Source organism: Colias philodice, chromosome 14 (assembly GCF_061535455.1).
Source record: "Colias philodice isolate Cphi_HAF_F1 chromosome 14, ilColPhil1 Martin Lab GWU primary, whole genome shotgun sequence".
In the NCBI taxonomy this organism is placed as follows: Eukaryota; Metazoa; Arthropoda; class Insecta; order Lepidoptera; family Pieridae; genus Colias; species Colias philodice.
Genome location: NC_143099.1, coordinates 2,783,727 through 2,927,905, shown reverse-complemented (window position 1 = coordinate 2,927,905; position 144,179 = coordinate 2,783,727). Strand labels below are relative to the sequence as shown.

General features: G+C 32.8%; 5 protein-coding genes across 8 annotated transcripts in view; 2 read left to right on the top strand and 3 right to left on the bottom strand.

Annotated features, from left to right (window-relative positions):
* Positions 1–28,975: 28,975 nt before the first annotated feature.
* On the bottom strand, positions 28,976–32,902 carry Pka-C1 (Protein kinase, cAMP-dependent, catalytic subunit 1). The gene has a single exon (XM_089703483.1). It carries the CDS (start codon positions 32,571–32,573, stop codon positions 31,512–31,514), a length of 1,062 nt encoding a protein of 353 aa, XP_089559609.1. The 5' UTR covers positions 32,574–32,902; the 3' UTR covers positions 28,976–31,511.
* A 9,740-nt stretch (positions 32,903–42,642) lies between these two features.
* LOC149482701 (uncharacterized) lies at positions 42,643–45,283 on the top strand. The gene is made up of 3 exons (XM_089703326.1): positions 42,643–42,802; positions 43,675–43,871; positions 44,009–45,283. Exons 1-3 carry the CDS (start codon positions 42,777–42,779, stop codon positions 44,134–44,136), a joined length of 351 nt encoding a protein of 116 aa, XP_089559452.1. The 5' UTR covers positions 42,643–42,776; the 3' UTR covers positions 44,137–45,283.
* A 487-nt stretch (positions 45,284–45,770) lies between these two features.
* Positions 45,771–60,359, top strand: Ir25a (ionotropic receptor 25a). Its single transcript, XM_089703482.1, has 13 exons — positions 45,771–46,120; positions 46,204–46,353; positions 46,506–46,808; positions 46,886–47,300; positions 47,442–47,556; positions 47,785–48,024; positions 48,203–48,591; positions 52,332–52,535; positions 52,911–53,096; positions 55,419–55,637; positions 55,884–55,997; positions 58,899–59,139; positions 59,903–60,359. Exons 1-13 carry the CDS (start codon positions 46,036–46,038, stop codon positions 60,014–60,016), a joined length of 2,775 nt encoding a protein of 924 aa, XP_089559608.1. The 5' UTR covers positions 45,771–46,035; the 3' UTR covers positions 60,017–60,359.
* A 94-nt stretch (positions 60,360–60,453) lies between these two features.
* On the bottom strand, positions 60,454–137,057 carry LOC149482699 (uncharacterized). 3 transcript variants are annotated; one of them, XM_089703289.1, is made up of 7 exons: positions 136,833–137,057; positions 127,471–127,569; positions 75,493–75,619; positions 74,752–74,866; positions 64,643–64,750; positions 62,178–62,397; positions 60,454–61,335 (listed from the first exon to the last, which is right to left on the bottom strand). In XM_089703289.1, the coding sequence occupies exons 2-7, from the start codon at positions 127,555–127,557 to the stop codon at positions 60,652–60,654; spliced, it is 1,341 nt and encodes a 446-aa protein (XP_089559415.1). In that variant the 5' UTR covers positions 127,558–127,569; positions 136,833–137,057; the 3' UTR covers positions 60,454–60,651. The 3 variants fall into 3 exon arrangements, with proteins under 3 accessions (XP_089559415.1, XP_089559416.1, XP_089559417.1); XM_089703290.1 differs by having other exon boundaries at positions 75,496–75,619; XM_089703291.1 differs by lacking the exons at positions 127,471–127,569; positions 136,833–137,057 and adding an exon at positions 98,296–98,549.
* A 4,281-nt stretch (positions 137,058–141,338) lies between these two features.
* LOC149482698 (uncharacterized) overlaps positions 141,339–144,179 on the bottom strand; it is a 4,711-nt gene continuing 1,870 nt past the window's right edge. Inside the window, exons 3-4 of one of the 2 annotated variants that reach the window (XM_089703276.1) lie at positions 143,685–143,779; positions 141,339–143,294 (exon numbers count right to left, since the gene is read on the bottom strand). In XM_089703276.1, coding sequence (XP_089559402.1) covers positions 141,477–143,294; positions 143,685–143,774 — 1,908 coding nt within the window. In that variant the 5' untranslated portion in view covers positions 143,775–143,779 and the 3' untranslated portion in view covers positions 141,339–141,476. The remainder of the gene's footprint in view (positions 143,295–143,684; positions 143,780–144,179) is intronic. The other variant, XM_089703277.1, reaches the window with a different exon arrangement.

The following is a 144,179-nucleotide window of genomic DNA, read 5'->3' as shown; positions in this document are numbered from 1 at the left end:
TTGGAGTGTTTTTATCGGAACGTGGTTTATGGTAGCTGGGTGACCAATTAAAATATTTAGCGCATTGTGATTTGAAATGATAAATAAATATTTTATTGTTATTATGTTGGAATGTTTTTCCAATAATTTACTGAGTAGGTACACCTTATATTATCATAATAACGTCTCCGACTAGCAAGAGAAAAATATAAAAGAAAATAAAGCCAGAAAATGTCATAATTTTTGAGAATTGTATAAGATAAAACATTATATTATTGTAAAAATAAATAAACATTCGAAATAATGAAGAACAGCGTTGGATACGGCTGACTGATTTCCATCGAGCCCCGTCATGTGACAATCATATTATCTCCACTTTTTTGACACATTTTTCCTGTAGTGATACATAAATAGCTCTTATACAACTCAATTTATTCTTTTGTTTCGTATACACGAGTTATAATTGGTCATTAATGTCGTAACCCAAATATAACTACCTAACTGTTTTTGTTTCGCACGACATCGCCATAAAGACAATTTTTAATTACATATTTAAATTACACTTCATTGTCCTTTTAGGAAAAGTACAGCACTACTTCATTTTTATTACAAACATTTTCTTTTATTGTAATATTTTATGAGTACCTACCTAATGTCACAGTATGTATTTTAAATAGGGAAAGTATTCTTTTCGTACCGTACAACCGTATTTTCGACTTACTGATAGATTTTAAATTTGACTCTAGTGTCATGCTCGTAACTGCAAATTATCTGCAACTGCAATCCAATAAAAACTGTATCTACTTGTAAAATAAAAAAAAAATAAAAAGAAAGTTAATAAATGATACATACCATCTTTGATTTCACATTCTCTTGTATTCGTCAAACGTTCAGTACACAGGTCAGATTTCTGTATCCAGGAATTTGTACACTCCTCTTACATTTCATATTGCAAGATTTTCTAACTTCTTAATATAAAAACATACCTTTAAAATAATATAACATAAAATTCAATGAACAGAACTAGACATACCGGTAACCACAAAGCAATCTTGTTTCCACGCCCACAGCACTAACATCTGTTCAGTCTTCGAGCAACATTTTTCACTATACAGTATACACGTCAAAAGAACAATACATCACGGAGTATAATTAAGACGTCGGTTTCATTTCGCGTAAGTATAGTTCTTACACAATTCGATCATGTAGGTCCATTACAAACATGATATGTGGCCTTTTGTCCGGTAAATGTGACAAATTGCTCGGTGTCAAATCCATGTAGTACTTACGGACACTTTTTTTCAGACAATACTAACATAATGTTATAAATGTTGTTACTTATTAATATTTTGAAAGAAATGACGGCCGTATTCTGCTGGATTTTAACAATAAATTTAACTCGAAATCAAAGGGCTCAAGATTGGGCGAGCGTACAAATTTAAAATTGATTTTCCGATTTATCGCAGAAAGAAAATATCTACCGTGAAGCAAGTGACTGTTGTAATTCATTTTTATCCGTGTATAAATATATGTTGATCACAGCTTATATACATGTTACAATAATGAACTATCAGAATATAGGTTTTTAGGTATAACTATTATCAACCCTCAGCTCCAACATCCGCTTCTCGGTCACGTAAAATTTTGTTAACAGATAGACAAACCTTTTAGCACATTGCCGAAGAAACATCTAAAAACTAGTACCTACTTAAAGGCAAAATAAAAACAGTATTATAAATACCTAACAGCTTTTGCTCTTTATTAGAAACCTTAAAAATACAGACGCAAATAACTTATAAATTATTTAAAAAGTTGAAAACGGGTATCAGGTAAAAATAGCGTACCGGCGTCCATTATATAAAGCTCCCTCAAAGTAAGGTAACAAGCCACTGCACAAAGGATCGGGGTGAAAACGCTTACGTTAAGTTTTTTTTTGTTTTCACTAACGCTTCTGTTATTTATGAACATTGAAGTTTCAAAACACTTTGGTAAAACAATCGTATGGAAGAGTTATGTTATGTTTATTGTTTTTATGTTTGAATTATTAAATTAGAAAAGTTACAAAATATGTACGTTCAATTTAATTTACACCTTCTTTCACCAACAATTGCTCAACACCAAACGAAATTTTCTTCAAATATTCTGCTAATCTGTCAATTGCGCCTGTTATGATAATAGTTATAGTCTATGTTCTAAATGCGTAAACAAGCAATTAATTAATCTATTATTATTTCCCTACTCACATCCAATATTATATCACATTATTCAATGTTATTATTAAGATTTATTTGTTATGCTCCTCAGTCTAAAATATAGTCACTCAACGCTAATTAGTTTAAAATGTAGATTTAGCACGAACAGCCTTCAATAAATTAAGAAACAGTATTAATGAACTAATTCGCAAAGATATTTAGTTGATTCAGAGTCTCGGGTTTATTGAAATAAGGAAGGCAAAACATCTTGGCACGCTCCCAAACACGACGCTCGGAGAATTATGAAGAACAGTTGAATATAACATCAATACAACAATTTGTTACTTGATAAATAGTTTAGTCTAAATATTAATGCAAATATATACGTTAGAATCAGTCCAAGTGCCAACAGTTGATTGAATTATTCCGTCATTTACAACTGCGAAAGCTACGAAAGAAAAATCATTAACATATGTTTACAAACTTTTCAATCATCTCTTTTAAATTTTAATGTATTTTTATTTTCTATGGAATATTTCAAAACTTCGAACATTTCGCTCAAGGTGAGAGTAAAGACTTTAATTTGTTATTTCTCCCCATTTGTCCGATGTTTCGTAGTCGACGTATTTTTACTGCCCTTTCCTGAAATATTACCATTACGGACGAGTAACTGTACTTATACCTTGTTTATTTAATGTCTGCAATAAGTTACAATGATTCTAACAAAAAGAGTCTTGAAGAAAATCTTATTAGGTTAAGATTATGAAAATGAAAATCTGATTAGGTATCTTATCTTGTTATACTTACATAGGAACTTAGAAGGTAGGAAAATAGTGTGTATCACCGATTTTCACAGTAATCAGTATTTCTGCATCAGACTGACTAATTCAATAAATTAATATCGAGTTTATTGTTTTGTTTTTTCAAACGTGTTATGTCTATAAACATAACGAAAGCGTCCGATGACGCCAAGCGCGGTTAAAATTTGCTATTTTGCACACGGTATAGTTTTAAAATTATTTCATTCAACGCGTTTATAGTTTAAGAGTCTGTGCAAGAAAATAAATTTTTTACTTGAGTTGGAACATGAAAATTTAATATATATGATAATTTTGTGGCTTCATTAGAACCTGAATATTTGGATTTTATATTAGTCTTCATAAAAATTTCATTAAAGTAATATTTTTTTGTAATGTTATAATATTATCTAAGACTAGCTGACGCACTTAACTTCGTTTACTTTTATTTTTTGTTCAACCAGTAGTTCCGTTCCGTAGGCGCGTTCAATTAAAGAAGCAGACAAACACTTCAATTTTCATATTACATTAGTAAGCTGTAAGCACAGAATAATAAATACCTAGGTACTTACAGACGTAAAGTTTAAATGGATATGTAATACTCGTTTCAAATTAATATCTAATAACTCTAATAAGACTTATGTAATTGAATAAGAACATTCGAACCACCAAGCCACGTTCATCGTTAATTATTCAAGCAAAACATATCATATTTTTTATCAGTTATGATCTATTAGATATAATCTATATATAAACGTCAGCCTTCACTCGCCGTCCTTGTGTCCACCCAAGAGCAATGTCATATACAAATAGAAATTTTTAAATCTTGAAATGATGCCAATTGCAAATCGAGGCGCACGAAAATATAGACGATGTCATTGAGGGAAAAAAAATGCTAATAATTCTTATAGACTATATAGGCATAATTTATGTTACTTAGTTGTGCTTTAGTTTTGTACACTTTGTTTTCGTTTCGTGACTTCATATTAATTATACTGTAACGTTTGGTTACTATGTTTTTCGTAATGACTCTATAGTAATTGTTGAAATGTGTTCGCGAGAGAGCTAATTTATTTAGTTATTTTACGTATGATATGATAAAAATGATTACCTACACTCAAAAGAACTTAACTGGGTAATTCTACAGTATATTTCTGGCTATTAAAATAATACTAAGATTTGAATACTTTAACAGTATAATATTGCACAGTTACACTTAAAACTGTACACAATATTTTTATGCGCTTTATGCCAATAAATGTAGAGTTTTATTACATCTAATTATAATTATTTTATGATTTTAGATTTAGACAGTCTGGCCTTGAACTGTTTTGGACTGTTTTGAGAAACATTAAATATATAACATAATATTCAATGAATGCACGACTTAAAAGGTTGTCACTATTTTTCTTAATTGTATTTGTTGACATTTACAAGTGTTTTAAATATCTGAATTGAAATATTTTTAGAGGTCTTGTTCTTTATATGTGACCCAAAAGAAATAATATAATACAGGAACTCAACTTCTATCTGTAAAAGTAAAACAATGGGCGGACCCTTGACAAAATGGGTCATAGTTCTTATTCTAAACCAACCCTGCAGCGTTCACTTGAAACTCCCGCATTCAAACTGTACCAAGATCTGACTTTCAAAATATTAAACTAGATATAGCCCGCGACATCTTTGTCAATGTCAAATAATGTTTTTAATTTTAATCAAAACATCCTCCAAACGTACGTCATTGTGACGTTAAACATATTTGACACACACACATTGAAACGTGTTTACAATCACATGCGTTTATAATATTAGTTGGACTAGGAACAAACATGTCAATAAATTCGCTGAAATTATCCTTGGATTTACCAAGAAACAGTTCATTCGCCTGTAGATAAACGACAAGTTGCGTGACCCAATATCATGGAATTTGTTCATTTCGAAATACACATCAATAACTGGGCTTATTTGTCGGCATAAACGGTTATGTTCGCCGAAAGTATTTCCCGTCGATCTGATAAGATCTTTGTAGCATTAAAAGATATCGACAGGCCTATTTATAGATGTATTTACTTCAAATATTTAGTTGACTTCAAATATGTTGTATTGGAATTTTAATAGAATTTATGACATGAATAAAAATATTGGAAACATTATCTTATAAACGAAATCTATTAAGTATTTATACTTAATTTATAAATTAACTAAACATGACTTTTTGTGTGAAATTGTATAGAAATATGTGAAGCTAAATAAACAGGCTTATTTAAAAGTAAATGAAAAGGTACGTTTTGGAGTAGCTTTAAATTCCCTTCATGTCTTATTTTACTTTTAATACCTATTTCGGACTGTATTATAAAAATAACATTTCAGAAATCTTAGGTACCATTACATTAGATAGTAACCCTAAATATTACCAGTTACCACTTAGCTCCGGTTTCCTAGTGTTCCTATTCCACGTCAACCCACCTCAAATCATGTCATCTATATTTGTACCTCTATGACACAAAAATACGCTTTTCACACTTACAAAGATAAAAGTAAAAATAGGCCTCAAATTACGACACGACAACAATAAACTACGCCTACGATATCTTCACTAGATAAAACAAGAGTCATTCTTTTCAATGTTTGGGCGCGGACGAGTCCAGGCAATATATCAGAATCTGTTACTAAAAAAAACAACCAACGAACAACGAAATTATACAGTCTGGTTATGACGCAGTTCGAAGTAATCTGCCACGATACAAACATTTGGATTCTTGATTGCATCACGAATTTCTCGGTCTCAAATAAAGCGTTTATTTTACCATCCATTTTACCCAAGATATTTAAGTTTTCAAATAAACTAAATACATGGAATAAAAATTACCAAAAAATAACAGAAGAGTAGGCCTTTGAGTAGGCCTTTAGGCTTTATCCTATGGTCACGGAAGAATTCTACCATACCCGTGGCCCTGTCGTTGATGCGGCTTGACGGAACACAGTGGGGTTTTGGTCGGTAGGAATCCGACATAACCCACGGCCCCTTCCCCGGAGGCCGTGGGTATCTATGCAAGATTTCCCCACTTAAAAAAAAGGCCTTTATCCTATAATTCGTTCCATGCTGAAATGTAAAGAAAACATATTAATTAAATTTAAACATCGCCACAACAAAACGTTTTCACATCTTTTCTTGTAGGTACTAAGTATATGTAGTTACGCTGTTGTTAAAAGGGGGAAACAATAATATTGCCTTCAATAACTGTATCACGACGGTAGTAATTTGAATGCATTATGAAATTACAAACACATGGTGACTGATGGCCAATAATAATTAGAGTTTTCCTGTTTGTCAAAAGGTCGTATGCTGTTTGTTCGCGCCACGGCCGTGGTCGATGTTGATTTGAATTTGGAAACGTTATTTGACAGATGAAAAGCGCGGGAATGTAATGCATTTTTTATCTTTTGTCATAGACTACGTCAGAATAAAGTGGTCGTGAGATTTCTGGTCTATGGTTTCATTATGTACTATTGAACTTATAATCAATTTTCGATAACAATAAAGTTATATAACTTTTATTATTATAATAATGAAATTATTAATTTAAAAATCGAATTCTCTAAAAATCTATTAAAACTGTTAAACTAAATATAGCCATGTAGGTATGTACAATTGTACACATAAAAGAGCTTCAAATTGATTGGTTAACCATAACCTTGGTCAAGGTCAAGTACAACTGAATTTCAGTGGACTAAAATTTGCACGAGTACAATCTTTTTGCAATTCCATATTTGATCTGATATTGAAGACATAGGAATAATTTCTAAAATAGTATAAAGAAATTGCTGTGGTAAATAAAAATAGTGGTTTTCATTTTAATATTGTACCTATGATAAAATATAAAATATGTATGGCAGCACGTACATGGCTCAAAATTTTTGTATCACCATATCACATAGGTATTTATGTATATATTATGTGTCTGCAACAGACAACCGTTAAAAGTTGAACAGAATTAGGTACCTCGCAGAGCCATAAACATCCATGACCGTTTGACTTATAACAAGGTTAAATGGACTATTTTATAAGAGGATTCCCCTTGGAGAGTTACGACGTTTCTATAAATAATCTAGTATGTTATCCAGTACTGAAATTACGAAGAAAGATTCTTGAACAAAGATATTTTCAATCTAAATAATTGGATTATTCAATAATATACCTATTACTTGTAATTTTAAATTCGTCATACGAAATGTTACGTCCAGTAATTATAAAAAAAAATGTTTGATAGAAAAATCAAAAGTGTGATTATGATAATACGTAATTTGTAATCAGTAAAGGTTTTATGACTAATACTAGGCATAGGCCACATTGGTTTGATACAGATCAGACGATATTAAAATTCTAATGTCACGCTTATTGGTACGATACCTATATTTTGAAAATGTATGGCACCAATGGGTACCTACTAATAAAATTACGCACAGTAAAGTGCGTAATATTAAGGTCAAGCTGTGATGTTAAAACTGTAAAAAATTATAAGTTTCTAGAATAATTAGATTGTTTATTAGAAATGAAAAAAACTCGATGGATAGGTAATGTTTTAAGTGTTAGTAATCAACTAACGCTTAAATATATATTATCCATACTAATATTATAAATGCGAAAGTAACTCTGTCTGTCTGTCTGTTACTCAATCACGCCTAAACTACTGAACCAATTTTCATGAAATTTGGTATGGAGATATTTTGATACCCGAGAAAGGACATAGACTACTTTTTATCCCGGGAAAATGACGCAATCCCGGAAATCCCACGGGAACGGGAACTATGCGGGTTTTTCTTTGACTGCGCGGGCGAAGCCGCGGGCGGAAACCTAGTAGACTATAAATTTAGGACCCTCCTCTGAAATTACAATCCAAAACCGAGAACGTTCCCTCGCAAAAAATATATTATAATGTAATATTTGTGACCTCGAGTGTTTTGATGTAAATGAGCGTGTTATCGCATTCGATAACGAAATATCAATCTTTAGACAACAAGCAACGAGATAAACTGCCTCAGAACAGTGTAACTAGCTGATAACGTTTTAGTCAATTTTAGTTTACATTCATCTTAAAATGACAAACACATTCTGCCAATGTAAATACGTTGAAATATAATGAAATTCTCTGAAAATAAACATCCATTGCGAATTGAACTGAATCAATCTATAATTGGATTCTATTCAATGTATTTCATGCATTGAATACTAATTTAACGTTCTTATTAAAGATTTTTTTTTTAATATAACTGACTATGTTTATGACGGAATGATTTTTGTTTTATAATAAAAATTCATCTTTTTTAATATAGATACGTATTAAGTTATATAATCATACTAGCGACCCGCCCCGGCTTCGCACGGGTGCAATGCTGATACTAAATACACTACAGAAAAACTGTGAACGTTGTATATAAAAACATAGCGACCCGCTCCGGCTTCGCACGGGTATAAAATAGATAGCCGGGCGGCCGGCCGGTACCGCCGCAAACGCTACGTCCCGCAATTTTTAAATCTGTAATATCTTCGAAAATATTCACTTAAATCATACGGTGTAAAGGGCCATATAGATCTATATTAAATGAACAATGTATTCAAGGTATTTAATTTGTTAAGGATTAATGCTGTATTGGTTAAAATCGCATCGAAAATTTGCCATTATTTGTCGTAAAAAGTAAATGACAAAAAAAAGTTATTGTGGGTTATCCATAAGAGATAGACATATACCATCGCGGACTTTTCTGTAGATCTTTTCAATGTGTATAATACTTAGTACATTATTTTGATAAAACTCGTAGGGTTTAGCCTGCGTTTGCAATGTAAGCGGAGAAAATGTAATTTTTTACGACATCACATTAGAAATCTCAAAAATAACAGTACTTCTCCACTATCTAATGGATGTTATTATACATATAAACCTTCCTCTAGAATCACTCTATCTATTAAAAAAAACCGCATCAAAATCCGTTGCGTAGTTTCAAAGATTTAAGCGTACAAAGGGACATAGGGACATAGGGACAGGGAAAGCGACTTTGTTTTATACTATGTAGTGATTATATTCAACTTGAAAGTTACGTATTTGCGAAATGTAACAAAAAAAAATCAAATATACATTAGCAGGATTTCAGAACGTTCACGTGCGCACGTGTTAATTAATTCGGTATCGAATGTAGATCATTACTAAAAGCTTTACTTGTTTACAGCTGAATGCAGCTGATGTAACCACCCACCTCAAACATTCGTTTTGAACACCCACCTCAAACATTCGTTCTGAAATACGAATAAATGCAAGCTTTTTTTTATTTATAACTGGCTGGTTGAATACAACTGGATCCGGGATAATAAAACATAATTACTTACATACTCTTAGGTATAATGTATAGCCTACTTCTACTATTGGAATCAATTCAGTTGTTGCAGAATTTTACTTATATTTCAAAGGATATTAACTACTGATAAAATATATTTGACATATTAATTTACATTTGGCGCAAAAATAAAGCTTCAACAGAGTGATACATTGGATGAAATATTTCTCTGCAGACCATACATCGCACAGCTCACGGGCTTTACTTCAGTTCAGCATAAATCTGAAAATCACAGCAATAACGTAAATCGTCCAATAATTTAAAAAGATAACTAATTAAGATAAAATATGACCTGTGTTTAATAGATAAAGTTAGCGTTTCGGTAGCCATTTCGTGTACCTTATCACTGATAGCGGGTTCCTCAGTCACGCCCTAATCTCGAATACGTGCATTCAACTCGTAACATTGGTGAGACATAAAGGACGGATAAATAAAACTACGATCAGACGTTTTGCGCATTGTGATACAATCAGCTACACTTTTCATTAAACACAAACCTTCCGTTTCTTTATACGTGAGTAATTGCTATCTTGAGAGGATATATGCAAAATCACCGTGGAAAGTTACCTAAAATTTTAAGAGCATTTTTACCTGATTCTTACAAACTTTCAGCAGTTAACGAAAAGGTAATTATCGTTCAAGTGTTGTAGATTATTGTCAGATCTACACCTGCAGTGCTGTTTAAAACTGGCAATATTGTCCAGTAATATTGTGTTCCAGGCAATATTGTCATCAAGCCGGAAAACAGTAATTATGAATGATCACACATGTCCGATTACAATCTTGTTTTGATAATATTAAAAATATGTAATAAGTTATTTTAAATTCATCTTTCGAATGAATAGTTTTCCCTTTACTCCGTTAACCCTGACCGTAAAAATAACTAATAAGTTTGTACATAAATATCTATCAACTATTCTTCTGCTGACCTTAATATTTCTGCCTCTCATAATATCTTTTCACCGACAAAATCTTATAAATCTTTTGGAAAAAGAATTGTCTTTTTGTTCATACCAACTCTAATGTGTTTAAAATTTAAATATTATAGTATCGCAGCTGGTATCGCTCTTGGGAATAATTCGAACTTTTGACTCTAATGACTCCTTTATTAGGCTTCGCGTAGATAAGTTTATCGAAGGTTTATCGTTGACTTATGGGAAAAACATTTGAAAAATCGTAATTAATTTTAGTCTGTTAACAATGTTGTAGAAAAACTCTCGAATATTTATCTAGGTAAAAGATAACCGACTGTGTATGTTGTTAAAAAGTTCTTTATTCAAATTATAAAATAAAATGAGAGTCGTTTAAACTTGAGTCTAAAGTTGCAGATTAATTAATTAAATTTAAGCTAGGTGTGAGATTAACTTCCAGGTTATACATAGTGATATAATGTGCACTTCACCTTACCATATATTAGAGTGAAAATTATTCACTCTATTTTCTACCATATGCCTCAATAATAAGATTTAAATTATCTCGCCTTCATTCAGAAAGCGATAACAGATATTATCAGAGACAAAGTAATAGGTTTCATACAAACGCCGGAATCCGAATTGTTATCAGGTTGTTTAAAAAATCTATATGTTTTGTTTTAGACCCACTTTGTTAAACAGAAAGATAAACTTTATAATGTTTATCTGAAATTATTATCATTTAATCTCGCGAAATACGTTTTAATATTTCGTTTTTTATCAAACGAGCATAATATGTAATTATGTCATAAAATCAGACAATAATTATTTTTTGCGGCTATATCTTTAAACTCTATAAAATATATTCATTATCTTATAAATGTATTAAGAGTGTCGAGGTATTCATCATAAGAAAATAATTTTCTTCAATACAAAATTAGAAATTCTAACATAATTCTAAGGTTTTTAATTTAAGAAAACAAATTAAATCGTAGATACTATTAAGCTTCATAGATGTTATGACGATGCATCCTACTCAATTATGCATTTACATGCATTTAATAATACGAGAAGCATTCAAAAATATTTTTAACGAATAAAATAAAATGTATAATATTAATATGATGAAGATTTTAATAGATAAATACATGGGCTACATTAAATGATTCCACAGGATAAATTACAAAAAAGAACTAAATCCAGGTAGATAATATTAAAAATATGTAAGTAGTAAGTACATATATTTTATTTTCGGAATGTTCGAACTTCGAAGTAAAACAAACAGAAAGACGAGACACACCCTTAAATAAAAGAAACAAACGCCATCCAAAAGGTAACCTTAAAACTCTTTTCAATGTCACCATCAGGCGAGTAAAATCAAGAAGCTTATATCTAATACACTGGAGATTGCACTATGACCATTAACTTGTCACAAGAAAATATAACCTTGAATGACGTCAGTGTTGTTTTTTGTCTCTTTCTGTGGGTGACCACACTGGTTTGTATATTCAGGATTTTTCGAAATAGAAAAAACTAAAAATCATGGTCTATAAATAATAACGACATATATTTTTAACAGTATTTTTATTATAATTACTGGTCAACTTACAAGAATTATCACCTTTATACGACATACAATTTTAATTGGTAGAGAATGATAGTTTTAAATAACGCTTGATAACTTTTGGCTACAAAGCTTGGATATTAACCGATATACATCATTAACATCCTTTGTAAATAGAGGAAAGTTGTGTTTTGCATCAGATGCTGTTTACCAAATTGTAAGTTACTCAGATCTTCTTTTTAAACGCGTTGCTTCGACGGGTCAACTTCAAGCCAAAAACATCAAATTAAAACTGTTAAAGTGAAACTTTTATTACATCGTCTCAAACTTTTTGGTCTGTGTAGCGCATGTCGCGTGTATCGCGGCTGCCGAGTAGGTATACCTACTCGGCAGCCGACCGACACGCGACATGCGCTACACAAAGCAGTGTTCGGAACCGTTCGAACAGTTTCACTTTTACCGTGGTTTCATAAAACCACACAACATTTTTTTTATAGCAGTATTTTTTTTCTGGGTCGTAATCCTCAGTAATTTTACCCTTGATAGGCACATATATTTCTTTTTACTTCATTTTTTGGAAAGCTGAAATACATAAAACAAAAAAATATTAGGTTAAAAAGTATAAATTTCAATGTAAAAAAGAACAAACCACAATATGTGAGTGCAATACCGATGTCGTGTGTTGTTTCATTACTTACTAGTATAAAAAATTTTAAAATGGTGTTCTAAATGTTCATCATAATATTGTTTAGCAATATATTATCGTCGCTATCCGTAAAAACCCATCATCATGGTTACCTTACTTGTTAAATTTGTTTGTTGAAAACTTGTTGAAAAATGATGAAAGTATTAGGAAAAGAACTTATTTAACATGATTGCTTAGTAAAATGATGATAAACTTGACGATTTTTGCCATTAAAATGATTCTTAACAGGTAAATGCATGAGTATTGAGGAATATTGTAAATAACGTAAATATACACTTGCCTGTGAAATTATAGGCCAGAATTTGGTGTCCAAAAACTTCTGCAATTTTTCACAATGCAATACATTATTAATATTCGGAAAATATGTATTAAATACGCAACAATATTAACTTAAATATTCGAAGCGACGCAATTTTTTTGACACTTATGCCATATTGTCAAAGTGAGAGTTGCTACAATTTTATTATGGTAACTACCCATAATCAGGGAGTATCGCTTTTTAATAATTGGTTCAGATACTTATTTTATTTAGCATAAATAATAATTGTCTCATCCAACAATGCTTCTGAATGACGTTGTTGGCAATTTATCAACAAGCTCATGTACAAAAACTAACCTTTTGCACAGAATATTACAGCATACATAGTAGCCTTGGGAAAACTTCGTATTAACAGTGGCAATACCAAGTTAGGTGTGAAAGTGATAGAACACAACCACAACACAACAATTTTCTTGTTACACGTCAAATGTTCATACCGAAATCTCCAGTGTATAAGATGTAAGCTTCTTGAGTAAAATATTTCAAACAGCCAGCTGTTACATAACGCCAAATACATTAACGACACTTGGGCCGCGCTCTATACTCTATACATACTACATTATATACTCTATAGAAATGTACTCTGCCTATTCACACTTCATGTGACTTGGTAAACGGTTTTGATCAATACTATATTTTGGGTCTCTGAATATTTGAGTGCCGCGTTCGGTCTATTGTTTATGCGTGGAGAAATTGTGATTTAAATAAACAATCGTGGATGTTATTTATTTATATATTCACCCCTGATGTATCTATGTATAAATTGAAAATAAATTCATACTTTTATAGACTGAAGCTCAAGAATTATTAATTCTTACTTAGACGTAACAACTAACATATAAAACTGCATGTATAATATTGTTTTTTAACTTATTTATTATATTCGTATCCATCAAGGATTGCTTTAATTTGGCAAACGTCGGACAGAATAGCCTTATAAGTTATAACGTTATTGCCTCTATAAGAAAGGTCACACTAAAACTAAAAAATAGTGCTAAAATTCTCGTGTGAGCCGCAAAACTGCGGAAGTTCTCGTATTAACATAACCGAATTGCTTCCTTGTGACCTTGAATGCGAATGTTGCCCTGCGCATGCCAACTTACACAACCGATATTCCAAAAATACATGAAATAACTATTGCATTTTTTAGATCCATTGAACAACAAATTTTCGTTTATATTACTCCTACAAAATCGGAAGCGTAGCGTAGCGTAGCCAATAGATATTCTTTATCATATCCTTCATCGAAGTATTCAAATGGAAATGAAATTTCTATTGACCAACTTTCTCCTTACTTCCTTGCATTGTAATCCAGAGAAAGAAATGTAGAAATTCTATAACTATCTGGCTCATAAATACTTACCTATCTCATGTTTTTTTCTAAAACTATCTATTGGATTTTTAAACATAGTATTCCAAAATCCTACAAACCTACAAAATACAATTAAATATTTAGATAAATAACTTAAACGATAACGAAAATATGTTATCATCCTCGCTTCGTAAACTGTTAATTAAAGGCATTCTTAGTGACACTACACAATACTCGTTATGGTTCTCTAGCAAATAGGTAGATAAGTAATTATATAAGTATATATGTACCTACTTACTTTTTTTCTTATTTCATCTCACAAGGTCACAGAAATAAACCCATCCTTTTTCATTTATAAAAAACTAGCGGTTCGCCCCTGCTTCGCCCGTGGTACATATTTTTGCGTTTATATACTCCATAAGAACGATCATCGTACTTCAAGCCAAGGAATATTATAAAGAATTAACGAAATCGGTACAGCTTTTCTCTAGATTTGCGCTTGGCAAAAAATTTAGCGTTTCATTTTTATATTATAGACAAAGTCTGTAAGTAGGTATAAAATAAATTAAAGATTTATTTAAATGTCACAATTATTTTAAGTCGTTCATAGCCTCATAGTTCATACAGCACATCTTGCACAGATAACTTTGATTTATTTCACGTCACAAAAACACGCATGTCGGAAGTGCTGGCGGCTGTGACGTGGAAGAATATCAAGAATAGAATGAGCTAGTGGAATGCAAATATTGCACTACTTTCAGATAATTTTGGCACTTATTTTATGTTATTAAGATTCAAAATATCACGAACGAGAATAATTAAAAACATTAATTTTTAACAAATGAGAATTTTAAACATACCTAATTCAAACCAAGTAACTATTCACACCGAAATGCACCGAACATTCCTTGAAAATATGTTTAGTGGTGTAAAATCAATTATGGAATAATCTTATATAATTCTAATTCTAATTATTTATTATTTTACTACGGAAAAGCCTACAAAGTTAAAATATTTTCTTAATAATCTGTCAAATACATTGCATTTAAACACAAATAGGTACTTATCAATATAGCAATCATTTCTTATAATTACTACGTACTTACAATAAAGATGTAAGTACCTAACTACAATTAGTACCTAAGTTTCATAAACCAAAGTAAATCCTATCAGATCCACGGTCAAGGCTAACTCCATAACGTTAATCTATAACAAATTACAGAAAACAGGAAAATGTTAAGTGTTTATAATATTTCTTACACGTATAAACGTAGATATTAATAATGTTCATATAGTTCATACCTAATCTCAGTTTCTTGATAACACTCATTTTTTGCATACCTGGCTTGTTAGCTTTTAGATTTACGACCGCTGATTAAGAACAGTTTGAACTGGCGAATATTTCATATATTTTCTTAATAGAAAGAAAGAAAGAAAGAAGAGTTTCAGTGGCGTAAATATCTGTGTACTCTCAGGTACTGCTCCCGACAATTTATTTTATAAAACTCTGAATAAAACAGGAAACATCTGCTATTTTATTATTTTAAGATAATATGAATAAACTCACAGATTATCCAATCTAGAATATTTTAAGCGCAATACGCACTTAGCCCACCGGGCCGGATCTGGATAATATTCAAATTTAATTTTTAATTTGCAATAGTAAATTGCTATTTTTTGAATGAACGAAAAGCATTTTCGTAACTCATATCATGAATTATTATTTACTAGCTTTCCGCCCGTGGCTTCGCCCGCTTTGTCGAAAACATAATCCTACTATAATCGCCTTTATGGTCCGGGAGCCAGCAGCAGATTTTATGACCAAGTTCCTCTCAAGCGGTAATTAGTAAAATGCATCAAAGTATAGTATTATGAAGCCTCGTGAACGTCAGCTGGAGCTCGGTTGGGGGGAAGAGCGATTGTAGCCTCCCGTATCAGCTGACGGTTTTTCCACCAAGATACAGCCAGCTGACATATATATTTATCCACAGTTACATATATAGTCCATTGAATAAAAAGTTCTAGAGTGCGTGAGTTAGTAACGTAAGATGTTTCTTCGGAAACATGTCAAGAGTCCCTAGGTAATAAACATACTAAAACCCCGGGCCACTAGGAGGAGCCCCGGAGTGGGGGGAGGGGGGAAATGGGTCCATTTTTTCATTTTTCGCTTAAATCTCAAAAACGGTACATGTTAGAGAAAAACTTTCAAGGAAAAGTTGAAAGGCCATAAAATTATCTACAAGTTGTACCTGAATCATTTTTTCCTATATCCTACCGTTTCTGAGTTATACGCAGTAAAACATGATTTTGGCTCAAACAATTTCCACATCAATTGATCAAAAAATATTTCTTTCTTCCAAAAAAACTCAAATGTGCAACTTGTGACCGGTACTGATAGATTGCTCTTAATTAGGTCTATAATTGGTAAAATAAACACATTCCTCCATGGAAGCCTTTAGGAGGAATCGATTGTCAAAATATTATATAATGGTAGTTTGAGTTACTGAACTTGATCTTTTTATTTTTTTCTTCCAAAAAACTCAAAAGTGCAACTTGTGACCGGTACAGATAGATTGCTCATAATTGGGTCTATCATTGATAAAAATACCAGATTCCACCACGGAGGCGTTTACAGGGAATTGAATTTTATTAGGGTAGATACGATACTTGAACTTTTTATTTTTTTTCTCCAAAAAAACTCAAAAGTGCAACTTGTGACTGATACTGATAGATTGCTCTTAATTAGGTCTATAATTGGTAAAATAAACACATTCCTCCATGGAAGCCTTTAGGAGGAATCGATTGTCAAAATACTATATTAGGGTAGTTTGAGTTACTGAACTTGATCTTTTTATTTTTTTCTTAAAAAAAACTCAAAAGTGCAACTTGTGACCGGTACTATTAGATTGCTCTTAATTAGGTCTATAATTGGTAAAATAAACACATTCCTCCGTGGAAGCCTTTAGGAGGAATCGATTGTCAAAGTACTATATTAGGGTAGTTTGAGTTACTGAACTTGATCTTTTTATTTTTTTCTTCCAAAAAACTCAAAAGTGCAACTTGTGACTGGTACAGATAGATTGCTCATAATAAGGTCTATCATTGATAAAAATACTAGATTCCACCACGGAGGCGTTTACGGGGAATTGAATTTTATTAGGGTAGATACGATACTTGAACTTTTTATTTTTTTTCTTCCAAAAAAACTCAAAAGTGCAACTTGTGACCGGTACCGGTACGGTAAGAAAAAAATAAAAAGTTCATAATATATCGTAACTACCCTGATAAAATTCAATTCCCCGTTAACGCCTCCGTGGTGGAATCTGGTATTTTTAGCAATGATAGACCTAATTATGAGCAATCTATCTGTACCGGTCACAAGTTGCACTTTTGAGTTTTTTGGAAGAAAAAAATAAAAAGATCAAGTTCAGTAACTCAAACTGCCCTAATATAATATTTTAACAATCGATTCCTCCTAAAGGCTTCCATGGAGGAATGTGTTTATTTTACCAATTATAGACCTAATTAAGAGCAATCTATCAGTACCGGTCACAAGTTGCACATTTGAGTTTTTTGGAAGAAAGAAATATTTTTTTATCGATTGATGTGGAAATTGTTTGAGCCAAAATCATGTTTTACTGCGTATAACTCAGAAACGGTAGGATATAGGAAAAAATGATTCAGGTACAACTTGTAGATAATTTTATGGCCTTTCAACTTTTCCTTGAAAGTTTTTCTCTAACATGTACCGTTTTTGAGATTTAAGCGAAAAATGAAAAAATGGACCCATTTCCCCCCTCCCCCCACTCCGGGGCTCCTCCTAGTGGCCCGGGGTTTTAGTATGTTTATTACCTAGGGACTCTTGACATGTTTCCGAAGAAACATCTTACGTTACTAACTCACGCACTCTAGACCCCCCTTGGAAGGATTCATTCAATGGACTAATAAGCTATCATCAGGTAAATTTTTGTTTGAGAGGAAATAACGGAAAATAAATTTTTCTTTAAATTTAACTTTCATGTTCGAGACACCAGCTGACGTATAAATTATAATACACCATGTTGTAACCAGCTGACTATTTTTTTTCATTGAGATATTGGGTTAGCTACAATTTGACAAATTTTTAGCTGAGAGGAAATGAATGAATGAATGTATTTTTTTTCCTATGTGCGTGGGAGGCTACAACCGCTCACCCCCCCCCCCCCCAACCGAGCGCCAGCTGACGTTCACGAGGCTTTATAATACTATACTCTCATGCGTCTGACGAATTATCTCTTGAGAGGAAATAGTTAACCAAATTTGCACCTGGCTCCCTAACCATTATAATAGTATACTATATAATAGTATACTATTATAAAGGCGAAAGTTTGTAAGTATGGATGTATGGATGTTTGTAACTCTTTCACGTAAAAACTACTGAATGGATTTGAATGAAACTTTACCACAATATAGCTTATACATCAGAATAACACATAGGATAGGTTTTATCCCGGAAATCCAACGGGAACGGGAACTATGCGGATTTTCTTTTGAAAACGCGGGCGAAGCCGCGGGCGGAAATCTAGTACCTACATAAATTATATACTAAAACCTAAAACCTTCCTCTTGAATCACCCTATCTATTAAATAAACCGCATCAAAATCCGTTGCGTAGTTTTAAAAATTAGGGATATAGGGACAGAGGTGATTTTGGTTAAGCTAATGTTAGTAAGTTATTATACAGAGATAATGTTTCAACCTTTTAACCAATCCATAATAAATCTCCTGCTATTCTTATTTTTATCTTTCTCTGAAAACAATTTAGAATTTACCCATACATTGGGAATAACAATGCTGTGTACATAATAGTGACGTAAGTAGCCAATGACGTTATTGGCGAATACATACAAATATAGGTACTTAGATTAAAATGGTTATATATTCAATTGAAAACTATGAACGTCAACCAATTACGATGCAAATAATAAATTCGAGCGTTGGTTCACGCAAAAAAGGGATTCGCCTGAAGTTCAGAAATCAGAACTAAACGTCAACACAAAATCTGATTACCTGGTTTTTGTTGTTTACAACAAAAACCAGACAATAAATAATTAATTAATATCGTTTTCAAATAACGTATTATTTGTTCATTTATTTATGAAGCAAAAGATTTGTTAGGTAAAGTGAATTGTTACGTAATTTGACTATTATATTAAATGTTTATATACCTACTTACCTACGCTACCATTTCCCCAGTTTTACCTATTTCCTTTACTGAATCTCTTCATGAGGTGACTCTAAGTGGACCGGAATCTGATGAAAAACTCAAAGCTGCACTAACTCCTTCCTTCCTGCACGTCTGGACTCATTTTAAAATTCAAGACTTATAAAAATATGAGAGAATTTAGTATTAGACGTAGTATATTATTATTAGTCTGTGGTATTAGGGTTATTCAAGTGTTTTCAATTACAGGTTATGGTACCTTCTATTTCGCATACACTCAAATCGGCGATTTGAAAATGAAAAAACGCATGGAGAGCTCAACCAAGTATTCACTACGCTAATCGAACAGTAAATAGTTTTCACGTGTTGTATTTTTTCGTTTTGCTATAATCACAATTATTTATTTTATTTCCTTTCAAAGATTTCCACTGACTTTGTCACACGATGAGTATTATTAACATCCATATTATCAAGTTAAAGGTTATCTACTGTGTACATAGAAACTAGAAATATATTGTGGAACTTAATTGTGTAGGTATAGAATAAGACGCAAATTATATTCCTGCGTTCTTATCTCAGGCAAACTAGAACGGTCATTGTACCTACCTACACTACATAATTTCCTTATTTTTAAAAGGGTTCAGTTTATTTTTCTATAAATAAATACATACGTAGGTAAAGGATATTTCGATTAAGAGATAGGTACATCTATATTCTACAAATGTTCATTATTCCTGATGAGAAGAGTTTTTTTAAATAGTTATGTATTTTATATTTAAAATGATAGTAACGTGAAAATTGAAATTTTACATGTTTTTAGATATCTTACCTTGCAGCTCCTTCAGGACGTCAATCTCTTCGGTACTTAAGCAGTGCACAACGAAGTCCATTTTCTTGTTTTCCTAGATACCTACCTAATAACATTGCTTCGTAAAGGACCCGGACAACAATAATATATTGTTTCTTATAATATTGTTTTAATCATATAGATTGATTGATAATAAAGATAAGAAATTCAACAAACTATTTTGATACCTAACCATTTTTTTTATTTATGTCTTGTATGTACTTCCAAGTTTAAGTTGCTTTACCAATGAAGTGCCAGTGCGTGTTGCCGAATGCCGTGATAAATAAAAATATATCACATGTCGTCTAAAATGATTCAAATTTTAGCCGCCAACTTTACATGGAACGTAGAAATTTTAATTCTATAATCTATTGTTTTTGTTTTTCAGTTTCAGCTGCAACTTTATCGGACTAAGTATAAATATTATCCTTACTAATTTGAAAATATCTAATTTAAAACATTTAAAAGGTATGCATGCATTATTATTTATTATTTTCATCTGCTCTAGCCTGCCTGTCGATAATCATATCTTACTCACTGAATTTGACCTACTTTCCGGAGCTTCATTTTCCTGAAGTTTTGCATATATATTAAGATGGGAAAACTTACAATGCATTACAATTATATGGAGATGGTAAAGGGATAACTATACCGTCATTTTAGCTCTTATAAAACGCAATTTTTATCTATTTAAGATTCCTATAGTTTATCTTGATACAGGCAAAATAATCATGTCATAAGTCATAACTTATACATGAGGTAATTATTTATTTATTAAATCAAATTCTGATTTCACGAATATCCTACTAATATTATAAAGCTGAAGAGTTAGTTTGTTTCAACGCGCTAATGTCAGGAACTACTGGTCCAATTTGAAAAATTATTTCATTGTTAGATAGACCATTTATCCCAAAACCGTGGGGCACGGCTAGTTGTTAAGGTGATGAATTAATTTTTCTAACATTTACGGCCCTTTTTAAACCTTCGTAATTTTTATATTATTAAAGTTGTCGTGATGAAAATTCTTGACAAGAAAGTTCAATAGTAACACAATACGTCTACCGTTTTAGAAACATGATTCCATGATATTTTCTCGATAGAAAAAAAATACAAAGTTCTCATTGTTATTTTTTTTTAATCTCTGGCATCTTCAAAATAACAAACGTAAAGTTACGACTTTTTGGATATTAACTATAAAATATACAACCTATACGTCTACCGTGTTAGAATTTTGAAATATGCGATGGTTTTGAAATAAACAAGAAATACTTGAAATTAGCGCCTGACCAGCCAATAAAGCGAGAGCCGCCCTGTACCTTCCTACCCCGATCGCTGCACGAGTCATTCCCGCTACGGCCGTCACACGGGGAACTTGTGTCGCTTGCGCAATCGTAAAAAAGGGTGACAACACGATAAGACAAAATGAGACAAACGGGGACAATAAAGAAAATAAGAAGATGAAACATAAATGTTGGAGGAAAAAGAATGCTTACAATTGGAACAAATTAATGAAGTAAGTTGGTTTTATTTTAAATTTGATGATAATTGTATTATAGACGATGTTTGATATGTACCCCTGTTTTAAGTACATAACGAATGTGTAAGATTTTTTCATTTATAGCATAAATAATCTTTTCAGAAATCCGGAATCCAGAAGGAAAATAAACCCACTGATTGTTCACAATTTGAACCCACTCCTTCGTAAGTAGCTTTATTCAGTCAAAAATGTATGTTATCAACGCTCTACTGGTTTTATCGCATGATTCCATTTTTAGCAAAAAGCAACAAAGTGCAAAGAAATAAAAAATCATGGTGAACTTAGTGGAAGTATGGTGGACGTAATATGGAATTATGGAACAGGAACTCGTTGGAGTAGTATTATATTTTAAAAAAATACGAAAAAATTTCAAGAATTTCTTAGTAGGTGGTAGATAAGTATGTTGTATAAAGAATTTGATGTTGATATTTATTTCATTTATACTTACTACACCTGTGCGGGAAATTGCTTAGTACTAAAACCGGTTTATATTCATATTTACATAGTAATTTCATTTCGAAAAATTTTGTGTAAGTATATTAAATTGAGTTCCTGGGTGATCTGGAAACACAATTGGGCCCGGAGGATGGCGCTGCAGTCACTCCTCCTAATCACATGAACCGATTTGGATGAATATTTGTGTGCACATTTCATTGTTGTGGGATGATTGGTTGATTCGTTTTCACATTAGCTAATATTATGTATTTTTGTTGTTAGAAAGTAAACTTAATTTAATGTTGATAATACATTATTATTGGTATAAATAAGCCAGTGTTCGTCTCACATTGCTGTACCTGCCTACCTATCCTACCAGGGCCTAACTTTGTTCTGGCTATTTTATTTTGATTATTTGTAATGAATAATTACAATTATAATAGAGTGCAAAAAATAAATACATGCGTCAATATATTTTGTGTTTTTTTTAAACAATTTTTTTATTTAAAAAAATATCATTCCGACCGCGGCTTTGCCCGCGTGGAATTAGGTTATATCGTGAATCCTGTTTTATCCCACAGAAGTGTTCAGTTCGGATAAAAAGTATCCTATGTGTAAATCCAGGCAATTAGCTATATTTTATCTAAATTGGTAATGTAGTCTTGACGTGATTAAGTAACAACTAACAAAAAAATATACAAATTAACATCCAAAGTTTCGCATCAGTTTTACTGTATTGGCGATATCTTCCACTCTTGACTTTGACTGAGAAGAATTAGGGTTTATAACTTCTTTCAGAAATAGTACCTTTCATTTCTGGGCATGATGTAATATCTACGTCAGCATCAAATTCTATCTAAATCAATTCAGTAGTCCGCGTAATTAGGTACCATTTCATTTTTTCAGAGTAACAATATTTTTTGTTATTTTAAAGACTATTTATAACCTATATTATTTTGTAATAAAGTAAACATTACGAAATAATAATAATTAATAATTATTAATAATGTCTAAGTAGTTGTTAAAAAGAAGATAATTTTGTGTTTATAAGCAAGAAAATAAAACCAATAAATCAACAATTAAATATATGTATAACAATATTATAACTGTATGACGACTCCATACATGTTTGTCCCGAGTCGGCCAGCGGCAGCGCGGCGAGTATGCAAGAATGACTTCGCGCACACCCGCGATCGCGATAGCGAGCTATTAGACTCCGCCCGCCAAGCAGTGGATTTTTTTTTGTGTATCGTCTTAATAAAGATGGTTTTATTATAATTATTAGTATAGTTCAGGTGGTTTAGGTAAGTTCTTTTTAAATACAAATTGGTTTTCTCTCGTTATTATAACCAGTTTCATTTGTAGTACGATTAATAATACTTTGAATGGTGGTCAACCGACTCGTGGGGAGATTGTTAAATAACATTTCTATCTATGTACTATTACGACTTCCCGGCATGTACAGTCAGAAGCATAAATATATTACCATTTGCAGGTTAGCAAAAATATCTGTCATAAGAACGGGTTCAATAATATCTGTCTGCCCGTATACAGAAAAAATATCTGACATAAGTAGGCAGCATAATAAAGTGGCATCAAAATTATATGACGAAAATGTAGAGCAAATAATTGTGACAACCTCTCGAAGCATAAATATGTGACGTAACCTAGGAGGCAATAATATCTGACACAATTTTATATTTCTGTATTGTAAAATATAATTGATTCCTCATAAAAAGCATAAATATGTGACACTAGCTTTCCGCCCGTGGCTTCGCCTGCGTTTTCACATAAATACCGCATAGTTCCCGTTCCCGTGGGAATTTTGGGATAAAACCTATCCTTTGTGTTAACCCAAGTTACTCTTTATATGTCTGCTAAATTTCATTGTAATCGGTTCAGTAGTATTTGCGTGAAAGAGTAACAAACACACACACATCTTCACAAACCTTCGCATTTATAATACTAGATTAGTAGGATTATAGTAGGACTAGTAGGATAAGATAGGATAGGATTTTAAAAAGGCCAAACGTTTTTTTATTGAATTAGTGTTTTGTATTTTGCTGGGGTAAGAATATGAACAAAAGACACATTATATTTTGTAAATATTTTTTATTTAAATGAAATTACGATAATATGATAACTTGCCATAATTTTCGATACTCAATAAAATAATAGCAATATGGTAAATGAAAATGAATAACGGAGCAATCGTGTCAAACGCCGCTAACGTCAAATTTAACAAAACAATTTCTAAATAATACACGAAGGTTACACTGAACCTTCAAATAAAATAGATCTACCCAAGTGGGTATTCATATAAGTATATGAATACTTTAATTTTGTCATGTTATGATATCCTTCTAATATTATAAATGCGAAAGTTCGTGAGTATCATGTAAGGATGTTTGTTACTCTTTCACACAAATAAAAGACAAAACAATGGAATTTGGCACACACATAGAAGGTAACTTGGATTAACGCTTATGAGAGCTTTTATCCTGGAAATCCCACAGGAACGGAAACTATGCGTGTTTTTCTTTGAAAACGCGGGCGAAGCCGCGGGTGTTAAGCTAGTAGGATATAATATCTAGATATACAATATGTAGTAGGTATACAACGACGGCACATATTAATTAATATGGTAATCATGTTTTAAAACAACGTAGTTAAAATAAAATTTATTTATTTTGTATTAATTCAATATTCAATTGAAAATAAAATTGTGTCAGATATTATTGCTTCCTAGTTGATGTCACATATTTATGCTTTTTGTGAGGAATCAACGCTAAATACAGAAATATAAAATTGTGTCAGATATTATTGCCACCTAGTTGGTGTCACATATTTATGCTTTGTGTGAGGAACCGATGCAAAATACAGAAATATGAAATTGTGTCAGATATTATTGCTTCCTAGTTGATGTCACATATTTATGCTTTTTGTGTGGAATCAACGCAAAATACAGAAATATAAAATTGTGTCAGATATTATTTACGAAGTAACTATTCTCTAATCTGTGATATTATTGCCACCTAGTTGCTGTCACATATTTATGCTTTGTGTGAGGAATCGATACAAAATACAGAAATATGAAATTGTGTCAGATATTATTGCTTCCTAGTTGAGGTCACATATTTATGCTTTTTGTGAGGAATCAACGCAAAATACAGAAATATAAAATTGTGTCAGATATTATTTACGAAGTAACTATTCTCTAATCTGTGATATTATTGCCACCTAGTTGCTGTCACATATTTATGCTTTGTGTGAGGAATCGATACAAAATACAGAAATATGAAATTGTGTCAGATATTATTGCTTCCTAGTTGAGGTCACATATTTATGCTTTTTGTGAGGAATCGATGCAAAATACAGAAATATGAAATTGTGTCAGATATTATTGCCACCATGGACGTATAAAAAAAGACGGACGCCGTATTACGAACAAACAACGTGAAGCCACCATAGTAAGCTAGCGATCGTGTAAAGACAATAAACACGCACACACTCTCACCATAGTAAGCTAGTCGGCCGCCATTACGTCGTGAACTACCGACTGATTAACTGCGTCACTGTTTCACAAAAAATATTTAAAATGCCGTCTTGCGTGGTTAAATGGTGTCGCAACAGTACAATTTTAAATAACAAAACACAAGGGATTACATACCACAGGGAAGCAAGTTATTTCTTTTATGTTTTAATGACAAAATTATTACGGCAAAATTTATAGAAAAAAATACAGCCGCCATTGTCATCAGGACAGCTGTTGCCATGGCAACATGGCACACACACATGGATGTTTCGCCGCCATTACTAGGCTTCACTCAATGTTTAGGCGATATACCGTCCGTCTTTTTTTATACGTCCATGATTGCCACCTAGTTGATGTCACATATTTATGCCGTGAACGGGAACTATGCGGTATTTCTGTGAAAACGCAGGCGAAGCCGCGGGCGGAAAGCTAGTGTCACATATTTATGCTTTTTGTGAGGAATCAATTATATTTTACAATACAGAAATATAAAAGTGTGTCAGATATTATTGCCTCCTAGGTGACGTCACATATTTATGCTTCGAGAGGTTGTCACAATTATTTGCTCTACATTTTCGTCATATAATTTTGATGCCACTTTATTATGCTGCCTACTAATGTCAGATATTTTTGCTGTATACGGGCAGACAGATATTATTGAATTTGTTCTAGTGACAGATATTTTTGCACATCGCCCCCTAGGCATATATTATTGCTCGTGACTGTACTTGTCAGCAAACCATTAATCTAATTAGTTGAGGATTATTCCGACGCAAACACGCGACGTTCAAGCTTAGGTATAATATAATTAATGTAGTATGCATACAAGTAATTTAAATACTTTCTCCAGTTATTGCTCTGACGTCATTGAGATTTTAGGCTAATTAAATTTTCTAATAATGAAAATGTGATTTACCACCTATAATTAACTTATCTACACAACAGAATTGTATTATTGTCTAGTAGGTATATGTTTTCACTTAATTCATTATGTAACTTGTACCAAGGTTACACGCTTTGTAATTACAATCGATTATTCAATTCACAAATTAAAACATTCCATAATAACTCTAAATTGTGATGATAAAAACTTATTTTATTATTTACTTTTTTAAATTAGTGATAGGTACTTTAATATGATTTGGTACAGTGTGCACCTTGCCTTATAAAAAAATAATTGTACATTGAAATACGAATTCTAGAAGTGACAGCACTAGGAATATATTAGTTATTACTTGGTTATTACCTACGTGGTTATTAGTGATGCAACGAATACTACTTTTACGAATACGAATACGAATATCAGACCTACTATTCGGCGAATACGAATATCTCGCCTTGGTAATAAAAGACTTATTTATTTAATGAATGTACTCTTCTAATAATTCAAAATTGACAATAGGCAAATTTTTATTTAAAAAACATAAAATTCGTAGATTTTCTGGTTTTAGGCGATTTCTTTTTAAGTCTGGATGTTTCCAGCCGTTAAAAAAAGTCTTTCCGAAGCGACTGTACATGGCTTCAGTGAAAAATATTTTTGGGCGAGTTTTTTCAGACTTGGAAAATGGACATCACCTCGCCAAAAGGCCAGTGGATCAGCAGTCTCTGCACACGTCATATTTTTACGCGCGATTTTTAAATCTGTAGTAAATAGAGTTGCGTACAAAAATATTCGTTTTTAAATATTAGTTTATTCGCCGAATACGAATATTCGGTAAATGTCTACTATTCGGCGAATACGAATATTCGTATTCGTTGCATCACTAGTAGTTATTATATGTATTCCCATACAGCATCGAAAATATAATTATGAGATATAATGTCACCAACATCAAGTAATGATTAAATTCTTGCGTTCGTCCGATAATAATGTTCGTGTCAATCAAAATTATCGGATAATGTAGGTTTATTGTTATACCTGTATTATACATACAACTTTACTCACTACAGCACAACTCCATTATTTAAATTGAACATTCATTGCTACTGATCATTCGCCAAATTTTTCCTTTTTTATATTTAAAAAAAAATCTAGAGTTAAAAACCAACACATATTGGTTGTAAAAATACCTCCAAATGTTGAAAATAATTATATTTAACAAAATAAAAATATACTACTGATGAATTTCAATTGTAAGTTCTACAGTAACATATAGTTTGTAGATACATATTTACTATTTAGTAAACTGTGGTTCTGTATCATTTTAAAATAACAGTGGAAACATGAAGAATAACAATACATATCCCAGCTTTCTTACGGTCGTGATTTATAAACAATAATTATTATGGTACCTAAGCAAAAATAAACACAAAAAATAATATTATGTACACAAATATAAAATATTAATCTTATCGTAATGATAAATGCTGATGACTCATAAATCACGTTTCTAAAATCCCAAATAGTTATCCACTCTATAAATAAATATCCAGGCTCTTGTAGGTATAACTTTTGAGAACGACCACTCGTGTAGGGAGTTGTTATTTGTATTCGAGTCATCAAGAAAATATTACTTGAATATTTAATCTAGCTTTACTAAATTTAGTAAAATGACCATTAAGTGACCGTGACGGCTGCTAAAAATGTACCAAAGAACATACGTAAACATAAATCAATGGATGACGTATATCGCCCACTACTATTGAAGCGTCCATGTATTATGTACATGAACATTGTCAAGTATAGATAAATCGATAATCTCATTTATAACAACTATCCCCTCAATGTTTCAAAGTGCTTAGAGACAACTACAGCTCTATCTACCTTTTATATCAGCGCGCGCTGTTTACCCTGAAAATTAAAAAGTATCCAAATATTAGACTTATCATGGTTACGTAATTTTACTATACCTAAGTACTTATTGTTATATAATTTTTTAAGGTATTTAACATTTCATACCTACTGTTATTTTAAACAATTTAAATTAGATTATCTAATGCTTATGTAATGTAACCGTTCACACTAAAATTGTTATAACGGCACATGATAGCACTTCATATAATTCTTTGTCTCCGTACTGGCAAAAGTGGACTGAACTATACCACTTTATTAGGAAGTCGCCTATTACGGCGGTCGAATCCACGTGCGATAGCCGTGCTCTGCCAAATACAACTCGACAGTCCTGAGTGCACATATTTACATTTATTATGTACATTAACCAAATGCAAATGCAACAGATGCCAGATCTCACTTTCGCAGACGAAAATAGCCCGAGCCACTTAAACCACATCAAAAATGAAACAAAATATTTTACTGTTACATCGATATTTTAATTTCATCGTAATTTATGGAAGATCAATACATGGTGACAAATAATTACTGAAATTAACTGACTTTTTACACTTGAATTTCAATGCTATAGGCACTCGATATAATAGATCTAGACGTGAACATTTTAATATAAATTAGTATGCAGATATAAAAGACAGCTCGCCATACATTCCGCCACAATGTGATATACGAAATAACTAAAATGTTCACATTAGAAAGATCAAAGAATATATTATGGCAATGAGTGAATGTCGAAAGCTAATGGAATGAAGTGTTGCAATAATCAAAGCCAATATTAAATATCCTAATATTATACGGGGCACAATCACTCTAGTGTTATATACAATGATGATAGTCATTAAAATACACATCATTAATTTCTTATAAATTTTATAATGAAATCAAAAGTATTGCCTAAACAGGAACAGGTTATTAAATTTGACATGAGTATAGAAACAACTCTGTAAATTGTAATACTAACAAACAATGTCTGAACTATGCAGTGGGAGTGCAATAATTTGAAATACATAATTCTTCATTTAATTTTCAATATAATTTCATGCTAACAATTTTTTCCATCATTGATTCCCCACTATTTCAAATGCTTGCATATACACTGCATAATATTATGTAAAAAAATAATTTATATTTATCCTGTTTGTTAATACTGATTTTAATACAAAGCGCCAAATCACTGGTAATGTAAAACAATTCATGATGATATAAAATTAACCAAATATGGCACTAAAATAAACTTTCAAAAATTATATAATATTTAATTGAAAGTATAGAATATTAATAACATTTCAAAAATCCATTAGTTAAGACATTGTTTTATAGTAAAAATTTATTTCTAATAATATAATTTAAAGAATTAGTACACATAGGTAACTTATTTAACTAACCTGTAAAAGATTAAATATGAAGATAAGCAAATTGGTCAGTACTATACTAATTTGCGAGACAATTTAAGAATGATAAGATGTTTATCTTTACTTTGATATGACTTTGGATTCAGCATAACATGAATGATCTTGCAAATTCCTAAAAAACCTAAACAGTAACTCTAAGTCCATAGGTATTGTTTAACAAGATGAATGTGCAAAGTTAAGTAACCTTTTCAGGACCTAAACTAATGACTATTGACACATACGCGCACATACCACAATATGTTAAATTCACTACAAATAACTATATGATATTTGTACAGCCTGGATTCAAAGTCCTACGTCTAATAGCTATCGAATTGTTAAACTGACCGTAAGGCTGATGTTTATGATTGTAGCCTCCAAAACCACTATCTCTCAGTAACATACATGAATTAAGATGACACTTCCTGCATTAATGCTCATATAGCAAGATTGATATACATAATTCCATGTACTATACAAACTATTTATATTTAACTATTACAATACATAGTACACATCTATGTTTGGGAGTTTATTTATCACACAAATTCTCTCATAGTTTTGTGCTTACAATTTTAATTGATAATAATATAAGAACACTGTTATCCAAACATAGAATGAGTTTGAATAAAGTTATTGCTTTTTGACATTGATGCTAATGAGAGATGGGTTTTGGGACAACCTGACTGTAGCTGGTTCACAATTTGTTTCACTGTACATTCACTAATAAAGGAACTATACAAATTACACTTAAAAAATAAAGTTTTACTCACATCAGATCACAAACAAGCTTGAATTGCACAACTGAACACTACATACAATTGTAATAAGTTAATCTCTTTCTCCTCCAAGTAGTTATCCCCTAACTAAAATATCAAGTGATTTAACAATATAATTTTCTAAATAAAACCAATAACAAAATGTCAAATAATTAAAACGTTCACAAAACAACATTCCTATTAGTGTTTAAGGTTAAAGAATAGATATGCTCACTATTTGCTTAACAGATAATATCAACAACAAAATAATGTTGTTATAGAAAATTTGTTAAATAAGCAACATAGAGCTTATCAGAAAAATCTTTACAAATATAAATAAGAATGCCTAAATTAAGTGATAGCTATAACAATTAAGTAATGTCTTCAAGTATTTGACAATTTCTAAAAGCAGCAAGAAAAACCTTTAATACCCACTGTATCCACATTACAAAAACAATAGAAAATTCAATAAAGCTAACGATCTCAATGTTATCAAAGGCAAACTACCATTGCTGAATAAATGGCACTGACATTGAGGGCTCACAATGCTCGTGGCTATGCTATCTGCAGTCGACATCCACAATCATCCAGGGATTCGCACATAGCCTCACTGTCTACCTGATAGGGCACTAAGCAAAATGAATGCCACCAAACATCAGAAATCAGTTCTATCTTCTGCTTACTGCAATAACACTTCAAAATACCAGTGTTGGGTACAAATGTCTAATCACCCCAGCTGTCGCATAGACATACTCATCACTTTCCATGACATTCGTCAAGGAAGATTCACTAAAACAAAACACCTACTCACGGGATTTTCCGTACGCAGGCTCCAAGAGTGCGCTCAGAACTCGGCGAACTCCTTTGCGCACTTTTCGGTCGACGAGATGCGAAGGGCTTCTTCTTCGTAGTCGTCGAAGTTACTGGTGTCGCCGGGCCCTTTGCAGCGAGGTATGAACGGCGCCTCTATCTTCTTTTGGAAGACTGCAATCCAGTCGGTGCTCGCAAACCATTTATGGCCTTTAATGTCGTTAACACCCGCTTTTAGATTACCATAGCGTTTTGTCAAGTCCACTTGAAGGAGATTGCGCAACAAGTCTTTTAGATCCGAGCCAAAATGCGATGGGAAACGAACCTTGCCAGATACGATTTTTTCATAGATTTGAATAGGTTGATCCGCGAAGAAAGGCGGATAACCAGCCGCCATTTCATAAACGAGTACGCCCAGAGCCCACCAGTCTACGGCTTTATTGTAGCCCTTCGAAAGAATTATTTCAGGGGCCAAGTACTCGGGCGTACCACACAGAGTCCATGTACGACCTTTCACGCGCTTCGCAAATCCAAAATCTGTTACTTTTAAATAACCTTGGGAGTCGATTAACAAATTCTCGGGTTTCAGATCACGATATATGAGGTCCAGATAGTGCAGATATTCGAACGCTAGGACTATCTGAGCTGCGTAAAATCGAGAATGAGGCTCTGAAAAGCGACCTACTTTACGCAGATGCGAAAACATTTCACCTCCAGGCACATATTCTAAAACCATGTAAAGATTGGAGTTATCCTTAAAATGAAACTTAAGGCTCACCAAAAACGGAAAATTGATAGCTTGTAGAATTCGTTTCTCGTTCAATGTATGTTCTACTTGCTTAAGTTTGACAACTTTCTGCTTATCTAATATTTTCATAGCATAATATTCTTTAGTCGGTTTATGTTGAACTATCATAACTCGTCCAAAAGAGCCCGTCCCGAGCGTTTTTATTCTCTCAAAATCATTCAATCCGGCGGTGTTGGTAGGATTTTTCTTCCATTTCTCCTCGAAATCCTCTTTGGCCTGATCGAGGAATTCCTTGACGCTTTCGGCGGCGTCCACCTTTTTGTTGGCGGTGGCAGCATTGTTGCCCATGGCGCACACCACAAGCTATTTCAGTGCCTCGATTTGCCGTTATTAGAGGCTACCTTGTACTAATCGATGCCCGTCTGAGCGAACGTGAAAGAAAGAGGCAGGTCAACACAAACCGATTTGAAACACAGGCATTCTTGATTTTTACAGCACATACACACGTCACGAAAGACACTTATTGCAGGCACACATTGACACGTTTACATTTAGAACTAGTTATTCCAAAAAATTTTTCGTCACATTCACAAGAAATAAAATGGCTTCCTTCACTGAACTCGATCGGCAGAGCGAGAGCGAACGAACAATTCGCTCACGGGTGGCGGTCAATTATGAAAATGTTGCCAGTTTATTAAAAAAAAATCTACTATTCTTGCATAATTCTACTAAATTATTTTATTGATATAAAAGTTTTAATCAAACACATATCTAGATTTAAAAGCAATATTTTATTGAAACGCGCATTGCGAAAGGCGCGTCTAGCCCAGATGAAAAAAAATTAAGACCAAAAGTTGTAACTACTTTTTGCTATAGTTGTAAGCAGTACGGCCGCGGCGTGCGCGTGTTTCTCTGTCTGTCTCTCTCTCTATCATTCCTTTACAAATTAATCATAAGTAACTTCGTTCCATCCGGGTATCCCATAACACCTCTTAAAATTAGAAAATAACTTTCGGAATACGAAAAATTAACAATATTTGAATTGATACTCATTTAATTCTTAGTTCCTACCTTAAAATATAATGCGTGTTTTTTGATATAGTACAAGGCCTTTAAAAGTGCATTGCGTAAGATAGAAAATTAATATAGAGTATATACCTATACAGAGTTTTTTGACGGCTGGACATAATAAAATATATATTTTTTTTTATCTTTTTTTATTAAGGGATTATTGTCCGAAAGGACGATGACAATCCCATCGTACCTTGTATACAAATATTTAACACTTAATGAACTATATTAACTATATTTTAAATTTAAAGTTGAATAGCATTCTAGCTGCATCAGAGTGTGGTGCAGCTAGAATGCTATGATATGCACCAACATTCATAAAGTTTATTTTAAAATTTGTCAACAAGTCTTTTCTTTTAACATCGTTACGAATACATTCCACGAGGAAGTGTTGGATATCGTCATATTTATGACAGAATTCGCAGTTGGGCGAGTAATAAAATAAATGCAATGCAAAAAAGTGCATTACATAAGATAGAAAATCAAAAACCTCTGTAACAACTTGGTAGTTGGTATAATAAGATACAATAAAATAAACCATATAAAATATAACCATTAAATGATTTCATTATAGGTACTTGAAAAAACTTTATATTTTTAACTTTTTATAAATTTGAATTATATTATAATAAGGTATAGGCTATATAACATAAGTTATAGGCATTATTGAGCGTGCGACACGCCACTACATTGTTTATTTATTTATTTATTTACGGCATACGCCAAACCATACATATATTAAACTTAATTCTAAACTTATCACTATTTTCTTAGTTCTAGGTACCTCTTACATTCTTCACCTATCATTCCCATCCCTGACACAAACAAATCATATACTGGTGCAGAATTGAGGAATGAGTTCGGCAGTGAAAGCATGCGAGGTACCGGAGACTGCTGGCGTTGAACCGTGCGTGTGCGCCAAGCAGCTAAGAGTTGGTGGCTACGAGCCCGTGTATAATATTATTGTCAGGCACATTTAGCCGTAACAGCATTTCTAATAAATCATTAGAATCTATTTTATTGTATAAAACGTTAAGAGCAAATTTAACAGTTGATAGACTTCTACGAAGTTCCAGCGAGTTCCATTGTAACTACTTAACTTGAACAAATATATGCAGTAGGTATAAGATTAGAACACTTCGCTTTCTAAATTCGACTCCAACCTCAAGCATCGCGACGGGAGAGTTCCCTTACAATAGGTTTAATTTTGATATTATTATATCAAGAAAGAGGAACAGTTTAGCGTGAAGTTGGTGCTCAAAGATATCAGTAAATTAAAATAAAAATACCTTTCAAAATATGTAGGTATATATATATGCTATAACTGAACTACTTTATAAGTATTTATAGTGTTTTTACACTATCACTATTAATAGAAGTAATAATTGATCTAAGAATATTATCCTTAATACTTCGATTAATATTGATAGTGTAAAAACATTTCTTATAATCGAAAACAAGGTTGTGAATCTGTGATATAATATGTATTATTAAAATACTTTCATTTAGTTTCTCTCATCTCTGATAATTTTATGTTTTAATGTAATGACGGCGAAACTAAACTAACATTACATATTTTTTATACAAAATTCATAATATTTAATACTGATAAATTAAGAATTAAAAATTGAAATATCTTAACATTTTTAATACTTATAACGGAGAAGAATGAAGATATAAAATAAATGAAATAAAAACTAGGCAATAAGAATATTGAATAGTAAACTTAGAAACGCATTCCAATTTTTTAATGGCATATTTTTCTTTCTTAAAGTACAAGAAATATATTATAATATCTTATTAAAACAAATTAATCATCTAAGATTACTTAATTGACGCAAACAATAACGTGTGTTTGTATATTTTATCAAATTCCATTCTTTGAATGATTTTTACCTTCCATTTACTACCAAACTCCCATGAGTATTGGTAAAGGGTAACACTGCTGGTTGGTTTCTATAACGTAAATCAAGATGGCGTTACTAGTCCGTTTTAGAATTAAGATGCGCTCAGCAGCCAGCAATACTAAAATATATAAAATATTATTATTTACAAGTACCTAATAAACAATTAATATTACAATAATTATAATTTATAAGTACATATATTTACGTTATGTTTTGTGTTAGGTAAAGGAATGGCTCAAGTCTCAAGATTATACCACAGTATTACAATATCTACATATATAGGTACCTATTGTGATTATACTTTGTTGTGAAAATACATACCTACCTACACTCTGTGCCTATATATGTACATACATTATACACTAATTTATACATTACTAGCTTTCCACCCGCAGCTTCGCCCGCGCAGTCAAATGAAAAACCCGTATAGTTCCCGTTCCCGTGGGATTTCCGGGATAAAACCTATCCTATTTCCCGGGATAAAAAGTAGCCTAGGGTCATTGCGCCTGTTCGCGTCCACTTAGTGCAGTTGGAAAGTTTGAAGGAGAAAATAAAAATGTTCCAGAACAAATTTCAACGCAAAATTTATGTAACGTGTTCATTACATAGTCTATTTTAAGATTTACTTTCAATTGTGTTGAAAATATCATGTGGTTTTTATTTATCTAGACAAATAGCAGAATTAGGCGTTTTACCCAGTTCGCGTCCAAAAATTCCAGTTTGCGTCCACCCGTGGACCAGTTCGCGTCCACCAGCTTAGAAAAAGAATTAAGAGTGTATTGGGTGATATTTTATCAGATAAATGCAAATAAAAATTAGATTTTAATAAATTATTTATTTACGAATATAGTTATTTAATAAAAACCGGCCAAATGCGAGTGGGACCCGCACACCGAGGGTTCCTGTATAAACTGTATTTTTTTCATATGTTTTAACTGTAAATGATTATTTTTTCAATGTTTCCCTTATTTGTGCTATAAGACGTTGCTTCGTACCAAACTTCAAGTGTCTGTGTTCACGTAAAGTACCCTGTAGGTTTTGATTCCCTTGCGAATGTCGAAATTTGCGAAAATTTGCAGCATAAACGGCTGTATCTTCTGATTGCTTTGGCTTATAAGTTTGATTTTTTCACTGCTTCAAGGGACCGTAGACTTGAGTATTCAATATAAATTTCAGCTTTATATCTCAACGCGTTACTGAGAAAAACGGTTTTGACAGAAAGACAGACCGGCAGACGGACATACAGACGAACGGATATCAAAGTGATCCTACAAGGATTCCGGTTTTTCCTTTTGAGGTTCGGAACCCTAAAATCAACATTATTATTAATATAATTCACTGTAAGTAAACTGGAAAAACTTATTTATATTTATCTTCTCATCATTAATAGAACTAAAAATTAACAAAAAACAAAGTTACGTTATGTAAATAAATAATAATCAGTTCTATTAAGATTACCTACCTACCCTATTTTTAGTTTCTAATGAATTAAATTTCTTTTTTGTTTATATTATTTTCTTAACCACAGACTTATTGATTCTCATTCTCAAAGATACTAGTCCCATTTTAAAATGAAAAAAATTGCATAAAAATTTGCTAATTTGAATGAAAATTTAAATTATTAACTTGTAGTCTTAGTCAAAAATTTACAATCTATTTTAAATTACATATTTTAACAAACAATTCATTGCTACTTAATGAAAAACAATGTGGACGCAATATGTTCTATTGTTATGCACTATAGGTATAGTTTGCGGCCACCGTGGACGCAAAATGGAAGTTGTACAAATTCGGTGTAGTAATTCGCGTCCACCTTATTTTAGCTATTAATTGTAAAAGAAATAAGCTGATTTATAATCCATACTATTCCATGTTTTGTTAGCAAAGTAAAGAAACAGTTACATATTCAAAAATTCACATTTAACAATAAGATACTTACCGTCAAACGCGACGCTGCGCACTATTTTTTTCTCAAAATCCCGCGCGTTTTAGCTCTCTCGTTTAATAACCAAAATTAAATATTTTTTTTAAATAGGATAGGCGGTGCGCAGGCATATTTTGAATATGTGTGCATGTCTCTTATACATTGAGGTATTATCGGAAATTTTTCTTATTACAATTTTACTTAAAGTATACTTATTTTCGTGAATTTTCTAAAAGATATTCGCAAAATGGACGCGAATAGGCATGTGGACGCGAACAGGCGCAATGACCCTATGTCCTTTCTCGGGTATCAAAATATCTCTATACCAAATTTCATGAAAATTTGTTAAGTAGTTAAGGCGTGATTGAGTAACGGACAGACAGACAGAGTTACTTTCGCATTTATAATATTAGTATGGATTATTTCCAACAACAACACGTATATTGTTTTTTAAAGCGGCCGCGGCATCACAAATAAGTACCTACTTACATACTAAATAATAACTGCGAAAGTTTCAATTTCTATCACGGTGGTCGGTGCATGAGATGAGACACAGGCCACAGCCTATTGAAAGCTTCCTTTACAGAGATGCATTTACATGCACCAAATTATAGTAAAAGTACAGACTACAATATTATTATATTTACTAGATTTCCGCCCGCGGCTTCGCCCGCGTTTGCAAAGGAAAACCCGCATAGTTCCCGTTCCCGTGGGATTTCCGGGATAAAAACTATCCTATGTGTTAATCCAAGTTACCCTCTATATGTGTGCTAAATTTCATTGTAATCGGTTCAGTAGTTTTTACGTGAAAGAGTAACAAACATCCATACATCCATACATCCATACAATATACATCCTTACAAACTTTCGCCTTTATAATAATTATTAGATTGCCTACCTATTTCATCTTTTATTTCTATGTTAATGATTCCTAGGCAGGTAGGTTAGTAGTGGCGTGTACCACTTACTAATAATTATTAGTAGTAGTGGCCTGTGGCGTGGACCAATATACTTGATCTTAATGATCTAAGCATGATCTAAGTACTTGATATACATTATACATATATTGGTCCATGGTAATTGAAGCATCAAGCTACCTACTAGTTATTATTCTGTGGTAGCGGGTAGTTAGTAGTAGTGTGCCAGCGACTCAATAAATATGTAAAATATCATACTTAATTTATATTATTACTTTATTTTTTAAAGCTCGGTTCATATTAGATTAAAATAACTTCATAAAAGCATGAAATGATATAAAAATTTAAATTATTTTCGATCCAAGCGAGAGTACCTACAACCTATATATGTATGTAGCTCTTTTCAGCCCAACAGCATAAAAAACGCGAGAAAGAGACAGCATAGTTGCTACCTAATCTTCTTATATATAAAAATGAATGGCAAAATGTGTTGGTAAGCGCATAACTCGAGAACGGCTGAACCACGGCTGAACCGATTTCGATAATTCTTTTTTTATTATATTACTTGAAGTACGAGGATGGTTTTTATGTAGAGAAAACGTAAATATACCGTACGTTCGTACCACGGGCGAAGCCGGGGCGGACCGCTAGTCACTACATAGTATAAAACAAAGTCGCTTTCCCTGTCCCTATGTCCCTATGTCCCTATTTCCCTATGTCCCTTTGTACGCTTAAATCTTTGAAACTACGCAACGGATTTTGATGCGGTTTTTTTAATAGATAGAGTGATTCAAGAGGAAGGTTTATATGTATAATAACATCCATTAAATAGTGGAGAAGTACTGTTATTTTTGAGGTTTCTAATGTGATGTCGTAAAAAATTACATTTTTTCCGCTTACATTGCAAACGCAGGCTGAACCCTACGAGTTTTATCAAAATAATGTACTAAGTATTATACACATTGAAAAGGTCCACAGAAAAGTCCGCGATGGTATATGTCTATCTCTTATGGATAACCCACAATAACTTTTTTTTGTCATTTACTTTTTACGACAAATAATGGCTAATTTTCGATGCGATTTTAACCAATACAGCATTAATCCTTAACCAATTAAATACCTTGAATACATTGTTCATTTACACCGTATGATTTAAGTGAATATTTTCGAAGATATTACAGATTTAAAAATTGCGGGACGTAGCGTTTGCGGCGGTACCGGCCGGCCGCCCGGCTATCTATGTTATACCCGTGCGAACCCGGAGCGGGCCGCTATGTTTTTTATACAACGTTCACAGTTTTTCTGTAGTGTATTTAGTATCAGCATTGCACCCGTGCGAAGCCGGGGCGGGTCGCTAGTCTTATATATAAAAATGAATCGCAAAATGTGTTGGTAAGCGCATAACTCGAGAACGGCTGAACCGATTTCGATAATTCTTTTTTTATTATAATCGTTGAAGTACAAGGATGGTTCTTATGTAGAGAAAACGTAAATATTATGTACCACGGGCGAAGCCGGGGCGGACCGCTAGTCTTATATATAAAAATGAATCGCAAAATGTGTTGGTAAGCGCATAACTCGAGAACGGCTGAACCGATTTCGATAATTCTTTTTCTATTATATTCCTTGAAGTACGAGGATGGTTTTTATGTAGAGAAAACGTAAATATGTACCACGGGCGAAGCCGGGGCGGACCGCTAGTCTTATATATAAAAATGAATCGCAAAATGTGTTGGTAAGCGCATAACTCGAGAACGGCTGAACCGATTTCGATAATTCTTTTTTTATTATATTCCTTGAAGTACGAGGATGGTTTTTATGTAGAGAAAACGTAAATATGTACCACGGGCGAAGCCGGGGCGGACCGCTAGTACTATTATAAAGGCGAAAGTTTGTATGTATGGATGTTTGTTACTCTTTCACGCAAATACTACTGAACCGATTACAATGAAATTAAGCACACATATAGAGGGTAACTTGGATTAACACATAGGGTAGGTTTTATCCCGAAAATCCCACGGGAACGGGTTTTTCTTTGAAAACGCGGGCGAAGCCGCGGGCGGAAAGCTAGTAGTACATAATATGTACTTACAACACCTATATTACAACAATATTAATGGGCTATATATTGTACTTTTTTATGCCACGAACAGCTTTTAATGAATTCATAACCTGACGATATAAGCAACTTGTGCCAAGATTTATTTCAAAGCCATCGACCTAAAACGCTGCAACCATATTATATTTACAATCTCTGTTGCATATTGTAGACCGAATTCCAAAGAATTAAGGTCGAAATTCATATACATTCTTATTATCAATCTGTTAACTTTGCTTGTATCTGTAGCTGTCGTGTCGAGCGCAAGCGTGATGGTTTTCTGGCTATAGAGGTGATCCAAAATCAAGGCGGAAAATAAAATCTTGCGCATCGCATTTTTTTGCTCAGACATGCTAACGACCACATAATGTTTGAATTATTTTCAGGTGTAGGTACATAGGTACCAAAATTCCTACTGTTTACATTCGTTCTTAGTTTTCACATTTCCACATAGCAACTAAAATTCGTGATATTTACGAAAAAAATCAGTGATTAATAGGCCAATGAACTTTTGAAATCACACTCGCGCCTTATTCACATTTTATTTACATAAACTGTTTCATTGTACAAAACGACGGCTTCTATTTTATATACCTAAGTACTTATAAGATAACAAAACGTGTGATTTGAAATTTTATAAAATGTCTTTCCTATTTTCTTTTTTGTTTTATTAGGTAGGTATTTAATATATTTATATATTATCTTTCAAATGCTTTATACCTAGGTACCTATGATGTTTTTTTTTTAAATTTTAAATAGGTAACTATTTCGGCGATTAATAATATGGGTTGATATGAATTGTGAAATTGTAGAGTTTAGGATGTCTTCTTTCGATTTCTATAAAAATTAAAAACTGAAAATTTATAACTAGGTAGGTAGGTAGATACTAGATAGGGAATAAAATTATTTTAGAGTGTTTTTAAATAAGGCTAGGTACTAGGTAGTAACCTAGTTAGTTTTAAGAAGTAACTACTTACCAAGAATTATAGTATCTTAATTTAATTAATTACATAATACATATATAATTATACGTCATATAGTAATATACCTAGGTACCTAGGTACCTAACCACATCTAATGGCTGGTTCACACTTTGATTAGTGCGAGTGCAGGTGATGAGTAGTACTACGTGTGGACAGCGACTGTTTAGTGCGAGTGTTTAGTAGGCTGTGTAGTAAAGTGAATAGAAGCGTGTTCTATTTTTTTGCGAGTGGACTGCGAGTAGCCACGTCCCGCGCGCCCTCCCTTCCCCCTCACTCGCAGCGTGCCTGCACTCGCACTAATCACCTGCACTCGCAGTCAATTGGACACTACTCGCACTACACACCTGCACTCGAACTAATCACCTGCACTCGCAGTCAATTGGACACTACTCGCACTACACACCTGCACTCGCACTAATCACCTGCACTCACACTAATCAAAGTGTGAACCAGCCATAATGGCTGGTTCACACTTTGATTAGTGCGAGTGCAGGTGATGAGTAGTACTACGTGTGGACAGCGACTGTTTAGTGCGAGTGTTTAGTAGGCTGTGTAGTAAAGTGAATAGAAGCGTGTTCTATTTTTTTGCGAGTGGATTGCGAGTAGCCACGTCCCGCGCGCCCTCCCTTCCCCCTCACTCGCAGCGTGCCTGCACTCGCACTAATCACCTGCACTCGCAGTCATGGCTGGTTCACACTTTGATTAGTGTGAGTGCAGGTGATTAGTGCGAGTGCAGGTGTGTAGTGCGAGTAGTGTCCAATTGACTGCGAGTGCAGGTGATTAGTGCGAGTGCAGGCACGCTGCGAGTGAGGGGGAAGGGAGGGCGCGCGGGACGTGGCTACTCGCAGTCCACTCGCAAAAAAATAGAACACGCTTCTATTCACTTTACTACACAGCCTACTAAACACTCGCACTAAACAGTCGCTGTCCACACGTAGTACTACTCATCACCTGCACTCGCACTAATCAAAGTGTGAACCAGCCGTCAATTGGACACTACTCGCACTACACACCTGCACTCGCAATAATCACCTGCACTCGCAGTCAATTGGACACTACTCGCACTACACACCTGCACTCGCACTAATCACCTGCACTCACACTAATCAAAGTGTGAACCAGCCATTAACTGCGAGTCGCAAGTTGCAAGTTCGCGCCACCTTTTCGGTACGGTCTTTGTGACTTGTGATTTCAGATAAAACTTTATACCTATATGTATACTTAGTTTTCATTTTTCAAGTAAAAATATTGATGTTTCCTAATTCCTAGACGGACTAAAAATAAAATCATTTTTCTGGACGAAGAATTAATAATTTAACGACAATGTGTTTTTGAACAGGACAGAGCAAGGTAGATTACCGCTTGCTCACCTCATTTACAGAAATTTCAAGGTTGTTTGAAGTTGAATAAGCTCTATAACTATCCTTTTCTATCAAATACTTTCGCGCATAGTGTGTTTCATGGAATGAAGTTGGCGCGTAAAGTTCAGAATGAACGCGCAACCGCGCGAAACGTTGCGCACGATATTTTGTTCCTTCCTCCTTCATTTGGACGTCGGTGTTTGTGCAGTGAACTTTGTTGTGCGTGGTGCGAAGCACGTGTTGGAATATTTTACCACTTATTTAACGTTTTTGTTAAACAAAAAATAACAATGGCAGACGCAGCCGTCGACAAGAAGTAAGTTTAAATAGTCTTTACTTTCATAAATTGATTATTCTTACAGCTTTGCTTTTTGGCGGCTATGAAAACGTGATCAAAATGGCTACCTTTATTTTATTTATTCGAATCTTTTTACTTAGTTCCGCTTAAATTTTGTGTTATTCTGTACTTGAAGAATTAGCAAATAATATTCTCATCCTTATAGATCTATAGTGGTTATATTGTATATTCAAAAAAAAAATGTTTAATGACAAGCTGTATAGACACGCGGGAAAGTTATTTGAGTTGAAACTTGTGTTTTACTATTCGAATGTAAAGTGCGTTTGTTAGACCTTGTTACATTGAGTCGGATGTGCATTGAGTCATTACGTAAAACATCCTAGATTATTTTACAACACGGGAAAATTGAAAGCACGCCGGTCGGCGCGGAGGTTTAGCCAAGATGGCGCTGCATGCGCGGCGTGCCGGCGCGGTAGCGTCACCGAAGCGCGCTCGTTTCAAATTTACAGAGTCGCATTTTGCAACTTCGCGGTTACGTTATCGATACTCGCGAGGGCCGCATGTTGTCATAAGTTATTTTTAACGCTTTCGAGTTCGCGTCTTAAGGCAATCTAGTGGTGCAAGTAACGTATCATTCAGCAATTACGTCGACGTTCATTTTCCTCGCAACTTTCCCACATGCAGCCTTGCGCAACAACAAGTTGTTTTTGTTACTAACTCGCTTCCTTTATAGTACGTTCGCTTGAAAACTGCATAGTTCTAGTAAATAGTAGATTGTGTACGTCGCGTTAACATGTATGTAATTAGTGTCATTGTTTGTTTGTGTACAATAGATTTAGTAATAACATGGTTTCCATGTTTTCGACCAAACAATATGTTAATATTTACAGAGAAGTAGCGCCCGAAGAGGTTTCCTCAACTGAGGTCAAGGAATCACCGGTAAAGAAGTCGCCCGCCAAAAAGGTTGCGGAAGCACCCGAGAGTAACGGCAAAGAAGAAAATGGCAGCGGAGACGCGCCAGAAGAAACTCCCGCCGAAAACGGGGACGGAGACGAGAGCAATGATGCTACCGAAAATGGTGAAGCAGGTTTGTTTGTTTTAGATAATAATAATAATTATAAAGTCAATATACTGATGTATGATATAAATTAAATTTTTTGTATCGGATTTTTTTATAATTGTGTTATCAAAAAATTTTACTTATAATTATTGTATTGTTTACAGAGAAAAAGGAGACCGGTGTGAAGAGGAAATCTGCTGCAGCAGATAATGGTGATGCAAATGAGAAGACCACTCCTGAAAAGAAACAGAAGGTAGCGGAAGAGGCCCCACCCGCTGAGGCGGAGGCCTAAACTGTCAAGCCCCAAGCTTGGTTTACTGCAATGCATTGTATGATCATTAGGTCCCAACTCTACAAACATATCCTTTTATACACACATATACATATGTTGCAATAATACCATAGTTTTTATAAACCTATTTTGTACTCGACGTTTTTACATTAGAGTTGGGCTCTTGTGTCACAACACTTTAAGTTAAGGTTTAATTACTATGTGTATTAAACTTACCTGTGAAACGTACCTGTAAAGTGTAAATTTTTATGTCAGTCACATCTGAGATGTGCATCGCAGTGAACCGATCATACATTTGGATTCGGTGTTGTATGCTGTTTGCGTATCGGTGTCTAATTGGACAAGAGATGGGTTCAATGAATTGAATATAGTTTTCATGTATCGGTTTCGGTAACAATACGCCAGTAGATACTGCCAAAGGATTCACCTCGGGTGAAGTCAATTCACGATCCGTTCTGTGAACGATGCGACTTTAAACAGCTTCCGAAATACAAGGTCTTTATAAACTAAGATTTAATTAAAGTTAGATAAATAATTCATTTGTAAATTTAAGTTAGCAGTTAAATGTCGCACATTTTATATATTTACATAGGCATTAATACTTAACCATTAAACATTCCTTGACTTGTTTATGAATTGTGTTGTGAACATAGAAACTTCTGGTTTGTTACCTGTTTGCAGTACGGACTTTCACTTTGACTGCAATGTTGCTTTAGTTCACAGCATGGTTATTATTAATTTAAGATTGAAATTCATAAAGTTCAAAGTTGACAAATAAGGTGATAGTTCATATTGACATTAATTCTGCGTGTGCTATTTTTTTTTGTAATACTTATGGGTCTTTTTTTATCATATTGCTATTTTTTCTAATTTATTTTGCTTTGATATGTGATAGAATACAAACCTCGAATGTAAGATAACCTTATGGATACGAATCTTCATTATATTCCAATATAACCAAGAGTTTGAGGAATACTATTTTGACTAACTTTTTTCAGAATAATATTATTAAATATGAAATTGTTCAATTTATTCAAAGAGTACAGTAGTTTTAGTAGAAACTAAAGTAGAATGTACAGTTTAACACTACTTCGTGTGGAGTAAAGTGTTTGTGAAACATTTCTGGCAATAAATAGTCCAATCTAAACATGTTTTTGTTTTCAATTCCTTTATGTACCTAACCATAAGATGAGAATATAATCTAGATATTATCTACTGTTTACACAAAGTGTAGTATTATTTCTCTTCGAAGTTCTTATTAAATTAAAAATTTAAATTTTAAAGATGTAACATGCATTTTAGATGCGTTTCGTTGGATATTTTTTTTTAAACATATATTGTTTTATTCGAATTTTAAATTCCAATTAATTCTAAGGAGAATAATAAATAATAAATTAATAACTAGGTATAGCTTATCAGTAGGTATGAGTTAGGACATCGGTTATTTAGTATTGTTTACGTATTTTTTTACCTAGTTATCTGTCTGTGTTTATTATTTAGACTCTAGAGCGTCAAAAATATATTTCTTTTAATATTTTCACTTCAACTTCGGTATTATATGACGTATCGATATCATTTCAACTAGGTACTACTTATATATCGATTTATCGTTTAGCTGCTTCTTGTTTGTTATACCTGCATAACAAACTATCCATAGTCCATACGCATACAATTGTTGTAATTCCGTAATTGCATTTATGTGTACACACTACATCAAACATGTTATTAAAGTGATGAGCGTAGAATTCATCAATTACCGAGGGTGAATCAAGGCCGGACGTTGTCGTGGATACTACTCGTACACATTAAAATCTGAGCCCCTATGACACTCAGTGTGTGTCAGATGGGAGCTGTAGATAGTTGGCAACGCATACATTTAATGAATAGAAAAGTTTCGTTATGAAATTCTTTATATTTTTATCATTCATAGCCATCGTATTGCTTGAGTATGCAAGATCGCAGACAACTCAAAATATTAACGTGTGTAAGTAACGGTTATTTCAAAATATTTCTCGTTTGGTAATTAATTAAACGTATAAGTACCAACCTTCGTTATTTGCCTTTCAGTACTAATTAATGAGGAGAATAATGCGTTGGCTGAGAAATCTTTCGAAATAGCAAAAGAGTATGTACGTAGAAATCCCAGTTTGGGACTGGCTGTTGACCCAGTCATCGTGGTCGGTAATCGGACTGATGCCAAGGCATTTTTAGAGAATGGTAAGAAAATTTACTCGCTGAACTTTAATGGGTTTATTTTGTATGGGATAATTGTTGATATATTTTACAATACAAACATGAAACAAATGTGAAAATAAATAACTATGCCTCTTGCGATAAATTTAAGTATAAAACAATTATATGTCTGATAGTTTGCAGAAAATATAACGATATGGTGTCTGCAAAGAAACCGCCACATATAATTTTAGACTTCACTGTTACGGGAGTAGGATCAGAGACGATTAAGTCGTTCACAGCGGCGCTAGCATTGCCGACTGTTTCTGGGTCTTTCGGTCAAGACGGTGACCTACGACAGTGGCGAGGTCTGAATGTAAACCAGACACAATACCTCCTACAAGTAATGCCACCGGCAGACATTCTTCCAGAGTCGATACGTGCTATTGTTACCAAGCAAGACATTACAAATGCCGCTATTATATTCGACGAATTCTTTGGTTGGTAACACTTGATAAATTATTTTAACAGCTGTAAAAGTCATTGACCTTCTCTAATGATGACGCATACTTTGCAGTGATGGATCACAAATACAAATCTCTTTTGCAAAATATTCCAACACGGCATGTGATAACCCCTGTGAAGAGTTTTAGTAAAGACGAGATAAAATCGCAATTGCGGAGTCTCAGAGAGCTCGACATTGTGAATTTTTTTGTCATCGGGAGCTTAAGGACGATAAAAAATGTGCTGGATGCAGCAAATGAAAATCAATATTTCGGAAGAAAAACAGCATGGTTTGCTTTGACGTTGGATAAGGGGGATATTGGTTGCGGATGCAAAGATGCGACTATAGTTTACATGAAACCCACGCCAGACGCTAAAAGTAGAGATCGATTGGGAAAGATTAAAACTACATACAGCATGAATGGGGAACCAGAAATTATGGCTGCTTTCTATTTCGATTTATCCCTCCGAACATTTTTAGCGATCAAGTAATGACCTTTGTTTTAATGCTTGCGTGTGTTCTAAATTTGTGTACCGCGTGTATGCAATTTTAGTACAAACGTGCAATGTAGAACATCTAAATATAGTTTGGGATTTTCCATGAAAATCTCCGTTTTATGAATTTCCAGATCATTGCTGGACTCTGGCAAGTGGCCAAATGACATGAAATACATTAGTTGTGACGATTATGATGGTAAGAATACTCCAACGAGAACCTTGGACCTAAAAACTGCGTTTGAAGATGTAAGTTTATAATTTTATTTTTTAACTAAAGCACTAGCAAAAATACAAAGGCACGTTTTCCTAAAGTGGTCAGGTTTATTCATGAAACGATCGACCTCGTTTCAAAGCACCGTGAATTAATGGCTCGTCCGTGTAATCTGAGGTAATTTATAAGACATAAACCGTTTGGCGTTTAAAAATAATCACTAATATAAATTCACGAAACGCTCGACAATTATTGTTTCCCAGATTAAAGAAACACCCACATATGCGCCATTCTATATTCCTGAAGATGGCCCGATGAATGGCAGGAGTTATATGGAGTTCACTACCGATATTACTGCTGTGACAATCAAAGACGGAGCTTCTATAGGAAGCCGCTCACTAGGCTCATGGAAAGCTGGGCTCTCTAATCCTTTAGCATTAATAGATCCAGAAAATATGACCGATTATTCAGCTCAGTTGGTGTATCGCATTGTAACAGTCGAGGTAGGAACAAGGTTTATTTCAATATTTGAACTATGTTTTTAAACTGTATACACATTACACCTCTGAGCATTACACAGTATCTTCATTATCACACGTGCAATCGTTCCTTGACACCGAACTTATCTTTCCGAAACGCAAGAATTTTTGTGCAAAGATGATTATGATTTAAATTTTGCAGCAACAACCGTTCATGATTGTGGATGACCAAGCGCCAAAGGGCTTTAAGGGTTATTGTATAGATCTTATCGAAGAAATAAGACAAATAGTGAAGTTCGATTATGAGATATCACTAGTCCCGGACGGCAATTACGGGACTATGGACGAAAATGGCAACTGGAATGGAGTTATTAAAGAGTTGATGGAGAAGCGAGCGGATATAGGACTAACATCCTTATCAGTAATGGCAGAAAGGGAAAACGTGGTTGATTTCACGGTTCCCTATTACGACTTAGTGGGCATTACAATTCTAATGAAACTGCCGAGAACGCCGACATCTCTATTTAAATTCCTAACGGTTTTAGAAAATGACGTTTGGTTTTCCATTCTTGCTGCTTATTTCTTTACAAGGTAAGGTTCGCTTCATTACCTACACGTCACAATTTAATTCTACATAAAGTACCTAGTTATAGTTTAAATTTTTATATAAATAAATTCATAAAATTCAATTAGGTAGTTATTTGTTATAATCTATGAAGAGTATAATTGCGATATTGTACCTCCCGGAAATTATACAAAAACGTATCTAGTATCTACTTAATTATTATATTCATTAGGTACCACTTACCACTTTTGCTAACGATGCAGTTATAAATATCTTTACGTAAGAAAATAGAAAGTTCCTACTTAGCGTTGAAGTAAAATTTATGAAATAATCTTATGATATAAATCACCGCGTTCTTAACATAATAATATTTTATTAATTTAAATGTATAAATAGCTAGTTTTAGGTACTTGCCATGAACAAACCTAGTAGACCATCTATAAATAACAGTAACTACCTACATACCTACCTATTTGATAAAATATTTGAACTTCTAACTAAAAGTATTAAAAGAAAATAGAAGTAACTATGTACGTACGTACAGTGTACACATAATATTAATAGGTAACTGCTGATACAGATATATTTTATTATTATTTAAATTTTAAATATATAACTACCATACATATTTTTTGTTCAAGTAATGTAACACTAGGTACATTTTCTAGTGATAAACCTATATTTTGTTTACTTATCAATACATATACAGTATAAATACGGTTTACACAATACAGTATACATGATACATTTCTATAGGAGTATTGAAATGATATGATTATATACCTTTACTTAATCGTGTGTATTCGACCTTAAATGTCATGTGGAAATAGGACATCGGTCATCATAATATTACCTACATCGATCGATGACTGTACGTTGTAGCCTATATAAGCTAGCTACTAGTTATTATTCTGTGCCTATATGAACATGTATTGACATAATACCTAAATCTTTCATACCTAGTTACTTACCTACTTTTAACTTTTTTTAAAGAGTATCAGCACCTGTCAGTGACAAATAAAATCTTTAAAACCTAATTCTTAAATTGATATCCCATTTAAGATTTTTAAACTAGCTTGTGTTAGCTAGGATATAAGTATGTTTATTCGACATTATGTATTTAAATTTCATCTTTCTAATCCGACTTCCACGTCAATGTCTCAAATATCTTGTGCTGATAAACTAAAGATGACAAACACTTCTTTAGTTATTTGCAATAAAATGAGCAATAATAAAAACCTATCTTGAACTACCTACTTCAAACTTAAAACATTCCAAAAACACAATCTTACAACCTTCGGTAGGTACTTCAGTGGAGCACGCACTTGACCTTATTATTTACCTGGGTTTCGCTACTCCATTAAGAGCCAGAACCCATACATGGGTTGGAAATCAAAATGTAGGTAATGTATGATCAACGATTAGCCACAATACTAGCCGTGTATAGTTTATAGGTTATCTTTCATCCTCTTCGATCTTTATTGTAATGACAATGACGAAGGATCTAAATAGGGGCCTATGTTTCTTCTAAATAAGGTAAACTTATTATAAACAGGTGCGTTTTGCAGAGTATCAAATGCTCATCAAGATACAATAAATGTTATGGCACTAACTGATTGTAAAGATTGTGAGTAATTTCATTAAATGTATTAATGATGAAGAAGTTTATGAATTAATATGTCTCTAGAAATGTTAAACTATTACGAGTACTTGTCTATAAATAAGGATAGTACCCAGGTAGTAAATTTCTAATTTCTTAGTTATGTATATTTTACAATGTTCTCTAGGTACAGGTTTTACATTTGATTAGGCCTGGCTGTTTATTTGGTTTTGTTTGAACGTCTAGAAGTTGCTTCCCTATTTATTGACTTCAAAAATATTAATTTGTTTTACCATCATAATTAATGATACATTATATTGAAACATAAATGAACGACATTTAAATTTTAAATCATCCATATCATTTGGAAGTTTGGAACTCAAAACACATTTTAAATAGGTTGGCACTTTTCTTATTTTTAAATTTAACCCGTTGACATTTGTATTTCCTTCTATTTAATATAATGTACTTTATCCTTCCCTATTATTCATTCTTGTATTTTATGTATTCTATCTTCTATGATCTATATTATTATTTTATGTAGGTATTATATCAGCCACCCGCGTTACATGTATTTCTTCTTTATCCCTTACCTTGGGCAGCCTGGAAGAGATCGCTAGTAAGCGATAAGGCCGCCTAATGTACCTACCATATTAATCGTCTTTGTATAATTGTAAAATATATTACTTGGTGTGGTATATTAAATTGTTAAATAAATAAATAAATAAATATTTTGTATGATAAATTTGTTATATTTCTATATGTAGGTATAATATTATGTATATATAATATGCATCCAGTATTTATTTGAAATTGCAGTGTAAGTCAATGATTCATGATTTGACTCAGAAATGGATCAAAATAGGTGCCAAATTTTATTCGCTAGAGTAGTTCAATGTCGTATACATAATATATTCATTCATCGGGACATTTTATTTTAATCTAGGAAGATTTTATCGTCTATACAGAGTACAGATAACTTTGTTACGGTTCGCTTCCGCCTGGTGATAGATAATGGATTTCTAAGAATAACGCGGAAAAAAATTCCCGCTTTTTTGATATTATACATTTTAATTTGTATCGCGTGCCAAAAACGATATAAAATGTTTATCAAAAAATATTATACACCTACGTTACACGTACCTACTAAAAATAAGCTTATTTCTAGACAGCCTTTTAATTAAGTGTAATGAAATCTTTAATTCATATTCAACTTCATAGCTGTACCTACTTGTTTGATATAATTATATGTTGTTTCTGTTTTTCTTTGTGGAAAAAATATTAAACAGATTTTCGGTGAATACTGAATATTAAATAGATTTTCGGTGAATATAATGCGACCATTTCATGAAATGGTCGATCATTTCATGAAATGAGCAAATCTACGATATGGCCACGACATAGACACAAGATTAGACTCTTATCTTGTTCACATTCTTTGAAGTCACAACACTAGGAAGCACATTCAAATGAATATTTAACTTTGTCCCTATATCCCATAATTGATTCATGGCTCAATTATTACAGACTGTTGTAAAATCGAATTCATAAGTCGTCACGTCAGTAATGGCCGTATACAAATAGCAACAGCGAAGCGAATCACCTTCGCAGTTAACATTGATAACGTTTGTAGCCGTGACCCATAAAGTTAGCCGGTAAACTCCAGATAACAATACTCACTAACCGTGAAATAATACCAACAAATTATCAATTAACTTTTCGAATTGGGGCGCTCTTGAAATTGTTTAAAATGCCGTAGCGCGTTAGATGATGGGTTACTATGCACGCGTTGTATGCTAGTTAGACGTTTCTGAAATAATAACTTTAATTAGCTGTTACTAATTTATTCTGCGCTGTTACTCGATATACTTTAATTGGCTGTTTTCCTTTTAGACTCTTGCCAAGCTTTTATTATGATTTAAGAATATATTTCTTGTCTAAAATATTTAGCTCTTCAAAAATGGTGCTTTAGTGAGTATTTGCGAAGTAATTGTACCTAGTTATAGTACCTATAATAGCAAAACTTGATACATACCTAACTACCTAGGTATTTTTGATACCTATTTGTAGCTGGGAGTAAATTTTGCTGTGAAAAATACCTAAATTGGTTGTATGATAGTGCCAGTATCTAATTAAATCATAATCATATCCGTAATAATTTTCAAGCTTCCTCATGTGGATTTTCGACCGATGGAGTCCATACAGCTATCAGAACAATCGAGAAAAGTACAAAGATGACGAAGAAAAGCGCGAATTCACGTTGAAGGAGTGTCTATGGTTCTGCATGACGTCACTGACCCCGCAGGGCGGGGGGGAGGCGCCCAAGAACCTGTCGGGGAGGCTTCTCGCTGCAACATGGTGGCTTTTTGGGTGATTTATGACCGTATTTATTGTTAGCAAACCTTGTTTCGTGTAAAACAAGGAAAAATTACAGCTAAGGAACGTACAAGTTAGATTTAACCACATCTTGGTGTAACATTACAAAAGTCACTTTTTGTTTACTAATTGAATAAATATAATAGCATGAAGATTAAGTCAAACTTTTGTTTAAATAGTTCATAGTATCAAGTAGGGTTAGTTTAAATGATAATTAAGTCATTCAAACCAATCTAGAAATGCTTAGACCATATAGAGTCTGTGATAGAGTCGTACAGAGATCATTATATTGTGGGCTACTCAGTACCTAACAAATCTAAATTGAATAAATATGCTTCTTATTTCCTATTAATTAGTATATTATTACAGTTTCATCATCATAGCGTCATACACAGCGAATCTCGCGGCTTTCCTCACGGTATCCCGTCTGGATACACCCATCGAGTCTCTGGACGACTTGTCCAAACAGTACAAAATACAGTACGCACCGTTAAATGGTTCTGGCTCTATGACGTACTTCGAACGAATGGCTAATATTGAAGTGAAGTTTTATGAGTGAGTATTTCGTTTTGCGTGGTTCATTGTTTGGTCAAGTTAGTTGCTAATCCTGGAAGTTTCAAGAATCCAGGTCATTATACAATAGAATGAAAAAGTAGAGATAGAGCATTAACTAAATCCAGATATTCTTATTCATAATTTGACCAAGTCGATTCCATATAGGTACATATTTATTTGATACTTCTCAATTACTTGTAGCTTACGATTTGATTAATTATTTTTAATTTAGTATATTAATTAGTATATTTATTCATTCATACCACTTCACAGATATCATATAATTTATTCTATAAACATACATACGGGTAACACGTTATGAAGATAACGCATAATAATGTTTTGCATTCATGCACCGATGGCGCCATCTGTGTTCAATTTAATATAAGAAAACTGTAATTGCTGTAAATTGTTCATTATTAAATTTATTATACGATTTTAAAAGTTGCCAAGTCATCATCATCATTACAAATATTAGAATTTCATTAACAGAGTAGTATATATATGTAATATCCTATTATTTTATTTAATCCGTAATAAAACGTCCATGCAAGCATTCCACTATATAATCATAATGCAATATTCCTCAAACTTTCTTAGAAACTGCACTTTCTACCTTCGGTCATGCATTATAGATTGCATTAGGAACGCCGGCCCTACATAAATGATAAAATAGAATAGACTTGAAGAGTAATTAACATTGTTATTAAACGGGATGTTTACTACCATTGTTATTTGCACAAATATCCGGATATTTCGGTTGCATTACGCAGTGCTGTTTTATGGTAAATTTGCTTTCTGTAACTGGGCTCAAATGATTTAATTTCACCATTACTTCGATTTCGGTAAAAGTACTCAAACTAACTTTTTGAAGAAGAAAAATCCCAAAGCTGATGTAGCTAGAAATAACAATATTTAAAAACATCAACAAGCTTGCTTTAATACAATAATGGATATAGATAACGCTTGGCAAAAGCATTTATAAGCCAAGTTTATGTAGGTCGTAGGTTATCTGAAGGACAGTTTGTGAACTAAACAATTAAGTATGTATTTGTCTCTCACACCCCCAGAAGTTATAAGCTATATTCTCTGTAAAAAGGCTTATTGTGACTTTTAAAAATTTTGTTTTTCTCCATCAATCACAGAAGCATGAATATCAAGCAGTACCTTATCGTGCGTATTCAGTGTGGGATTAGTGAATGGCATAGTTCCCGATATAGTTGTTATCAGCAAGTTATCGGTCACGGAGTGTGATATCGTTGTTTCCGCCTTGGCGTGTTTGTATAGCATTCACCTGTAGCTAGCAACGCGTAAAACCCACTACCATTTACATAAATGTTTTCCTTAGGCTATATTTTACTATTACTTTACAGTTTACAGTATATAGCCGTAGGCAGTGTGAACTGCTAATCTTTTGCATAAGCTGGATAGCAGAGGAAAGATCTAAATGCTATTTTATAGATATATAAGATAAGACTCACAAATTCAAAATTATCACAAACTCTCACTCGACTCACAATTAATGTGCTACAAGTTATTCATTATTTCCTTTTAATTTGAAGACGGTAACTTTTTTTTCCATAAGGTGCCGTGGTTATATTAAACACAAATTATTATCTTATAAAACGTTATCGTAAATGATAAATTTACGAGGATATCCGGTTAGTGCAGAATATAGTTGAGGCTATATAAATTTTGCTACATTGTTTTAATAAAAATGTTTGATAAAATATATTTTGCAGTTCCAACGGGTTGAGCCACTTTACATTCGTATATGTATTTGTTCACACTAAGCTCGACCGATAAGCTCAAAATTTAATTGCATGGTACTTGGTAGCTATATTTAATTAAGTAAATGATGAATGTATTATGTATATGGATTAAATAAATATGTATATGGATTAAATAAATATCTCGGTGTAGTTCCGCTTTGCTACACTCTCCCAGGATTAATTATTTTACCTACTAGGTACTTTAACCTAAATCATATCAAAATTTTGAATCTGCAAACAATAAACAGACTAATTTCATATATAGGATATGAAAATTAGCTTTTCGAAGATCACCTGGATAGCTTTGATAGATTAGCCTTTGAGCTACCTCAATAATTGTACAAAACAAAATATGTAATAATATTCCGTCTATAATAAAACTGCCTCCTGTTGCGAGACTGACCTAATGCATAGTTTGCTAGCTCTGACAACTTATTCTTGTAACTAATATTCGTAGTTCCTACGTGGTTTCTATAACTATAGTTTCTTTAATTTTACTGAAAAGAAATTGCTCCAAAAATGATGTATTCCAAATTCATCATAATTACAGAATATGGAAGGAAATGAGTTTGAACGACAGTCTAAGCGATGTGGAGCGAGCCAAGCTAGCTGTATGGGATTACCCTGTGAGTGACAAGTACACCAAGATGTGGCAAGCCATGAAGGAAGCTGGGATGCCGCATACTGTGGAGGAAGCGGTCGAGAGGGTCCGCGCTTCTAAGAGCTCTAGCGAGGGATTCGCTTGGCTTGGCGATGCGACTGATGTTAGGTAAATATGTACAAAGATATAAATCATTTGAATGCTGAATTTTAAATACAAAGATAGCTTTTTAAAACGTTGGGATTTTGAATGTCATGGAATGTGATACTGTGTTACTTATAATTGGTACAACATATAGGTAATTATCAAAGAGTCTTAGTTCTAAACAAACTCAAACTAATTTCTACTGATTAGTATAAGATGCCTTGAACATGTACATAATTACCTATTATTTTAACGTTATATATATTTCAGGTACCACGTATTAACGAGTTGTGATTTGCAAATGGTTGGGGATGAATTCTCTCGCAAGCCGTACGCGATTGCAGTACAACAGGGATCGCCTTTGAAAGATCAATTCAATAATGCGTAAGCCTTACTATGTTTATATACATATTCTTTACTTTGATTATAGATGAAAAACTTTGACCTCTCTAACTGAGGTAGGTACCTCAATAAGCCAAAAATTTCGGAGGCGTCTCTATTTACTTAGCTCTACAAATTTAGGAAAGCAATTCGAAAATTAATTTGATGATACTTTACACTAATAACTAGTTAGGTCATATGCTTTTTGTAATAGTGAATAAATAAAACAACAAAATAGATCCAAATATACACCATACATAAAAAATGAGCAGTCAAAAAGAGGCTCATTTTTCTAGACAGCAAAATATTTGTTCGTGATAGGTTGTATCGAATATATAAACACCTTCGCTGTCTGTCTCATTCCATATTTACATTGTGACCTATTTGAATTAATTATAATATTGATTCTATTTTTATTTCCACATTTTCATTTTATTGTTTTGCTTTAGCATTCTATCAAACTACGAATAAACTGTGTAAAAAAAACATTTTTATTCGTAGATATATCACAAACCACTAGCAGTTGTAATCTACACTAATATTATAAAGAGGAAAACTTTGTTTGTTTGTTTGTTTGTTTGATTGTAATGAATAGGCTCATAAACTACTGGACCGATTTTAAAAATTCTTTCACCATTCGAAAGCTACATTATCCACGAGTAACATAGGCTAGGTTTTATCCCGAAAATCCCACGGGAACGGGAACTATGCGGGTTTTTCTTTGAAAACGTGGGCGAAGCCGCAGGCGGAAAGCTAGTAATAAATAAAAACTGTACACATAATACCTATGTGTAGTGACAGTAACCTGGAGTGTTAAGTACCTATTTACACCTAATAAAACAAGTAAATTGATATTTTTACCATGTATTTATCTAATCAGACTGGAACAAGGGATCAAACATAAAATTATATTTTAAAATACTTATCACTGTGTTTAAATATACTAACGAACTGAATAATTTAATGCAAATGTATACATTGTAGACTTCCTGTAGCAAATAATGGTATTTTTTTTGTTAAAACCTAACACGTGTCAGTTATATACTATTAATTACTATAGGCGCCTAGTAACAAAACCTTCAACATTCGTGTACTTTTTTGCTTGTTTTTATTAAGTTCAAGGTTATAATGGGCTTCGATTAGACCCATATAGGTATGTAAAGTATAAAGGTAAGAAATGAAAAATGTATAGAATTCGAATCAAACTGTTTTATTTTAATACAATAGGCATGACGACAGTATCCATAAATGATCGTATTAGTGTTTTTAAGGGAAAATGTATAATAAATAAATTAAATATAGCGACTTAGAAACCTTAAAAACATTAAGATTAATGAGATTATCAATAAAATAAAACATTGAAATTCTGAAGTTCGCCATTTTGACTAAAACACGCGTGACGTCACGCATAAGTAAACAACTCACGTCAGATGTATTTTGTTGTTATGAATATGTTGAGAATACGCATTTTTATTTATTTTCTATTGTTTCACGTATGCTTTATCGACTCAGAACAGAAATATAATTGCGAATTCACGAATACATGGTTCGGGATTCTCCGCGCCAACTTTATACAATAATTTCTTATTATTTTTTCGCTTGAAATAATTACTAACACATTTTTGAGCATTATTTTTATGTGGATTCACACTGCAATACTGCACACCACTTATAAACTTTGTAATTCGTTTCTATAACACATATTAAATAAAGACTTTTTTAATTTTCTTCGCAATGCGTACAAATAATTACGTATTTACCAAAGTTTGACGTCACGCCTACGCCATGACACCTGCGAGCTGTTTTGGCACAGATATTAAATATTTTTTGAAAAATGGCTTTAATCTTCGTTAAATTTAAGTATATTACCGAAATATAGGGTTTTTCTTGTATAGTAAACGTATACACACATTATGGAAGAGAATTTCAAAATCTTTCGTCATGCCTATTATAAAAATTTGATAACAAAATATATAGGTACCTAGCTGAAAATTGCAATATTAAATTCTATCCATTGTAATACTCCACAGACTACGGCGACGTTGGATACGTAAAAAAGCGACCAGCAGGTTAAAATAATAATGAATATTAAAATTACCTACTAATTTAAAACTTTAAAACGGTACTGACTTCTTTTGCCATTTATGATGTAGGTAACTAATTTTTCTACAGCAATCGAAATGAATACAATGCATCATTATAAAGTTTCCTAATTATTGACCTTGACATTTAATTTCAAACACAGATAAATAATATTATGAAAAACAACGATAATGCCCTGTGACGCGGTTGGGTCAAATATATTCAGTTCGTTGGCCAGACGATATTATACAAACATCTTTGGCCACTGTTTGGTGCGATATTACATGTGTTTTTATCTATTTTTCGCTTCCTTTTAGCGCATAACTTTGTATAAATAAGAAACACAACATCGATTTCAAATATATTTTTTAAGGAAATTTTTTTTTTTTTACAAATTCAATGTGATTACTGAATTAACAGATATTTAGTACAATATTTTACTATTACAATACATTCTAAACCTAATCGGTTCACTGCTTTACATTAATTATCTTTTAGAACGGTTATCTACCTCCCCTGCTTTTTTAGTTATAAAATAATTACCTACCTAACTACCTAGTTCACTATTAAATATGTATACGTACTTAATAGATATAGCCTAACTTGGTCATAATAATTCAAGAAAGCCATATTTCGATTCCTAAGATTTTCATATTTTTAATTATGAAAGGTACGCGAATTAAAAACCTATTTGTAATAGTCATCAAGTCAGCTATGTACCGACTACCTACCTATTTAACCTTTGCTCAAAAAATTTAATATCACCTCACATCAAAACCACGTCCATTGTAAACAACATGTTATGTCACATTGTATTTACAGAATACTTCAACTATTAAACAAGCGGAAGCTAGAAAAACTCAAAGAAACATGGTGGAACAACAACCCGAACGCGGTCAAGTGTGAGAAACAGGATGATCAGTCGGACGGGATCTCCATACAAAATATAGGAGGAGTGTTTATCGTTATATTCATGGGAATAGGACTGGCTTGTATTACTCTAGGCGTTGAATACTGGTGGTACAAGTGGAGAAGACGACCTACTATTGGTGATGTCACACAGGTACATTTAAAATAGCATAGCAAATGTATGTGCGAAGTTACTAGAACTTTTGCGTTATGACTAGCGCCATCTATTGGAGAGCAAATGAAACACGTTTAGTATGTGTTATAAGCTTGTACGTTGGTTGTTAGTGAATCATATTTTCTCATTCTATTATTATTACGATATATTGTTCCTACACTAGAATTACTTCGTTTTGCAGCCGTGGCTGTAATGTAGTTATCAAAATGTCAAATAATTTGTTCTTTATCAATTCCTCTATACTTAGTAATTAGTTACTAGAATAATGTGATACAAGTCGTTATAGGCATTTAAATAATTAGGTATTCATCACAAACTAAGATCACAAACATCATATCCGTAATGTATTACAATAATTGAGCTATTATTTCGTCTTGTGTGAAGGTTAAAAAGTCTGAAAAGGAAGTTTCTGTGCGACATTTTCGATTTTTGACCAAATATTGGAGTAGATTAGATGATCAGTAGCGTAGAACAGTATCGAAATAAACTGCATAATATATATTATTTCCTTTAAATAATACAAAAGATGTTCTAATGATCTCTAATTGGATTCTATTTAAAATGCATTTTACAGTAATTTGCTATTTTTTGTGACAGGCACAATAATTTTATCGAATCCATTCACTTTTACTGAATGTTATCTAATAATTTTAAAGAAAATAATGAAGTAGGTAGGTGTTTAAAAATGATTTTGTATAAAAATGATTATGTAACATATTTATCACATAAAATTTGGTTTCAGGTGCAGCCAGCAAAACCTATAAGGAGCAATTTGGAAAATCCGAGTGAACCACAGCGAAAACAGCCATTAAACTTTAGATCCAGAACCATTTCTGATATAAAAAGTAAATTTTAATAAAAATTTCATATATTTATATTGTATTTGTAGTGTTTTTAGTTTGTTTTATTGTGGTTTTCACACGGTTTTCATCATTTACTAATCAATGAGTAAATTACATATAAAGCCTTGTGAAGTCTGTATAAATTATTTAGATTTGTATAAATTATCTTTATAAATAATTATTATCTCATTTTGATCTCACGTTATTTGAATTAATGTCTAACTCCAGCTAGAAAAATATAACAAATATAAGCCAGCGTCTTTATTTGTTATATAGTTTATATAAATGTCGTGTTTTAAAGAATATAATATTTGTAGTTATGTCTATTTTAAATTAACATTACTATACCTAAGGTTTGAAGTACTTGTTATGTGGTGTCATTGTGTGTTGATACAGCAGGTTTGCTAATAAACGTTTTGCACCATTCTCCGTTGTTTAATTGAAACACCAGTTATTTTATAATAAATTTATTATCTACAATAACTTGTCATATCTTATAAAATACTATAATAAACTTTTAACGAACTTAACCTAGAAAATGTACAATAATTTATACTTCTGTCCTTCATGAGTATTAAATTAGATCGATATTGACCGACGGCAAGATTATTTACAAAACATCTAAATAAATATTACGCTATAATTTGGTTTACAACTCTATGGTTTTCCCGTGCTTGATGTTCTTCATGTTCTTGTTGCAAAGTTCCAATTCGAGTCTCAAGCCATCTATTTCCGCTTCAAGGGTCCGCGTTCGCTTGAACATTTGTACATAGTTCATTTGCAATTGCTTCTGATATCTCAGCACTTTGTCCTTTTCCTCCGACCATTTTCGTCTCTCGTTGTTGAATTGAGTTTCTTTAGTTTCCAGTTCGCATTTGAGTCGATCGACGACTTCGTTCGCTGGACAGTTGCAAGGGTCTGGTAGTTCTCCGTTAAGTCTTTGTACTTCAGCGTCTAAAGCGCTATCGTTGGAGGTCCAATATTCGTTCTTACACTCGTAGATACCCCGTAAAGTTCTCCCACACTCGATACCCTCGTACCCGCTGAGAGAAACATCGGACAGTTCCTGTCTGAGTTCCTTCAATTCGGTTTTCAATTTGTCTATTTCGTTTTTACTAGTTTCGTTATTCTTGTTCATGTCGGTGACGCTGTTCTTTAGATCGCTTGTCAGTCTTTCGACTTCGGATTGCAGTCTTTTTATGGTCCGTTGTTTTTCCTCTGATTCTGCGCGAAGTCTCATTATTTCTGACTCTTTTTTGTCGATGGATTCTCTGAGTTGCCGGCAGTCTGCTTTTAGAGTGAGATACTCGTGGCCTTTAGCAGTTTGCTCGTTCTGTAAATAGAAAATACATATGATTAAATACAAAGTGATTTTGCATAAGTATTTGCTGTGGCTCATATGGTTGGTAATGAATGTCAAAATCTATCAATTAATTATTTGATTGTTTTTATCCTGATTTTAATGGCATTCTATGCAGAAGCGTAATTAAATAAATCAAGTATGATTTAGTAATAAGTAGTATTATTTAATATAATATAATCCATTCCAATATCGTTATTATAGTATGAAAAGTGCATTCGAAAGTTATATATTATGGACAAACAATTGTGTAAAGAGAGATTAATAAAAGTATCCGCAACAACTTGCACTAGCTGTTCTACTTTCAGAGTTATAACCATCTATTACTGATTGTTATCTAAACGCACCATGAACAAATTGTGTTACGTTGAGTTAATTTTTTGTATAATAAATGTAGAGTTTGTGAAATCTTTGTTTAGAGTTTGTTATTCTTTTTAGTTTTGTGTTCAATTCTTAAACTTCATAAAAATAGTAAATTGTATCTCCTTCCAAAAAACGTTTGGCAAATTGGATGACCAACGTAAAATAGTACAGAGAGCAAATCGATATGATTGTCAAAGCTGTCCTGAGTAGTGCTATCTTCCCCAGCCAGTTAGGAGATTTTATTCAGTAACTTCCAGTCACTACCATAAAGACATCTTCTTCGTCGTGCTGTTTACATAGCAACGTACTCATAAGCTCGCGCACAACTAACCTGCGCGTCTTTCAGCTGCGTCTTCAATAGCGCGATCTCCCCAGCTCGCTCATAGAGACTCCACTCGATATCCTGGAACCGTTGCCATAGCAACGCACTTACAAGCTCGCGCACAACTAACCTGAGCGTCCTTCAGCTGCGTCTTCAACAGCGCGATCTCCCCAGCTCGCTGACAGAGACTCCACTCAGTGTCCTCGAGCCGTTGCCGTAGCAACGCGCGGTCCCGCCTCACTCGTGCCAGCTCTGTGTCGCGCTCGTCGCGCACGTCGCGCCGGTACGTCTGCAGCATGAGACGCGGCGCGCGCAACCGCACGTCGTGCCCGCGGAGACGGTCTGTTGTACTGGAAGGGAAGTTCCAATTACAATTATTGTCGATATATAATTGACTAGCTTTCCACCCGCGGCTTCGCTTGCGTTTTCAAAGAAAAACCCGCATAGTTCCCGTTACCGTGGGATTTCAGGGATAAAACCTATCCCGTGTGTTAATCCAAGGCACCCTCTATATGTGTGCTAATAATTGCTCTGTAATTTCATTGTAATCGGTTCAGTAGTATTTGCGTGAAAGAGTAACAAACATACACACTGACACACACATCCATCCTCACAAACCTTCGCATTTATAATATTATTAGAAGGATAGGATAGGATAGGATAGGATACCCTACCCTACCCTACCAACGCATGACTAAATAGTAAATAGATAGTAAATGCCATTAAAACGTTCATCAATAAGGAATGTAAACAGAGACTTCTTTGAGTTGCGATTACGTGATTGGTTCGCATTTAATTTTACATGCTACGTTTCCGAAATTGTGCATTTAAATCAAAGGAACATAGAGCTAGAAGCAAGAGTATTCTTTCGTGATTCCTTTGGGTAGTAGCAAAGTACACTGAACAACACTGTTCAGTGTTAGAACATTGTATAGAATCTTTACGAACGCACAAAGAACAACAAAGGAATGCTCTACGCCTGACATAGTAGGAATAGAATGAGCATTCGCTCGTTTGATGCAAATGCACCGTTAGAAATGAATTTAAAAACTTTTATCTAATAAGGTTCTACGTCGTTTCATCATATGTTTCTAGAATCACAGGTCTACGCCTCCAGGATTTCAACAATGGGTTCCTAATCGTCCATTCCCACACATTTTGCTCCCATTTTAGACGACTCCGCAATTTGTTACAGTTGGTTAAAGGGATGCACATTCATTACCATGATATATAGCCTGTTTGCTTTGAAGTGGGTTGTGACATAAAGGACGACAAATTTAGAAGCTTCCTGGATATTGTTGTACTCATTTTAAACACGTGTTGCAAGTTGCAAGCAAATGCTATTGTTAACGTATAAAGAATTATAAGAAACATCTATTCAAGAAAAAAAAAATAAAAGCATGTTAAATTAAAACTTTACTTTTCTAATTAAATTCAATACCTAATAATTATTATATTTTATTAGTATTTGAAACTTTGAAAGTGTTATCAAAACTCGAATAAGTAGGTATTTTATTGTGAACCGATTTTTTTTTCAAAAATGTACTCTAAAATTATGCTAATTTAATTCCAATCTTCTTAAAATATATTAAAGTCACGTAAAGAAGTCCTTAGTCAACAGGAAACCAATTTTTCTATGAGTAATGCTATCGTATAATTAATGCAAAACTGCATAGTACCTAATGCAAGGTCGTTCTTACGGTTGTCATGTTTTTAATTGTTAATGGATCTCGAAATAAATTATTTATAGATTTAATGATTTATATCCTGTATACATCAGAATTCTTTACGGGCTAGATACCTAACTAAAGCTTATTCGATTAACAATTTTCTGGTTGAATTGGTATTTAAATAGGATAAAATGGAAATAATAATCCAGAATCTAGACCAAAGCTGTCATTTGAACTACATTTTATTCCATTTTAAAGATTAATTTTAGACAGACATCGACATTAATACTTAAGCAGTGATAATATCTTAATTAAAATGAATGAGGGCGTCTAAAAACATAAATTACCTGGAGGCAAGATAAAGCTGCGAAATTGATAAATAGCTCGAATTCTTTTATATGTGTCATATTATTTTTAGATAATCGTAATGATTCATGTGGATAAATGTGACATATCTTACTGCATTATCTTTTATTGATAGGTATCATATTAGTCTGTATCTGTCCGGTTCATTTAAAAGATAGGTACATACAATCTATATTATAAAACAAAACATAATACACACTACAGAGGATCATTTGCTGATTATCTTACAAATTATTGCCTTTTTTTATCATTTAAACCGAAACCACGTTTCTGCAGTAACATCGTCATCTATTTATTCTATACTTACTAATAAAAAAGAGGAAAAGTTTGTAATTATGTATGTACGTATATATGTATGTATGTATTGTTTTCACGCATAAACCTCTTAACCGATTTTGATAAAATTTGGCACAGACAATCTTTAGACCCTGAGAAAGAACATTGAACATACCTTTTATTGCGAAATGTATGTGTATGTACCACGGGCGAAGCCGGGGCGGACCGCTAGTTATGTAATAAAATAATTAAATACACAGATAAATTGACCAAAATACCGTACCTATAATCATGTTGGTCCCTCTCAAGTTCAGAAACTCCAGAATCTGCCGGTGACGGCGCTGGGATCGGCTCCTTGCTGTCTGTGCCCAAACCCGAACTGGATTTAGTTCTGGAAATAAAAACATTATCATAATAACATTTACGATTATATAAAGTATTTGTGAAAAAGATAATAAGGAAAGATAAAAATGATCGATAAGCTTTTAAAAATATCTGATTCCTGAATTCAGAGGTTCTTTTGAAGTTTTAATGTGGACTTATACATAAGGTAATTAAGAAAAAAAATTATAAATAACGAGAAATTAATAGTGAGTAGTGAGAAAATAAACAAAGAAGTGTGTAAGTTTATTAATTTTGTTTAATTTCTGGTCTACTAATTGCATTTTCTAAAAGTTCATTACTTTAGTCGGTTCCCAGCGTAATGAGAGTACTAGTTCCTAATTAATCCAAAACATAATGATTAAGTATCCTATGACACTTAAAACCTGATAATAACCAATCTTTAAAAGATCGCATACTTATTATGGCTACTAAAAACCTTAAACCATTGATTGCATCTTGTAAAACGTAAAAGTGTAATTAGGACCAATAATACCAAGACGCGTGAAATGCCAGTATATTATCATCAATTGAACATCGTCAAGTATGTAAGAGTACTCTTTAACCACAGTATAAATATTATACTGCTATTAACTTTGATGGTGGCCTTAAATATTGAATGGGCTTATTCAGAGCGTAGCAACAATTTGCCAAACATTACGCATCCGATAAACGTAAAGCATGGGTCATAGTGCAAGCTATAATATTGAAGGCCTTTTTTGATTCCCTTTATTGAATGTTTGATATATGTAATGCTATTTTAGCAATGTAAATTTATCTAAGTTGTGTGCAATGTACTTGTTTTGTATGTTTAGGTTTTACTATAGGTTTGATAAATATATTTTATTTGCAGTAGTTATACATAGTTTATTACTTTAATATTTTCGAATATTATGTACATAGTTACTTAGGTACTTGCGTGGTTTTACAATTTTGATTTCATAATTTCATTATAAGCGTTAATTCCATTAATAACAACACATAAACATTTATGTAAATCTAACATTAAGTATATAAATAATACTTTACATAAATTAAGATCTAATAATATTGAAGCTTTATCGATTATAGCATAGCGCATCATCCGCGGTATACCACAAGCTTAACGGAAAGTTGCATACACACTACACGTCTCGCTCATGAATCGTTACGTGCATATATTCCCCTTATCTCCACTACGATTGTAAATTGTACAGACCCCGCAATTGCCGTAAAACGGTAAAGGTTCTTAAAATATTTTATTAGTTCTTAGTCGGTATCTTTTGAAATCCGTTTAAAACGATCGTAAAATTTCAGCGAGGTGTTCCGAATTACTGCTTGAGTGATATTTTCGAATTTTGTTACTTTTCAATTATTGTGGCACTTCTTTATGTAATTTTATTGGAGTGGGTCAGATGGCGTTCGATATGAAGCATAAAAATTGTTTGAGGTGAAAATTATGTGCGTACATTTATACGATGAAGGAAAATAAAGATTTAAGCTGATATAATTTGATTTGCCACTGTGTAGTTAATAGCCCCCGTGTTAATTACATCAGCTCTATTAATCGATATTTCATAGTATACTTATATCATTCAACATTTATGTTTGAATGGAATATGCTGATCACATCTAGACAAACTGAGCTAAAGCTAGACGGACTGTAACTAAATTTGGTATGCAGATAGAGTATAAACTTAGACTATATTATAATACAATACATTCTATTCTATTACACGTGCGAAATTAAATAGAACCACAGATTATACAGGGTGTCCCACCGTCGGTATTCTAAGCTCAATGGAGGTTATAGTTTAATTGCACACGCTGAGTGCTGAGTTGCAAATAGATGAATTCTTAAAACTCTTTGTGTACACCCCTAACAAACAACCCGCCCAACTTTGCCAAAATTTTTGGCGTAATTTAGTTGTGTAATTATTTTTTACGTGATCAGTGTACCTATGCAAGAGTACAATTTCCTTCGCGCTTAGTACAGCGATTGTGGGACATCCTGTATAATACCATAATAGTTATAATTTAATCGAGATTCTTTGTATATTCAAATATTCCTACAAATCACATCATGTATGATCGCAGACTATCTTATTAAATTCGACTGATATTCGCATAAATTAACTAGCAAAACACGAAAATAAACAAATTTAACGCGTCATTAGTTTTAAATACATGTTTAACATAAGTAAGAGTAATATAAATCATTGTGATCTGATTTGCCTAATGAGGATTGCGTGTTATAATCATATTAATTAGGAAAATTAAAACCAAAGAGATATTGAATAACATTGATGCGAGATTATGCAAGAAACTCTGAATGCAATGAGGTTAATTAAAACATAATATGTATGTGTGTATATTTTAAAAATCTTCAAGAACCTATTGCTTTATTAATTATTTATTACGTAAATTTAACTCCAAATACATGTAAGTTCTTCCCATTTTGTATATTTAAGGCGTCTTCAAACTTTTTATCTGACTTCATAGAAGTTTTATGACACAATGTTATTTACTAATAGATGTCATCATGTCATTGAACAAAATGAGGGGCGCAAAACTATTATAAAAAAATCGTACACCTCTACAACGTACATAATATTATAATCATCTAGATTTATCAACACACAGCGAGATAATTTTACTTTTTATCGAATATAAGATGAAAATATATTTAAAGCACACCATAGCCCGTTGTGTTTCGCTCGACAGCCCGTCGTGGTCCGGCGGCGAAGCGTGGCGAAGGCGTTGCGACTTCACGACTCACGTATCAATGCGATCTTTGTTCTACGTAAGATGCTATGCGCTCACGTGATGCTTGTAACTAAGGTATTGTATACTTTGGCTATTCAGTTTACGCAAAGAATATGGAGATAATCATATTTATAGTCAATAATTTTATTTACAAGCGCAGCATCATAGTGTAAGTAGAATAGTTTATAACATTAGTCCAATAAACTCGTACTAAAAATGAATTAAGAATTCGGGATGCTTTCTTAATATAGAGATTAATTAATTAAATATCATACATTTTAATTATTAATGTAATTTAACCATTGCCAGTCTCGTTCTCGTAGAACAAACAATCGACTTATAAATTAATATCCTCATGAATTAAACACAATTTGAATTAAACACGGCACAATTAGGTACATTGCCTTGCATTCAATGTAACAACTTCCTCAGCTATTATCGCGAAGAATAGAATAGTCATATCAATTTCGTCACGTCATTGTAAAGCTTTCGTAACTTTGGATTGTGTGTCTATAATTAAGATGCGTATATCCTTAGGGCTATGTATTCAAAGGAGTTTATAGTTTACATTGTGCAGATAATTTCCTTAACTTATATATTAGAGGAAGATGTTTTGATGGATGCGATTTTTTAATCTAGAAACTTACAGACTTAAAAATTACACACGGAGAAATTATGGTCCTGAAATAGGATATTACGACCGCTTACGTCCGCGTCTGTTAAAACTTCAATATGTCTAGAGTAAAATAAAGATTATAATAATTATATTACCTACAAAAAACAATATTGTTTGAAAATAACAATGAGAATTACTGAATATCATATTCCAAATCAAACAGAGACCAACGCAATAATAGCAAGGCCTTTGTACTTGGTGTTTTATAGTATTTAGGTTATACGTCCGCTTGTACGTCCCTAATTAGGACACGCTGCTTATTCAATAATTTTGTTTAAAGGAAGTTTCTAATACAAAGAGATTTATAGAATTTACCAATTAATAAGGATATTACCATTAAAAACTTTAATTGACCAAGCAATTAATTTAAAAATACTATCCGCTGCCTATTTTTCACTATAATTATTCACGGAATTTAAACAAAACATCTTTATATCGTATTGCATCTAGACAAATATTATAAGGCTGAAGAGTTTGTTTGTTTGAACGCGCTAATCTCAGGAACTACTGGTCCGATTTTAAAAATTCTTTCGGTTACGCAGCCCATTTATCGAGGAAGGCTATAGCTAATTAGCTATAGCCATCACGCTAAGACCAACAAAAGCGGAGCAATGCGGGTGAAACCGCGGAGCAAAGCTAGTTTCCAATAAAATTATATGTATGGTTTTAAAACAATAATCCATACAAAAGACAAAATCTATTGAATGCCCTATGATAGTATAATTATTCAAGTATTGTCTAGTTACAATGGCCTGCTGGGATGAGCCGGAACTGCGCGCCAACGCGTCTCATTTGCAAGTCTCTAAGGGCTTGCCCACCTTACACTATTTACTCATATGGATATATGGAACGGTTATTTGCAGGGATTTATAAATAGCAAATATGTAAATGGAATGATTGATATGTATATAGGTAATTGCAATTTAAGTACTTAAATTGAAATTTGTAGTCATTTACTTCAATTTATTTTTTTAATCCCGAATCCCGGTTATAGATAAACATAATGCCGGAATAACAATAATGTTTACGTGAATTTATATTATTATAATGAATACTTCATAATTCGGATAATATACAAGGTATACGTGCAATAAGTACAACAAGGTTTTATTAAACATAATCTACTTAAAAACTAAAAAATCTAAACAGTATCAATAATAAAACTCCAAACTTTATTGACCTCTTAAACGATAACCATTAAAAAATACATAATTTTAATTGTAGTGAAGCCTTAACCGCCTAACAATCAACTGTTATTTGTTAACACTATTTCGCAACAATCTAACAATTATATTTATTTATCCTTCACATTATAGCTATATTATACGGATTTTGAAACACAATGCAAGAAACCGCAAATTGATACTAATTGGCATCTTATCTTGATTTTTATGTTACCTTTATTCTATATTTTGTTTTAACAGGAAGGTGTCAAAATGTTATAAAATTAAATGAGTTTTGTAATCATCCGTTACATTCAAGAGTTGTTTAACCTTTTATGCACCATAAATTATTATGTAGAGTGAGTATTTGTTTTAAGTATTACTTAATTCTTTTAAACATTCATTACATGTGAAAAATTCACTACATTACAAAAGTACATTTAATTGTTGTGCTACTATACTATAAGCTCTTCCTGAAAATTAAGATTCGAGGTTTTCAGGCAAGAATATCAAGATATGTGTCTCACAATAAACTCATAACAATCTATTAATATTAAACTCGGTTATAACATGAAAGACAAACGAATAATCGTGTTGGAAAACAAGCATCTATATGTGCAGGAAGTATATTCATTCATTATACTAATAAAGTCATTTCTAAAGGGAAATTCTTGTAATTAATGCAATAATTGATTTATTGACGATATACTTACATACGATTTTATAATGAAATAAAACTTTGTCGTCCTATTAAAAATCATAATTTATATGCGACAAATTCATTTTGACGTCAATTTAATTTAATAAATATCCAATGTGAATCGTTTTTACACAATTTATTTTGTATTGTAATACATGTTTTGTGAATTCAATGCGTGCTTCGGCAGGAATATGTTAAATTAAATATTGGGGAAGCTCCCACAGTTCCTACACCCCACACGAGATCGGATCGGATCAATATTTTACAGCTCTGTTCCACTCTCTTACACTTTATACACTTCTATTCATCTAAAGTTATTGAACATATCATTATTACTTAGATATTATCATGAATTCATGAACAATAATTATATAAATATTATATTATCTTCTCTATATTCAATTCATTAGTTAAGATTTCAAAATATGTATTATGTATATGTGAGCGTTTACGAATCTATATTTAGGAACATTTATTTGTCACCTAGGTATATCCCCTAATTCTTGTCATATAAATAGAAATGCCATTTGTATCGACACCAAAAATAGCACCACACGTGTCAAAAAAGTAATTCACAACAAATTTTGACCAAATTAGGCAATAACAGTTGCGGAATAATTCGTGACTTTAAAGTCACTGAGATAAAAAAAACTTGCATTAAAATGCATAAAAGTAGTGAGGATTTCCGAGTACGGTCCGTTTGATAAATACTTAGTGCGTGAATCATACGCATGCCTCCGATATGAACTTTGGTTCAGTGACATCATTGTATTTTATCTCCTATCTTCGTCTATTATATTATTATATTTTACAGAGTTACTGAACCGAATTGTAATTGAGGTCGAAGCCTTCAGCTTGATTATAAAGTTTTTTATAATTCGCCAAAAGGTCGTTTAAAAATACGATGTTAGAGAATACATTACATATTTATTATTGAAAAACAAAGTAAAGAAGTGTTATAGAATAGGGAATAGGGTAGATAGTTTGTTAATTGAAGAAATAATTGACATTCGATCTGCAGAGATTCTTTGAAATAAATAAACATGTAAAGTATGACCTCCGTATTATCCATGTAGATTAAGGAATGTTATTTGTATTCAAGTCATTCTTTGGACAAGAAATTTCGACTCACAATATAACGTATGTACAAGGGACTCGTTCTGCTAATAGATATAAAATCTGACTACTGACTAGAAGCATTGAAATGCAGACGTTAATAAGCCCTGCTTATTTGGAGAACTCTACTAAAAAATTTGGACAAGTGGTTCTTATTTATAAAGAAGAACAAATGAAAACTTACAGTTTCCCAGAAGCACGCATTCAAAGCTCGTTTAAACACATATTTAGATCAGCAAATTTGGAAGCCTCCGTAGTCGGAGGTTTCCGAATTGCTATAAGCTTAGGAGCTTTAATACACTCTAGTCCTTAGATCTTCTAACTTAAGTTTCAAATACCTCACCTATGCATTACGCCGTACATTAATTCCATTAAGAGCACATCACACCATCACTTTCACTAACAGAACAACAATAAAGCGAAATAAATAAATAAATATAAACACGCGCGCCGTAAGCCCGATGCGCGGTGTGAATGCAGCGCGTGCTCTACCGGGCCGATACAATGACGCTCCATTACAAATTTATTGTTTAAAAATAGCAATGTAAATTATTGTTTACATGGTAAAAATAGCATAGGCGGTACTTAAACGATGTATGTGATAAACATGAAAAAATACTGTTAATATTATTTTAAATCGTTTATATTTGAATGTGAATTTAACTGGTTTAATGGCGATATTGTGAATAAACATAAATTTCAATTTCGAAAGGCACCGAGTTTCCATTAAATTATATGTTAACGACAATCTGTCGCAGACTATCTTGTTTTGCGGAGTATTAAAATTAGTATTCAACGACTTAATTACGTGCGAGATTTATGAATATTCATTAATTTCTCGAGTAAAATCTTAATTGTGCATTCTTGTTTGTGATTGCTTTTTTATCAACCCTTTCATCTGAAACTACATAATATTATTAATCTTTGGGATATTCTTGTAGAAAGTCTATTGACACAAAACTCAAACTAGTACGCGTATTGTAGAGTGTGTGTGCGTCTTTAGGTAGAGTTTTTAAGTAAAAAGTTTAACAATCCATTGCCATTGTATCCACAAAAAATATCTACGCAAATTTTATTTTTAGTCAACAAAAGCAGCATTTTATGACCACCAGCGCCCATTCACGAGAATGGCCAGGCCAAACATCACGCGAGGGGTTCCTTAATAAGTTTAATTACCAAGCTAATAGACGCAGCCGTGAGTCATTGACTTTTAAAACTGTCTCATTCTCCCTGAGAACCAATTTGATATTAATTTCTCTAGTACATTTGGAAGAGGCCGATGTTAGATTAGAAAAAAAGGTGTATGAAAAATAAATATATAGACTAATGAACATTTATTGATGTCAATAAAATCTTTAGCAAAAATGCTGTAATTATATTTTTTTACTTATTCTGAATATGTGTGGAAAATATAAGAAAGGACATTATAATTTTTTACCATATCTGCTAATTTGTCGGTAATCGCAGTTTAGCTTTTTTTTTATTACTATTATAATTTATAAATATTATAAGATAATTCGGTAATTTAGGTCTATTCATATATCTATTCAGAATGTTACTAAATCATCTAATGAGACTTTGCGGATTCAGAATTCCGCAATATAACAACTAAGTACAGAGGCGGCCAGATCATTGTGAAATAACGCATCAAAAACTAATTTGGGTAGTGTGTAGGTTATGCGATTATCGTTTTTAATAATAAGAAGAAACAAAATAGCATTAAAATCCATTAAGGACAAGTTCTGTAAGGTTATTATATAATTTTCACGCTCTTAGGTATGTATGTGCACATATTAACGCACAAAAATAGACCAAACTAAAGAGGGAATTTTGGAAAAATTGTCTATAATAAAATACAGATTATAATATTTGCCTATTACAACAACATTTTAGAATTTTTCAACAAACAAAAATTGAACAGTAAAATAACCAATAATATGAGCTTCCAATTTTTAGTTATTTCATAATATCTATCTATCTCTTCTTTCAGCTAAATCTATTCTGTATCTGGGATACATTTCTATCATTAACTTGGTGAACCACGCACGCATTAACTACTTTACCCAGAAATCAGGTAACTACTTAAGTAGGTGTTAAAGTCTTTAAATGTATGTAGCCAATCATGGCGCAAAGAACACCTGTAAAGTCAATGATTGTAAATGCGAGACACCGTTTACAATTCGTATGTAAATACAAATATAAAATTCCAATGATTCAAACATTCGATATTCCTATAATCATTACCATTCTAGAGTATAAAATCACTGACCTATTGTTATTCAGCAATTGTTTACTGAAGACAATACGTACATTAATAACAAAGGGAGTTCAGTTTGTTGTTATTTACTTAAAGAGCTGTCGAATTCTATAGGTCAGTATAATTTTATTATGGGGTTGAGTTTTAAAACTCATAGAGCTGATTTTAAGGTTAAGTATATCGTTTATATTATTGCTCTTAATAAGCACTGGTAGGTACCATTGATAGATATATTTTGACTACCTTTATCTATTAAACGATTCAATCGATAATTATGAAACTTATTAACTACATAAGTATAAACTATATAACTTAAGGCTTAAACTATATAAATTTGTTTTAATTTAATAATTAAAAAACGGCATATTAAACACTATTTGACTACCCAAATATGCCGCTAACTAAACTATATACTGGGTACGTAATTACTATTCCAATTCCCAGTAACCCACTGGATGTAGAACGAAGGAATGCCAGTGTAAACGACAGACATGTCTACATTTCTTTGTATTTGATTGTCTGTCGCGTTTTTGAACGTGAATTCTTAAACGCGGTAGTAAGATGTCATAGTGACAAGCGGAGAGATTATTAATTTAATTAACATGAATTACAAAAAGATAAAAAATATTCATATACTAAACTAGTCTGTATCAAGAACTGAAACACCACAACACAAGCCATAAAACCTTATTTTTATCGTCTAAGATTATAATTAAGAAAGCAAACCCCATCTAAGGAGATACATTACGGCTCTGCAAATTGCACTGCACAATATTTTTAGCGGTAATTGCCGTGATCCGCCATATTTATCTTATAATTAATGATATTGCTGATGAGGCTGAGTCGACAAGAGCTTAACCGTGTACCATCGGCTGGTTTGTTAGATTAATGATTAGTAACGGGTAATTAATGGTTAATTACTTGTAGGCGCGATAGATCTTATTTCTGCTTCGTAATTGCAAGGACGAGGCCAATTGGAAATGATAGTTAAAACGCTTATGTTCGATTGCACGGCATTTTATTGTTTTCTATATCAATCGTGATTTAGTGAGAACGAGGCTCTACAAATATGTGTTGAAAATAAACTCGTTATAAGCAATTTTACAACCAACATGTTTCCCATATAAAACTACAGTTTATCAAAATTTTACAAGTCGTGTCACAATGTATACATTATACTGAAATGCTTCTACAAAAGCTGTGTAAAAAGTCCTTTACCCTGTATTTCTCCAAATGGGTAGTTTCTCTACAACGTCTCTACATTCAATTATATTCTACATACATGAAATAGAACAAACCTACCCATATTTTTTACATAAAATCATCCAAAAAATGCTAAAAACAAAAAACTCACACTATAGCGGAGTGGTGTCGCTGATGCAAGGGCGCGAGCGGCGCGGGCGGCAGAGCGGACAGCGACGCGGGCTGTGGAGACCCGCACCAACGCGCCTCGCGGACATCGGACGAACCTGGATGATTTATTTATTATTACGTAATATGTAAACATTCTATTGGTATACGTTAAATAGAACATTACGAAAACAATTCACGACTGCTATTATTATTATTTCAAAGCTTTATTGTACACAATGCACAAATGGCGGCCTTATAGCTACTAAGCCATCTCTTCCAGGCAACAACAACAAATACACAAGATAAATTATACATATACCTATTATACATATCATGGCAGATGGTGGTGGTTAAGCTAACTGGTTGTTTTTAAACAGAAAACTAAAACCGATTATTTAATTCATTAAATAAACACATTATTTGATTTTTCTTAAAATTTGAATAAAATCTGTCTGTTTAAAGCAGGGCAAAATCCAGTATAAAGGAGTCGGTTATATACCAATACACATACAGGTGAAGCTATTTAAATAAAAGCGTGATATAAAGCTTTTTAATGCTATGGCTAGGTAAAATTCCGGAAACCTATTAATACAAATATAAAACAATGTAATAACGCGTTGAATTACTTTCATTCAGTGTTAAACATTTAACCAAAATGAATGCAAAAAAACATACAGCTTGTTATTGAATTAGGTATATAATCAGTACTATAAAATGTTCATTAATCCTTAAAACTACTTACTACCATATAAAGTCATAAGCGACGGCGGTCGGCTGGCCAGAACCGGCGTGGAGCCATATCGCTCTCCGCCCGCAGAGAGGCGCCCGCCCAGCGGCTTGAAGGCTATTGGCCGAATCACCGATTTGCCCTGAAAATAAATATGAAGAACATTTAGATATTTATACAGAAATAAAACGAGTAGACATAATTTTCTGTAAACAATATATTACGTATTTTCAACTAGCGAAAAAATAAAATATGTAGAGTCATCGGTTATTGCTATGTGCATACTTAAACTTTTCATACCAAAATAAAACTCAAGATCATAACAATACATCATAACAATACACAAAAACTTCGTCACGGAGCACAAACCCCTAATGCGATGTAAATAGACTAAACTATAACCGCGTCGCGCATGCCCCTGCGCACCATACATCAATTTATCTATTCATCAAGCGTGACCAATTCAGAAACGTATATACATAATGCACGCCTTTAATTATAGACCCTCGCGATCGTCTGGATTTCAAAGGATACGTATCGATTTGATTTGCACATTTCCATTGCTTATCTCACTTCCTATTTACCTATATGTCTAATGCGAACGAAAGTTTCTTTTTGGCTAAGGATCTTTTACCATTTCCTTCGAAAATAAAACTTTAATAAAGATAAGCAGAATGCTTAATTTTAGATAATTAATAATTATGAATTAGTGATCTTTTAGTCACTAATTCATGATTATTAATTATGCAAGATATTTTCATTTTCCTGGCAGTTACGTAAATTTTCATATCGTACCTATCTATGCAAGTGATATTTAAATGTTTTCTCATTTAATTATTACGTTACAACACTTCATAAAATTACCTAATGGAACAGATAGTAAAAAAAACCGCTTATTTAATATCTTATTGCACGGTAATTTTCTTAAAGTCGATTATAAGGAAAAGTCTATTGGCGACACTCAGACGCTTTACTATTGCACAATTACGATTCTAAACTTTTCAATTCATGCTGCGCTTAATAGCTATTGAATTATTTAATCTATAGAAATGTAAAACTAATTTAATTATAAAGTTCAAGCAGTGAAAGTATATTCAATTCTAAACAATCCACTATCTAGATTACGTAAATATAAAAGTTTTCGTATTCGACACGGTGGATATAGTTTAATATAATTTATAATATTTATCTCATTTAGTGCTGCACGGATTTGACATTTCGTAGTACGCAACTGACGCAATAAAGTATCGTGACAAAGGTTATTTTACGACAAAGCGTCGGGATGGGGGTGCCCGGTGCAGTCACTTTGAAAATTTGACCATTAAAACACATTACACAGTATAAACAATGTATTTACACTTTTAGTTTAAAATTTTTCATTATTTTGATTCTGACAGAAGTTATGCTTTTAGGTAACATTGAATTTTTCTTTATTTCCTTCTGAAGACACAACTAATTTACGTGGTATTTTTTTACTTATCTACCTGATGTATAATATCGTCATCATGATGACATTTAGTTATAGTTTGATGTTATCAAATCATGACCCGTTTATAAACATAGCCTGATAAGGACATCAAAGGTGTGTGTGACACCTGGATAGTGGTTACCCTCCCTGACTTATTTGTCAAAGCAAACTTAACTATCAAGTCTATATATAGTAACTATACATGTTACGGCAGATAGGGGAAGGGTCTCATCCTTCAAGCCTATCTGCTACAAATATTTGTAAACCTTTTTGTATGGGAATAAATTTTGGTTATTGTTTGAACACTATCGAACAATGCAACCTTTTTCTTATAAAATTTATCGTGTTTTGGACATCTTATACTACTTGACTGGGGATAAATTAAATATTAACATAGGTACATATTCACTTTGAATAAATTAGTTACAGAACAAAGAAAATAGAGAATCAAATTTTTGCGCATAAATATCGTAAATTGCGATAAACTGAGCAAAAGATAAATTTGTCAATACAATCGTATCTATTTGCTAAATCTGCAAGAATTTTATAAACGCTTAACTATAATGGAGATTGAGTCACGTCAAAATATCGACTCGAAATTATGCAAATTATACCGTTATGCAAATCTTGATCAGTTATTGATCTTGCAATACTTTTCGTTTACTGTTGCAATGGAGCGATTAGATATTTAAAACCAAAAAAGTATTGAAATCTGAAATTTAATCCATAGTCTCTATATTCTAGTGATCTACATGTTGAAATTTATTATTTTCTGCATCCTAACACCTAGTCATTAATTGTCGCGTTGTAAATGGAAGGAACGTGCAGATTTGTAGGTTATCCGTGACAATGTTTTGCCTACTTTCGGTCTAGCTACGTTTGTAAACCAGAGACGATAGCGTTCAACATAAATCCAATTACCTTAAAATTACTATTTTGAATATATGCAACTAAGGAATTTAATAGTTAAAAGTAAGTATTTTTTAATTAACATTTATCGATTAGCCTCTAGCTCATTTGAATCCAAAGAAAATTTTTTGTATTATACCGCCTGTTTTATCAAAAATTAAAATAATTTCTACAATATTTAATAAATAAAACCACAGGCTGTTATCATCAAGTGTTGCAATATTATCTCCAACCATAACAGCAATCTATCGTTACAATTATGTAATTTACTAACCATGAAGAATAACGGTACCAACAGTACCTTTGCTATTCACAGCGGCCCATATCATTTCTATCAACCATACTCCTATCAGATCGTGTAAGTAGATGCATAGTCGTTTTTAATCAATTTAATTAAACGCAGTGCAATAAATGTTTATCAGCTAGATGTTTATCATGTAATTGAAATAAATATACTTAATGGTCATGGATGCGTAGTACACAAGCGCCCATTTCATGTTTGCAATTTATTTAATGTATTCCCAATCTTTATGTGATTAGTTTAGTAGACTGTAGAAAATAGAGCTTTCAGAAATAGATGTAAAGGTAATAAAGTACAATCAAATTCGTATTTTTCTATAGTTTTCCTATACAACTAATGCTGATAGTCGACACAGAAGAGACGTGTATTTTCTAGAAAATAAAACAACGCAAAATCGACGAAGCCTTTTTCTTCTTCTAAAAGATACATAAAGTTAAGTACAGTACTACCCTTCAGGCTAAAATTGCTTTCCGCAGCGTAGAATTACTTGTAATGAACAGGTATAGAGATTGGTCCGGAGATAACTCATTCCCCTATTGAAAGTGTTAGAAGCGATGTAATCATGGCCTTCTAGACTTATTCAGCACGAGTAAGGGTTTCGTCTATTTTTTCCTTACTTAGCTGTGTGCATGCGAACCATGCAGTTGTGTGACTATATACTTATAAGTTGAAAAGGCCTTAGTGCCTTAAACATCGATAAAAATGTATCTACTGTTACGCAAGAAAGATAAAGTGAAATCAAATTCAAACCAAGCTTCTTATTATATGTTAATCCAAATTATACACTGTTATAACCTTCAATAATATTAAATTATTATTATAACTTAGTGATATAGACATCATTATGTGTAAATCTCGATAAATTATTCCTGGATTTCTGAGATTTCCATTCGAACAGTAACAAAATCTGCATTGTGTATGCATTGATGTTAGGAGGATAAGCTGTCAATGCCGCCGGCTACGAGAAAAGCTCGTGAAAGGCTTTCCTTAGTGACGGGAAAGTCAGGTTATCGACATCGATAAATGACTCGCAAATAAATAGGCTCAAGTTTTTATAGAGCGGATGTCGGCCATGCTGTACGCGAAAGGTATACACCGTGAAATATGTTTAAAATAGACCCATTTGTGTCCAATAAATAAATACATATCTATAACTTTATCATGTTCATCATTATCATAAATACAAAAAAATAAATAAAGTAAATTAGAGGCTGGTTAAATTAATCTTTGTATTTGTTACAGGTAGCTGTTTAATTCATGGCATTTGATTTATTCTTTCAAAGATTGAACTACGCTGATCACGTTATTCAGGCCAGACTATAGATTGAATGAGTGACTAATTATATCGCAACGTCGTTAGCACATCACTAACACTCCTTAGAATACAGAGTTGTGGTCGACCCACATCAGGCACGCTGGGTGGCTTCCCATGATTTATTACACGTTCATACAGAATCACCGTTGTTGCTATTATATGCTATTAACTCTTACCTGTTTCCTTTGATACGCTACACTTCATCAGCTATAGGAGTTTGACCTTTCTCCCCCTAATCATAATGATTATATGCAAATTGCTTTCCAATGAATAGGGAACGTATTTATTGCTTTATTAGTTTATTTTATAGTCTCACACCGAGTCATCTAATTTTGTATACAAGTTTGTAGCTCAATAATCAAATGAAGCCAAATAACTTCTCTTGGAATGGGCTCACAGCTAAATTCAATTGGATTATTTAATAATCATTAGATTGTATATTGGAACTGGAATGTTAAATATTGATGTTTCTGTAACTGTTCATGTTATACATTGAGGTTCCTTTTGTTTCAATATACATTTACCTAATATTGTGAAACATTTACACTTAAATAAAACCGTTCCCTAATTATTTTCTCCACTTTGTAAATGTCGTGTTTGATAAACGCTTTCAGTCTGTTCACAAAGGGTGTAAAATATATTATGTCACCATTCAATAGCCCGAGGTGTTGGCCACAGAATATGTCTCTTATTCCATTTATAGCAAGGATTTATACGTTGAAGAAAGTTAACGTTATCATATTACTTGTAGAGAAACCAACTGCATAGTTGTAAGTGTTTAATGTTATTATGGAATGAGGACGTTTGATTTCTCTCCGAAATAAAATCAATATGTAAAGTATGGTCTATCTCGTCAAGTGTCAGGTATTGATTCTTCAAAAGATTCGCTTATATTTAAACTGGAACATAGTGTTTTTGACTGTTTGTATCCTACTAGCGTCAGGGATCTTAAATCATAACTTATGTTATGGTCTCATTTATTTGGTATTTTTATCGTTTACAATCACACAATTTCAAATGAAATAACGGAATAAATATTATAATAAGCTTCACGGCAATTTCCATAACTTCCATAATTTGATCTCATTATGCTGTATTTTAAGAGAGTTAAGAGAAAACCCTTGCATGTTAAAGACAATAGCGAAAATATGAACCATTTCGTAGCAGCCTAAGGGCGCTCCCACGCACGGTAGTTCCAACCACGTGCGTTTTGCGTAATAATATCCTTTTCTAAGGTATTGGAAGAAAGAGGGACAAGACAATCACAGTTTATGAAGCATTTTGAAATAGCCGCCAGCCATATCCCAGGCTTTTACGCATGCTCGAAATTGTTATTTGGCCGCGGAATCGGTGATTCATTAGTAATTATTCCGCCATTGCATGCCACATGTGGACCGAGTACCAAGATGATCTGCATTCCATACATGACCGAAATTTCCAATTTATCACGCAAGCCTGAACTTAATTCGAAATTATAAGCTATATAAATTATTATGATAATTCATGAGTACCGTCTAGAGCTGACATGGCAGTTTAAATAACAAGAATTAAATCTAGAGTCAACTGTGAAATTGAACTGCATATTTGCAGAAGATTTAATTGCTTCAGCAGCATTTATTTCATTGAAACGATGCGATGTGAGTTTACCCACATTTCTAATTCCTCATATCAATGCAATTCGTTATTCGTTTGTATGAATGTCCGGGTCATAAAAGAGAATACAGTACGCAATATAGGATCGTATATTAGATGATTACGATCTCAACAGGACGTTTTACAAGGCCATACAAACCTGCAAGACAGATAACCCTTGTTAGGACAACTTATGGGCCATGCATATGGATATTGAACTTTCCGTCTTTGATCAATGTCGCATTTGTTTTTTAATATGAGAATTAATTATTATACGTCATGAGCATTAAGGTTAATGCCTTTAAGAGGGAATGACCTTTGCAAGGTCAAGTCTAGATGCACTTTATAGAATAAGTTATTTGTATTGTTTGATAATTTGAAACATACAATTGTTTAGTTTTTGTAATGACAGCATCATGAATATTTTTTTTTAAATTGAATTAGTATATTGAAGATTCTGATTTATATTGAAGTTATACTTTCTTTAATAACATTTATGACGACCATTCCGCACACTGGTCAGATCGTAGCATTTAATTATAAATAATTCCAATGGAAAGTGGTCAAAATTTGGACGGGAAAAAGAGATCATGGGTCATTGATGCTAATTTCCATCATATGGGCGTAATTTATATGGTCCATTCGACCTCGTATAAACCGGTCTTTTCACTCTAGGTTAGGGTCGGAATCGCACGTGTTAGGCAGATGTATATAGAATCTACGACCCATCTGCTCGGCACGCTCTTAATGATGCCCTTTGCAGTTTGTTCCGCCTTATTTATTCAGCTTTAGAATGGGGTGCTCGTATTTCATTCAATTTCAAATAGCCTTATTTATAAAGGCACTTGAATAAAATTATCTGTAAACTTTATTTGATACGAGATCGGGATTGGGAGTAATGTTTACGATGGGGAGGTCTAATTGTAATCTGAGGATGCGTAAGTTCTTCTACAGTAGGCTTCTCTTTTAAGTTTTTGGCAACAAAGTGGGTAGTAAGGAATGTTTCTTGGTTTCCTAAATAGAGCTCTTTGTTTGCTGTCATAAAAGTGTTATTTAATGCATTCGATTACTTTAGTTTCTACTGTAATTATGTACTTATGCAAATTAAGAAAACTTGCCTGGGTTGACTGGATCACAGATTAAGCCATCAAACGTTTGGGCCTAATATAACCAGAAAATCTCTGAAATTATACCATTAATAAGCGAATATGATATCTAACGGTCACCAAACGAATAAATTACAGATATGTAAAATAATATAATTTTTTCAATAATCATAGGATTATTAAAACTTCGTGTACCTATGTATACCGTATAGTTTTATAATAAAGCTCCAAACATTATAAGTAATTATAATAATGACCACATTAAGTTGAATATCAGAATATTGATAAAACATAGATAGCATTTAGATGTGTATCATAACTTTATAACCCGCAGTTAAATCAATATGGAACCATCAATTTAAATTGATATAAGCACCCCGCATTGATTCATAAAATGAACGTTTACACCATGATAACATATCATTAAATATTATCGAGATGTAAGGTCCGTTCACAAAAAATATACAAGAATCAGAGCCCAAATTTGTGTGTCAAATTCACTTTCAACCGGTTTGTATGGTGTGCTTATTTATAAACGATAATAACAATCAGTGGATAGATGTACGGAACAGGTCGCGGTATCAACTTTTATTGGACGGAGAAAGTTGCCGAATTGCTGATATAACTTTACTGACATGAATGTCAAGGAAAGTAAACAGCCGGTGAAGTTAGCGTCGATTGTATACTGAAAAGTTATTTAAATTCATAGTAAAATACAGAAGATAAAGCAAGTAACTCTATCTCACCTTCCTATTATAAAATGTTTTATAATTAAAACTGAACATGCACCTATTGTTTAATATATATAATATACTCTACTCTTTTAAAGTATTCAAGAAAAAATAATTCCCGCATCAGATCATACGTAAGATACGCTATTTAATCATCGCCTCTTATCGTCCTTCATTAGATTAGCCTATTGTATTCCCATAGGGTAAAAGCCGGATAGTTGCGCCACTTTTCAAAAAAGCTTTATTATGAAAAATTATGTACTTAATAAGAATAATGAAACATGTATATTAAAAGATAGGTCTTTAAACCATCATATTAGCCTATTTTATTAAACATAATTATTAAAGGTTTTGAGTAAATCCTGTTTTATTTGACCTCTCAAATGAAGGATAGTTGCCCAATCTAGCGGATAGTTGCCTATCGTAAATAATACTTCAGAGGATACTTGCCTCGTGAGGGGATAGATGCCTCACAATATTTTTTTTTAATAAAAAAACATCAATTCACTTAATCAGTCTTTATTATTTGTTACAACTTTGGCATTAATCATCAGAAGTGAGGGATTTCATCTTTCCACATCGCATGCAATACAGTTTCATCCATATTAAATATTCCATCTGGTTTAACCAGCAATTCATTCTCAGTTAAGACAGCAAAATTTTTTGATCTACTTATTACCTATAAGTAGATCAAAAAATTTTGCAACGTCTTCTTGTTGAGACCCCTCGCTCTTTCAATTGATAAACCCTCAGCTTGCCTCAAAACTATTTCGGGATTTCTTTCCAGAAAGCTTTTTAACCATTGTGGCCCAGCCGTTATGCTTTAACCCCAAATTTTCGGCAAACTGGTAAGCTAGCTGACGAATTGTATTTCTTTCAGGAGGAAATCCTTCGTCTCCGAGCTTTAGTATATGAGTCACTAGTCTTTTTTCATTTTCAAAACCAAGGACAGGGTATTTTCCTGGAAGTTAAATAAAAAATTCTTATTACCAATAAAAACGCAATAATATTAATATTTGCTAGTGAAAGAATTTGTAGTTGCGGATAGTTGCCCCGAGAGCAACTATCCGCACAAGTTTCTAAGGCGACTATCCTTTTTGATACGGATACTTGCCCTTTTTATTTGCGAAATAAATCAACAATATTTTGCAATAAAATGTAATTAACAGTATAATTTAAAGTCTAATGCACGCAAAGAAACATAAACTATATTGAAATCACAATTAGTAACAAAAATATTCAATACAAATGACTTGCCAATATAGTTTCAACGCCTATCGAAGTTTCACCGCGGAACAATTTCGCTCGCACAGATGAAACGCGTGATTCTACACAAACGATTGACGTGGCACTGAGGTCTGCGGGAGGGGTACTTACAACTATAGTAAAGCGTTATTGCCACTAATGTCCGTAACATAGTGTATTCGAAACTGCGGCAAGTATCCCACTGGCGCAACTATCCGGCTTTTACCCTAATTATAGAATACCATCACTTGTAGGCAGTTTCAATCATCATTTATCTAAAGAATATTGTGCATTTCATACGGTCAACATTACCATTAAGTGTTATTGTTGTGAATATACATTATATTATCTCTAATAGAAACCTTGACATAGTTATGTTTAAAACATCGTGACGAGATTGCAAGTAATACGATTAAAACAGCTCACGACGAAAACCACTATTTTGGTGAACCATCTCATTATAAAGATACTATTACATCAGTTGAAATTGTAATTACGAACAAAGCTTTATTGCATTCTTAATTGTATATAATCAATGGTAATATCAATTATAAAATCTATGGGGGGTGTATAGATTGATGTAACTTAACGGTAATCATTACAATTTACAATACTCATATTATGTAAAATGTTGCAATTTATTTTGCTGTAAACCCTCATGAGTAAATCTATAATGAAATTAAAACACAAATATACATATTCAATGTGATATAAGTATTTAGGTATTGTTTTTTGACATTTGATAACAAATTGCTTTATTGCATTCAAATATCAGGTCAATTTGGATGAGAAGATACTTAATGTTAATGGTACCGTAATATTTTTACATAATATTCATTATCAATCACGATTTCGATATTTTAATAGACAAAATATATGAAATGTCATGCAATATTGTGCCATAGAGTTAATTACAATTAGCAATGACCTTTAGTTTCAGGAAGTTTTAACTTTTTAGCATACAAAGCGTTATTTTTTAATTTAATTATTTAATGCATCTTAAAGTGATACGCTAGTTTCTGATAATAATAAAATTGAATGAAATATTTTTAATTAAAATCATTTAATTATTAATGCAATCAGAAGCTCGCACTATTAAGAACACTAAATTGGTAATAACCGAAAAATATGGTAATTATGGAAACCGACATTACTTCCATGATATAAACTCAATCAAAACTTAAGAATCCGATTGTGTGTATAAAACCAAATTGATTATACTAATCCATTGTGCGATGTAACGAAGTGTTTGTTTCAAAATATATGCAATAGCTCCGCTACATACATTGCCTATCAGCTTCCTAAACAATCAGCTTTGTCTACTAAGTTTGTGCCAAACGATTTACACAACCCATCTCGTTTCTATTGTTAAAATATCGTGGGTGTATATTGTATGGCTATGAATGTTTATTGCTATTCTATTCTTATGATCACGATGATGAATCTCTTTATGATAGCTGGTGGGCGAAAACCTTCGAATTTGTTTTCGCTAATTTCTTAAGCTGTAGATGCTTATCTTATTTAATCACTTGTTATGTTAATAAACACAAACTTGTATAAATTATGCGGTTATAAAATTATAAGGACATAGAAAATACGATAATAAAAAATAGGCACATTAAAAAATATTTTTATCATGTGAAAGAATATATTTAAAATGATTTAGGATGGACTAATAAAATATTAATGTCTTGAGTCGTTTTGCGTGTTTACATGACGTTGATATGGAAACAAACTTTGATTTACGCTTTAAATATTAGATTTACGACTAAGGTTTAAAAAATAATTTTATTTTATAGCCAATTCACAAAGACTCTGCTGTTTAACTTGGCCTATAAATATACAAACTATGTTACTTTTATGTACTCGCGGATTATAGCTATAACTAATAGTAATAACTAAGAATATTTTAGATTTGAATCCGTTTTAATATTAAAATAATGGCTATTAAATAGAAATGAATGCAATGTACATAATTAACTTTTTATTAGTGAAAGTAAGTAGATATCACAGAAAGGGGTTCTTAAAATACGGTCGGTCGTGGTTTATCTTATCTTAAATGAAGTACATATTGTATTGTGAAGCAGAAAAATTTACATTATATCCTGATTGGTTTCTGACAATAATTGTTTATCGTGAACAGAATTTTAATAAATCTATAGCCGAGAAAGTGAGAGTCAGAAACGAAATATATTAAACAGGCAATTAAATAGATTCGCTATAAAGAAAATAAAAGAAATCTAGATTTCAAAAGTCATTAATACATTTTGATTAAATAATTTCAATATTCACTACTTAATTAACTTTCATTGTTACGTAAAATGTAATTTAAAATTTGCTACCACGCTTTCATTAATGATTTAATATTATCTGAATAATATATGGATCTTAATAATAATTAATTAACGGGCTTTTAATATATATTACCTATTAAGAAAACAGCAAAAAAAACGTGGAAACGACAGGCACATATTACCTACTATGGCGCTTAGCATAGCACCAACTCATGATCCATATTGTTTTATATTAATTTTTTTTTCTCCGGATTACTAATACATCTACTAACTTGCTTTTATCGGCATTCGGCATCAAAAGTTTATCGCTAAATACCATAGATTTAAACAGAAAATAGACATGTCAGCACATACTTAATCTGGGAGGCGTAGGCGATCCAATCTTGGTACAGACGTCACTCCGAGATAACCGACGAGCGTGAATAATTCGTAACCTTACATTACCTATGAATATATTTATTGCATTGCTGTCTTGATCGCCATCTTGAATTTAATCTTCATCTCATGCTGATTGCAAGTAAGAAACTAGACACAGTTAAATATTCGTGGAAAACGCGTCCAGGTGGTAATCATATAACATCAAGAAATGCGGAACATTTAGTAGTCGTGTCAAATTAATTAATTGATTGATTGCAGAAGTTACGAAAATAACTAATAATAATCGAAATAATCACCTTAATGATATCAATCGCGGAGTATGTCAATAAAATTAATCACCAACGTGAACTGTGACAAAGAAGTGGTAAATTAACATAGACTAGCGTTAAAGTACAAAATATGCAACAGGTTGCGAGCGGTGGCCAATATCGATATGTAAATGTGCTCGGCCGGTGGTCCACGATGCAATACATTGTCTTATTTTGATCTCTACCTGGCGGAGCTAACATGCATGTTAACAACTATGTTCCGCACAAATACCCTTAAGCTTAATGTGACTGCTTGATATTTATAACTCTATTTTAGTCCCGCTAATGAGTTCCAGGTTTTATAGGACTAGAATAAACATTGCTAGATTCCAATTCTGGATAGAATTCAGATATGCTCTCGAAAATTAATAGGTAAAAATTAAAAAATTTATACAGCTAAACGCACACATGCTAAATTCAATGATAATACATCTGTTTTCAATATAGTTGTAATACAAACTTAAGCACGGTCACAAATTTTTATTAGTGCCGTTGAATGCGATAAATTAATATCTACCTCTGCAAATATAACGTTCACAGTTTCAATAATTAACACCTTTCTCTTGTTTTGTTCACGTGTATAGATAAGGTAAAAGACTTGTTTAAGGTCCATACAGGTGGACTGAAAGCTGACCGTGTGACCCACAAAAGACTGAAAGCACATCGGTTTGTCCGCAGAGATAAACCTTACTGGCAATGTTTTATTAATCGACCCCATTGTCTGCCTCAACATGGCCATACCGAGCCGCTCACTTGACTATTCATGAAAAGATAGCTCAAGATGGTTTTCTCGGAACGATCTTATATTAAATAAAATGTTTTCTTTAACAATTGTAATGCAATCAAGTGTAGCATTATATGCGAATTGTATCTAGAATTGCCGTCGACTTTCTAAGCTGGCGCTTGTCTTGTATTTAAATTGTTTTGTAACAGGTTGTAATAAATTAGATATCGCTTTGAAGAGGGAGCGGTTATTATCATAGTATCTTGTATTACAATCGAGAAGTCGAACAATATTGACCCAATTTAACACCTTACCTTTAAATACGTAAATAAATATTTTTGTCCTGAATTCTACAAGCGTCTACAAGATACCCATTTTGATAAGGGCGTTTAATTTAGCGTCAAGATTTATTTTCAAATTAAGATATTCGTTTATAATTTATGTTTCATTTTTAATTCACATTCACGAATTTAAAATTTGATTATTTTGAATAAAATATTAAGATATAACAATCAGGGTAATCCCAGCTACCAGATTGTCGCGTATTATTTTTTCAATAACGATTAGTTATAGACAAAAAGCTCAGAGACAGTTCCGGTTGAACGACCGATCTGAGAACGGATCGGCACTTCGTGACCATGGCGATGTCAATGAATGAGATAAGAATTTGAAGTGAATTGATGAAATTGCAGTTCTGTGCTTTACGAACAGAGAATTATTATGATTTTTAAGCCTCGTTTTTCTTTGTGTATATTTTGTACATACTTTTTTTATAAAGAAATGGAATTGGTGTATATTAATTTATCGCGTGATGTAATTTTACATATCACGTAAAATTAAGTAGCATAGCTTCATCCTGCGGATTCATTTAGGTACGGTTTTTCCGGATAAAATTTGTGGTACATGTTACTCAAATCTTTATTTGTCAAACAATATTAAAAAGTTTCAAATCAAAGAACCGCAATTTATTAATAAGTAATAACTAATATTGCCTCTAGCTAATTTCATTATGATGTATCTAAACTGACGATCTACCTCACCAAACATATTCTTATCCTTTAATATCCTGCCTCTCCCTGATGATGATTTGATATCCACCATCAAGCAACACGTCGGCTCGTTAGTTCTTCTCACACAAACAAGACCAGTTTTATCAGTTAATACCCCACCCTATTAGTTTATAAGTCGTATCAGAGTTTCTTATAATCTATCGTATAAATTACTTGCCGTCGCTAATTCGTCGATACGCAACTTACAAAGTGGTTGCGACAGTTTTAAGCAGCTTTACTTCTATGCTTATCTATGGCGCCCAATATCTTATCATATTATTATTTCTATAGCGATTTTGTTGCGAGCAATTATCGGGCAATATAGCCGTTGCGTGACTGATCTTAGATCCGCTAGTTGTTGTTACCCTTGGACTATATACGTAGAGCCAACATTTGCAAAGGTCAATTAGAAAGTCCGAAATAAGCTGCAATAATACAATGTGACTTTAGTTATAGGACTTCAGTCAATAGAATAATTAATTGAATTAGTCTCTTAGGAAAAGTGCTCTTATTATGATGAGCTGGGTTTTACAGGCGTTATTATTGTGTCTATTGTTTATTAACCTCATTAGTAAGTAGACACTAACGTTAAAAAATATAAGTATTGGAAAAAGGGCCTTTTACCACAAACAATGATCATTATAATACGACAATACAAATGCAGTGGACTGTGGAACGTGACATTATCGGAGATTACAACAGCAATAACTGTGCTAAATACCTTGAACAAAGGCGTGATGTAACAAGAAGGTCAAGTTCGATGTCTTAAAATCGATTCGTTTCGTCATTAGCTGTGGATATTTCCTATGAACTTAGTCACACGAAGCTTATGCTTCTACAAAATACAAATTATATTTATCAAAAAATTAAAAATCGTGTGAAGAGATTTGCTTTGCATGAACCTTCTAATTCTTCTATGGATTCCTTTATAACTTGGGAGAATTTTATATTTTTTTATAAATGTCAATGGGATAAAATTTAGTAAGATTCCAAGTTATCTATCATCGTTCTTATTTTTATTAATATTTATTGATCAAGTCCATAATGCAGGTAAAAAATTCTACTATAAAATTTCTCCAACATCTTAAATTTCGTCTGCGTTTTATGAATGAGCTTTTCGCCTGTGAACCGGAAAAGGCGATTACAGGAATCCGTCTCATTAACCGGAGCCGAGGTCAATCTGTTTCGAGTGCTGGTACAATTTCCCGCCGATCGAGTTTGTTCATTATTAGCCAGACTGTAGGTGTGTGAGGACATTATCCATATTTGTTCAAATAATCAAACGAGATTTTTGTGTATTTCCGTTTTTGTATTGAGCCATTTCATTAGCATTTTGGGTAGTAGACTAGAAATTGCTTATTAAATTTTATAATGAAAGATATTCGGAATTCCTTGACGCTTTTTATATACTAAAACATGACGTCTTTCTTTTACTTTATTACAGTTACATTTCAAAGTCATTCTACATAAATGGATTACAAACATGGTATAATTTTCCCTATCGTTCGCACGAATCTTTTTCTTTTGTAACATCAGTCATGCGTCAAGAAAAGTATACTCCCACGCTCGTTGTATAAAATCTGATAGTGTTACAAAAACTCAAGTAAATATATTTTTTACACGTAAAATAACATAATGTTGTGGGATACTGTAAAAGAATTAAGCTATTGTTAATCTGGCGTAACATTATTTATTGTGTCATTGGATTATAACAATATTTTAAATGACAAAAATAAACCAATAAAATCCTATAAGGAGTCGATGAAAAATCGCTCTATATTTTACATAATCTAATCTGGAATGTGTGAAATAAAAATACTTTTTTGACGTTAAGCATTAAAATGGTCGCGTAAATAAATATAACGATCGTTTTTGTTATACATAAAAAGACAAGATGATCATTTACGTCAAATGCTAATTCGGACATGATTTCTAAATTCGCATTAAAGTATAGGACAAATTCCTCTCTGCCCACTCGGTATGGCTTCGTTGTGGGTAGCCAATGCAAAACGAAGGCTGTTTTTTTCGCGATGACTCAGCTGACGCGATTTGCTCTAATTGTAAGGCGATGGATCTGTTACAAGTTATTTTTTGTGAATATTTTTAGCTTTTTTTAATTTCCTGTCATTATGTTGGTGTTTTGTTTACGATGACGCGATGTGGGGTCATTAATACGATACCTACTAGATTACGTAAAACCAAACTTGTACTCAAAAAAATTTTATAAAATTAAAAACTTTATAAGCACAAAAACAAGCAATCCAATAACTCAATATCTATTTTAAGTAAAATACTCTATTTATAATAGGGTTTCTCTCGCATCAGCAAAAATGAAGGTTTAAAATACAATAATAGATTAGTCCTACCTTATATAACTCATTAAATCTATTTCCTACGCAAGAACAATGTTATGGGTGCATAATAACACGTTGATGAAAGAAAATTACAAAAAACTTAATTGTAATTTAGTAGCGATTTTTCAATTCTATTGTGTGTATAATATTATGTTCAGCGTGAGATAGTAATAAATCTTACGGAAGACATTACTAAAACGTGCGCTATTAATATGTACTAGGTACGTGATACATTTTGGGTAATTATGCAGTTTATGAAAAAAAACCATTATATTAATCGTGGTCCTCCTAGCCTTGTGAAACAGGACACATAGGCCAGTGGAAATTAACATTAAATTCGCAAAGCACGATGTAGATTTGAATTTTTGGTATGTTGTTTGGATCAGTTAGGGTGATGTAAATCCCAATTTGCAACTTCGAAAAAGTTGTGCTCGCTGCGCACCACGTGATAAACTGCGAAAATTTTGGACTTTTTTCACTTTTTGCTCTAAAAGTCATAAACTATGCGTTTCCGACAAGTATGATTCAGTACATAAATTAAGGTTATTAAATTTGCAACAATTTAAGCCTAACCGCAGCTCTCTAAACCTTATAACGACTAAACTGTGGCCATTCGAAGATGGTTCATTTTTCCCGAAATATTGAAATTTTTAGTTTTGCTCCCGTTTGAAGCAAAATATTGGCAAAAACCGCTCGTTCTATGAGAAGTTCGTATAATAAAGTTGTAGTGCATTTAATTTTCTTTCATAAGAGCATAGAACAAAGTCTGTGAGACAAATATTTCACACACAATATCTGAAAAACAAAAAGAAGGTAGAAATAGATTTTTAAAGAGTTGAAACTGAGAGCATATAAAATCATAAAAAGAATAATACTTTTTCATTTGCAGGATAGGTAATTAACAAAATTACAAAATTTGGGAAAGTAGGAAAAAAGATTATAAGTACGCAAATAATAAACTGCGAAAATTTTGGACTTTTTTCACTTTTTGCTCTAAAAGTCATAAACTATGCGTTTCCGACAAGTATCATTCAGTACATAAATTAAGGTTATTAAATTTGCAACAATTTAAGCCTAATTAAAGCTCTCTAAATCTTATAGCGACTAAACTGTGGCCATTCGAAGATGGTTCATTTTTCCCGAAATATTGAAATTTTTAGTTTTGCTCCCGTTTGAAGCAAAATATTGGCAAAAACCGCTCGTTCTATGAGAAGGTCGTATAATAAAGTTGTAGTGCATTTAATTTTCTTTCATTAGAGCATAGAACAAAGTCTGTGAGACAAATAGTTCACTCACAATATCTGAAAAACAAAAAGAAGGTAGAAATAGATTTTTAAAGAATTGAAACTGAGGGCATATAAAATCATAAAAAGGATAATACTTTTTCATTTGCAGTATAGGTAATTAACAAAATTACAAAGCTAATTAAATTTGCAACAATTTAAGCCAAACCGCAGCTCTCTAAACCTTATAACAACTAAGCTGTGGCCTTTCAAAGATAGTCAGTTTTTCCCGAAATATTGAAATTTTTAGTTTTGCTCCCGTTTGAACCAAAATATTGGCAAAAACCGCTCGTTCTATGAGAAAGTCGTATTATAAAGTTGTAGTGCATTTAATTTTCTTTCATTAGAGCATAGAACAAAGTCTGTGAGACAAATAGTTCACTCACAATATCTGAAAAACAAAAAGAAGGTAGAAATAGATTTTTAAAGAATTGAAACTGAGGGCATATAAAATCATAAAAAGGATAATACTTTTTCATTTGCAGGATAGGTAATTAACAAAATTAAATTTTCTACAACTTTATTTTATGACCTTCTCATAGAACGAGTGGTTTTGCCAATATTTTGGTTCAAACGGGAGCAAAACTAAAAATTTGAAAATTTCGGGAAAAACTGACTATCTTTGAAAGGCCACAGCTTAGTTGTTATAAGGTTTAGAGAGCTGCGGTTAGGCTTAAATTGTTGCAAATTTAATTATCTTTGTAATTTTGTTAATTACCTATCCTGCAAATGAAAAAGTATTATCCTTTTTATGATTTTATATGCCCTCAGTTTCAATTCTTTAAAAATCTATTTCTACCTTCTTTTTGTTTTTCAGATATTGTGAGTGAACTATTTGTCTCACAGACTTTGTTCTATGCTCTAATGAAAGAAAATTAAATGCACTACAACTTTATTATACGACTTTCTCATAGAACGAGCGGTTTTTGCCAATATTTTGGTTCAAACGGGAGCAAAACTAAAAATTTCAATATTTCCGGAAAAATGAACCATCTTCGAATGGCCACAGTTTAATCGTTATAAGGTTTAGAGAGCTGCGGTTAGGCTTAAATTGTTGCAAATTTAATAACCTTAATTTATGTACTGAATCATACTTGTCGGAAACGCATAGTTTATGACTTTTAGAGCAAAAAGTGAAAAAAGTCCAAAATTTTCGCAGTTTATCACGTGGTGCGCAGCGAGCACAACTTTTTCGAAGTTGCAAATTGGGATTTACATCACCCTAACTGATCCAAACAACATACCAAAAATTCAAATCTACATCGTGCTTTGCGAATTTAGGGTTTTTTAGTGTCGATTTCTACTGGCCTAACATTTTTAACTTATTCTATGCAAAAAAAGAAGTAAGTACAAACAAATGGAATGATTGACGATACTATAGGTATGTATTCCGAAAATGCCAATAAATAATATAAGTAAGCATATGTAATATAATATACAGAATATGAATTTATGAATATATTAAAGTGGGTAGACACAAAGAAAACTATAAATAATTTAAATAGATTACTGGTATAACATAAAGAACATTAAGATGAAGATTTCACTAACCTGAAATAATAAATTCTATAATATAGTGATGATCGTAAACCGGCCGGAATGCACCGTCGATTGCGGTCACTGTGTTATACGAATTAGTTTTATAATCATGCTAATAATGTCTATACGATTATTTATATGATAATGTGAAATAGAAACTTGTTGTGTTGTGGGTAACGGTCTTGTAAGTTAGTGCTGAAGGATAGAGTACTTCGTACTTGTAGCTGAATTGAGTGTACTATATAACGTTAAAGATAGAGAGTACTTATAGCTAGATTCTATGTACTATTTTACGTTACAATATGTAGATTTACTAAGAGTTAAACTCATTTTTTTAAAAAAAGGTTAACCTAAATAGCTGTTACATATGCAGAATAGGTATTTTTTACGCGTTTGCCTTGTCGTTTGCACAAAAGGCAAATCAATACTGGTTTGAGGTCTCATCCATACAATAATACTTGTAATGAAGGTTGAGGTAAGCTATTTTTGTTTTACTTTTTTCGCGGTTTTTTTTATTATTTCAGGTGGACGAAATAGGATAGCTACCTAGACTCTAGATCGCTAATCACTTGTGTAAGACGTTTGAAGCAGAATATTGTCCCTAATGGTACGGGAGCCAGGAACAGATTTTATGACCAAGTTCCTCTCAAGCGGTAATTAGTAAAATGCATCAAAGTATAGTATTATGAAGCCTCGTGAACGTCAGCTGGAGCTCGGTTGGGGGGAAGAGCGGTTGTAGCCTCCCGTATCAGCTGACGGTTTTTCCACCAAGATACAGCCAGCTGACCTATATATTTATCCACAGTTACATATAAGCTATCATCAGGTAAATTTTTGTTTGAGAGGAAATCACGGAAAATAAATTTTTCTTTAAATTTAACTTTCATGTTCGAGACACCAGCTGACGTATAATACACCATGTTGTAACCAGCTGATTATTTTTTTCCGTTGAGATATTGGGTTAGCTACAATTTGACAAATTTTTAGCTGAGAGGAAATGAATGAATGAATGTATTTTTTTTCCTACGTGCGTGGGAGGCTACAACCGCTCACCCCCCCAACCGAGCGCCAGCTGACGTTCACGAGGCTTTATAATACTATACTCTGATGCTTCTGACGAATTATCTCTTGAGAGGAAATAATGAACCCAATTTGCACCTGGCTCCCTAACCATAAGTTTTATCCAAAAATATTCAATAGTATCAATCCCGTTGACTTCCGTTAATAATAATCTTTATTATTAAAAAGTATGACAGAATTTATAGGTACGTTAACCGATCATTGCTTTAAAATGCTCTGTGGATCGATATGAAAAAAACGCTTGATCGCATCTCAATCTAAAATTGTAACCAGTTCTTATCTTAATGGAGGAATCTGTAGAATTTGTGAATGGGTACAGTCGATGAGTCACAGCCCACAATGACGTCATAGCTTCCTTGAACATACACCCAAGTTTGTTCTCGTATACCATAAATACTAGAACCGTTTGTTAATTCCCGTTAACAAACAAGTAACCAGCTTTTATTGCAACACACATAATAAGTGCAATAGGAAATTGAAAAAAGCTAATTAAATGGTTTGAGTTTCATATTGTAAAATTTAACTTCACACTGCTTTTATTTAATATTAAAATAATAATTTAAATGAATAATTCCGAAAGCAGAACAAATATATTATAGAATATTTATTTATTTATTACGAGACTTTCAATTCCAATGAGGATATAAACGCGATATTCTAAATTTTATTTATCCTATTTCGATCAATATGAAAAAGTCTCACAATATAACCGAAGCATATTTAATTGTACAAAGGAACATCATTGATGGACAATTCGACTGTAACTTTCTCTTAACAAATACTTACGTGCGATACCCATCATTATCAGCTGTTTGGAAGCTCATTGGAAGCTTTCACTGTCATTATTCTGTAAATTATTATTTTCGCGCTCTACCATTAAAGTGTTTACAAAAAGTGTGAAAGTGATCAAGACGATCTGTTAAGATATAATACGTGTAAGTATAAAATATAAAACAGAATAATAAAAGTAGATGAAAGCTTAGACTGTGAGCTTTTATTATACATTTTAAATATAACATTGATACATTATTTAAATACATACGCCTTTGTAAATAAGCCAGATTATACAATGACGTAGTTGTTCGCTGCAAGGTTTTACACCACGCACCGTAGGTATAATCTTATTGAACAGTACAGAATGCCTCCAAGTGTTTGCAACTAGCCATCTTCGACAATAAAATGTGTCGTCACGAGCGCACTAGCGTTTAACTTGAACTAACCAGACAGCAATAAAATAAACATGTGTGAAGAAATTCGACTTCCGTCAACACTCGTATTCGTAATGAATACCTCAAGAACACGGCTCCATTGTAAGCAAACAGAGATGTTTAGTAACAAGCAGCGAGCCCTACACCGTGTTATTCGATGCAGTATAAATAGGTGCATTGCACTCCGTAATAGGCAAACCAAACAATCGAAATAACACGTTTGTATCAGTCATACATTTGCTTCTAACCTTACCGAGTAACGTTATATTCAGTTAGGTGTTAAATGGATAATGTTATTCAAGTGCATTTACGCTTAACCACAAGTTACAACTCCACTGTGGTAATTAACTATGATTCTTATATCATTGCAATGTCTGTTAGACATTGTAAAGAAAACGATACTGAATATAAAATGACTCAATAGTGCATATAAACCGCTTTATTTACAGGAGTTTATTGCGTTTTAATGGAGAGCAGTTACGTAAGTTAAAAAATAAAAACATTGCATCTGTTTCGATCAAAGAACTGTGAAACATACCTCTTTCGATTTTTAGAACAAATATAATCTCCTTATTAATTTTATACTAAATTTCGAAGATATTTTAAGCAACAACTTTCAAAATACATAAACTAGATTGCCCTTCTTTTGCATAAAGAAGATAAGACATTTTTATAAATTATGCCTCTTATAATAGATTCACGTTAATACGTTAATAAGATTAATATGAACCGCTCGGTCGCATAATCTTCTTAGTACCTAAGTAGGTACTTATTATTCGTTCCAATAAATAGTCAAGGTAGATCGTATACAGATAATGTGTAATTTCTAATATGGTTGTATACCTACAACATACCTACCTACTTTTAAACGGGCTTAGTATCTGTACAAATTTAATAGTTAAATATATTCGCTAGCATGAATTTTTACATACAGATTGGCCTTAAATAAACAGATGCATAACTATAAAATTAAATAATTGTAAGTGTGAACATTTATATTCAAAGTTAACATAAAAGTTAGATATAAATCCGTTACAACGACGAAATACCTATTCTTATCAAGAATCGATAAAAATTCCGTATCGATAAGCAACCGATCTAATGTAAATATTTACCACGGAATATAGACCGGTTGTGAATAACGATAACTATCTACCACACCGTATGTATACCTATAACCTCTTTATATAATATATTAATAATATGTACCACATTATTCTAATTTGCATCAATAATTATAACTATGGTATGAAATACCGCATATCACAAAGCTTAAATTAAGTTTTTGTTTCTATTAATTTTACGACAAAACAAGTCAAATTAAAAATAATTTCGTCTTGAGTTAAAATTCACGATGAATGATAATTTTATCCGTTAGTAATCATAGCATTATCTCCTTATAATAATCAATCACAATATCAAACCATACACTTTACAGCTTTATTAATTAAACAACGCAAAAAAACTATTTCAGTTCATGAAAATAATACACAACAAGACAAGACCAATAAGAAATTACCTTTGTAAATTTACCCTAATAGATAATGGCAACCCACGAATTGTTTGATAAGTTCAATTGTTACTTCGTGACGCCTAGACATATCGATTGCGAATTGCGATGTTATATCGTAACAAAGTTCACTAAATCAAATGTTAAAAAGACATTTTAAAATAAATTAATCTCAAAGCATTTAATGTTCAAAAATTTACACGTAAACAACAAAAAGCTCTGAGCTAATTGGCTTGCTTCAAAGCTTTTAAAAAATATTTTAAGATCACGCTTAACATCACACAGCACAGCACCCAAATTAGGCCAGCAACAATGTTAACAACAAGGCCATTTTAACAAATTACTAAACAAAAAGTTAAATGCCAGTAAATGTCGTGCACTTACCTCAATGTATACAGACGTCATTTTGAATTCGCTGCTTTTGTTTATAAAAGTGGAGCGATCACTATCTAAGCACACATTTCACAAAAACGTTCCAAAATTCAAAAAATGTTCTCGAAAAACCACAGATAAAAAAATGTCAACTGTCAAAATACGCGCCAAACGATGCGTCGAAATAATAAGGCAATTATGGCTTTCAATAATACAGCCAGCGCGTGTGGTGCGTTCCGTGTTTAGACTTGGCACTGAACGACGGGCTATGGCAAAACGTTGAATGGGTGAGGATTGCGCTCAGCTGCTATGCTCAATGAACCATACAAGTTCGGAGGCCACTGATGATTTTGACCCCATAGCTTTTGAATATGATTATAATATTCATTTCGTGATATTTATAAGGAGATACATTTTAAAGGTTTATAGAACGTAGACACGAATCGAGAATAGAGTAAATATTTATTTTATTTACTAGTCATGTGTTTACTTATTTAAAAGTCCGTATAAAAAGGTTTTACATATACATATATAAAAATATATTAAGACTGATTATATACTTATTATATTTTATAGGAAAAACGGTTCGTTTATAGTGATACAATGTATACGCGTAATAAATACTATGATGAAACTTCGAAATGTTAAAAGATACTCTCATACATTACTTGCATTTAATTATAAGCTTATACAAAGCATTAGCCAAGCTCTGTGGTGCCAATACGAAGGCGTTCCGTTATTGCAACAGAACTCATTATACCGTTTGTTGTTACCCCGCTTTTATTATTATTTTCAGTTAAGTTGGTCAAAAAGGTCGTGATCTAAAAAAGGAAATCTTTATGTAACATTGCAGAGTTGCCTCATTATAATAGTAGTCTGATCACTTTAATAAAAAAAATAATAGACGAAAAATAAACAAATTAACTTGTTCTAAATTCAAAACTTACCCTTGCATTTTTTATGAAATGATAATATTTTTTATACAAACTTTTCATTGTTTTAACTTATCCTTATAAAAAATAGAGGGGGCGTGGTCACGGTCAAATATTTTAATGAAACAATAAATAATGTAAATATTGTGCATTTTAATTCGGAGAGTACAAAGCTGAGCAATACGTACATCTTACAAAATTGAAACCACGATTTATGAAATAACATAACCTCAACATAAATAATTACAACTTTACGTGGTCTACAATTAGTTGAACAATGCAAGTCATCGTATTCTCACGACAATCGATTGTACGCTAACAATCCTGGGAAAAAATACAAAGACCCGCCGCTACTTTATTGCCAATGAGGGTAGATAAATTATTGCAGTAGAAATGTATCGGCCATCTAATTTCAAGATAAGCATCTTGATGGATAGATAGGGGTATTAATGTAAATCGATCTCTTATATTGTCTTGAGCGTATCGATGGTTTGATATCGTAGATGTTTGCAACGGATATCTTATTAGAGTACCTGCTTTGCTTTTAAAATTACCATACAGTTACTATTTAGTAATCTGTGACCATACAATATCACTATTTATTACGACACTGATCTTAGAGCATTACACTGATAGACTTGCTACAACTACTAACATTATGCTTTAATTGAGTAGAGTCGAATATTCAAGTTTACAAAATATCCTAAATAAATAAACCCATGAGATATTTTGCTTTAAACTTTATTATAAAGCGCGGCAATAGACAAAAGAGAAGATTGCGCGCGCAACGGCCGTATCTTTTGATCACAAACCAGTATGGCGCCTTCAATATCATTCAGCTGCTTAAAACACTCCGTGTTTGGCCATTTATCATGAGTCTGTGGTGAAGTAGTAAAAATGCTTATTTGACTATTAATCTATGTCTGCCTCTTTTATGTATGTATTGAAAATCAATACTGTACAATTATTTGAATGCTAAACCATGTGAGTGTTTTGGAATAATTCGTCAACCTTACGGCATAAAACGTAGAGTCTTGTCTCATGTGGTTTAGCTTGTAAATTGTAGGTAATTGACTGTGGATTAATAAAAAGTGTATTCGAAAACCTCTTTCTTGATTTCATCCTTTTTTTCATTATCTTGAATTAAAACATTGTCCTTCTTGAGATCAAGAAAATCTTATATCAGTAAGCTCATTACGAACCTACTGTGATAAATAAGATCATGAAAATCCAAGAATAGCATTGAATTTCGAAGAACATGTTTGTTTAACATCCGTCTTCTGTATCAGGTTGAAGCTGTAATGAGATTCATCGTAATATGAACTTGAACTACAGTAACGTTATACCACGGATAATGTAGCAAATCGCATTATGTTACATGGCTTTTCTTTTATCAATTTCAAATATTTCGTTACTTGTTTAAAGGTTAATAAATGTTATATTTTATTCAGTTTATAATTTTAATTTTGATATAATTGTGCGTTCTATATTTATAACGTAACTGATTTTTCTAACGTCTATAGGGAAGCATTAAAAAATTCTTTCGCACGAATTTCATGACAAAATTAATACAGAAAATACCACCATATTATAGAATATACAAAGCTTGCATATAAATTGAACTCTACACGAATAATTGCGAATAAACCATCTCACTTAGCACATGCAAGGTAAAGACCCTCAAAGTTCACCAAAAAAACAACGCAAAATATTTCACAGAGCACGTGTTTCACATGATTTCGGCTGAACAATAAGCCGGTTTATGACAACTTTCTAGTGATTCCATACATCCTTACAAGTGCTAATGGATTTTATTGGACAATGATAGTGTTCATTTGTTTGCGCTATTGTGAGAGATTATATAAAGGCTATAAACGATAAACTCGAGTATTGAAATAAATTATTATGGAAAGCAATATTATATCAATTTAAAACTGAACTTTCTTAATTGTCCTCTTGCACTCTTGCACGCTATCTATTTAAGCTTTACATATTATCTATTTTAGCATAATGATTTAGCAAATGTCGCGTCGCGTCGAACGGTTTCGAAAAATCAATTATTAAAATCTAACCCAGATTGTGAAATTGTTTAAAATATCAATAATCAAGTGACAAGCTACTGTTGATCATTCGGAGCCGCTTTAAAACGTGAAAAATTCGTGACCGAGAGTCACGACTCGGCTGAATAGAGCAGACTAGTGACATGTCCTCGAACAAGGGAACGTTATAAATACGGTATTGTCTACCTTAAATGTCGATGTGGTATTAAAATTTTGATGTTCTGGAAGACTGGAGAATAATTAATAGTTTTACGTTAGATAGTAGACACTTTAGAACGGGTACTAACGCGATCTAGGTGACTACTTATTTAGTACATACTGGTTGTTATTGTTTCTCTACAACACAGTTTTCTTTCAGATGACGATTTCCTCATATTATAATATGTTATGATATTTTTAATTGATGAAATATGTATTTCAAAATAAATATTTTGTCACCTATGCAAAAACAAATCCTGACCTTAAATATATTAAAACCTTACACAATCTCATAATATTCAGTGTATCACAATCACCACTTTCAAAATTATTTCACGGTTCAAATGTCATCATTAAGATACCTAATATTAATGTCTTAAGAAATCTATAACAGACTTTCACATACTATTAAAAACTAAAACGTTTTAACATCTCAATATTTGAAACGAACATAAATATTTATCTGCAGCTGTAATGGATGCCATTAATATATTGGGTGACAAAGTATGATTCAGAAGCAACCATTAGCTTGTACGTACCATATTACAAATGGCACTTAGATAAAGCAAAAGAGCATTCATTTTCATAGATAATAACGCACAAATAAATGGTGTGAGATACATTGGTGTATTCGCGAGGATAATGTTCTTATTTCCTTATCTATAAAGGCAATCAGAGGGAGGAATGGCGCTTGCTCCGGCCATTAATTGTACCTATGCTGCATTGAGAAATTGTTGTAATGTCTTTAATGCTTTGATAATTTATCAATAGGTATTAAGCTTTCAAGAATCCAACGGGCTTTGGGTTTTGATGGTTTTGCGGATTTATTTGAATAATTGGACAACGGCTAGCTTAGTGTCTGGCCTTTACGATAACTACGAAGAATAGAGTGTAGAGTTGATAACATATTCCAAAACACAATTTGTTAATCTTACTTTTAGTAATTATTACTCGATATAATTGAGTGAACTTTCTGTATCAATAAAAAAAGTTAAATATTATACACTTCAAACTCAAGAGATAAGAGGCAATTAAAATCATATATTTACATTTTAATAATATTCAGATTCCTATAATTGCAGCGACACTCGGATAAATGTCTTCTGTGCCAATAGAGTTGTATTCAATTACGCTTCTGTGGGCAATTTGCAAGCAATTTTATAGCTATTTCATTGAATGTACTGAGAAAATTCTAGTCTAATTAAGTGTTTAAATCTACGGAAATGTCCGAGTCACGTTTTCCGTTTTGCTCCTTAGCGGGAAGGTTTGATTACGATAAATAGAATTGAGAAATATGGAATATCTAATTTCATCCATCCTTTTAATAGGAAATTCTGTTCTCATGGCTTCTAAAATATTTACAGCTGCTACGAATGATGATTTTTTAAATCTGTAATAGTTACATGACTCTATAGTTCTTATTAAGTACCTACCACGTAATATATATTGTTTAAAGTGTTAAATTTTCATAAGTAAAAATACTTTATTATAGAGACTATCCGTCTATTACATTTTAAACAACATACACCATATACAATGCATAAACACAAAGCATTGACTCTCTCTTCATATCGAAGAAGTTATTCAAAATTGTGCTACCTTCTAACATATTTACAGTTAAATTCATCATAACAAGCAAAAGGGCTTCACATCGGCAATACAATTCGGTAAGTATGCCAGTATTGTATACAGATTGCATTGAGTTTCCCACGACCTACTGATTGGACTCATACAGTCATACTTCTGAAAGCGTCGATCATAATTCATGATTTTAGGCCTAGATTCGTAGCCCGTAGGTCATTCCACGAACATATATAGGAACAAATTAAAAACGAAGGAAAACAAACAACATACAAAAACAACCATACAATACACACAACATTCATTATTTTGTGGTAATAAGGAAGGACATTAATACCTATATATTTAATAATTTTTAAATTATTGTACGCTCAAAAATTTCTTAACCATGACACAGTACCATAATAAAATAGTATTAATGTAAATAAATTACTTACTAATTAGAAAAAAACCTTGCTTAGGCTAACGTAAAATAAATATCTATCTACTATAGTTATGGTTATGTCTGTAAAGTTACTACATTGTTTAAAAGGCTAAAGATATTAACTAGGTTAGGTATGTAATAAACTTTCTGAATAAAACCTTGCTTTTAAAATATAATAAACATCACCATTCCTCTCTAACTATACCTCGATAACAGTCAAATAATACTTTCTTATTTGTATTTTATAAGGTTTTATGGTTTTAACTGTATTTTCCATAGCATCCACATATAAATGGAAGTATTGCGGTAGGAGTTTTAGTCTTATTTATCATCACTACATAGTATAAAACAAAGTCGCTTTCCCTGTCCCTATGTCCCTATGTCCCTTTGTACGCTTAAATCTTTGAAACTACGCAACGGATTTTGATGCGGTTTTTTTTAATAGATAGAGTGATTCAAGAGGAAGGTTTATATGTATAATAAGATCCATTAAGTAGTGGAGAAGTACTGTTATTTTTGAGGTTTCTAATGTGATGTCGTAAAAAATTACATTTATTCCGCTTACATTGCAAACGCAGGCTGAACCCTATGAGTTTTATCAAAATAATGTACTAAGTATTATACACATTGAAAAGGTCTACAGAAAAGTCCGCGATGGTATATGTCTATCTCTTATGGATAACCCACAATAACTTTTTTTTGTCATTTACTTTTTACGACAAATAATGGCTAATTTTCGAAGCGATTTTAACCAATACAGCATTAATCCTTAACCAATTAAATACCATGGATACATTGTTCATTTAATATAGATCTATATGGCCCTTTACACCGTATGATTTAAGTGAATATTTTCGAAGATATTACAGATTTAAAAATTGCAGGACGTAGCGTTTGCGGCCGCCCGGCTATGTATTTTATACCCGTGCGATGCCGGAGGCCGGAGCGCCGAGCGGGCCGCTATATTTTTATACCTATACCACAGATTAGAGAATAGTTACTTCGTAACCTATACAACGTTCACAATTTTTCTGTAGTGTATTTAGTATCAGCATTGCACCCGTGCGAAGCCGGGGCGGGTCGCTAGTTTTAATAATAAATTCTACTGGATGCGTCATTGACGATTCAAATAGGATTCAAATAGGTACCTACTCGATAGTAAATCCAGATATTTCATATATCCTTGGATAAAATATACGATGTATAGACTAGAGTAGATAATTTTTTTAATTAAAAGCTACTTATTGTGCCCAAACATCACACAACCGCTTTCAGAGGCAGTTTCAGTTATAATGCTACGAAGTGTTGGAACAACTTGCCTCCACCCTTACGTAACCTTCGTTGCATTAATAACTTCAAAAATAAAGTTGCTGCTTTTATTTTAAAAAAAACAACCGTAACCTACTGTAGAATGTAGCATCTCTCTTTTGTGACTATTTATCTGTATGTATGTTTATAATTTTTTTTATTTTCGTTATTATTTATTACTATTTTCTTAATGTTCTAGTATATATGTACATTCCTATGCCTTCTTTTTATATGTATAATATTTATAACGTGTAATATTGTTTATTTTATTAATATAATTTCTATCCCTCTATACTTCGGTCTGTAGCTGTACTTCAAACATTGGGGGCCACTGAAAATCAGTGCTGTGCTGTTGAAGGCACAGCTTAATACTGAGTTGGTCCCCTTTTTGCTAAAGGTCTGCCACACTTTTGTCCTTTTCTGTGTTTTTTGTATTCCTTGTTCTTTTCATTATATCTGTTGTTGGCTTTTGGCGAAATAAATTATTCTTATTCTTATTCTTATTCTTATTCTTATAATTTTTGAAACAAAAAAAAATCGCAGTCGGATGAAACCCATTAGAAAAGGAGGGGAATATGATAAAAATGTAAGGAAAAATAAATTACGGTCAATCCGAGTTCGGGAAGCGGGAGGGGGGAGCTTTAAAGAGAAAAAAATGGTTTCTCTCGATTTCCGACAAAACTACAAGTCCTATAGAAAAAAGTTCAGTGGCAAAGTTGTAGGTAATTAAAAGTTCTACAACTTTGTTATTCACAATTTTTTCACATAACCTAAAAATTTAGGTGAAAAATTCAAAAAGCCAAGTTTTTGGTCTTTTATTTCTATCTACTTCAAAATTTATTTATTTTCTACGAAATTTGGTGGAAACTTACTTTATTATGTCCCAAATACACTGTAATTTATTTGATTGAAAATATTTATTTTTTCGCCTTATTTTGAATTAATACCAAAAAAACAACCTAATTTTCAATCGAAAAGTCACCCGTCAAAATATCAGCTTTTTTCAAAAACTTGGGGTGCCTTTTATTCATTGAAATCTCTACTTTCATATGGTGTAAAAAAAATAAACACCACCATAGTAAATGTTCTCAGGAAATGCATACAAACAGTCTGAAAATTAGCTTTTACTAAATCAGGCACACTTCTCGAACTACCTGAAATGTTTTTATCGACATCATTTTGCTTTTGAATATGCTGTAAAATATTAAACTTAGAACAGATAATTATTTTTCTTTTGAAATATTACCGAAAAGCCGATACAAGAGAAGATATAGAGTTCAAGAAGTGTGCCTGATTTAGTAAAAGCTAATTTTTAGACTGTTTGTATGCATTTCCTGAGAACATTTACTATGGTGGTGTTTATTTTTTTTACACCATATGAAAGTAGAGATTTCAATGAATAAAAGGCACCCCAAGTTTTTGAAAAAAGCTGATATTTTGACGGGTGACTTTTCGATTGAAAATTAGGTTGTTTTTTTGGTATTAATTCAAAATAAGGCGAAAAAATAAATATTTTCAATCAAATAAATTACAGTGTATTTGGGACATAATAAAGTAAGTTTCCACCAAATTTCGTAGAAAAAAAATAAATTTTGAAGTAGATAGAAATAAAAGACCAAAAACTTGGTTTTTTGAATTTTTCACCTAAATTTTTAGGTTATGTGAAAAAATTGTGAATACAAAAGTTGTAGAACTTTTAATTACCTACAACTTTGCCATTGAACTTTTTTCTATAGGACTTGTAGTTTTGTCGGAAATCGAGTGAAACCATTTTTTTCTCTTTAAAGCTCCCCCCTCCCGCTTCCCAAACTCGGATTGACCGTAATTTATTTTTCCTTACATTTTTATCATATTCCCCTCCTTTTATAATGGGTTTCATCCGACTGCGATTTTTTTTATCTTTTCATTATTTTCAAAGGCTTCTACCCCAGTCTAGTAAACAAATATGAGAACTCGTGGATAATATCTTGAAATGTGACGGATAGGTAAATGTAAATTATAGTTCCAAAGTGAACCTCTATTGTTTCCACGATACGATCATAGACGCTAATGGTCCGTTATTTAATGATACATATATGGAGCATACATAAATTGTAACGAAATATCTTAGTATGTATATGCTTTGAGTTATTTTAAAATAGGATGTGGTAACTGGTAACCCTATGCTTTGAATAGGAAAAAATCAGGAGTATAGAAAATAGAAATGAAAATGCCTTTTGATAAGAGATTGGATAGTTTTTAATGAAATTGTATTGAAAATTGAGAAATAATGAAACCTTTTGCGACGTAGAAAGGAAAGAGCATGTAGATTGTAGAGTAAGGAAATTCAGTTGACCAAATTTCATTGAGGCTATCATGCTATTCAACTTTAAATTTAAAATATAGTTAATATAGTTTATTAAGTGTTAAATATTTGTATACAAGGTACGATGGGATTTTCATCGTCCTTTAGGACAAAAATCCCTTAATAAAAAAAGATTAAAAAGAAAATTTGAGGTTATCGACATCCAGCCACTTTTATATCCTCATAATAAAAACCACAATTAAAATTACTATATAAAATAAAACTAAAACACATTTGCGTAACAAAAACTAATCATACTTGCAATTCATTCATATCAGATTCCAGTCAATAATCGCTTACGTCACGAAACAGTGGCAAATTATAATTATATAATATTCGTCGATTGTCCGTCTGTTTCGCATTCTAAGCGCGAGTGCATACGGAACTAGGAAGGCGCCAGGGTTCAAGATCGATTCTCTAGTTTAACATGGATATATACTCTATGGATATGCAAAGTTACATGTATTTTTTCTACTGTGAAAGTGATCAGTAATAATAGAAATGTTTTTTTCATGTTTGTATTAGTCTTTTAAGATCAAGTCAAATAATTTAATTGGCTTTACTTGGCTGCTATAAAGAAGAGACTTTCAGAATATATTTTTCTATCAATTCATCTTTAGAAACGTCATAAGTTGCATAAAAATATTAATTTAATTTAACTACAATTAGGATTTAGGAATAGGAAATCGGTTAAGCAGTGAACTAATAATAAATTGAAATAATACTTAGATACGGATCATCATCATCATCATCATCATCAGCCCATATATGTTCCCACTGCTGGGACACGGGCCTCCTATGAGGGTACAGGATATTATATTATTAGATACGGATATTCTCTACAAATGATAAAAAAGCAAAGTACCTATAATTACTTTTAATAAAACGGTCTACGCCTCTACGGTCACATTTCCTTATTAAAATATTATCAACTTTCCTTCGAATAAATTTCATAAATTCACAGTTATCGGAAAACATTTTAAAATCGTACATAACTGCTTTATATAATATCTACGATTTATTGACTAAAACACCGATAAAACACTTCTAAACTGTCATATTACGCACTTGACGCATCTAGTAATTATAATGCATGTTGCAAACAATACGCATTGTTGTATTTTTTTTGTGCGCTTGAATTTACGATTTGACGTAATTTACAAGCGTGGAAAGGTCGTGGGACATAAATCTATAATAGACGCGTTTTTGCACAATTTTACGAGTATACATTACGTTTACTGTTATGTACAAACAGTGTACCCATTATGTTTACATTAAAAATTTTAACAATAAACTTTTATACTTCTACTTATTCTTATCTACTGCTACCTACTCATAAATATTTTTATTTAGACAGCGAGACATTTACCTATGTAACCAAACTTTACCTTTCAGTTACATTCGATTATATAAATAACTAGCGGTCCGCCCCGGCTTCGCCCGTGGTACATGTTTACGTTTTCTCTACATAAGAACCATCCTCGTACTTCTAGGAATAAAATAAAAAAAGAATTATCGAAATCGGTTCAGCCGTTCTCGAGTTATGCGCTTACCAACACATTTTGCGATTCATTTTTATATATAAGATAGTAACTGCCACAAGTTTACAGACGTACCAACGTCATACTACAATATCCTTATTCCTTCCTCAATAAATTCACCGCTCTAGTTCTACCATCACTGAACAAGAACATTATAATGTTTATATAACACCAAAGATAATACAATAATATACTAGTACCTACACTTTACGGCGATCGCACAAACATCTATGCAAATTGTGATTGAAGAGATCATTGTTGTATTATATAACATTTCAGGGTATAAACTAGAAAGCCAACATTATATAAGTTCCGAACAGGATATTAACAAGTGTCCAATATACATGTCTTATGTACCTGTAGTTTAAATAATAGTAATGGTTAATTGAAGACGGGACAATGTCTAATGAATTGTCTCCATTGTGAATCAATTGACATCGATATAACGATGGTTTATTACGACTGAAGAATACAGAATTGATTTAATAGGAAAGTAATACTAATTGACTTTAGAATTATAAGAAAACTGAAATTGAAATAATAAATGTGTATAATGCGTTAATGCGTACATGACCATTATGATATGCTTAAATAAACTTAAAATACGTTTGAAAATACAAATAAAAACGAACTGGTAACAGGAAAAAACTAAAATTTGGAGACTACACACTTTACAGTTATTGTACCATCACAATTAAAAGCTAAAAGTACATATTACTTTTTGGAACTGTAGCAAAGTTATCAATTATCTTTCACATCACGAAGTTATCAAGATGAATTTCTTTGCAGAGAAATAAAACGAGTTTTCGGCACTGATTTAATTTTGTGATAATTCTTGATTGACCTAGTTCCTGTTTTACTCGTAAATGGAAGTTTTTGATGTAAAATAAACAAAATAACAGATTTATGTGAAGATAATCATTTTTTTTTTTACTTAAGATAGATCATGATTTCGGCGTATTCTCTTTATACTCGTATGGTAAAAATTTTATAGCATAATAACTGCAATTTTCCTTTAGGATAAAATAAACGTTTATATAATCTTAGTACCTATTTACCCTGCAGTTTTATTTATGCGTATTTATAAGTTTTGCGTGTCATAAAAAAGTAAGTACATTCATAAAACTCATAATGTCGTCACTTTGTATACCTAATCCCGTGATATTTTGCACAAAAATATAATGTTTAACGTATACATATGTGTGCCAAGTAAAATATGAATAAATTTTATTTAACGCAAGTAAAATATGTATGTATGTAATTTATCATTCATTTCTTTTACGATTTTACAAAAAAATACGTATCTTCATTAACAGACCAAAAAAATCGCTCTATAAAAGTGAAAATTTTTCGTTGGAAAGTGTATATGTACTTTTCTTTATAAAAAAATCCGTGAAACAGGCTCCTTGCACTTGACTAAGTACTTTCGCTGTACGACCTTCATCTGGTGGCCCACTGCGCCACAGCCCCGGGCGGCTTTCTCGCGGTGTAGGGTTGACAACCCTTTGTAACTAATTGATGTAAAATTGCTCTGCAAACAATGCAAATTGGAGTGTTAATTGTAAGAGAGTTTCGTTAAAATTAATGAAGGTATAATGTAATTTATATTGTTTCGTTCTAAAGCTTTCTTACGATACGATTTTGTAAACTACAAAGAACATAAAATTATGCATTGAATATTAGAAAATAGACTATAAATTAAATTAATATTTGTGATAAAGGAATGTATTTTTTAAACAAATTATCAACAATTAATTACGATGTTAAATTTGAAAGCGTAAAATATAAACGTGACAACCCTAATTCTAGATAACTGGTATTGTTCAATGTTCGGACATGATCGTTTACGCCTCTGCTAATCGAGAATGTGAGAAAATACCCAGCTCTTATCTATAAGAGCTATAACTATTTACTATCTATAGCTGTAGTAGATTATGCCCAAAGCTATAAAGTTTGCAAAGCATTATCTTGTAAAATAGCCTAGACATATCAATCTAAAATGTTCAATTTAATATTTCTGTTAAATTTTACTGAATTATTATTGTTATGAATCTGTAATTGCTAACTCCAAAGACAATTTTTTCGGACTAGTCAGATTAAGAAAATAAATTCTAAATTTAAAATTAGCGCCAATATCTCAATTTTGCGGCGAAAAAGGAAAAAAATCTTCATTGGCCGATAAGGATTGTATAAAACCGGCCATTGTTATTCTGAGTTCGATTTAAAAAATATGTTCCCACAGTCTAGCTTTGCGAACAAGCTTTCAATACAACTGAATGGTCATCATCTCGTTTGTTAGCCATGCTTTGAATAGTCGCTTTCACTCGATTGATGGATACAATATTACGGCACTCCTTTAACATAGGACCTAGAATCGCGTAACACAAAATAAACTAATTTTTCATCAAGAACAGCGAAAGTGCTTTACAAAACAGTTCTTATTATATTGACGTAAACATTGAACAGTTTTGAAGTACAATGGATCCCATATAAAAAGTAACTCGGGGTCAGATTCAAATTTACTTTCTATTTTTAATGTTACAATGTTTTGTTTGTTATGTTTATGGAATATGTTCATACTAAATAACAAGGTTAGCAAAATTAAGCGACATAAAAGCGTATAAGAATGTGAGGTATTAATTATTATTTTAATAATTTCGTGGGCAGTAGGATATCACATTTTCATGTTGATGACAATAATTCTTCTACCTACATATTCAATTTGAATTATTTATCTGATTGTGTTATTTTTTAATTAAAGGTTTATTTCAACTAAGTATAAAGATTGAAAATACGAAAGAAGTATGTATCATTTAATTTTCATTTCCACAAACAAAAATACACGCATAACACCACTAATATATCACCATCATTTGTTTCTAACGTCTTTCATTTCCATTTAGGAAGTGGTACATACATCACTCACGTAAGCTTTTAAAAATAACGAAACGTTTAAGTAATAGTTTCACAATAGGATAACGTTAAGAGTCAAAATTACAACATAAAGATGTGTTATACAACATGTATTCTTAAAAGGACAGAAAATTAGTCCTCAACATGATTGTTAAAAAATAAAAACCATGGTCAAGAGTGATGCATGCCTTTGAAAGCCGGCTCAGATTAAATTTGACTATGATTTTCTCGATTCAGTTGGAAATATAAAAACGTAGACCGTACTATAGTAACTCTCGGGGGATATTAACTACGCAGATATTGTTATACAATATTATATAATATATCTGCTATAGTATAATACTATTCTTTGCATGTCGTGTTTACTTAGATTTATATTTTTGTAAAAAGACTTACTATAACTGATAGTTTTTGGTTCTAATAATTATTTTGTCATAATATTTTTAGCGACATTTCTATAAGTTTGTACGCTGAGGTATCATTAAAATGTTGCTACGTTAAGATGTCTAATAAAAATTAGAAGAGCCTCAGAGTAATATGCTCTACATTGACGTAGTTTAGGATTACTCAACTAACAATATAAATGTATAGTCTTGTAACCAAAACCGAACTGGAATTAAGTCTTGCAAAGTCAGGATTAGACAACCAATCAAGCTGCTTCGACATCCACACAACACTTTTCTATGCCTATAATAATGAATAGTCCATGCGTCATATACCGTATTCTAACATTAACTTTTTATAGCTACGGATTATATTTTTTTGGGATTTTTTTTCTAAGTCACATTATGTTAACGGTTATAAATCCATATTGATACTAGAGGATTTGTCATATACGTGATACGATCGGCAAAAAACGGAATACAGTTGCGTTTTCTGTCAATCAAATTGTGTGATAGAGTCGATAAGCTTATACCACAAAATACAGAGATAATTTTTATACATGTGTTATAAGCACATAAGAAACGTATAAAAGGTTTTTTGTACAACGTAGGTAAACGGATGTCTTCAAAGTATTTTAATAATACTTTGTAGGAAAATCCATACTAATATTATAAATGCGAAAGTAACTCTGTCTGTCTGTCTGTAACTCAATCACGCCTACACTACTGAACCAATTTTCATGAAATTTGGTATGGAGATATTTTGATACCCGAGAAAGGACATAGGCTACTTTTTATCCCGGGAAAATGACGCAATCCCGGAAATCCCACGGCAACGGGAACCATGCGGGTTTTTCTTTGACTGCGCGGGCAGAAACCTAGTACGTTTATAAATATACATACTTATCATTCTTTAATTCAAATCGAAAGTGCGCAGGTATAGCCTTTTTCATTTGTTGTATTAACTCTATTCAAAAAAACCTTCAACACCAACCTTTGAATTTAAAATCTATACGATCAAACTATTGATAGAACAGCCTAAGCTTAAGAGCTTTTGACGCCAATTATAGATTTCAATTGAATTGAAAAACCAGTATTTCACGTGAGATCTCCGTAAAGAGCAAATAATTATCGACACGGCATTTTAATTCAACACAAAAACTTTATTTATACTGGTTGGTACTTTATGTATATAAGCTATTTCGTTTATTATCGATTACATAGAGCGATATTGAAGATATGTGTGCGTGTAATTGTTTACATTGTTTGTTTTGTTAATAATATGGTTTAATTATTTGGACTTTTGAGCAATCTAGCACCATTAAATAGTGTTCAAAAAGTTTTTTTTACATAATATTATCACTTTTATTTAAAAATAATTGAATAACAAATTTTGAAAATTAATATTTAATAGTCATAGTTAATACGATTTTTATATTTTATTGATTAACAATTTTTCATTCCGATACAATAAATATACAAAATTCATTTTCAAAAACAACTATTCGATCGTTATCAATTTTTTTCTATTCTTTATAATTTTGAAAAGCATGTTAATAAAATTAAAACTACAACCATATAAAGGTTGTAAAATCATATTTTAATAATGTCAATTGTCAACTCATTAAATATATACCCAAGTAACCTGAATGTATGAAGTAGGTACACAATACAAGTACATTTAAGCATATCGGAATAATATCTAATTGTGCGGTAAGTTTCTCTATAAGGCCATCAATTAAACACTGACGCTGCATTTTTGTTTTAAAAAGAGCAAATTCAAAGCACATTGAAATGTCACTCTTGTTGCTTTGTTAAAAACTTGATCTCGATCGAGGTATACTTATTTAGTTCCTTTTGGTTTTGTTCGATGTCTAGGTTCTAGGGTAAAATCTATACTTTAGCAAGAAATGCCTCGGGCTTTGCGAAGTTTTTACAGCGTGGCAAAAAGTACCTTGTTAGTAGATCAAATTGGGTAACGAAAAAATCTATTTACGAATTTCCAAATAGAAGACCAAGCAAACAAATTAATGAGCATGAAAACCGTTATTTTTGTTTCTAACAGACTCAATTGAAATCAGAATTGTTGCTCAATGTAATTTACATTCAGTTCCTATTTATAACTCAATTTAACAAGATTTATGTGAACTATGACCAAACGATTTCAAATTGTTTCACCCCAAGCGGAATCGAACAATTGCAAATCAAAATTACATAAGTCCAAATATTATTGTACTGTTATTCGCACCATATAAGGGTGTTCTTGTTCATTTAACTAACAATGTGATGACTAAACGTTATCAAAATACTTTGCTATTGTTACAGACCTCGTAAATTATCGAGAATTAAATTAATTTGTAATATTTAATAGAACGAAGCGTTTAAGGTAGAATGACTATTATTTAAGTGGTACATGTAGTTTATACCGGATATATTTCAGGATTTACATGTTATACATTCTTGAAATTTAAATTTTATGTAGATTCCCACACAAGTATATTAGCTGCAAATAATTTAAAAGAAATTTATTATCATTTAAGATAAGTACTTAACTATTTTATAGAAATATATTTCTATTTTTTCATCGTCGATTTCTATGGAAGGAAGTCATTTAGAAATATATTAGTATTAAAAAGTGTAATCAACAAACCAAAACTTGAACTAGAATATTTTTTTTCATTTATTATTTAAGAAAAGCAATATCGTCAATATTTGAATTTAGTAACGGATGTAAAATATATACGACTAGCGGTCCGCCCCGGCTCGCCCGTGGTACATATTTCGCAATGAAAGGTAGCCTATGTTCTTTCTCAGGGTCTAAAGATTATCTGTGCCAAATTTCATCAAAATCGGTCCAGTAGTTTATGCGTGAAAACCATACATACATACATACAAACCTTTCCTCTTTATAATATTAGTATAGACTATACAAATAAAGCAATCAACACGTCTACCAAAAATAAATAATTAGCCACATCATAATGGTTAGGGAGCCAGGTGCAAATTTGGTTAACTATTTCCTCTCAAGAGATAATTCGTCAGACGCATGAGAGTATAGTATTATAAAGCCTCGTGAACGTCAGCTGGCGCTCGGTTGGGGGGGTGAGCGGTTGTAGCCTCCCACGCACATAGGAAAAAAAATACATTCATTCATTCATTTCCTCTCAGCTAAAAATTTGTCAAATTGTAGCTAACCCAATATCTCAACGAAAAAAAATAGTCAGCTGGTTACAACATGGTGTATTATACGTCAGCTGGTGTCTCGAACATGAAAGTTAAATTTAAAGAAAAATTTATTTTCCGTTATTTCCTCTCAAACAAAAATTTACCTGATGATAGCTTATATGTAACTGTGGATAAATATATATGTCAGCTGGCTGTATCTTGGTGGAAAAACCGTCAGCTGACACGGGAGGCTACAACCGCTCTTCCCCCCAACCGAGCTCCAGCTGACGTTCACGAGGCTTCATAATACTATACTTTGATGCATTTTACTAATTACCGCTTGAGAGGAACTTGGTCATAAAATCTGCTGCTGGCTCCCGGACCATAAAAAAACTACAAGAAAAAATATTTTTTACACCTCTCAGATTTCATAATAGATTAGCATTTGACGGACATGAATCCTACACTTCTATAGAATAAGACAATCCAATGGAACATCATCATCCCCACTGCCGGGACACGGGCCTTCTATGAGGGTTCAGGACATAATCCACCACGCTGGCCAAGTGAACGTTGGCAGATGTCACATGTCGTCGTACTCTTGACTCGTCGACATGCCAATTTCCTCACCAATAGATATCATCATATAAATAACGAATAATCGATCTCTATCAGCCCTACCATAGTATAATGAATGTTCACAGTACCCACACGGTGAAACGGTGTTAATTGATGTTTTGCATATCGGCGATTAGCTCGAGCCTGTTTTACTGTTACACAACATGTGCGGTCTCACTGAAGATCCCGTCGTACTTGCTTTATACTTTTCCGTGCTCATTTATTATTCCTTCCTAGATGTGAAATTGATGAATGGACTGATGATTTTAATGTTAAAATTATCATCTAAATTGTACTTATTGAGTAAAAAACTATCTACATTAAAATCTCTATATTTTATTGCATTGCAAAAATATTTTTTTGCAATGCAATAAAATATAAATTAATATTCCACCGAGCTTACAACTTTCGATACATATTACATTATTTTATTATAACAAACGACATAACGATACGTACTTAATTAGAACCAATTAATAAATTATATAAATGTTTTAATACTTAATACCTTTACTTAAACAGGTATATTCCGCAATAAAATTAGTTTATACGGTCATTTATATTGCTTATCTATACATATAATAAAATCGTAGGAAAGTCAAAACTGTACATTGAATATTTTTTTAAAAGAATACATAATCCATGATCTATAATCGATATAAAAGCCAAAAACATAGTTTTTAGAATTTTTGTCTGTTTGTCTGTTTGTCTGTTTGTCTGTTTGTCTGTTTGTCTGTATGTTTGTCCAGGCTAATCTCGAAAAGTACTGCATAGATTGACTTCAAATTTTGCATGAATATTACTAACAGGTCGGGTGAGGCTTTTTTAAACATATTATCATGCTATCACCTCCGGGGGAGGAGCTGTGAACCTTTTTTTTCTTACGTATTCCGTGTATTACGACAGCGTACAATCTAAAGACTCATGTTTAAATGTTGGTTTCGGGTAAGCGATGCTATTATCTAGCTTTACACAATAAATACTATGTCATTTACGTAATTTGGGCAGAGAATCAGTTTAATGAATTTATTAGTATACAAATTTGAAACAGCGCCATCTATGAGATTTCGTAAAAATCAAATCAATTTACATGTTAACACTATTGAACACAATGTTAAAAATTAATAATTTAAATATAATTATGTTATTTATTTATTTAACTCTTTAACCCATATCTTCCCTTCCCTATAAGGTGCGCTTATAATTCGTGTGAATATACTACATTTTTAAAAGTGAGGGTAGATGTTTATTATTTTAAGTCAAACTAGACACCATTACAGTTAATCTAATATTGATTGTGTTCATTGGTTACATTTTTAAAAATCTTCGTGTTTTAAAAATTCGATAACGAGGCGGGACTCGAACCAGCATTCTTAAGTGGTCGAATTTTTTCTATTCTTTATAAATTTATTGTTTATGAATTTATATTTATAAACAATAATACAAAAAGGTTAGTTCGTTGATAATTATTATTCCTTCATCATTTACATGTTGTAAGTAAAAATATACTTTGACTGTTAATACTTTTGTTCAGTATTTACCTGTATGATTATTGCTTGGTAATTAATATATTTTCATGTCGTATACCTAATTAAAAACATAAGTTTGATGTGAAACTAGCTGGATTTATTTTTACACACTCACAGTCTTATATTTTGTGTTAATGTTAAAATAGTATTAATAGTGTAAATCATAATATTTTTTCACAATTAAAAATATTTCCTTTTTTTGATGGTGTTGGCATCGAATTAAACTGCGCTGTCGTTTCGTTCACAAAAAGTGAAGTTATGAGGACCGAATATGTAGCCGCCTCAACTTACGGAAACGAGAGTAACCTGCGTTGTCTGTTAGTTATTGTATAGTCGAATTTAACGTTACATGGAAATTGGCATCTAATTATATGTATAATACTTATATTAAATCTGTAGAGGTCAATTCTGTACATGAAATATATTTCCTAAATATCTATCACGAGGTGATTAGGGATCGACACTGACGCCAAAAATTTTTGTCCGTCTGTCTGTCTGTATAACCGTTATAGAAACAAAAACTACTCGACGGATTTAAACGAAACTTGGTACAATTATTTTTCATATTCGTGAGCAGAGCAGTAACTCCATTTTTAAGCTTTCGTCGCGTGTGCAACCTTAAGGGTTAAAGCTACACAGAAATCAAGTATGAAAGAAATGTTCTCCATATTATATAAAAAATATCTCCCGACATCATAATTAATGTCTATCTTTTATGGTTGATCTTAGGAGTTCAAAGCTTTCTGATTATATTTGTCTACTAGCTGTGCCCGCGACTTCGTCCGCGTGGAATAGTGACTATAGGACCTATGACCATGGGCTCAGGGTGGGGCAACAATAATTGTTTTTATTTTCATGCTTCCACTCCCACGCCCACTCCCAGGCCCACGCCAACGCCCACGCCCACTCCCCTTCACAATTGGTACCTACCAGATCAAAGCCAGGGTAAGCGCCCCACCCAGCCCCACGGTGGCTACGCCCATGCTGAATTACTACTTAACATACAATTATTGAGTAAATACGTACTACCATAAATAATTAAAACAATTGTTATTAAAATTTCTTACTAAACTGAGCTAAAAAACTTACGTACCAACCAACTTATTAAAGAAAATCAAGAAATGAAATGCCTAACCTATACCAAATAGTTACTACATAATATTGTAATTAAAAATTATGATTAGTATATAATATCGAAAATCAAAAAAGAAATGCCTAACTAATTCTACGTAAAATTTCTTTTAAATTATGTCATATTATTTTTTAGGAACCAGGGGGGGAGAGGAGCAAATTCTATTTCCTTCCTTTCTTAAATGGATGTTTTTAATAATGTATGGTGTAGCCACTGATCAGCTTAATCGATACTCAATTTTTATCAAATCCAGCAACAAATCCAAATTAGATGTTTCCTGTCTCACGCACGTAACTAAAGGCTGAAGAGAGAGAGACGTAACTTAACCGTTTAGACGAAGAAAAGTGTAGAAAGAAAGTAGTAGAATAAAACCGGCCAAGTGCGAGTCGGGCTCGCGCACAAAGGGTTCCGTAGCAGCAAATATAATAAATTACAGTTAAATCAACCTATCTCAAAAACTATAAGAGATACTTTGATCAAACCAAAAATCGTTGAAAGAGTTAATTAGCATGCATCACCTCTATTTTTTTTAGAATTTTATACCCCGTAGTTATAAAAATAGAGGGGGGGGGACATACTTTTTACGACTTTGAGAGCTGATATCTCAAAAACCGTTCACTTTAAGAAAAATGTTTTTTAGAAAACTTTATATCATTTTAAAAGACCTTTCCATTGATACCCCACACGGGTATGTACATCGAAAAAAAAAATTTCATCCCTCAGTTACATGTATGGGGGGCCCCACCCCCAATTCTTTTTTTTACTATTTAGTGTCATATTTTTGTAGCGGTTCATACAACACATATTCCCATCAAATTTCATCACTGTAGTACTTATAGTTTCCGAGTAAATCGGCTGTGACAGACGGACAGACGGACAGACGGACAGACGGACATGACGAAACTATAAGGGTTCCGTTTTTGCCATTTTGGCTACGGAACCCTAAAAAGGAATAAAAAAAAGGAATAAAAGATTTCATAAACTTCCCAACGATCTTTAAAAATAAATTATTATATCATTTTTTTCATTCCCACTTTTACCCCTATGTAGGTATAATAAGTGGATGAACCGATTTCGATTCAATTTATCTAAGAACCAGCGTCGGAAAATATGCTGCCTAACAAAAAAAAGCCGCATCTAATTCGGTTTACCTGTTAGCCAGCTACGGTGCCATAGACAGACACACACACACACACACAGAAATACATAGCAGTCAAACACATATAACACCCGTCTTTTTGCGTCGGGGGTTAAAAATATAATACGACATAATTTAAAGGACATTTTGTGTGGCAAATTTACCTATTAGAAGTAACCATAATGTTAATTTGACCCCGCCCCCCCTACTACCTCAGCTTACCCCCAAACCCTTGGGGAATTTTGATATGATCATCTGGACATGTAAAGGAATAACTGTAGCGTCTAACAGATAAATTACGTTTTATAAACAAATACACTGTAATAAAATAAAATACACTGTACAGTGTACAATAGAATGCCTTAGCAAATGTTCGCCGTGATTACTTATAAATTGTCATAACTTTTTTATTTATGAACCGATTGACATGAAATAAACACTAACTGTTAAATGAACATTACCACAATACATTAGTGAAATCCGCATCTAAATCGGATAAGCCGTTTCTGAGATTAGCGTGCACAAACATACAGACAAACAGACAAAAAAATTTTTAACTACAGTTTTGGGTTCAAGATCGATTTAATAATAACACCTGCTAATTTTTTTCTACATATTTTCATTGTACAGACATCGCTTTTCCACAATTTTATTATATGTATTGATGATGATGGTGATTGATGATTATAACACTCTCAGTCCGTTTTAACTTAATTTTTATTTACTCGCATCAGTGCCACCTAAAAATTCTTTATATCGAAATTCGAGCAAAGCTAAGAAAATGAGAAATAAGAATTCTCAAGGATCGTTAGAGGTAAGAGGCTTACTATTGACCGAAAACAACATATTGTGTTATGCCGAGAACCTGAAACCGCTTCACAACGAGAATTGCGGCTCACAGCTGACCGCGAACGGTATGTACTATCCTGTGAGACCGAAACCTTCACTGAGAGGGTATAACGTCTCACAGCTGATCGCAAATGGCATATTTTATCTCGATAATCTGAAACTTTTACTCAATATAAAGACCGATTGACAAATGATAGGGTGCACCATAATATTATTCGATCTCTTGAAGATGAACATGAGCATAAGCAATGACTAGAGTAGGGACGCGAATATTACCATTATTTGAGACAAGATTATTTGAGACAAGTACGATTAATAAGTTTGTTTAATGAAAGATTAAGAATTGAAACTATTTGGTCTCTTGAAACGGACGAATAGCGAGAGGCCCGTCTTACTGTAGACAGATTTCGACAGTCTTAATGACTTAAGAGGTAAACATAGAAGATCAATCTACGAATTCGGTGGTGTGGTCCGACAAATATAAAAGTGGGTTTGCTTATAACCTCACAATTGATTACAGATCATCTTCTGTATAGGCGATATTAACGTAGTATGTTCTTTTTGTAATGCTTTAAAGAGGAGTCGGCTTTCGTTTGAAGATACACCAGAACCTTTGAAATCACTACTTTTAGAGGAACATGTGCAATCTAAACAGTTCTTAGACAATATTCGCTCTTATAGTAGTGCGTTTTAAATTATCCTTTGGTGCTCAACAATTATCAGAGGATCCTTTCATGCTTACTTTTAAGATACAAGGTCAAGTTTATCATTTGATAGGATCCTTTTTGCCTGAAGGCCAACCTAAGTTTCTTCAAATATATTTTATATTCGACTACAACGAATAGTCGAATACAAGAAATCAATATTTCTCGAATTTAAAATATTACAATTTTTCCTACAGTAGGGCGACGAATGTATTTTCGCATAGTAACGGAGGGGAACTCGCAGGGGGTCAAGTGACGCGGGCCACGTACCACAAACATGCTTAGTTTGTTGTACCGAGCGCGAAAGAAAGTCATCGTGTTTTTAGTAAAATTACTATGTAAACTAACGTAATTTAATACTTAGGTACATATTATATAATGATGCGCTCAAACTGTTAATCTACATTTAATTTAGATTATTATTTGAATTACTAAGTAATGTAGAATTTAAATCAAATTCACTCATGTTTTCCTCAGATTTTCGATGTCCTCCGATTTTAAGATTTTCTTATCAGAGTATTCAATTTTAATGTAGTTTATTTTTATAAGAGACAATTAAGAACATTCAAAAATAAAGTGTCACGTATTTTTTTTAAACGACGAATGGCGAAAAACGACGTAATCGCGGACGAAGTCGCGGGCAACAGCTAGTTCCGTAATAAATAACCTAATCAATAAATACCCATCACGCAGCTTTCACCCTAGGAACATTCTAGAATCCATAGACCATAAACGTTAAGGCGAATGTCTGAAATATTCCACAGATAATAATATATAAGTCTATGAAGTTTGCACCTCGTGGGAGAGACTAGGCGCCGTCGCCTCCTACGCTTTCCTTCGAGATGTATGGCCGATGCAACGATGCTCCACATTCAAACCACTCCTTGTTTACAAATTGAGAGCTGTCTGCGGCTATTACGAAATTTCATTACTTCCCATTTCGAATTTGCGATGAGAAATTGTATGCGACTTTCATTTAATATATAGCTGGCACATAAATTATTTAAAAGTAACAATTTCTTTTTAATAATGTTATTTCGTAGAATAAGGATGGAATATAATTAATTCTATAAGACTTCCTAGATTCATTAGGCTATTGACAAAGTTTTAATGACCAATCACCAAAAAACCACTACAGCCAATCAAGAACACATATTGTTAATAAAATTCGCATACAGCTACGAATTAAAAGTATCCGCTTCGGAACCCGCGAAGCCTTCATTATGGTTATTAAAGTTCATTGTACCGAGCAAGAAAATAGTAGACCGTCCGGCGAATATTAATACATCCGTAGTTTATACAAAAAGCACCGGCCAGACTTCTTGTTGCTCTAAGCGCATCCTGCCCCCGTACCTGTCTTAAAGCAGTATTATTTCCAGTGTGGAAAAATGACAGCGCTATATAGGTCGTCTAGCGCCAGCACTTTCTCACTCTGGATTAAATATTGCTATAAGTCATGGTAACCATCCTGCTCGTTTTATAAAGTATAAAATAAAGAGAAATGAGTGTAATCTTGCTCTTTGAGGTCAGGCGTGCGCTGCCCCGTATTGTTTGTCGTGGTAATGCTCCGTCATGCGGTTTACTATTCTGTAGACTTTAACGATCCTTCGGATGAAATTCGCAACAATACATATTTACATTTTGATTCATGTTAGGCGTTGTTCGACGAATGAAGTTTATGTGTCTTACTTGATTCTTAATAAAAATAACGAATTAACTTATTTCTATGTTATTAAAGTTGTGAATTTGAAAGAATGTTTGGAGCGGATATACTATAAGATACTAATCTAGTTTGAAAATTCTTTCACCGATAGAAAGTTACATTTATCTCGAATGAGGTTATATTATTTCAGTTTTTAACCCCGGCCAACGCAGGTGGAATGCAGACACGCAAGGGTAGATTCATTTGTATTTATTAAGAGGCTCTTCTGACAGTTTCCAATAGTTATTTGATCTTTTAGTATTTGGAAACTTGTTGGAAACGTATCCAAAACAATCGGCCATGTCACTTATGTCGGTCAAACGAGAATGTATCAGTCAGAAATCGGCTTCATAACGGAATTGTCGCCAATTAGCGCTCTCACCATCGAACTAGCTTATTATCATTCTAATGTAGTGCTTTTAAACATGATTTATGATATATTGTTTTTGCCATCGCCACTTTCTTATTTATGTTCGTTTTTGTAACCTCTTATGGGTATATTAACTCTCTCCTTAAATGTGTTCATACTTACTCAAATAAATATGAAATAGAATATACAAATAAAATATGCAGCAGTTTTGTGGACTGTAAACTTACTACTATGTACTTATTTCACTGTAAAAGCTTTCCGTTTTATTGTAAAAGTTTGGAAACTTTGGAGAAAAGCCAAGTTTCAACCTAGGTACCTAATATTAAGTACATAAAAATACGATAGGTTACATCTCAGCACCATACCTTTTTTTTTATAGTGGGGAAATCTTCCAAAGATACCCACGGCCCCCGGGAAAGGAGCGTGGGTTATGTCGGATTCTTACCGACTAAAACCCCACTGTGTTCCGTCGAGCCGCTTTAATGATGGGGCCGCGGGTATTTGTTAGAATTCTTCCGCGACCCCCTCGGCGCCATACCTACCTACTACATAAATATTAAATACAATACACCTAACATACAAACGTATCTCAATTAAAAGTTTTAATTTGGCACGTTGCAATTATTATTTGAACATTATGACGATGCTTTATAAAACTTCATAAACTTGGTAACAAGCTTCATCAAAAGAAAAGTTTTGAATTTATATTCAAAGCGAGCGTCAAGCTGCAAGCTGAATGCGGAAAATTGTATTAAATAATAGTTCACGTAAGGAGACATTCAGTTTAGCTTTGTTTATGATATATCCGAGTCATGAATCTAATAACCATTTAAGCTCAGTCAGGCTCAGGCAGGGCTACCAGATTTGGAAGACCGTCGTTATGCATAGGTAAGATAGAGATAATGAGTTATGATTTCAGATTTAGGTAATAATTACGTATAATTGTTTAAGGCCGAGATGTTTTTTCCATAAGTAGAATACTCTACTAGTGCTATTAGCCAACAAGCATCCGTGCTACCTTTTCATAAGTAGATATAATTTATGTTTATATTTGATAAAGGCTAGAGAAAGATCATTAGAAGGTAACATGAAATACGGGGCTGACGCTTTTCTTAGTTGAATAAGAAGCATATTTAATTTACTACTTCTAAAAACGAGTTAAATTTATTTTTAAGATTAAATAGTGCTAACCATAAATTATAAAATTTATAGACCAAAATACATTTACACGATTAACCTCCCGTTCAATACATCTAAGAGAATTTTCCACATGGGAACCCTACTCGATGCAAAATTTATGGGTCTAAGAAGATTGCACTCTAAGCCGCGTCTGCCCCCGGCGACTGTCCAACGCATAAATTGCTTATATCTCTAATAACACTGGGGTTTTAGCGAATCGTTATAGAAACAGATTGCTATTACACGCAGTACCGACACAGTATTGGCTATTGCCCGCGATTCCCTATTTTAACCTCCTTAGGGGATGCAACGCATAAAATATTCTCAGTTTATACATATTTAGGTAAAAAAATTCTGATAAGTTTATTAGTTGATGTAAATCACTACATAGTATAAAACAAAGTCGCATTCTCTGTCCCTATTTCCCTATGTCCCTATGTCCCTATGTCCCTTTGTACGCTTAAATCTTTGAAACTACACAACGGATTTTGATGCGGTTTTTTTTAATAGATAGAGTGATTCAAGAGGAAGGTTTATATGTATAATAACATCCATTAAATAGTGGAGAAGTACTGTTATTTTTGAGGTTTCTAATGTGATGTCGTAAATAATTACATTTTTTCCGCTTACATTGCAAACGCAGGCTGAACCCTATGAGTTTTATCAAAATAATGTACTAAGTATTGTACACATTGAAAAGGTCTACAGAAAAGTCCGCGATGGCATATGTCTATCTCTTATGGATTACCCACAATAACTTTTTTTTGTCATTTACTTTTTACGTCAAATAATGGCTAATTTTCGAAGCGATTTAAACCAATACAGCATTAATCCATAACCAATTAAATACCTTGAATACATTGTTCATTTAATATAGATCTATATGGCCCTTTACACCGTATGATTTAAGTGAATATTTTCGAAGATATTACAGATTTAAAAATTGCGGGACGTACCGTTTGCAGCGGTACCGGCCGGCCGGGCCGCTATGTTTTTATATACAACGTTAAAAGTTGTTCTGTAGTGTATTTAGTATCAGCATTGCACCCGTGCGAAGCCGGGGCGGGTCGCTAGTTGTGTTATATATTATCTATATGTGGTGATATCATATTATTCACTACCGCTGTTCTTGTTCCTTTTGAAAGACATGCAATGACATCACATTCATTTTAATAGCTTTCACTAGAACCTTGATAAACGTTATAGAGGAGCCATAAATTAGTTACCTTATATGTATCCTTACTTAGTGAATGAAACGTCCTTAAATGGCCGTAACAACAATAAATTCATTTCTCCGCTGCCAATTTAAACGATAATTTACAAATGATCGACCCAAAGATAATAAATTAAGAGTGCGACTCAATTTATTACACATTGCTACAATTTCACCGAACATGCATCATACCGGCCGGTCCATATATCATCAGCTTATTTGCCGCTGAAAGGGACAGCAGATCTTTGATTTACGCATCACTTTCTTCTGAATACCGTTAAACCTTTTACGAGGAAAGTTCGTAAAGTATGACAGATGGGCCGCTCGCATTCATTTACGCCGATTTAATAATAAAGTGTCTTATTATACGTCATAATTTTCGGCGTTGATGTGGTAATACGCTATTTATGTTCAACTTATCATATTTTAACAATAAGGTTTTCAGAGTCGCGACTTTCACGTGAAAGCTCTGTCCTCATATATGATTGATGATATGAACAAAAATTGTCGGTTTGTCTGAAGCATCTCTTTAAACTTGCTTAAAACCACAATATCATATGTACTACTAAAAAATATGAAAATAAACTGAAAAAAGTTTTCATTCCACTTCAGACGAATACCTACTTCGATTTGCATTACCTATTTTCTATTTTGCTAGGAACATAAACAATATTTCTACAAAAATCAATCGTACAAATTATTATACACATGATAAAAAACCTTGCAAATTAAGAAAATAACATTATCTCAATCCTCATTCAAATTTAGAATACAAAGCCATATAGACATTAGACAATCTAGACCAAATGAGTTTTTATGCAAATAAATGTCTATGGGCGAAACTAAAGGCGCCGATAGACCTATCTATAAACAATAATTTAAACAAAAGATGGTTATGGTCGACATAGAGGCTGGTTTTGTGATAATAGCATAAACGCCGTGTGAAGTGGAACAAGCTGGCCTGGTTATGGAAATCAGGGAAATGATCGATGCGAATTTGATATGAGAACGGTTGCTTTTAAATATTTGTCTTACTCAAAACCTATATAACAATCCTTTCTATAATATAGTCTACTTACTATATTAGCAAATTATGTTATGGTGCAGTTAGGCGAATGCTATTTATAAGTAAATATCTGTCGATTAGAAATGCATACATCTGAATCTTTACAACAATTTTAACAAGTTACTTTTAAAGGTAAAACCATTTAAAAGTTCTAGAATGATAATTACTTAATTTATTACAGGATCAGGAATGTTGCAAACTGACTGTTGAAATTACCTAGCACAGTATTTATTTGATGGTAATTTAGCGACAAAACTTATACATCTGGCTATTTCACGTAATAAACGCAATCATGGTTTTAGTGCACAGGAAGCTATCCATCTGTCGGTGTCTTACAAAAAAATGTATATAGACTTTGAGACGACATTAAATATTTTGCCATTTAAGCAGGTTTTTTCATGAGATTCATGGACATTTCTATAGAAAAAGAGCGCATAATTTGTGCAAAATTTTAATGAATAAATAGCGACGTTTCCGTTCAAATTGCTATTCAAGATAAAAAAATAATAATATGTATGTATTCATAAAACCAGATGATCAAAAAAGAAACACTGCTCAAACCCAAAAAATCTTTGACAACTTTACAAATGCATCTATTTTGTAATGACGGAAGTACTTGGCGATAATACAGTTGTTTATATAATAATAAATCCGTTTAAAATAAATTATAAATTAAATTCATTCTGAAGCGAAAGTTCAAACATTCGATGACATAATGAACAAGCGATGATAGTCATAAAAATTTCTCGAGTATGTTTCCCACAAGAGATTTCTGTTCTTACATCTTGTTCTATCTATTTAATTTTGTTTAAATTTATAAAGCAAAGTATGTACTTACATTGCCAAGGAAGCCGCTACAAGGCTGTATGGGCGGCGGAAGAGGCGGCAGGTCCGGGGTTCGCGGACTACCCTCACTGTGGCCCATCTCAGTGCATCGCTGTAAAATAAGATCGTTTGTATTCACTTCTATATGAAGAAATTGTATACCTTAATAACGACAATATACATATCCAATAATGAATAATCATGTATAGTAGCACTAAGAAAATTTTTGATAAGATGTTTTACAATTTTTATATTAAGCCATAACGTTTGAGTAAAGTTTATAGACTTTGCTTGTAACTTATAACATATATTTCACCACTATTAAAATGAGAAACAATGTGTTGTAAATTTTAATAGGTTTGAATGTAGCTATTAAATGTTAAATTAATTTTACAGTCTGTTAAATAAACAGCAATAACATGTCGGATCTATTTAATATTTTAATCCTACAAAGTGCCTGTCTAAAAGCCATGTAAGGATATGAAGGTCTTGTCTGTTTAGTTGACCTAATTGCGCAATATATTATAGTTAATTAACATTGTTTTATGTAATAAGAAACATCCAGAAATTAAAATTACCAGTATAGTTTCGATGCCTAATAGCCAAGTAAAAATTAATTTAAATATACATTACATATACTCTATTAATATTTGGTGTCGTACTGTACATAATTACACACTATTAATATTCAATGGTATTTAAGTTGAAACTAAGATAACTTAAAAGCTCCGAACAAATCAATAGGTTTCTGCAGACTTCGGCAACCCTATCTCTAACACATCCAACATAACATAAACAATAATAAAAACATCACCAAGAATAGAATAAATTAACATTTCTAAACATTCGTATTCTCAAGGATTACTAGCCTGCATTGTCCCACAAACCTGAAAGTGAATAACGGATTATTATTTACGATTTTCTGTCCGTGTGTAAGGAGAGCTGCTTCAAACAGGTCCCATTTGTAATTATGTATGCGAATGCATATATACCTGATATTATACGCAACGTAATGGTTATATTAGTCGAATATAACGTTATCTATAATTCAATCTAATGGCATATGGTGCTGGTGGCTGGCGCGAGAATTGGACAATCGAGTTCTCGGTTCGAAGTTCGAAGGAACTAAAAGCTTGGTGTAGCACTCATACTAGGAGCGGATACTCCTATTTACTTGTAAACGTTACAACGTATTATATAGATAATACTTAAGGGATCGATGATTTATAAAAACGATTCAACCAATGTAAAATAGATTTACCTAACCTAGTTTTACAATTTTACAAACCTTTATAAAGTGTTTTGATCATGGTTAGGGATTAGAAATCATGTATTTAAATTGACTTTGATAAATATTATTATAATTTATTATGTTCTGAATAACTATAACAAGGTATTGATACACCTTTTTCTAGTTTTACAATAGTGGAGAAAACAAATCATTTTCATAATAATAAAACCACTTTCGAATTTTGTAAGCTCCACATACATAATGTATATGAATATGTATTTGTGTCATGTGTTATGATGCTCCGAATACGAGTATATATTCAAATCATTAATGAATTACCTTCATCTCATATTGTTTAAATATTGTACAAAGTTAATGTAGTTATATTTGATAAAAGATACCTTAAAAAGGTTTGTATAAATTTAAATGAATATAAATTACTTACTAAATGATTATTTTATTAAGTACATGTACATATTTCTGCCTAGATAGTTGTTTTGCGAAATATCTATTAGGTAACTTATTTGTTGTATATTAATACAAGTAAAGATAATATGCAAATACGAGTTTTTCATAGCTTTTATTGCTGAAATCGCAAACGTTCGTTGCAAAAATCACACACATATTCAATCGAAAAAATGCAATAAGTATGAAGTCCTAAAACAATTTTCAACAAAAGAACATACAAACACTACTTAGTACTCGCAATGTCTACAAAAATCGACCTTTAATTTCGCATTCGAAATAAAACCGTTAATATCGATACGATTTGCTCTCGTTCACACAAATGACCACACCCAAAGGTGAACAAACGACCTCGCACTATCCGTTCATATCCCACACATTACATCCGCAATCCTTAATATTTCTAATAAAAACAGTTTCCAGACCCCCTACTGTCTGTCTGTCTGTTTTCCATTTCTTCCCGTGAGAGCTTAGACGTTGTTTTTCTCATAGAATACCTTTTCCAATGAAAGCCGCTGTATCGATACGTATATCCTGTATGATGAAACGAATAACATATTTAATTGGGATATTATTTAATATAGTTGAGGTATACTAGTGCTCCGTTTCTGTGTGATTTTATTATTTTGCTCTAAAAAGCTTCTCAAATTAACAGTTGGCATAATTGCTTCAATAGATGTTTTCATGAATGAAGAAAAATTTGTAGTACACGAATATTAATGTAGGTACTTACTTATATAATTATTTTAATATACCAATCAATACGACATTATTGTTTTTGATTAAGTTTTTTTTCTCTTTAGGCTTCTTAGAAACTCTTTGGGTACATTTTATAAACACTTAAGGTATTACATAATACCTTTATCAGAATTTCAATACACAAGTCAATTAAAATGTTAGTGGTAGATGCTTGTAATAGCCGATTATTGGAAATGTATTATACCTACTTTTTAAGCTGCAAGCTTGTATGGCAGGAAATGCGACGTAATTATTACAAACATTTTACAATTACTGCCTTCCTTTCTAAGTGTACTAGATACTTTCACTTTAAAAATATCAAACTGTGCTAAGGAATTTAAATTTTAACACACTTTTAATATCTGGAAAGTGATTGTGGAAATTACTAAACTCATATTTACTTACTATTTTAACTCTGTGTTGGCTAACTATATTGTTATTGTTGTTAAATAAGATTTTGAAAACCTTATTAAATGAATCTGGGTTGTTAGGCCACTGCTTGGTGATCTGTATCTCTGGGTGATGAGATTTTTAATTTTTATGCTCATTATTAATTTAATCCTTGTTGATTTCCTAATTTTAAAATACATATTATCCTTTAGGTAGGTATGTAATTTGATATGAGATAAATATAACCAAAACACACAAAAATTGCTATTTTTTTAATTTAAAGCGGATTCATAATTTAATTTTCCAGCTGTCGGTATGATCATAAACAATATTAATCAATTTAAAATTTATCAGCGGGATGCCTGTAACCACCTTCTCTGTTTTTTTCAAACTGTAATACCTGTGTCTCACTTAATCATGTCAATATTTTATGACACTATAAAATTTAAAAATTACCAACAAATTTCCTTCGCCCACGTAGAAATAATAAATTAGTGAACATTAGCACCTATTCTCTCAATGATACAAGGCCGTTCGACTTTATTAACATACTTGTGTTACTAGAAATTAATCCGATTATATTTGCTCAAATTATTCACATTGTGCCTAAAATCCTAGAGCTCGAGCGGTTTTATAAGCTTTGGTGTTAAATTAAAACATGCGATATTTTATAAACTGTTCAAGTCATATAAATTTGTGATAAAAAGATCCGGCTTTTCTACATAAATATCTAAAGATTTCCTCATTTCAATGATCGAATTTGAATTTGAATGAAATTCTGTACTTCCTTAGAAATCGAAATAGAATATGTTAAGTATAGTTCCATATTTTAATCAATTATGTACTTAATTATAAACAAATGAAAACATACTTAACAACATTATCCAAAGACGCTCTACACGAAAGCTTATTCTTTAAGGAGTTGTTACTCCTGTATTGTTATACAAACATATAACCGCCGCGCCGAAAGTCCTCTCAAAACATCTTGGGGGGTGGAAGTCATGAATCGCCTTCGATAAGGTATCGAGCCCCGTGAGAACGAGTCACTTTCACTTAAAACGCACTAAACAAACACCTGTCTGAACTAATAAGACAACAAGCCTACAAGGTACACCTGATAACGACAAAATAATCTGGAGCTTTGGCCACAGCTTTAGTCACGAGATCGTCAAAACCAGTGTAATGTTGAAAATTAAGAAAGTTTTGCTATGGAATTAAAGTCTTTATTACTTATGTGATTTATCTACACTTAATAATATTATTATAAAGAGGAAAACTTTGTTTGTTTGTTTGATTGTAATGAATAGGCTCATAAACTACTGGACCGATTTTAAAAATTCTTTCACCATTCGAAAGCTACATTATCCACGAGCAATATAGGCTATATTTATCATCATGCTAAGACCAACAGGAGCGGAGTAATGCGGGTGAAACCGCGCGGCACAGCTAGTTCATTATATTATTTAAGCAATATTTCGTGTAGGTACTACAATCGACGTGTACTTAGTCACGGATCGACCATTGATTATACCCAGCCAATAAATCTAAAGTTTATAATTTCAATTGAATAATTCGCTCGTGAGGCTGAAAATAATTACTGTAAAGCAGATACATATTATTATTTCTAATACATAATAAAATATTTAAATTGTCTTTGAAAAATATGAACTTCTGAATTATAAACGAGTATGAATAGAATAATTATGTATATTAGATAGAGCAAGTTCGCTCTCTCAGTGACTTTTATAGGTGGATCTTTACATATGCATGCAAAGTTCATTCTGTACATTTTCGTTTCCAATACCTATATTGTACGCTGATATAATGAACACCAGAGTGTGCTTTTTGGATCTTTCATTAACGATTTGTTCAAGATTCATGATTTAAAAAATAAAGACAACCAATTAAATAATCAAATATGTATGTCTACTCAATGAGTAACGTCCAATAAGAACAATTAACGACATTTCCGGTTACGTACTGAACCGGGTCCCATGTTTGCAATAAAATATAATGGTCCACGAGCGCAAAAACAAAACATACCGTTAACAGTAATCTTTATGGTTCCGTATGCTTCGGCAGGTTTGACAAAGAGATCTTGCAATCGGTCGTGACTCATCCTTCAATATCTTGGTACTCACAGTAGAGTCGTGAGCTTACTCTGCCCTAGAACAATATAGCGCCCGACTCTCAGGAAATATCGACGTTCCTATCATTCGCTTTTGTTACGTCTTAATTCGTTTTATTGTTGACCGTGAAATTCTAAACTTGACTGCTTTGCTGCGCTGTGTTTACGGTCTAGCCAGCATGGATTATTATAAATCTTTCGTTTATGCTATCTAGATACAGATAAATAGATAATACAGATAGACTTAAAGATATTTTATCAAAACTAAAAAAGTTTTGAATAATTTAAATTAACATTTTTTGTGATTAGGTAATGATACCACAATGATAGTTTGTAAATTATTATTTTTTCAGTTTAGGTATATATCTGTTTCTATTTATGACCTTGCTCTAGTCTCTACCTGTTAATTCTGAACCTAACTTCAAATAAAGAAGCACTGCAAAATGAGAGACAGCATTAACATTTGTTTATTTTTTATTAGTTCCTAGTTCCTACTACCTATGTTCTAATTCCAATGAATATAAAATATAATTAAAAGTAAATTCCGCCTAATTCATTATGGTTAGTGTAAACGTAAGTAGACCATACTATACACATTTATATTGCGAAAATAGTTAGCATGTACCTAAATGTTACCGGATTGTCTTGATAAGCAAAAGTGTAGTCACTTTACGTTTACGATGACTATAATTACAGAGAGACGAACGTATTTTAATACGACTTTCTTTACGAAAATAAGACTTTCGTATTCGCTTTACTTCTATAAAATGCCGTAAATTAACATCATAGTGGATTTTAAATCTTTCTCCATCTTAGGTAATGACGTGATCTACATTGTGCCGTTCCTAGAACTGAACAGGCGGTCTCGATCAAAGTCCATTTCAATTTCAACGCTTTGCTTGTTTTTAGTTAACTTATATTAGGGCTGACAACTGATTTCTGTGTTTTTCTTAAATATCAAATACCTGATATTAAGAATATTTCATTGGACTGTTATAAATTATAATATTAGTATCTGTAATATCTGTTATCACGAATACCTACTGCCAGCTTTATTGCGAATGATTATTATAATACACATATTGCTACATATACTTATGACACGCTATATTTGAGGCGATTGTTCTACAGTATTCGTGTATTTAAAATACAAGAATATTAAACGGTTAACAGGTGACAGCCCTATTACAGGCCGTGATCCATTCAAAGTTGATAGCGTATGTAACTCTATACTTTATGCCATTCTTATATGGAACACTTACACCTCTGAGAAACGAATCTATGTCTGAGAAATTTTCAATGACTCATGTTCGTTTTGGACCACATGGTGCTAAGACCATACTATCAAAAGCTAAGTGTACTACCCGTTCGCTTCGAGTTGGCCGCTCCCACCCTTCCCGCTTCACCGCACCGCACTCCTAGACAGACCCTGTTAGTACCGTCAGCAAAGCTATCACGTGCGCCCGACCGTCACATATATCGCTCCCGTTGTTTTTGGTTATGTTATTTGATCGTTTTGTTAAGTTTGATTATTATTGCTAAGTTTTATATAGTTTTATACTGCTATTAGCGAGGAAATCGCTGTAATAAGTAATTATACGAACTGTTTTTGTTATTTTATTTTTCAGAGTGTTATTATTTTTTTTGTCGACGGTACCAGTTGATGTGCCTGTGACGTCATTTTGTAACGGTCATCGACGGCCAACTCGAAGCGAACGGGTAGTAAGTACCTATATTTTCTGTAAATATATACCTACTTAGCTTTTTGAAAATCGCCTTTCTTTTTACATGATTATTTTTTATTACCTAGTTAAGTAGCAATTATCATAAATTTCGAGAAGAATAATTTCATAACTGCTAATAAAGCTAATACATATTTACAATAACCATATCTATTTACGTTGGTTTTCAAATAAATTTAAACTCTTTATCTATTGCCGATTGCTGACTATAATTATTAATACTGCGTTTTAAATAGAGCAAATTATTTTTTGCAGTGTGTATGTAATTCAATAGATATTGTAGGTAGGTATAGTTATATATTAAGGTAGTTATACCTTAATATTCAGTTTCACCACATAATGACTAAGGTTTGTTCATCGCTTGCTTTTGTTAGACGACTTGAAGATACATTATGATAGAACAATGATGTAACACAGATAATCATCAGGATTACATTTTGATATCTAGAGCGATTTCACTGTAGGTATTGCAACGTTTGAAGCTTCATTAAGTAAGTACTTATTGTTAAGAATTTAAGATTAAAGTTCAAAGCTCTTCCAAAGAAATCTAATAAAGAAATATTGGAGTTGAACATTTTTATAATCATAGGCAAGATAACAAATTAAAAAGGTGTGGTAGGTAACTAATAACTATACCTAAGTGCTTACGTAGCAAGTGCTTGATAACTTCCAAATTATGTAAAGTAAATAGACAATTTGTATTAATGTCAAAATGACGAATACGGAAATAAATTGGGGTTAGCCTGTTGCCACCATATTAGGTAAACAGTGTATTGGCAATATCGATACATTGATTTAATTTCAACATTCTACATATTTTTAAGCCAAGCCGTCGAAATTTATGGAAACATCTTCCTTATATAAGTAAAGCATGATGTAAGCGCATCTTTGTAATATGGCATTATTAAAATTCGTTTGTTTACAAAACTTGGTACAATCGAACCTACGTACGCCACGTATGCAAAACAACAATTATAATAATTATTATCGTCTTTATTTAAGATATAAATTAACAACATATTAATGAAAGAAAGAAAGAAAGGTTATCTTTATCAACATTTTGAAGGAATCATTTGATTGTGTTTTGCAAAAAAAAACCTAGATTGGATAAAGTAACCCCAGTCTTATATGTCTATCTCTATCCAGTTATCGTAGATTTTCAGTTCCATGTACAATTTAATTGGTATATCGTATCGGATGCATAAATTCGCGTTTAAAAATGTCCGATGGCTATCTAGCATCCCGAATGGCTCGGGCTGTTTATGGGCTAGTGTGGACAATGCCGGGTAATTAGTGTATTATGTGTGGGCGGTCTCCCCTCTATCTACCTGACTATCGACGCATTAAAGCTCATTATTTCACAATTCACATAAGCGTTATTTACCACTTCTTTCGCAGATGGGGTAGGTACACGGTTGGGATAATAGTAAATATTGAATTTATCCTGCTATTAATATCTGAACAAAATATCTCTATATACCTATATCACCGTTTCAAGAAGGAACATAAATAAACATAGGCAAAGACCAAATTGATCGCAGATTTGAGCCTACAGACACCAGGTGGGTAGATGAGTACTCGCCAAAAATGGCAGGCTTTATTTTACTTCTGGGGAAAACCCAATCTGTTATACCTACCATATCGATATCATCAGAATATTATGTGAATGAACAGACAACGTACACACCCACAACATATCTAAGTACCTATAAACTATATTTAAAAGCTCATCCTTCTTGAGATACCGTAGATAAATTTTTCAATTAAAAAAAATCGGCCAAGTACCTAACTACCTAGGTATGGGGTGGTATAGGTGTTAGCGTACAATAAAGGACGTGTATAGTTAAGATTTAAAAGTTCATATTATACATATCTAAGAATTACAATCACTTTTTTTATAAAATAGGTATCATTCCATATGTACCTACTCCAAGTAAACTTTTAAATTATGGAAATGCATACCTACTAGTCGACTATGGATTCTAATGATATAAATTTATAATCTTTAAGATTGATTTTATTTTATAAAAGGCAAACCAACTGGAATAAATTATGACAAGCTCCTGATATAATACATACATTTATTTTACTTAATATCAATTATCAGAGTATTGGAACAGGGATTGCAGTAGGTATATACTATAGCTGTGTATATAATAGGTTAATTTTTAATCAATACTTGTTAAATAACAAGTTTAACAAAACCAATACAAATGTAACGACAATACAATCCAATATTAATTTATTTATATTTTTCATAACTTTGAAAATTAGCGGTTAGTTCAAAAATTTCACCATCGGGTGTAAATTTGTATTTCCGGTATATCACAAGTCATCTCATATTCATTGTTTATCAAATAAGCAAACAGTAAAAAAAAAATATTTAGGGACCATCTTAAAATATAAACTTAAATAACACACTTTAACCTCTTGGTTACATCAACTTAATTCTGTAACTTTTTGCTAGATCTATCTGAAATTTTTTTACGCCCCCATGCCCCATCCGTGGGTCATGCACGTACTATGAACGAATCGCTATGCCCCATCGGTGGGGCATGCACAGGCAACGTGTTAAGTTCAAAAAATTAATGATAACTAAATATGAACATTTAAATTTGAGAAACTAAACTAAAAAGTTAACAGACCACGAATAAAAACTACGATAAATAAGATTCTCTTACCTTTACCACCGATTAATAAAAAACAATTCCACAAACAGTTCGTATACTTAATTCACTAAACCGCTGCAAATCACTAAGTTTTGGTATGGTCCACAACTAGACTGCAGTTTATTTTGTTTGACGAAAAGGCAGCGGCTTCACTGTTATTTCGAATCAACGAACCGGCGTGGCTCGCTCCGGACGAAGCACGCGTGCATTTCAATGGATGAAAGTGTAAACTAAGGTTTTTGTATCGCTCGCTCTCGCTTCAGCACACGCGTGAGAAAAGGACGAAAATGTCCACTACTGTCAAGTTTAGTTTAGCCAAGTGGCGACTTCGCCCACTTTGTTATTTAAATAATTTCTTAACTTTTAAGAGCTCTCACGCGCAAGCATAAGGAACAAACTGATAGCTTCCAATGCAATGGAAGTTAGGGCATACAAAAAATAAAACTAAAATATGTTTGTTTAATGTTTATTATCTTCCCACAGGTGGCAAGAACCAGAGTAGTGAGCACAACCTAACGTAACGAAAATGGTAACTATTTTTGGGGATAACCACTTCTAATATTGTTTTATATCTAGAAATCGATTTTAATGATAAAATTGTTCTACACTAAAATATCCACTATATGAAAACAAAAATGTACGGTGCCAATCAAGTAACGTGCATATTTGTGTACAAAGATTGAAATAATGTTTTGAATTGAAGTGGTAATTACGTTATAAAACTTTATAAAGTTATGGTCTTAAGAAAAATTTGGCACCAAATAAAATGTGAAATCCCCTGAGGACTGCTCCTACCCCGGCTTACAAGATTTATTTTCTTTCAAGGTGAAAAGCTTACCGTACCGCACATCTTTAAAACGATACAGATACATATTTTAATTTGTTATATGTAGTTAAAATATAAACTGACTTTGAAAAAGTCATCTCATAGAATGATATTCTGCATCAATTTAATTTTAAATGAGTGTTTTAAAGTTCCAGAGACTTACTATAATATTATAAAGATATTTATTATAGGTAATTTATTTTATCCGAAAACTGTACCGCCTTAAAAATGGACGTCACTTGTAAGCCCCCGGATCCTATGAATCAACAGTTTCGAAAGGAAAGATATAATTTGATATGAATTGTAACAAATATGCATGTAACCAAGGCCAGAAGAATGCAATCGGTTACAAGCCGACTTGTTCCTTGAGAAGAGAGCATGCAAGATTAAATTTGAAATACTACATGCAAAACCTTTTTTTATGTATTTTTTTATAGTTTTATAAGTTTTAAACGTGTGCTTATTAGCGACGTGTCCAAAATTTACTTGATTATAAACTGCTCTCTACTCAATGTAAGATGTAACATTATGAGAATTATTCGCTGATCGTGAAATTGCCGAAATCGAATTACCAAAATATTACTGACAAAAGCTCGAATACCACTTGATATTATGTGGTTTACAATTTAATTTGGGGACAATGAAATAAATTAATTGTCTGTGAATTTACTTGCGCTCGGCAATCTACTTTTCGTCAAGTACAAATCAAAAGCTTGGCACATGTAACTTCACAGACGACATGAATTATTAAAACTGAGACAGGCTTTTAGACACCTCATCAGTTTTAATGACTCACAACATTGCTAGAGCTCGCAGAGGTCGTTATAAGCGTCCCCTAATAAAACACCCTTGCGAACTCTGTTGTTTTAAAGACACACTATAAAACAACACAATTGATGTTCAATAGCAAATAAACCTTCTATCAAGTGCATAGGCACATTACATTAGATTAAAAGCTAATCAAATATAATATTATATGCAAACTTGACTAACAATACTTTTTTTTTTTGTTTTTCTATAATTTTTTTCCGAGGTATGTTTTAGCGAATATAATTAATGGAGTAAGTACAATATAATATAATGATCAATGACGGAACATAAAAGATACTGTAATTAAAAGTAAGATTAAATGATTTAAAACAAATGAAAGTGAATTATTTATGCAGTTGAATGATTAAAAATACCCAACCATACTAACAATACATCTGTAGACATATTGAAGAAGAATATATGTATATATATAATGGATGGATCTATGTTTATAGTACAAAAGCTTTGTCCTTCACATATTATTGCTTAGTATGTATGTATACAGTTGACAGTCGACAGTTCATGAGGCCGTATACTGTAAACATAGAAACAACGTAATGAAAACAATACAATAAATAATACATAAAGAACTAAAATTGCCTATACATTAATTTCACAATGATATCTTTAAATATATACAATAGCCTTTTCCGATGGGAAATTTGCAAATATATTTTTTTTTATTTTTTTTTTCCTTTTAAGTTATTACAAACAGAAGTAAATCACACTACAGAAAATGAGTAAATAAATACAATATATAAACACGACACAATATAGCAAAGATTTGCATTTTTATGAAATTGTAACTAGGGGAGGCTTCAATAGTGAAAATAAATATATGAAATGGAGTCCTTATACAGAGTGTCAATGTTATTATTGGCGACATAAAATAGCCAATAGCATTGCTCTCTGTATAAGACATCACCTAAGCCTAAACAGTTGTTACTCCATGGAAAAAATGAAAATATAAAATATAACATACACTTCTTATGCTTTATATAAACTATAATAACAGTTACGCCTATATGAACTGTTACCATCCATATTGGATAATTATGTTACAATTTACTTCACTGTCACTGTCCACTATTCCTCACTTGCGAGTTTTTCTGATAACACATTTCTTTCCACCTGACCACAAATAAACTAGGAATAAAATGAACAGTGACAGCGATTATACGCATCACCATTCCTTCCGTCCAACGCACCAGGGGCGTAGCTCCCCTCACCTAACATTGTCCAACTTCGTATAAAACTTTACACTTTAAATTATTACTACTAGGGCAGACACGCACGGGCGAACTGTTCCAAAGTACATAATTGGCCCTCTTATCGTCTGCCATCCTAAAATTAACGGCTAATCAATAAAATCGCCGCGTTTAACTTAAGACACATTGGACAAACCATTTAAAACAAACCGTCCACTGTCTCCGATAACAAATAACCATACGATCGTGGACTCTCACCATCGGGCAAGCCGTTAGCATTGGGAATTGATACCCTAACTTTACAATCAATACATTAAACCTTTTCCGAAACCATCGTCTACCTCCTAAGGCCCAATGCCAACCTGTCCTTACAATTTAAACTCAACTCTCCTTAAATGTTTGAAATAAAAACGGAAAACAAATTTTACATGTTAAAATTTTCGAAATGCATTTTTGATTTAAAAAACGTGAACGGAATTAATAAAATATCAACAAAATAATCCTGTCAACTACATTTTATATCAACAAATCCTTTTAAATACCTCAGGACGATATTATTGTAAGAATTATATTAAAATCGTCCGAAGAGCTCACCGTGAAATACTCTCTGCCTCCTGATAAAGAAAATACAAAAATTATTACTCTTCTTAATTGCATAGTACGTTGTAAATAATAACAGGCCGAAAAGATTGGCCATGTAAATATAATTATCTTTTTAAAAATACCAAGTTCCTTTTATTATAATTAATTTCTCCGATTTACGATGAAACAGGAGTATTTCACCGAGCATACCTATATATATTTTCATATCAATATAAAATCGCTACAAAAAAAACATTGAACTAAAATTAAGGTTACATTATACTCCACCCTCAAAGATATGTTATCACTTTTTTGCCCTCTTGCACAATTGTTGGAGAAAGATTCATAGTTATGTAAAGTCTCGCTAATTTTAATCTTATAACTATTGCTATATTTTTTTGTTATTTATTTAAACGCCACTTGAAATTGTAATGAAGGCTATCTAAAGCATTGTTAAGAAATAATCGATTTGGAACAATTACTTTAATTACAAAGTGAGCACTATCCCTAGCCACTTTACACCACTTAAGATAAATTAGTAACGCGACTCTAGGGGCTCGCACGGAGAATATTTCTTAAAAACAACAATCGTTTTGAAAGGCAATACACAGAACACGATATTATCGTTCAATAAAGGAAATAATCGATAGAGGCCACCTTGACACAATATTCACGTAACGTAATTGCGGTTTCATGATTATCACTTCCAAAGGCCACTTAGTTTCTTCCTGTATCGCGATGGACTCTATTGTCAACGTGAAAATTGTGTCAAATCGGTCTCCCGAACATTCAGATGTCATCGACTCATCGAGGCGCCCAAAAGCGAAACTTATCAGCGGTGGAAATTACCAAACTTAACCCTACTAAGACGCTTAACTTTTTCGATCAGCGAATGCGTCAAAAAAAACTATAATATAACAATTACACATATTTCCAGTACAAATTTGTGGATTCGATTTACGGAAATAAATTTTATTTTGGTCAGTATGTAGTTAATATCAGAACGTTAGAATGCGAGCGAGAAAAAATTAATCGTCGTAGTAGGCGTATCATTCGGACGTTAGCCGCGTATTCGGACGAGCCGAACGGTCGTCTGGCAAAGTTTCCTAACATATCCTCCCCGATGTCGCAACGTTGCGACACTTATTGTGTCGTGCAAATAGACAAGACCGTCTCGAAAGAACCGAACGTGACAATGTCGCGGAAACGATGCGCAAAGAATACGCGGGGTTAACGCGTGAGCGGGCGGTCGAGCGCGGGCTCGCAGCAGTGCAGGAAGCGCGCGTGCGGGTGCGAGCACGTGGCGGGCCCGGCGCAGCGCAGCGCCGCGCTGTGCCGCCGCTTGCGGTCCGGCGGCGCGCCCGCCTCCGTGGCGCACAGGCGGTGCGCCGCGCTGATGTCCGACAGCAGCTCCTCCCAGTCGCGCGACAGCTCGTCGGGCGGCGGCACGGGCGCGCGCGTGGGCGGCGCCTCCACCGCGCACTCGCACGCGCCCGCGTCGCTCCAGATGCTCTCGATGCCGTTGGGCCGCATCTTCTTCGCGGAGCCGCCGCACTCGTCGCACGACCACCCGTCGACGGGCCGCTCGGTCTGCACGCCGGCGTCGATCTGCCGCACCGGGAAGCGCAGCTTGAACCCGAGGTCGTCGAGATCGGGGCAGCGCTGCGCTTCGGTCAGGTTCAGTCTGCCGTAATCGATGCCGTTCGCGACGCGATACTCCAGATAGCGCTCGCGGGTGCTCTCGAGGTAGACGCCGCCGGACTCGCTGCGCTTGAACTCGACCGGGTCGAAGTCGCCGCGGATGTCGAACGTGTCGCCGTCGGCGTAGCGGGTGGCGGTCTCCGGCTCGCGGCGGATGGGACGGAAGTGGGTCCGCGAGGAGGTGAGCGGGTCCTCGCGGTCGAGCGGCTCGAGCGGGCGGGGCGGGGGGCGCGCGGCGGGCGGGGGGCGGGGCGCGCGCTTGGTGCGAGGCGGAACTTCGACGAAACCGCTGCAGTCGCGGCTGTGGTTGATGGCGGTGAACGAGCGCATGGTCTTGGCGACGGTCGACAGCGCGTCGTAGAGCTCGTCTCCATCGTATAAGGAGAAAGACTCGATCTCGCGCGGTTCGCCAATGTTGAGAGGGCGCAAACGGTCGTGCAGACCTTCTGCTATTTTGGAAGGCGAATCGTTGCGCTTCGGCTGAGTGACGGTGATGCTGGTCGACCATATGCTCTCCGTTAGATTCATGATACTCTTTTCGGCGGACGGATCGGCGAACAGGTGGTCCGATGGCGATGAGAGCAGATCTTGGAAATCGATCGGTAGATCTTGATACTCATCATCAGGAGTGTTTTGATCTTTGGACCACAGGGCCTCAATGCTACGGTCAAACTTGGCTTCAAATTTTGCATAGAGCTCCTCCTCCATTGGGCTTCTAGCCCGCGGAAGCAGATCGTCCGTGATGACCCACTCTGCGTCGAGATCGAGACTGTCATCCCAATTGGGAACCATGTTTTCATTCAACCTCATCTTTGCTTGTGTGATTTCTTTAATTTCGTCAGTGACTGTGTTCTCACAAGTGCCGTAACCCTCGTCCAAAGCTATCGCTCTTATAAACTCCTTCACGGGATCCTGAGTTTCGATATCCCATACCCCCTCATGCGTCATCCACTCGGGCATGCTTTCCTTGCTGTCAAAAGATCTACTGTAACTGTTGTAACGTTTTCTGCTGTTTTTCTTTTGGCCGTGGTATGAGTTCCGCCGTTCTTTGCCAGTACAATACTTTTTGTTCTTACAATTCCAATCCTTTGATATTGCTAGTTCACTCTGCATTTTGACTTTCGAATCTGCGTTAGACTTACGACACCAAGCTGGCGGCGGCAAATAATACTGCAATGGCGACTCTTGTGCTTTCTTTAGAGCCGGGAATGCAGCGTAATATCGACGGACAGCCTCTGTTTGTTCCAAAGAACACGTGGGCATCCCTATCAGTGACGCACTTTCTTGATCTTTAATGTCTTGAAGTCTCGTGCACAGCTGATCAACAATATTGTCCAGACTGGACTCCTGAAAAATAGAGAATCTATATAAAGTCACTTTAATAGATAAACTAAAATATTAATGATTAAAACTTAAAAATGTTATCATGAAATGCGACACTAAGCTAAATAATTAAACCTACACCTATATCAATTAAGACAAAGGTGATTACAATATTTGTCAGTATGCATTTAAAATTATAATTATGATTTCAAACAAAGGAACAAAAAGAGGAAGTTTGCAAATAAAAAGGAGCAGCAAATAAAAACTGAAGTGCTTTTTCACAGGCAACATTTCACACAATGTAATTGTTTATTTTTTGATACACCTACAAAACAAAATACAAGGTCAAATAAAATAAAACTCGATGTTGCCTCTGAATCAACTATTACAGTGGTGATATCACAAAAGACCGACCTTTTTGTAAGGATTCTTAAAACCACTTAACGTCTTCATTTTAACGTTCCCACTGTTACAGCCCCTTTCCAGAATTACTGAGCACTGCATATCCTCTTGACAGTAAAGAAAATAGTAATCAATTATTGGAGACTTTTTTCAAGCTACCTGATTATCTTAACGATCATGTTTACTAAGTGTAATTAGTTAATTGTTTATTAGAGGAACTAGTTCCTTAATCACTTTTCTCTTTTCATAAATAAGAATGAAGAAGTATCACATATTTAATATCAAAGATCAACTTTTGAATACCATTTTAAATTGATTGTTATCAGAAATTTATAATTTCAGTGATGATACTAACATTTGAATGCAATAATTGTGTTGCAATCAAAGAAAAATAGGAACCTAGATTACTATGTTGACATAAAACCAACTTAGAAGCATTGTTTACAATCAAAAAATAAACTATGTGTGTATTAAAAAATATTTAATCAGCTCCACGTATAATTTTTA

What these genes read in the sequence shown, in the direction of transcription:
- Pka-C1 (XM_089703483.1), bottom strand. Translation starts at nt 32,573, where the DNA reads ATGGGCAACAATGCTGCCACCGCCAACAAAAAGGTGGACGCCGCCGAA.
- LOC149482701 (XM_089703326.1), top strand. Translation starts at nt 42,777, where the DNA reads ATGGCAGACGCAGCCGTCGACAAGAA. An exon ending in GACGCAGCCGTCGACAAGAA is followed by an intron (nt 42,803 to 43,674) that starts GTAAGTTTAAAT and finishes TAATATTTACAG; the next exon opens with AGAAGTAGCGCCCGAAGAGG. An exon ending in TACCGAAAATGGTGAAGCAG is followed by an intron (nt 43,872 to 44,008) that starts GTTTGTTTGTTT and finishes TATTGTTTACAG; the next exon opens with AGAAAAAGGAGACCGGTGTG.
- Ir25a (XM_089703482.1), top strand. Translation starts at nt 46,036, where the DNA reads ATGAAATTCTTTATATTTTTATCATTCATAGCCATCGTATTGCTTGAG. An exon ending in TATATTCGACGAATTCTTTG is followed by an intron (nt 46,809 to 46,885) that starts GTTGGTAACACT and finishes CATACTTTGCAG; the next exon opens with TGATGGATCACAAATACAAA. An exon ending in AAAGATCAATTCAATAATGC is followed by an intron (nt 55,998 to 58,898) that starts GTAAGCCTTACT and finishes TTGTATTTACAG; the next exon opens with AATACTTCAACTATTAAACA.
- LOC149482699 (XM_089703289.1), bottom strand. Translation starts at nt 127,557, where the DNA reads ATGGGCCACAGTGAGGGTAGTCCGCGAACCCCGGACCTGCCGCCTCTT. An exon ending in CGACACCACTCCGCTATAGT is followed by an intron (nt 64,751 to 74,751) that starts GTGAGTTTTTTG and finishes TTTTATTTCCAG; the next exon opens with AACTAAATCCAGTTCGGGTT. An exon ending in CGCAGCTGAAGGACGCTCAG is followed by an intron (nt 61,336 to 62,177) that starts GTTAGTTGTGCG and finishes TTCTATTTACAG; the next exon opens with AACGAGCAAACTGCTAAAGG.